Source organism: Arvicola amphibius, chromosome 8 (assembly GCF_903992535.2).
Source record: "Arvicola amphibius chromosome 8, mArvAmp1.2, whole genome shotgun sequence".
In the NCBI taxonomy this organism is placed as follows: Eukaryota; Metazoa; Chordata; class Mammalia; order Rodentia; family Cricetidae; genus Arvicola; species Arvicola amphibius.
The window spans coordinates 36,628,402-36,772,580 of record NC_052054.1 but is presented as its reverse complement, the minus strand read 5'-3'; the positions used below and the strand labels follow the sequence as shown (position 1 = coordinate 36,772,580).

The window sequence follows — 144,179 nt, the reverse complement described above, 5'->3', positions numbered from 1 at the left end:
AAATTTTAATATACAACATTTTTCTCTTTTTGCATCTGTGAGAACTGAAGCAAGGAGATAGAAGGGTTATCCAGGGCACTTATGCCTTATCTGCCAGATTGATTCAAGAACACCTGAGAGCTTCAGTTCTAGGCAAGAATACTTGGCACAAGGACATCGCCATGACTTTTCTTGGCTCTACCATTTAAGAGTCACAAGAGCTCTTAGCACATGGTCTAATTTGAAGGTTTTCATAGGTAGCCTATTAGTTTTAGCTGAAAATTCACTAGGGAACCTGGGTCATTAGAGTTCCTCTCTCTTATATTTAGATAAAAATAAGATTTGGGGGGTGCTGAAAGAACTACCAGTTCTCCCGTTAACCAAGATAAGATAGATTTTCTAAGCCAGGGATTTCACTTAGTCTGAAACCTGGTTAAGTGTGAGCCATGGACATCCATACAGAACAAAGCCAGGCAATTTCTAGGTGTATAATTTAGGGTCATAAATAAAGAATAGAAACCCAGAGAGAGGGGACTGTAGCAAGCCCAAAGATAGGTAGTCGTGAACTGTACACAAGACTACTGCATGAAAGGAGATAGTTCTGTGGGGATATGATGGCCAGTTTCACCTTCTTCCTTTTTACATTTTAAAATAATATTTATTTCATAGGGTGAGGAACTATGTGTGTGCATGGGCTTGTGTGAAGTCAGGAATCAGTTTTTTCCTTCTGTCACAGGGACCTCAGGATTTAAACTTAGGAGGCCAGGCATGGTGGCAAGACACTTTATCTACTAAGTCATCTCCTCATTTCCAAACAGGCCTTTTCTTTATTTTTCAGAATTCTCACCACATGCATTTCTTCTTGTCTTCCTGGATTCAATTTTCTTTCATCTTTCCATTCCCCGAGGATTTCCTCTACTTCTTGAAATCCTTCCAAGCATTAAGTGCTCATGAAGAAAACTCAACAAACAACTCAGTTTTCTTCAGCACCTTAAGGGTCTGCCTGATTCTTTTAATCATAAATGATCCAGCGAGTTTTTCTGAAGGGGAACTTGAGGTGGGTTAAGAAACAGGTCTTCTTGATAAAATCTCTGTAACAACGGAGACAAGGTATCTTTCCTCTTGAGTTCATCACTGAACTACACTTGGATCTGACATCCAGCAATGAGGTTCTGCTGTTACTTGCCTTAATCCTAGCTTCTGATGTAAGACCCTCAAGCCACACAAGTGTCCCGGGCCCCTCCCTTGAGGACCTCCAACTGCCAGATTCCACCCATAGAACTCTCTAACTGCCTTAAAGTTTGGACTGTGTCCCACCCTACAATGTAAAACCATCTTTGAAACTCCACCAGTCTCTACCTTGGAAAACTTCACTCTGATAAGTTCCTACCCCTGACCTCCCCCCAAAATTCTACATAAGCCCTGTATCCTGCTCAGTTCTCTGATGTTTCTCACCAAAACAGAGGGAACCACTGTCCTGATTTTTTTCTCTCCCAATAAATCACTTATGTGAGGTTTGTTGTGCAGTGTAACTTTGTGGTCTTCCTTGACTTCTGACTACCAGGATACATTTCCATTTGAACTATATGCTTACAACTGGTCCCTGGATTGCTTTCACATGCCTGAGTAGGGAGATTGGGATTCAGGTGTTGTAGGTGGAACATTCATTGTATATCCATTTGCCAGACACTCCTGGCTTCCATTTTTGGTGTACTTTCAGGTGGCATTTTGATGGAGGAGTGTCTATGTGTTACTTTCATTATTAATAAAGATACTGCCTTGGCCCTTTAAGAGACAGAAAATTAGGTAGGCGGAGTAGACAGAACAGAATTGTGGGAACAAGGAAGCAGAGTTGGGGAGACGATTCAGGCAGTCTCCATAGTGAGTCCCCATGATTCTCCTCTCCGAGATGGACGCAGGTTAAGATCTCTCTTGGTAAGTCACACCTCGTGGTGCTACACAGATTACTAAATATGGGTTAAAGGAAGATGTGAGAATTAGCCAATAAGAGGCTGAAACTATGGGCCAGGCAGTGTTTTAAAAGAATACAGTTTCCGTGTAATTATTTTGGGTAAAGCTAGCCGGGTGGCGGGACACAGCCCGCCGTTCCTTCTACAGATTGGTGCCCAATGTGGTGACTAAATCCACTTAAAAACCTGAGAGGGCTTTAAATAAAGGAGAGAGAGAGTTTAACACAGCTTTTTGCTGTTTGCCTGGACATGCTGTAGAGAGATTTCCTGTTTCGGCAAAAGCGGCAGAGAAAAAGCTGAGTCATTTTAAAATGCGGCTTCCTGGTGCTGTGCTGCCAGTGCAAACTCTGGCTTTAAAGCATTTCAATGGCTTTTATGTGACTGGATATTTGTGTTCCCTCTTGGGATCGGAAGGAGAGTGTGCTGAGACCATGCCAATGGCTCCCTGCTCCTTGCCTGCACCTGGGCAGATGGCGGAATCAGGCTTAGGCGAGCGGGAGAGCTTGGCGGATTTCTGCCGATGTTTTCAGACTGCGCGGTACTCTGAGTGTCAGATTTGGCTGTAACTTGGATGAAAAGAGTTTCTGTGCCGCACGCTCAGTCTCAGAATTAAAGTGCTGAGTGTGGCTCCTACCTGGAGGCCCCAGAGCTAGTAGAAAATGGTACATCCTCCATTTTGAAATTGGAGAGAGGTGGAGCCAACATCCAGAACAGCCCAGCGGCTCTGCAGCTCAGAGGTGCAACCGATTCAGAGTCACAAGAGGCTCCACCATGTTGGACTGGGCAGGGCAAGCCCACAGTACCTGTTTTTGACCTAGGAATGTCACAGCTTAGAGTCTTAAGTGCTTAGCGATGTAAAGGCGCAAATCAAACATGTTTCTCGACAGTAGAAAAATTACAGATTCACAATAGGACAGATTCAGACATAAAAGACTTTTAAATGAGTCACAATGTTGGATTAATGTATATAGGCTTGAGAGAGAAGAAGAAAATATAAAAAATAAAGTTAATGCCTAAAAAAAGGGTAAAGTCTTTAAAGAGACAGAATAAAGTAAAGTGATAGAGTAAAAATAAGCCACGCAAAAATGGAAAATTCACAGAGAGTCTGGATTATGTATTTTATTGTGTTTTCTTTGAAATTTTTGACTGTAAAGGAGCTAAATACAGAGAGACATTTCATTATATGGGCTGCCAGGCTAGACCAGAATGGACATCTTAACGGTATGACTTCAGAATTTGGATCTAAAAACATGATGCTTTGGAAAAGAGGATCTTCTTTTGTTTTCACAGAGGATGACACCCTGTGGATTGCTTCTATCCCAATATGGTATGATAGACCACGCCCTCCTGAAAGGTTGCTGTGAACACCCTCAAAAAATTACTTCGCTCAACTGCCGACTGAGATGAACCTAGCAGACAGGTTATACCATAAAAGATCTGATTAACAGCGCCCCCATTCAGCAGGAAGCAGTTTGGAGAGAAATAACTGCGCCCACATTCCCAAATATTGTTTATAAATGTTCTTTTACATTTAAAGGGGGATATGATATAGATATGAATAATTTGCAATGGTATGGATTTTAAGGTCAATTTGTTATATGTATATGTATTTCTGATCTTGATTAAGCTATTGTGATTGTGTAGTTCATTTTAAAATGTAATGTATAATTAGGAAATATAGGTTGTTAATGGATAATCATTGATAATAGTTAAGCTTGTAGTCATGTTATTAGATTTTCTAGATATGTAGAGATATATTTCAGTTAGATAGACATTCTTCATATCTTTCAAAGACTGCAGAATATGGCATTTAATGTTTTAATAACTTAGGGTTTTTCATGACAATGAGACACGTCTGCTCCTGGCAGCACCAATCTACTTCGAGAGGAAGATGGGCATCAAAGAGGCTACTTATGGAGTTTGTTAGCCATTTGGGCAAGAAACTGCTCTTGCCTGGACTGTTGCATAAACTGGACACAAGGAACCCACAGAAAGAGGACTGCTAAACTTGCCTAAAGGTGAGATGGTCTTTCAGGGTTCCTGATTTATAAAAGAGTCTGCGAGACGTTCTGCAGGACACAGCAGAAAGTGACTGAACTGTCTTTGGAATTTCCTGCTTCATGGGAATGTCTGCTGGACACTATGGGCCTGAAGGCCAAAGATGGATGCCCCAACGGTACAGAGGAACTTTGGGTGACTGTCCAGGCAGCGAATTGTCTCTGTCATTTCTAGAGGTTGACAGCTGCATATTTCTTGTTTACTTAGGTAGTATTATATCCTTCTGGAGTCTTTGATGGAATTGAAGAATGGATAGATAGTTATAGTTTTCTTTAGTTATGATAAAAGATAAAATAGATCTAAATATTATAACTGTAATACTTGCTTGATAACTGTCTTGTTACATGTAATTTTACTATGTTAAAGCCTTTCTTTTTTGTTTAAACAGAAAAAGGGGAAATGATGGAGGAGTGTCTATGTGTTACTTTCATTATTAATAAAGATACTGCCTTGGCCCTTTAAGAGACAGAAAATTAGGTAGGCGGAGTAGACAGAACAGAATTGTGGGAACAAGGAAGTAGAGTTGGGGAGATGATTCAGGCAGTCTCCATAGTGAGTCTCCATGATTCTCCTCTCCGAGATGGACGCAGGTTAAGATCTCTCTTGGTAAGTCACACCTCGTGGTGCTACACAGATTACTAAATATGGGTTAAAGGAAGATGTGAGAATTAGCCAATAAGAGGCTGAATCTAATGGGCCAGGCAGTGTTTTAAAAGAATACAGTTTCCGTGTAATTATTTTGGGTAAAGGTAGCCGGGTGGCGGGACACAGCCCGCCGCTCCTTCTACAGCATTTGACCTTACATCAATCCTGGAAGCATTTTCTATACTCAGGGCATGAATTGGCCTATAACATAAATGAGTTCATCAGTGACTGCTCAGTCCAGGAGCATCATCATAAGTCTTGCCACAGACTGTAAGAGAAAGACCTCTCTCCATAGTGCTGGGGCTTGTAGCCCAAGATTTTATTGCTAGTATTTTGCTGGGCCCTTAGAGAAAACTGGTGATTAAAGAGGTAGATGTTCTTTTTTTAACATTTGTCACGGGTTAGGGAAAAATAGAGCTATCCATCTTTGAATATCCCCCATGTGAGTAAGCAAAAGAGGCCTTCTCTTCAACATCACTCTCCCCATCTTCCAGGTTTGGGCTAGGTTCTTGAGGTTTATTCTTCTTGCTTGTTGTTGTCTTAGTGGAATAAAGAACTGATCACCTCTGTCTTTTTCCTTTTTGCATGATGTTCTCATCCACAAATGTCAGGTTATTGAAAGTTCTAACAGCACATTCTGGTAAAGGGCCTTCTGTGTGGCAGTCAGACATTCCCATTCTTCCTGGGTGAAATACAAGCCATATCCTCATAAGTGACTGGTATCTGGAATGGCTTGACAGACTGCCTCTTAGATCCCATTGTTTGATAATGTCAGGCTGGAGTTAAGTGTTTGACTTCTATTCCATTCTGTATCTAGCCACTATTTGTTTGAAACAACTTTTTAGGAATCTTTGATTATACTTTCCTGGTCTAGGAGCCTTGACTTGTACTGTCTTTGCTTCTGCTCCACTCTGATCTGATACAAGTCTTTCTCTGTTCTGCCACCCAGCTCCCAAATAATGACATGAGGATCCATTTCTATTAATAAATGCTCTGTCACATACCACCCATCCTGCTTCTTCTGTGTCTCCTGGCATCTTTTTTGTGGACCTACTACCTTTTATCTTCCTGGAAGTTCTATCTATACCTCCCACAGAGCTATTGACTGTTCAGCTCTTTATTAAACCAATTCTAGAAATATAACTCTATACAATGTATAGATATCTTACAACATTCCCCCTTTTATCTAAATAAAGAGAAAAGGTTTTAACTCTAACATAGTAAAACTATATACAATAAGAACAATTATAAGATCAGAATTGCATTTATAATGTCCAGTCTATCTGTATTTGGAAAATTCGGAGAAAATATTTCATTACCTATCCTATTTTGGTGACTCAAAAGTTTTATACCTAAACCATTTTCTATCATAATGTGTATTATCATCCTAAAAATATTTTAGACCCCAAAACAACTTCAGTTAACAAGCTTTTATGTTTTTCAATCTTATAAAATTTAAATTTCTTATGTAAGTTATTTTTCTGAATTTGTTAGCAAGGAAATCTATCTAGTCTTCAATTCCCATCAGAGACTCAAGAAGGATATAAAATTATCTGAGTAAAAAGGAAGTTCAGGGTAAACAAATTTAAAAAAACTATAAAAATTATAGAGACACCTGTTGCCTGAACAGTCACCGAGTTTCCTTTGTAATATTGGGGCATCTGTTTTCGGCTTACAGACTTTTCTGTGAAGCAAGATTTTTGAAGGACTATTCTACCTTGTCTTGGCAAAGTTTGGCAATCACTAATTGTGTGTGTGTGTGTTCTCCTTGTCCAATATTGTCAGCATACTGTCAACAGTAGAGGCAATTGCAGTTTTTGCCCACTAACTTTGCCTCAATAAATGCAAACTCTACATGGAGGTTCTTTGCTGCCCATCATTTTTTGAAGTAGATTGGTGTTTCCAGAAGCAGACATGTCTCACTGTCATGAAAAACCTTATGTTACTAAAACTTCTTAAAAGTCATATTCTGTATGTCACTGAAGTGTTTAAAAACCTTATATCCATCTAAAATGTGTCTTTGTATGACCTTAAAAACATACCTAACATAACTAAAAATTTGTTATAGAGACTTACTTACTGTTACTCCACATTTCGTAATTATCCTAAATTGTTTATAATAATAGCTTTCAAGGTCTAGAACTTTACATTACATTTTTAGATGAACTGTATAGGTACAATACCTTAAAATATCAAAACATATATACAGTTTAACAAAATTATCTGATCCTCAGAACAAACAGAATATTGCCACAAGAGAGGAAGTAGTAGGAGGAATCTAGGCAAGCAAGAGAGAAGCCAGGAGACACAGAAGAAGCAAGATGGGTGGTACACGACAGAATGTAGATTAATAGCAATAGGTTAATTTAAGTTAAAAGAGCTAGTTAAAAAATCCTAAAATAAGGCCAATCTTTTATAAACAATAATTACGTGTCATCATTTGGGAACTGGATGATGGGACAGAGAAGAACTCATTACATATGGCACCCAACATGGGGCTTGAATATCCACTTAGAGCTTTAGAAGCAGTCTTTTGGGTAAGTTCATTTTACAGAGGTCAAAATTCTCTCTTCCTTTCATGTGTCTCCAGGGGAAACCAAACATGTTCCCCTTCCTTCCCTAATTCCTTTGCCCTTGAGTTGGATAGTTGCTGAATTGCATGGGAGACTGGCCCACTGCCTCTAACCAGCTAAGCTGAACAGTAAAGCAGGGATCTCCAGAGAAGCACTTTTGTGAGTCATTGCTTTTGTGATACAGTTGCCTTTAACCCCTGCTGTGCTCCAGGACACAGCTTCTGTCCACACTCCAAGGCAGTATGTCCCCTGCAAAATCCATGAACCCCATATAAAGGCTATCCAGGAAAAATTACCAAGAAGAAACTCAGGACACAGAATTTAAAATTATAATCATAATCTTCATTAAAGAACTGGAGAAATGTAAAGATGATACAAAGAAACTTAAGCCCAATGAAATTGAAGGGAATAAATGCCTCAGTGATCAACAACAACAAAACAAATACAAAGTTGATAGAAATAACAAAGAAAATCCAGGACTTGAAAACAGAATTCAATAAAGAGATAGAAACCCTGAAGAGAATTCAGGCAGAAATGAAGATGGAATACAACTAAAAATCTCAAGTGAGAGCCTTACAAGTAAAATGAATCAAGCAGAAGATACAATATCAGGACTCAAAGATAAAAATAAAGGATCCAGACCAGATAAACAAGCAATGTGAAAAATTAACACACACACACACACACACACACACACACACACACACACACACACACTCACACACAGAGACCATACACATACGGGAGTGGGAAACATACAAGAAATGTGGGACACTATGAGAAGAACAAACCTTCAAATTATAGAAATAGATGAGTGTAAAGAATCTTAATTCAGTGGTCATTAACAAGCCAAGCCAGTCTTTAACAAGATCATAAAAGAAGACTTCACCAAACCATGCTGTGGTGACTTACAATGATAAAATCATTTTTTTGCTACTTCATAACTGTTATTTTGCTACTGTTATAAATTATAATGTAAATATCAGTGTTTCCTTTTTAATTTATTTTTTAACACAATCTTTTCTCATTTTACATGCTAATCCCAGTTCTATCTCCCATCCCTCCTCCCCTCTCTTGGGAGATCACTGACTCTGAACTGAAGCAGGGGAAACTTTATAGTCTCAAACTAGGCCCTCTGAATGTAGGTGACAGCTGTGTGTGTTGGGGGGCAATGACAGTGGAACCAGAGTGTTTTCTGATGGTTTTAGGAGACCCTGGTAGAAGAACCATTTGACCCCAAAAGGGTCACAATGTACAACTTGAGAACCACTGGCCAAGAGCAACACATTTCTTTTCCTTTATTCTTTTATAACTAAATCTTTTTTAAAATTTAAAATAAATTCATCTCTTATCCATTATATCCAGATCACAGTTGTCCCTCCTTCCATTCCTCCTTGCTTCCCCTTTATCAGTTTCCCAGACCATAGTACAACTGACTCCATGATGGAAGTATCACTCAGGCAGTAAAATTCAGCATCACCTACCAAAACTTAAAATAAATAAATAAATAAAAGACCCAACCCATTAAAGTCTGTATAGTTCTGGGAATGTCTCAAAATGTAACTTTGTTTTATATTTTCTGTATTTATACTCTGACTAACTGTTCTTGTTAAAGTATGTCAACCCAGATCATGGTTTTTGTGCTTACAAGATCACTCTAAGAAAGGCTCAGGCCTACACCAGGGTCCTGAACAACCAGTATAGTCACTGGGCAGCTAATAAAGACTTTCTATTGGTCTAAACCTATGTACAAACAGTCTTCTCTGGTGAATACCTCATGACACCCCACCCCACCCACCTCTTCTTTCCTTCAGATCCACTCCCCCCCACTGCCCTACCTCTGTTTTCTCTTCAGAAAAGAGCAGACCTCCAAAAGGCAACAGCCAGATGAAACCAAACAGGATAAAATGAGGCAAGGCAAAAGCCCTCATATAAAGGCAGGGCAGGGCAACCCAACAGGAGGGAAAGAGTTCCACTGGCAGGCAAAAGAGTCAGCGATAGGTGTGCTTACAGAGTTTTTGAGCTCCCACAAAAACACGAAGCTAACAGCCTTCAGTTTTTGTGAGTCCGTGTGAACCCTGCTTGGTTGATTCAGAGAAACATGTTCTCTTGAAGTCCTCTATCCCCTCTGACTCCTGCAATCTTTCCTCCCCATGTTCTTCAGGGTCGCTGATAGATACCTCCAGTTGAGACTCTCTCCTCTGCATAATGTCTGGTAGTGGGTATTTGCACTTGCTCTCATCTATTGCCAAAAGAATCCTTTCTGATGATGACTAGAAAATGTGCTGATACATCACAGACTCATGATGGTTTCATGATTGCCACTTCAATCTCTGTGAGCCCCTGTGAGCTCTGCTGAAATGTTTTTGTAGGGCTGTGTTCTGGTTTTCTCAACCCCTCTGGTTCTACAGTTCCTCCCCCGCAACCGCTTCTGAAAGGTTTCTCAAGTCTTATAGTGCAGGACTCAATTGATATCTCCTATTTGGGATCTCCGCCCTCCTAATGTTTGCCTTGAAGGTCTCTCCATCTGCTCCCCTCAGCTGCTGAAAGAAGTCTATCTGATGACAACTGGGCTAGAACCAATCCAAGATTATAGCAGAATATCAGTAGCAATCATTTTATTGTTTTGTTTTTGTGGTGGTTTGAAAGAATATGCCCCCCAAAAGGCTTTATTGGAGGAAGTGTGCCATTGTTGGGGGTAGGCTTTGAGGTCTTCTATGCTCAAGATACAGCTCAGTGCCATAGCCCATTTCCTGTTGCCTGTGAGATGCAGGGCACTCAGCTACTTCTGCAGCACACATGTCTGCCTGCATACTGTCATAACCCAGCATGTTGATAATGGATTGAACCTCTGAAATAGGAAGTGAGCCACCCCAATTAAATGTTTGTCTTTATAAGTGTTGCTGTGATCATGTGTCTCTTTACAGAAATAGAAAAACCCCAAGACAGTTTTGTTTCTAACCTAGGTCTTTACACTATCCAGCCTCCAGTTCCTGCTCATCCAAGCAGTGTCAGGCATGGGCTCTCTCTTGTAGCATGTGCCTCTAATTGGACAAGTTATTGGTTGGCCATTCCCTCAAGTTCTGCACCTCAGCTCGTCTTGAAGGCAGGATAGATTGTAGGTCTAAGGTTTTGGGACTGGGTTGGTCTTTCAGTTTCACCCCTGGAAGTTGCCTGGTTACATAAAATGTCTGGTTTGTGCTCCATAGTCCCCAGGACAAGGAGCCCTCACTAGGGTCACTCTTACATGCTCCTGAGAGTTTCTACTGCAAGGTTTCCACATTGCCCTCTCGCAAGCCCTCCAATTCCAATTGTCTCTCCCAGTAGTCTTTCCCTCCATCCCTATCCCTCTTTTTCCCCTCCCCATCCCCTCCTGCTATTCCTATACAATCTATTCTATTTCCCCTTCCCAGGGATATCTATTTCCTCCATGGGCACCCCTTAGAGCCCTCTTTGTTACTTGTCCATCTTTGTTCTGTGGGTTATACAATGACTGTCATTTACTTAATAGCTAATATTCACTTATAAATGAGTGCATACCATGTTTGCCTTTCTGGGTCTGGAGTACCTTAAGATGATTTTTTTCTAGTTAAACCCATTTGCTTGCAAATTTCATGATCTCATTAACAGTTGTAAAAGTAGCACATTTTCTTTATCCATTCTTCAGTTGAGGGACATCTAGTTTGTTTCCATTACTGGCTATTATGAATAAATCAGCTGAGCAACATAGCTGAGCAAGTTTCTTTTTTGTAAGATGGAGTGGTGTATCTGGATCTTGAAGTAAATCAATTCTGAGTTTTCTGAAGAACCACTATACCAATTTCCAAAGTTGTACAAGTTTGCTCTCCCAACAGCAATAGAAGAGTGCTCTTCTTCCTCTATATCCTCACCAGCAGGAGCTGTCACTTGTGATATTGATCTTAGCCATTCTGACAGATATAAGGTGGAATCTTAAAATAGTTTCAAATTGAATTTCCCTGATGGTTAAGGGTGTTAAACATTTCTTTAAGTTTTTCTCAGACACTTGACTACTTTCCTCTATTACGAATTTCCTGTTTATATCTGTAGCCATTTTAAAATTGGATTATTTGGTTTGTTGATATCTTGTTTCTTGAGTTCTCTATATATTTTAGATATTAGCCCTATGTCAGATGTGGAGTTAGAGGAACTCTTGTCCCACTCTATAGGCTGGCATTTTGGCCTATTGGTGGTATCCTTTAACGCATAGAAGGTTTTTCATTTTCATGGGGTTCTATTTATTGATTATTGATCTTAGTGTCCCTGCTATCAGTGTTCTGTTCAGGTAGTTGTGTCTGGGGCCATTGCAGTAAAGACTACTCTTTTGTCTCTTAGGTTTAGTGTATCTGCTTTTATGTTGAGGTCTGATCCACTTGGACTTGAGCTTTTTGCAGGTTGATAGATTTGGATCTATATTTACTCTTCTACACACAGACATTCAATGAGAATAATCATCATTTGTCAAAGACACTTTCTTTTTTCCATGGTGTATTTCTGACTTCTTTATAAAAAAACCAGGTGTCTATAGGTGGATTTATATATGGGTCTTGAATTTGATTCCATTAATCAAAAAGTCTGTTTTTATGCCAATTCCATGCAGTTTTTATTACTGCAGCTCTGAAGTACAGCTTGAAACCAGAGATGGTGATATCTCTATGAAGAAAGTTCTTTTAGTGTTCAGAATTCTTTTAGCTATCTTGAGTTTTTGTTTTTCTGCATGAAATTAAGTGTTGTCTGTAAAGAATTTTGTTGGAATTTTGATGGAGATTACATTGAATCTGTAGATTTTATTGGGTGGGGGGAGGATGGCCATTTTTTACTGTGTTGCTTCTATTGATCCATGAGCTTGGAATATTTTTCCATCTTCTGATATCTTCTCTAATTTCTTTCTTCAAATCCATGAAATTTTTGTAATACAGGTATTTCTCTTGTTTGGCTAGAGTTACAGCAAGGTAGTTCCAACTTAGACTAATGTACCCAGCAAGACTATGTGCCATATTTGAAGGAGAAATAAAAACTTTCCATGATACAAAAAATCTAAAACATTATATGCAGCAGGCAAAACCTAAAGAAATTACAGGAAGCAATATTTCAGACTGAAAAAAGGAATAAATGTAGCCAAGTGACTAGAAAAAGAACAAAAAAGAAGCTATAATTATTAAAACACAAAGTACAACTGAAAACACAAGTGAAACCATCAACAATAAACAGCACAAAGACTGAAATCAGCACAAAACTTTCAATAATAACATTAATTATTAATAACATCAATTCTCTAATCAAAAGGCAGATTGGATAATAGAGCAAGAACCAAAGTCCAATCTATGTGTTATCTACAAGAAATATATGGTAAAAATAAAGAAAACAGTCAGGCAGTGGTGGCACATGTCTTTAATCCCAGCACTCGGGAGGCAGAGGCAGGAAGATCTTTGTGAATTAGAGGCCAGCTTGGTCTACAAGAGCTAGTGCCAGCACAGGTTCCAAAGCTGCAGAGAAACCCTGTCTCAAAAAACTAAAAAAAAAAAATAAAATAAATAAATAAAGAAAGAAAGAAAGAAAGGAAGAAAGAAAGAAAGAAGCCACTTTAAAGTGAAAGAATGGACAAAAGTATTTCAATCAAATGAGACCAGTAAGCAAGCAAGCATTGCATGCATTCCTAGTATCTAAGAGAATAGACCCAAAACTAAAACTAATTGGAAGAGATAAAGGAGGAAATTTCATTCTAATCAAGAGAATGATTAACCAATAAGATACTACTGTTCTAAACATAAATGCACCAAACTCTGGTGCAAAATTAGTTTGCTTCTAATCTCATAAAAAGTGTACTACTGGAATTAAAGTTAAACCATTAAGAGTAGGTGATATAAATGCCCCATTTTCTCCAATAGGAAGGGCCTCTATACAAAACATAAACAGAGAAACATCAGAATTAAGACATCATGACTCAAATGTACTTAACAGATATCTACAGAATATTCCACCCAAACACCAAAGAATATATATTCTACTCAGCAGCCCATGGAAGCATCTCTAAAATAGACCTCATCATGGGATATAAAATAAAATTAACAAATTCAGGAAGATTGAAGTAATTCTATATGTCCTAACAATAATACAAAGTCAAACAAATTTCTTACACAAACTTATGGAGATTAAACATCTTATCAATGAGTGATAATGAGTCAAAGAAGAAATCAAGGTAGAAACAAGAATTTTACTGGGGTTATATTTAGAAAGTGGTCTCCTGTGCCAATGCATTCAAGTGTACTTCCCACTATCTCTTCTATGATGTTTAATGTGATTGGTTTTATGTTGAGGTCATTAATCCATTTGAACTTGAGTTTTATACATGGTAATAGATATGGATCTATTTGCATTCTTCTACATGTTGATATCCAGTTATGCCAGCACCATTTTTTGAATTTTTTTCCCATTTTATGTTTTTAGCTTCTTTATAAAAAAAAAATCAGGTGCTCACAGGTGTGTAGATTGATATCCGTGTCTTTGATTCGATCCTATTTGTCCTCCTGTCTGTTTTTATGCCAATACCAGGCTGTTTTCATTACTTTAGCTCTATAGTAGAGTTTGAAGACAGGGATGGTGATGCCTCCCGAAGTTCCTTTATTGTACAGGATTGCTTTGACTATCCTGGGTTTTTTGTTTTTCCATATGAAGTTGAATATTGTTCTTTCGATATCTGTGAAGAATTTTCCTCAGATTTTGATGGGAATTGTACTGAATCTATAGATTTCTTTTGTTAAGATTGCCATTTTTACTATGTTTATTCTACCTACGCAAGAGCATGGGAGATCTTTCCATTTTCTAAATGGGACCTTCTGAAACTGAGAAGCTCCTATAAAGCAAAGAACATGGTCAACAAGACAAAACGGCAGTCTACAGAATGGGAAAAGATCTTCATCAACTCCACATCAGACAGATGACTGAACTCCAGAAAAAAAAAATTGAACTCATGAAAATTGGCATCAAAAGAACAAATAATCCAATAAAAGACACCCAAAGAAATGTTCAACATGTGGTGTAATTGGAACACTCTTCCACTGCTGGTGCGAGTGCAAACTTGTACAGCCACTTTGGAAATCAGTATGGTTATTTCTCAGAAAATTAGGAAGCAATTTACTCTAAGACCCAGTAATACCACTTTTGATTATATATCCAAAGGGAGCTCAATCATACCACAAGGACTTGTGCTCAACTATGTTCATAACAGCATTAATTATAATATCCAAAACCTGGAAATAACCTAGATACCCCTCAAATGAAGAATAAAGAAAATGTGGTATGTTTACACAATGGAGTACTATTCAGAGGTTAAAAAAAATGACATCTTGAAATTTGCAGGCAAATAGATGGATCTAGAAGAAACTGCCAGGAGCAAAGACCTGTATTTTGGTTATAGCCATCTTAGTCAAAAGTTAAGTAAGCTATTCAGAAGCCTCTATAGGGCAAGTTCTGGGCCTAGGAAAATAAACTAGTGTCTTATCTCCCTGTGTGACCTCGAGGCCCCAGGCTTCAGAAGTAATTAACATTCCCTTTGTTAGTTAACAGTTACAGACCCTCAATATCTCCTTAATCTCTTTCTATCAGCTAGAGGTGTCTCCAGACCTGACATTCCAGCATCCTACCCTCCCCCTTGCCTATTTGCTATATAATGCTCCTGAGAAAAAATAAAGTTGGCAACTTGATCAGAATACAGACTTGCTCTCCATTTCTTGTGTCTCTTGTCCCTTTCATTCCTCTTCCCTCCAGGATTCAAGATTTTCGTTCCTGTCCAGCTGGTCAGGGAAAGAACCCATACTGAGTGAGGTAATCCAGACCCATAAAGACAAATAAAACATGTGCTCATTAATGAGTGGCTTTTAGACATAAAGCAAAATAAAGCCTAAAATCTACAACCTCAGCGAACCTAGACAACAAAGAGGACCCTAAGAGAGACATAAATGAGTCTGAATAGGAAAGAGAAAAAGACAAGATCTCCTGAGTAAATTTGGAGTGTGGGGATCACAGGAGAAGCAAGAAGGCAAGAGGGAGCTGCTTGGCCTGCAAGGGGACCTCACAGTCTGCAGAAGGATCCATCATTCTCTGGGGTGAGTGAGGAGTGAGTGCCCGAACCGCGGCAGCTGCCCGGAGAGGGACCACCGACTCTCCACAACTCCCCCTGCCACCAGCACACTTCCTGCTCTTCCTGCAGGGGTTATTCTCCCCGGATACTGCCTCTCTCTTCCTGTCCCTTCCCAGCTTGCACCCAGAATCCTCCCCCCCTCCCCCTGCCTCATCCTCCCGTCTTTGGGGCCACAAAATCCCACAGCTCAGCCTGTTTGGGCTCTGGGGACCTGGAATTGAGTGCACCCAGGCCGGTGGGAGGTCCCCTCCTTCATTTGACTGCCCGGAGCAAGGTAGGCCTTTGTCTGAGAGCTGCTTGGCCTGCAAGGGGACCTGAAAGTCTGCAGGAGGATCCATCGTTCTTTGGGGTGAGTGAGGAGTGAGTGCCCGAACCGCGGCAGCTGCCTGGAGAGGGACCACCGACTCTCCACAACTCCCCCTGCCACCAGCACACTTCCTGCTCTTCCTGCAGGGGTTATTCTCCCTGGATACCGCCTCTCTCTCCCTGTCCCTTCCCAGCTTGCACCCAGAATCCTCCCCCCCTCCCCCTTCCTCATCCTCCCGTCTTTGGGGCCACAAAATCCCACAGCTCAGCCTGTTTGGGCTCTGGGGACCTGGAATTGAGTGCACCCAGGCCGGTGGGAGATCCCCTCCTTCATTTGACTGCCCGGAGCAAGGTAGGCCTTTGTCTGAGAGCTGCTTGGCCTGCAAGAGGACCTCACAGTCTGCAGAAGGATCCATCATTCTTTGGGGTGAGTGAGGAGTGAGTGCCCGAACCGCGGCAGCTGCCCGGAGAGGGACCACCGACTCTCCACAACTCCCCCTGCCACCAGCACACTTCCTGCTCTTCCTGCAGGGGTTATTCTCCCCGGATACTGCCTCTCTCTTCCTGTCCCTTCCCAGCTTGCACCCAGAATCCTCCCCCCCTCCCCCTTCCTCATCCTCCCGTCTTTGGGGCCACAAAATCCCACAGCTCAGCCTGTTTGGGCTCTGGGGACCTGGAATTGAGTGCACCCAGGCCGGTGGGAGGTCCCCTCCTTCATTTGACTGCCCGGAGCAAGGAAGGCCTTTGTCTGAGAGCTGCTTGGCCTGCAAGGGGACCTCACAGTCTGCAGAAGGATCCATCATTCTTTGGGGTGAGTGAGGAGTGAGTGCCCGAACCGCGGCAGCTGCCCGGTGAGGGACCACCGACTCTCCACAACTCCCCCTGCCACCAGCACACTTCCTGCTCTTCCTGCAGGGGTTATTCTCCCTGGATACCGCCTCTCTCTCCCTGTCCCTTCCCAGCTTGCACCCAGAATCCTCCCCCCCTCCCCCTTCCTCATCCTCCCGTCTTTGGGGCCACAAAATCCCACAGCTCAGCCTGTTTGGGCTCTGGGGACCTGGAATTGAGTGCACCCAGGCCGGTGGGAGGTCCCCTCCTTCATTTGACTGCCCGGAGCAAGGTAGGCCTTTGTCTGAGAGCTGCTTGGCCTGCAAGGGGACCTCACAGTCTGCAGAAGGATCCATCATTCTTTGGGGAAGAGGTGGGCAGGCGCCAATGCAGGAGCTCCTCCAACAACATGAAAGGCAACATGACATCACCACAAGCCAGACATCCCGAAACAACAAGAATTGAACACCCTACCCCAGAAGATATAGAAGAAACCGACATTAAACAGTACTTTATAAAAATAATAGAGGACCTTAAACAGGAGGTAAAAAACTGCCATAAAGAAATGGAGATGACAAACAAAAAGGTAGACGAAATAAATAAATCTCTCAAAGATACCCAAGAAAAACAAGAAAAACAAGAAAAAGCAATCAAACAGGTAAGGGAAACAGTACAAGACCTGATAAATGAAATGGAGGTATTGAAGAAAACACAATCTGAGGGACGACTGGAAATGGAAACCCTGAGTAAACGAACAGAAACTTCAGAGACAAGTATTTCCAACCGAATACAAGAGATGGAAGAAAGAATCTCGGACTCTGAAGATACTATAGAAGAAATAAACTCACAGATTAAAGAACTAAACAAATCTAACAAATTCTTAACACAAAACATTCAGGAAATCTGGGACACCATGAAAAGACCAAACCTAAGAATAATTGGGGTAGAAGAAGGAGAAGAATTACAACTCAAAGGCCCAGAAAACATATTCAACAAAATTATAGAAGAAAACTTCCCCAACCTAAGAAGGATGTTCCTATGAAGGTACAAGAAGCCTACAGAACACCAAATAGACTGGATCAAAAGAAAGCATCCCCACGCCATATAATAATCAAAACACAAAACATACAGAATAAAGAACAGATATTAAGAGCTGCAAAGGAAAAAGGTCAAGTAACATATAAAGGGAAACCTATCAGAATTACACCTGATTTCTCAATGGAAACCATGAAAGCCAGAAGAGCTTGGATAGATGTGCTACAGACACTTAGGGAACATGGATGCAAGCCTAGACTATTATACCCAGCAAAGCTTGCATTCACCATTGATGGAGAAAACAAGATATTCCAGGACAAAAACAGATTTAAACAATACGCAGCCACAAATCCAGCCTTGCAGAAAGTAATAGAAGGAAACTCACAAACCAAGGAGTCCAACAACGCCGACAATAACTCAGGCATCTAGCGACCCTTCACCAGCACAACTAGAAGAAGGGAAACACACAAACTCTACTACTAAAAATGACTGAAGATAACAACCACTGGTCATTAATATCACTTAATATCAATGGACTCAATTCACCTATAAAAAGGCACAGGCTAAGAGACTGGATACGAAAACAGAATCCAACATTTTGCTGTTTACAAGAAACACACCTCAACCACAAAGACAGGCACCTACTCAGAGTAAAGGGTTGGGAAAAGGTTTATCAAGCAAATGGCCCTAAGAAACAAGCGGGTGTGGCCATACTAATTTCCAACAAAGTTGACTTCAAACTAAAATCAATCAGAAGAGATGGAAAGGGACACTTTATACTCATAACAGGAAAAATCCTTCAGAATGATGTCTCAATCCTGAATATCTATGCCCCTAATATAAAAGCTCCCACTTATGTAAAAGAAACACTTCTAGAACTCAAGGCAGCCATCAAACCACACACACTAATAGTTGGAGACTTCAACACTCCTCTCTCACCAATGGACAGGTCAATCAGACAGAAACCTAACAGAGAATTGAAAGACTTAATGGAGGTAATGAACCAAATGGACTTAACAGACATCTATAGAACATTCCACCCAAATAGGAAAGAATATACCTTCTTCTCTGCGGCTCATGGAACCTTTTCGAAAATTGACCATATACTTGGTAACAAAGCAAACCTCCACAGTTACAAAAAAATATTAGTAACCACCTGTGTCTTATCGGATCACCATGGATTAAAATTAGAATTCAACAACAATGCTACCCCCAGAAGGCCCACAAACTCATGGAAACTGAACAGTCAACTACTGACCCACACCTGGGTCAAGGAAGAAATAAAGAAAGAAATTAAAGTCTTTCTTGAATTTAATGAAAACAAAGACACAACATACTCAAACCTATGGGACACAATGAAAGCAGTGCTAAGAGGAAAGTTCATAGCACTAAGTGCCCACTTAAAGAAAACGGAGAAAGCACTCATTGGTGACTTAACAGCACACCTGAAAGCTCTGGAAAAAAAAGAAGCAGACTCACCTAGGAGAAGTAGAAGACTGGAAATAATCAAACTGAGGGCAGAAATCAACAAAATAGAAACACAGAAAACAATCCAAAGAATCAATGAAACAAGAAGCTGGTTCTTGGAGAAAATCAACAAGATTGACAAACCCTTAGCCAAACTAATCAAATGGCAGAGGGAGAACACGCAAATTAACATGATCAGAAATGAAAAGGGGGACATAACCACAGACACAGAGGAAATTCAGAAAATCATTAGATCTTACTACAAAAGCCTGTATGCCACAAAATTGGAAAATGTAAAAGAAATGGACAGTTTTTTAGATAAATACCATATACCAAAGTTAAACCAGGACCAGGTAAATGCTCTAAATCGTCCTGTTAGTCGCGAAGAATTAGAAACTGTTATCAGAAACCTCCCTACCAAAAAGAGCCCAGGACCAGATGGTTTCAATGCGGAATTCTACCAGAACTTCCAAGAAGACCTAATACCTATACTCCTTAAGGTATTTCATAATATAGAAACACAAGAGTCACTGCCAAATTCCTTCTATGAAGCGACAGTTACCCTGATACCTAAACCACACAAAGACTCAACCAAGAAAGAGAATTACAGGCCAATCTCACTCATGAACATGGACGCAAAAATTCTCAATAAAATACTGGCAAACCGAATCCAAGAACACATTAGAAAAATTATCCATTACGATCAAGTAGGCTTCATCCCAGAGATGCAGGGCTGGTTCAACATACGAAAATCTATTAATGTAATCCATCATATAAACAAACTGAAGGAAAAAAACCATATGGTCATCTCATTAGATGCTGAAAAAGCATTTGACAAAATTCAGCACCCTTTTATGATAAAGGTCTTGGAGAGATTAGGGATACAAGGGTCATTCCTAAATATAATAAAAGCTATTTACAGCAAGCCGACAGCTAACATCAAATTAAACGGAGAGAAACTCAAGGCTATCCCACTAAATTCAGGAACACGACAAGGCTGTCCACTCTCTCCTTATCTCTTCAATATAGTGCTTGAAGTTCTAGCAATAGCAATAAGACAACATAAGGGAATCAAGGGGATTCAATTTGGAAAGGAAGAAGTTAAACTTTCATTATTTGCAGATGATATGATAGTATACATAAGCGACCCCAAAAACTCCACCAAAGAACTCCTACAGCTGATAAACTCCTTCAGTAACGTGGCAGGATACAAGATCAACTCCAAAAAATCAGTCGCCCTCCTATACACAAAGGATAAGGAAGCAGAGAGGGAAATCAGAGAAGTATCACCTTTCACAATAGCCACAAATAGCATAAGATATCTGGGAGTATCGCTAACCAAGGAAGTGAAGGATTTATTTGACAAGAACTTTAAGTCTTTGAAGAAAGAAATTGAAGAGGATACCAGAAAATGGAAGGATCTCCCCTGCTCGTGGATTGGGAGGATCAACATAGTAAAAATGGCAATTCTACCAAAAGCAATCTATAGATTCAATGCAATCCCAATCAAGGTCCCATTAAAATTCTTCACAGAGATTGAGAAGACAATAATCAACTTTATATGGAAAAACAAGAAACCCAGGATAGCCAAAAAAATCTTATACAATAAAGGTACTTCTGGAGGCATTACCATCCCTGACTTCAAACTCTATTACAGAGCTACAGTATTGAAAACGGCTTGGTATTGGCATAAGAACAGAGAAGTTGACCAATGGAATCGTATAGAAGACCCGGATCTTAAACCACAAACCTATGAACACCTGATTTTTGATAAAGGAGCCAAAAGTACACAATGGAAAAAAGAGGGCATCTTCAACAAATGGTGCTGGCATAACTGGATGTCAACCTGTAGAAGAGTGAAAGTAGATCCATATCTATCACCATGCACAAAACTCAAGTCCAAATGGATTAAAGACCTCAATATTAATCTGAACACACTGAGCTTGATAGAGGAGAAAGTGGGAAGTACTCTACAACAAATGGGCACAGGGAACCGTTTCCTATGCATAACCCCAGCTGCACAGACTTTAAGGGCAACATTGAATAAATGGGACCTCCTGAAGTTGAGCAGCTTCTGTAAAGCAAAGGACATTGTCACTAAGACACAAAGGCAGCCTACTGACTGGGAAAAGATCTTCACCAACCCTGCAACTGACAAAGGTCTGATCTCTAAAATATATAAGGAACTCAAGAGACTAGACGGTAAAATGCCAATTAACCCAATTAAAAAATGGGGCGATGAACTGAACAGAGAATTCTCAACAGAAGAAGTTCGAATGGCCAAAAGACACTTAAGGTCATGCTCAACCTCCCTAGCTATCAGGGAAATGCAAATCAAAACAACTTTGAGATATCATCTCACACCTGTCAGATTGGCTAAAATCCAAAACACCAATAATAACCTTTGCTGGAGAGGTTGTGGGGTAAGGGGCACACTCATCCATTGCTGGTGGGAATGCAAACTTGTGCAACCACTTTGGAAAGCAGTGTGGCGGTTTCTCAGGAAATTCGGGATCAACCTACCCCAGGACCCAGCAATTCCACTATTGGGAATCTACCCAAGAGATGCCCAATCATACAACAAAAGCATATGCTCATCTATGTTCATAGCAGCATTATTTGTAATAGCCAGATCCTGGAGACAGCCTAGATGCCCTTCAGTGGAAGAATGGATGAAGAAACTGTGGAATATATACATGCTAGAATACTACTCAGCGGTAAAAAACAATGACATCTTGAATTTTGCAGGCAAATGGATGGAAATAGAAAACACTATTCTGAGTGAGGTAACCCAGACCCATAAAGATGAACATGGGATGTACTCACTCATATTCGGTTTCTAGCCATGATTATAGGACATCGAGCGTATAAGTTTGGGATCCTTGAGAAGATAATAAGAAGGTGAACTCCCAAAAAAGATATAGTAATCCTCCTGGATATTGGAAGTAGACACGATCGCCAGGCAAAATTGGGAACTTGAGGGTTGGGCAAGACTGGGCCAAGGGAAGATGGGGAGAGAAAAGTGTGAAGGGGAGAGCGGGGGGAGCTCGGAAGAATGGGGTGCTTGGGATATAGGAAGGGTGGATATGAGAGCAGGGAAGCATATATCTGAATTTAAGGAGCTACCTGAGGGTTGTCAAGAGACTTGACCCTAGAGGGGTTCCCAGGTTTCCAGGGAGACGCCCCCAGTTAGTTCCTTGGGCAGCTGAGGAGAGGGAGCCTGAAAAGGCCAGTTCCTATAGCCATACTGATGAATTTCTTGCATATCACCATAGAACCTCCACCTGACGATAGATGAAGAAAATGACAGAGCCCCACCTTGGAGCACCGGACTGAGCTCCCAAGGTCCTGATGAGGAGCAGAAGGAGAGAGAACATGAGAAAGAAAGTCAGGACCGTGAGGGAACCTCCAGCTGGCGACAGATGGGGAAGGTGACTGAGCCCCACATTGGAGCACTGGACTGAGCTCCCAAGGTCCCGATGAGGAGCAGAAGGAGCGAGAACATGAGGGAGAAAGTCAGGAACGAGAGGGGTGCGTTCACTCATGGAGACGGTGGGGACAGAACTAATGGGAGATCACCAACTCCAGTTGGAATGGGACTGATGGATCATGCGACCAAACCCGTCTCTCTGAGTGTGGCCAACAGCGGGGGCTGACTGAGAAGCAAAGGACAATGGCTCTGGGCTCTGATTGTTCTTCATGGACGGGCTCTGTGGGAGCCTTCTCAGCTTGGTCGATCACCTTCCTGGACCTGGGGGGAGTTGGGAGGACCTTGGTCTTAGCATAGAGTGGGGAACCCTGATGGCTCCTTGGCCTTGAGAGGGAGGGAGGGGAGGTATGGGTGGAGGGGAGGGGAGGGAAGGGGGAGAAGGAGGGGAGAGAAAGGGGAGAAGGAGGGGAGGGAGGGGGGAGGAGGAGGGAAGGAGATGGAAATTTTTAAATATAACAAAAAATAAACCATGAGAAAAAAAAAAACAAAAAACAAACTAAAAAAAAAAAAAAAGAAGGCAAGAGGGAAGGAAAGGACGGGAGCGGAGAAAAAATGTATAGCGCAATAAAAACAATAAAAAGGAATTTCCTGTACTAACTGAAAATGAAAACAAAACAGAACAAAGCCACTTTACACAGTGAAATCAGTCTCATCAGCAATTCCACAGCTCTGTCTGCATTTAAAAAAACCAGAAAGAGCACAAATACATGACTCAATGGTAGAAGTAAAAGTTTCAGAAAAAATAAGAGCAGATCAAATTCAGTTGCCTGCAAGAAATAATAAAAACAGAGAAGAAATTAACAAAATAGAAATAAAAAAAATTACTAAGAAGCAATTAATCTAATATTGATGTTTGAGGAAATAAAATCAACAGACTCTTGGTTCAACTAGCCAAAAGATAAAGAGAACCAAGTTAACTAAATAAGAAATTAACAGAGAATGTATACAACAGACATCAAATAGATTTGGGATGTTATAGGGGAATATGTTTGTTTGTTAATTTATTTGAGACACAATCTCACTGTGTAACCCAGACTGACCTGACACTCACTGTTTATTAGGCTAGCCTCAAACACAGAGATCTGCCTGCCTTTGCCTCCCCAGTGCTAAGATTAAATATGCTACCATATTCAGCTATAAGTGGATACTTTAAAAAACCTGTATCCCTTTAAGTTTGTAAACCTAAACTAAATGAATTAATTTCCAGATTAACATAAACCACTAAAATTAAATCAAGAAGGGATAAACAACCTAAACAAACCAATAACAAACCAGGACATTGAAACCATACAAAAAGCCTTCCAGCTTTAAAAAACAAATTACAGTACTTCATGGACTCACAGAAAAATTATACCAGACTTTCAAAGACCTACTGTCAATTATTTATAAAATATTAAAACAAACAACAAGAAACCCAAACCGAGAAACAGAATGAGCACGTCTAGACTCTTTCTGTGAAACCAGTATCATCCTAATACCCAAAAGGTAAACACACAACAACAGAAAAACTACTGACCAATGTTCTTCATTAGCATACATTCCAAAATGCCCAATAAAATGCTTGCAAAGTGCATACAGATATACATCATAAAGATTATTGACCATGACTAACTTTGCTTTATCTCTGAATTACAGAAATGTTTCAAATTACAGAGGTCAATAAATGTAATAAACCACAAAATGGACTTATTCACAAAAAGCACAGATCTTAAATGCAGAAAAAACCTTTGAGGAAAGCTATTGTGTCTTGAAAATAAAGCCCTAGAGAGACTAGGATGGGAGGGGACATGCCTCAGTGCTTGAAAAGCTTGAGATGAGAAACCTATAGCTAATGTAATTATAAATAGAGAAAAACTTGAAACAATCCTGCTGAAATCAGGAAAGAGAAAGGGCTGTCCAGTGTTCCTGCTCCTGTTCAACATTACCTTCAAAATACTAACTGGAGCAATAAATGCAAGCAAAGGAAATTAAAGAGATGCAAATAGGTAAAGAAGAAGCTACACTGTCCCTATTTGTAGAAGAAATCATATCATACGTAAGAAATTCCAAAAAAGCTATACCAGAAATATTCTAGAAATTTCAGCAACATGGTCGACACAAAAATCTACTTGTAAAAATCAATCGCTTTTCCTCTGACAATGTGAATACAGAGAAAGAGATCATGGACATACACTCCACTTCACCACTGACTAGGAGAAAATATCTAGAAATAAACTAACCAAAGAGATGAAAGACCTCTACAAAGGAACCTTTAACTTTGTTAAGAAAGAGATTAAAGGCAGTATAAAATGTAAAGCTATCCCATGCTCATGGATTTTTAGAATTATTATTGTGAAAATTATCATCCTAGGAAAAACATTTAAGATCAAATGCAGTTCCAGTTAAAATCCCTCTCTCATCCTCTGCAGAAATAGAAAACAAACAGACAAACACAAACTCCCAAACAAAAAACAATTAAAATAAATCTGGAACCACAAACATCTAGGATAGCCAAGCAATTCAGAACAAATAGAGCAATATCGAAGTATTTACAATTATAGACCTGAAGGTACATTGCAGGACCATTGTAATAAAAAGCAATATGTTAGTTGTTAAGCTGGGAGTGTAACCCAACCCCCTGGCATCTATCCCAGATCCCTGGCCTGGAAGCTGCATTGGTCTGGACTCCAAATCCCAGCATGCCAGGTCCCACAGGGCATTTAAGTGGGCTCCTAGAGGGGGAACCCATGGTTCTGAGTTTGCATGTGCTTTGCTGTCATCCCTGCCATGCTCTCTGCCACCAGAGGGCGCTGTGCTTAATAAAACATGGGAATTTTATTTGGTTTAATCTGTTTTAATCGGATTTCTTTGTGCCGGTGTAGCGGCTCATGTTAGAAAATATTCCTAACATCTGGCGATCTGCTCTTCCTGCCAAGACAGGTAGACTAAACCTACCCCCTCACAGGAAAAATCATTAGGTCTTTCGCACTCAACAGCTAATGGCAAATATTGCTTCTAAGACTGATATTCTCCAAGGACAAGGAGAGAACTTGGAGTTACCCGCTAGCCAAAAGCTGTCTTGTTTTTTGCTCATTTATTCCTCCAGATCTGTCTTAAAGCATTTGACAATTTATAGTACTGTTCTCTAACAGGCTTTATAGTCCAGGATTAACAGGTTTCCTTCTAACCTAAAGCAATAGCCTGTTGCTATGATACCAAGATATAAAATATGTTTCAATTCCCTAAGCATATTTTGCAGGTTACTCCTGCTGCCTAAGTCAAGAGCAACCTACAAAGCACTCCCAGGACAACACCAAAAGCACCCGTACCAGTTCCTGGGACTTCACCATTAGTACCGGCTACATACTTCTTCTCTTCCTCCTTCTCTTCTTCCTCCTCCTCCTCCTCTTCTTTCTTTTTCATTGTCCTTTCTCTGCTAATTTCTGGGACTTTCTGCTCCAGCTTCTGTTAACTCGTTTTGTTCTCAGCTAGCTATAAAGATCTATACAATCTTGCAGACAGAGAATAACTAGGAAATCTATGTAAACAGACAAGAGAAGTTTATGGCCCTTGATCCATTAGCACATTTTTCCAAATGAGGCAAGATCTGAGGACTTATTTGATTGGAAGTTTACACCTATTGCTCTAAGCAGTTGAAACAATGAGAGATTTGCCTTTTGCAGGGGCGTGGGTAGGTGGTAAATTAGTTTTCCTCTTAGCAAAACCCAAGCTGTAAAGCTCCTGAACTGAAATCATCAGTAAATGAGGTGAAGGTGAGCATGAAGATTAGGAATTTTCTAATTCATGGTTAGTTTTAGGTCATTGCTTTCCTTATCTTTAAGTGAGGTAAAATCAGGGCATGCTTATCTTTTTTCCAGCTATGAATCAACAGCTTTGGACATGTTGTAATTCTATTCTGAGATATCTTGGAATGCCTAAAATGGAGTACTTTTTCTGGGACCCTAAACACTTACCGAATGCCTGTCAATAAAGTTAATTGCAGGAAGCCTATCTCCATGCTTATATTGAAGAAAAGAACAGAGACATGGGAGTGGAAAGCAGGATTCTTGACTGCGTGACTGCTTTCACACATAGCTAGGTCATGTAATGAATAAACAACAAAAAATACATAGGGAAAATTGTGCTGAGATCAAATAGTGCTGAACTGTAGGAGATAATTCCAAATTTGTAACAGGTGGGGATAAACTTACAGAGAACTCTGAAGCAAGGAACAGTCACTTTCTTTATTCACAAGGCAATAATTCCAACGTGCCTTGCACCCTGGCCTAATCCTCTAAACAAAGGCCTTGGCTCTGATGGGTTGACCTTGGGAAATGAGGTTGATTAATTACTGAATGATCCTATGATTCACAGCAGTAAGACTGGGTACAAACCCTCATATCCAGGCTCAACAAGACAACCAAGTAAGAGGAAAAGGGTCCCAAAAGCAGTAAAAAAAGAATTAGAGACAACCCACAAACCCAAAACTAAACCACCAAGCATGGACGCAGAGGCCTATTACAAACCCACATAGTCTCCATGATTGCTGCTTCAATCTCTGTGAGCCCCTATGAGCCCTGCTTAGTTCATTCTGTGGGACATTTTCTCCTGGTGTCCTGAACCCCCTGGCTCCTACAATCTTTCCTCTCCCTATTCTGCGTGGTTCCCCAAGCTCTGTTTAATGTTTGGTTGTGGATCTCTGTCTTGAGATTCACAGGTTACAAAGTAGAACAACAGACATGTGAAAGGCCAGTCCATCAGAGATTTACACATCTGACGGAGGTTAAATGCACGTAGGTACAGTCTGTGAAAAGTACTGCCTTTTGAATAGCGGCATGTCTCTAACTGCAAACTCTCGTGTGTGATAACATGCTCCTTTTCCAGCTCAGCTTTGGGACTCTTACGCAGTGTATTTAGTTTAGGGACAATTTTCCTTTGTTCTGTTAGCAGGATGAATTTTCCCCCAAACTGTGTAATTCTTCAAATAAATAAGACAGTCAAACCTTTTGTCCCACACTGCAATATAACAAACAAAAACTTAGAAGACTATTTTCTATAGTTAACTCCCTGACAGTATGATTTGGCCAGACAGAAGTCCTCGTGGAGTGATCACAGAAGGAACTTTCACAGATTGGAATTGCAGGTGTCTGGTTATCTAAATCCTTCAAAGATATACGACAAATTAGGGTGGTATTAGAGGTGTCTGACCTTGTTATATCATAGTATTTCAGGAGATCAATAGTACGTATATCTCCCTGAGCTTCCTTTATTGGCACCTCCCTGTTCTGATTCAAAATAGCAATTAACACTTTGTACCAGCTTTTGATGCAGTAGATTAACTGTTTTTGTTTAGGTCCTGAGATTCAGATAATAATAAGGAGGCTGTTTATTGACTAATCATGTCCAGATATTATTAATCACACTTAAGAAATGTAAAATAAGGCACATATTCTTTGCCCTGTCCTTGGATCTCTCACAGGTTTAGTTTTCTTCCTTTGTAACCTGTAGCGGCCCCTTTAAGAGATGGCTGGAGCCTCCCCGCAGCTACAATTGCGGTTAGGTTAGGTATAAACTAGCTGATAAGTTTTGCTGAGCATCTTCAAATAATGCCTCTGTCCTTGAGATTTGCCACATAGTTTTATTTTTATTACTAAGAAGTTGTTAATGAGTGGATTTATATATGCTTGGGAATTTGTAATGGCAGAAGAAAAAAGAGCATGACTCAAACAATCCTTGGGTTGCTGGGGACTGCGGATGCCAGGCCCTGAATTTCCTGTGACCCCCCTGCCTGCTGGAGTAAACAACTTGTTTTCCTATGCTTGCAGCTGCTCTGAGCAAAAACCTTGTTTTGCAGCTGCTCTGAGAACGAGACCCTCAGGAGTTCCTGATGTCCGAGGAGTGGTTTCTGGTGGGTTTGCAGCTGAGACTTAGGGTGTGGCCATTAGTCAAGGAGACCCTATATGAGCTGCCTTAGAACACAGTAAAGGGGGCATTCTTATTTCAAGGATTACCTGTGTCTGTGTGTTTCTGTGTGTTTCAATCTCAAGCTGCTTTCCCGACTTGTGAACCATACTGCAGCAGGTAGAGCAGGCGTTGTGTTACAGTGTGTGATATCATTCTGTTATCTCTTAGACTAGAAATTTTCAAAGTCTCTTTTGCTACTCTGAGGCAACTGATCTGAACTTTGACAGGAAGTCAGGAGAGCTGGACTCTGCTGGCTCCCAAAATCTCTGCATGTGCTCATATGGGTTTCTGGAGGAAGACTCTAATGAGGACTAACTAGGCAGTGATTTATGAATATTGCAGAATATAATTAGGAATCATTATTTATGGAGAGGTCAGTTAACATTTGTTTCTATCATAGGTCTCTGAGCGATCCATTCAAGCAGTATTGGGAATGGACTTCCTTTCGTGGCTGGGGTCTGAAGTTAGGCCATTCTCTGGTTGGTCACTCACCAAGTTCTGAACCTCCGATTGCTCTTGTACATTTGCAGACGAGACAGGTTGGGGGTTGAAGGTTTTATGGCTAAGTTTGTGTCTTAGTTATGGTTTTCTAATGCTGTGAAGAGACAGCATGACCACCGCAGTTCTTATAAATGAAATGTTTAGTTGAGAGGGCTTGCTTACAGCTTCAGAGCTTCAGTTCATTATCAGCATGGTGGGGAAGACGAAGACATGTAGGCAAATGTGGTGCTTTAGGAATAGCTGAGAGTGCTACATCCTGCAGACAACAGGAAGTTGACTGACAGTCACACTGAGGGAAGCTTGAGCAAAAGAGACATTGAAGTCAGCCCCCATAGTGACACACTACCTCCACCAGGGCCGTGCCTCCTAATAGTGCTACTCCATTTGGGACCCATATTCCTTCAAACCACCACAGTTTGTGTCCCAATCCCATAACTGGGAGTCTTGCGTGATTACAGAAGGGAGATGGTTCAGGGTGCATATCCTTCATTACCAGGATATATATATATATATATATATATATATATATATATATATATATGTATTTCTTTTTAGTCTCTTTTTTTACTAGCATGTAAGAATCAAAGGAAGGGGTTTTGTCTCTTTGGCTCACAGCTGAATCTACCAAGACCCAAGACAGTGTCCAACATATGAAATTGCTCAACAACTAAAATGTCCTGCGAAGATGGGGAGAGAGCACGAGACACAAACCCACATGTATAAGTTTATTAAGAAGATCTGTGCAGCCGAGCTTAAGGGAAAATGGTGAACAGAAGAGGTGGAAGAGGCCGTGGGAATGGCGCCTTTAGCTTTTAAAGGTTTCCCAGCACATGCACATGAGGGGAAAGACTCTACATCAGACGCTGATGACGGGTGGTGCTACGCCCTGCGCCTGTGCATGGGTGGGGGCTTCTACTGGTGATGCAGATGGCGGGCGACTCACGCATGAAGACGTGCCCACATCAGACGCTGATGACGGGTGACACTACACCCTGTGCCTGCATATGGGAGCCTCTACATCAGACGCTGGTGATGCAGATGGCAGGCAATTTATGCATGTGCACCTGGGATACATGGGCTGGCCTCAGAATCTGGAAGTGCAGCCTTCCGGGTGGCTAAGAAATTACAACAACTACTTGCTGAATTAAAATAAGTGAATTTTGGAATTTTCCAATAATTGAATGCAATACTTCATTGTATATTTTGTTTTGTTAGGAAAAAAATATCTACTGATTTCAACCATTTCTAGGAGAAACTGCTTCATGCCAATTTTCTGATATTCTGGTTCTTAGAATTTCTGCCCTGTCTTCAAGATCAGAACAATAGCAATATCAATGAGCACAATAACATGGATGGGGGAAATATCCTACTGTTCCACTCTTATATAAAAAAAATTACATCTACAAGAGCTAGTTCCAGGACAGGCTCCAAAGCCACAGAGAAACCCTGTCTCAAAAAAAAAAAAAAAAAAAAAAACCAAAAAAAAAAAAATTACAGGAAACTTAATTGCTAGAAGATGGAGAAATAATCTCTTCCAAGGTTGAACCCCTTATTGTTATCTAAGGCAGAGTGGTCAGTCTTGAAACCATATACACATAAACCAAAAAAAATGGGCTCAACAGGTTCTATTTGTATATGTTTGTGCACATATATGCATATAGGTATATCACAGGATAATCAAAGAAACAGGCTGTCAACTTGAAGGGACATGAGAGGACCGCAAATGGGGAGTACCAGGAAGGAGCTAAAGGGAAGAAAGGGAGTGGGAAAGTGATATAATTCTATTTCAATTAAAAATATTTTAAGAATTAATGATTTCAATGACTTCAGAGGACACTTTTCATTCTTCTCAGTATTTCTAGATTATTCCATGTTTGACATCATATTCATTGATCAGTCATATGTGAACATGGTGCCTAGTTCACTTTATTGTTGCTGTCAATTTTGAGGAACAATCTTTTGAAACAGAATTATCCTGACTAAGAGGAGTTATTTTTCTATAAAGTAAGAAAGGGGAATGGCAATGAAATGGCTCAATGTATAAAAGTGCTGTCAAAACTACTGAGCTGAATTTGATGTGTAGGATTCAAATGGTGGAAGAAGAGAACTGAGTCCTGTGGTTTGTCTTCTCCTGTGTGATGTGGTACATCTATGTGCACACACACTAAATAAATAAAGTAATTTTAAAGGCAAACAATATACATTACTTCTTTTTATCTTTCTCCTAGACTGCCAATGCTGAACTGCACCAAATGGACAACACATTAGATTATGGCTCGACTTTCTAGTTGCAATGTGACTTCAGCTCAATCTGCTTACTGGGTGCTTGGTATATATTATAACAGTGATTTTAACTGGAACTTGCTAACATATCCAAAAGTAGAGTATGGAAAGAAATAAGACACTTAGCTTTAGAGGCCAGCTTTTCATAGGTTGCTCCCTGGACTCTTTTGGGGACTTGAGTGTAGTGAGGAGCTGAGGGCCCCTTCCCGCCGCCCGGCTCTCGGCAGCCTGGCTAGCTTAGCCCCAGAAATAACAACACACAAACTATATTCATTTAAACACTGCCTAGCCCATTAGTTTCAGCCTCTTACTCACATCTTGATTAACCCATATCTAATAATCTGTGTAGCACCACGAAGTGGTGCCTTACCGGGAAGATTCTAGCATACGCCCATTTTGGGCCGGAGCTTCATCACATCTGTCTCCCTGAGGAGAGGCACGGCAGTCTGACCTGGTGGCTGGCTTCATGGACTGGCTCAGAGAGGAGAGGCATGGCAATCTTACTGAGCCATCTACCTCATTTCCTTCTTCCTGTTCTGTCTACTCCGCCCTGCAGGGAGCCGATTTGCTGGCCACCATCACAAGATGGCGCTGAGCCCCTGCAGCACCGAGTAAACAACTCCATATTAGGCAAGGCTCTAGACAGAACCTCCCACAGGCACGACCCATGTCCATTCCCCCATATAAGCAGCTGCCGCTTCGTCCACGGGGCCCCTCGCTTCCTGCTCTCCCTTCAACCAAGAGGCTCCAATAAAGCGTGATTTGAGAAGAATCCTCGACTCAGTGGTCATTCTTCCCTGCTGGTCAGGGGGGTTCGCCGCACTGCCCACCTAAGAGTGGGCCTATTAAATGGGCCAAGGCAGTTTCTTTATTAACGAATGAAATCAACACAAACAGAAGACTCTCCCACATCACTTGAGGCAGGAGTCTGCTTGGGTACTTTAGTAGGAATCCAGGGGAAAATGTCAGTCTGAAACTAAACAAGGAAAGCATATAAGATAAGAAGCTAGACTGTTTCCCAAGCCATTCTCTTATTCACATGTGACTGAGCAATCTATTTTTTTTATAAGCAGGAAATTTTCATAGGTAAACATTAAGGCATCCAAAAGCAATTAGGGCAGCTTGACCTTCACCATTTACCCTGGCTCTGATAGTTGGTAACTTCTGAATAGTTACTAGACATGGCTGTTTGTGTTCCCAAAGGGAAGAGAGGAATGTGCTGTAGAAAGGGGAAAAACTGTGCAGTCATTCTTCTTTACATTTTTGACTGTTTTAGAGTATGTCATTGAAATAAGAGGAAAATTTGTAGAGCTTTAAAAATCATAGAAAGAGTACAAGTGTCAGGTAGCTAGTCAGATATATTAACACACTTGAAGGTAACTGAAAATAGATCCCTACCTCATAACCAGCAGTTTTATACAAGAATGTATAAAAACCAGTAACCAATACTGCAGGACAGAGAGAGAGAGAGAGAGAGAGAGAGAGAGAGAGAGAGAGAGAGAGAGAGAGACACATACACACAAACACACACACACAGAGACAGAGACAGACAGAGAGACAGAGAGAGATCTCTCAGTTATATATCTTGTCCTAATAGAAACATGGAGATTTTCTATAAATGCCGTTCTCTTTTCACACAAAAAATAATCTAAATGGGTGCATCAGTCACTTGGACAGGTCCATGTGAAAGTATTTAGAGCTCTGGGGAGAGCTGGCTCTTCTACATTCTTTAAGAGATAATGCATAGCCTAAGCATGCTGGTTGACACAATGGTCTCTGTCATTGTCCACTCTTGTTTCACAAGAACGTTTTCCTCCACTGTGACTCCTTTGGCTACTGGCCACTTTGACCTTCGAGAGGACCTCAAGTTGTTCTCTAATTATCCCTGCCTGTCTTATGAGCTACATCTATACCTCTTCCAGATTAATTTGATAGTGGTCATAAGGACCTGGAGCTAAAGGGAGGCCAGAGCAGGATTCTGACATCACAATTGCCTAGCAAACATGGAGATTTACAAAAGTAAGGCATAGTAATTCATGATATCTAGTAAAAGCTTTAAATTGCTAATTTTTAGTTTGTTCAGAATTCCTGTCCTGGTGATGTCTCATAAGTAAAAATAAATAAATAAATAAAAATAGGAAAGAAACCGGTTATTAGGATATGTAGAGTAGGAAATGAGACATAACGTTTCAATTAAAACTCTATCGTTATATAGCATGTTTATAACATGGGTTAACAAAAGCCAGATATATTTGGAATATACTGTAAAAGCTAAAAACAAAACAAATGAAATGTCGTATATAAAGAAATAAAGCAAAAATGTAAATAGGACACCGAGAAAAGGCAGTAGCAAGCCCTCTAACATTTCTGTAGATTTTGTAAGACAAATAAAATAAAACAAAGGCTTAATTATTCCTGTTTAAATTAAGGGAAAAGCTCTCCATTCTTCTTATCAGAACAGTTGCTTTAGAAGGCTTATAATTGTAAGTATTTTCCCTTGTCTTTATAGATTCATATAAATCTTCTGAAAAGTAAACAGGTCTTTCAGCCATGGAGAGTTCCTTCCAGATCCTTGGAACCATCTCTTTAAAACACAAACATGAGACTGGTTGGTAGCCACCCCACCCCCAGCTCCTGTGGGAGGACAAGCGTCTATCCTCAGGGTTTATGTGTCTCTAAGCTGCAAAACTGCCTGCTATTCTAAAAACATAAAATTTCCTCCTCCCCAAATGAGGTCATTTGGTAGAAGGAATGTCTGTCAATTACCAGATAGAGCTAAGATGAACTGTGTGTGACAAACAGTGCTATCATGTTCTTTTTCCTGAGTAATAGTTCATTTGAAATATTTGCATTGGCTTGTTTTTGTATGATAATTATGAAGTGTGAGAACCCTTTCTATTTTTGGGATTGGTCAGTGGATTATCTAATATTACATTCTAGTTCAATGATAATTAAAAATCAGTACTTCCTCTCTATTACCTTTTTGCAGAGGATTTCTGAGTTGAGAGGAGATTTTGACTTTAATTATAATTATCAAACAATACCTTCAAAATTACACAATAAGCTTAATTATGTAGTGGAAAATCTGTATAATGACTATCAATTTTTCTATACAGTTACAATTTCTGAGTTTTTGTTTGTTTGTTTGTTTTTTGAGACAGGGTTTCTCTTTGTGGCTTTGGCTGTCCTGGAACTTACTCTGTAAACCAGAATGGGCTTGAACACAAAAATTCATCTTCTATCCCCCATGTCCTGGGATTAAAGGCGCATGCCACCACTGCCTGGCTTAAAATTTCTTTATGCTGAAATCGTTTTGTAGCAATTTTATTATTCACTAATTTATTTATTCATCAATTGTTGAAACAACCACCTCCTCCCTTATTGCCCTAAAGTCTTTAGATATGTGTGTTGTTTCATTTTTTCTTAGGTGCAGGTGATAGGATCTTAGACCTGAGAAACATGCCACTTTCGCATGTGACTTCAGGGAGAGTTGCTAGACTCCTATCAACTGTCAATAAAACTTCCATCAGTATTCTTGACTACAATTTCCTTTGGTTTCTGTGTTTTGGTTTTAAAATACTTCTTTTTCTTTCTCTGATGAACAAAGAGTCCTCTGGGAGTGTAGGATGCTTATAGAAGTGGCATATACTTTATCGTTCAAACCAAATACTTTGAGAGTGAGAAGCAAAATTAATAATTACTAAGAAGTCATTCTCCAATCAAAATTCTTCTAGATAAAACTGGATATATGTAGTTTCCAGGGGGAAAAAAAGAAAAAAAATCTACCAAAGTTATTGGCCACCTAGGTATGTAATCTCACTTGCTCAGTTTCCCTGTATTCTGGAAAAAATACATGTATAGTATGGTGAACCACATAGATTGTGTGATGTTAAAAAAGTGTAACTCCTTATCCCCATCCCATACACAAATGTCTTTTCCCTGTGGTCATAATTTATAAAAAACTAGAACCTATGAAAAAAGGCTAGAACCTATGTTAATTTAGCTCTAAGACAGGCTAACCCAATATAATGGTCTGAATGAGGATGGCCTCTGTCTTAGTTTTGAGTTACTTTTGCTATGTTAAAATACCATGACCCAAAAAAAACTCGGGGAGAAAAGTATTATTTCAGTTAACACTTCTAAAGCACTGTTGAAGTCGGGACAGGAATTGAAATAGGGCAGGAACCTGGAGGCAGGAGCTGTTGCAGAGGCCATGGAGATGTGATGCTTACTGGTTTGTTCACCATGACTTGCTCATTCTGCTTTCTTATAGAACCCCAGGACTTCTAGCCCAGTGAGAGCATCATCTATGATGGGCTGTGCCTCTACCCCATCAATCACTAATTAAGAAAATGCCCTATAAGCTTGCCACAGCCCAATCTCATGGGGACATGTTTTTAATTGAGGCTTCTTCCTTTCAAATGACTAGTTTGTATCAAGTTGTCATAAAAATTATGTGGTATAACCTCCATAGTTTCATATATTTTAATACTTGGCTTCCACTTGGTGGAACTATTTGAGAAGGATTAGGATACACGGCCTTGTTGAAGGGGTGTCACTGGGTGTGGACTTTCAGGTTTCAAAATTTCATGCCATTCCCAGTGTTTTTTCTTTTTACAACACATTCTTGGGGATCAGATGCAAGCACTCAGCTATTACTACAACACCCTATCTGTTTGTTTGCTCCCATGTTCCCTGCCAAATAAGTGAATGTCAAAATGTAGAAGAATGTAAATAGAGAGATCCATGCCTTTCCCCATGCTTCCCCATGCACAAAACTCTGAACTGCATAGAAGAGAAAATGGGAAGTAGCCTTGAACACATGGACACAGTAAACTACTTCTTAAATATAACATTGACAACACAGACACTGAGAGCAACAATTAATAAATGGGACCTGCTGAAACTGAGAAGCTTCTGTAAGGCAAAGGACACAGCCAAGAAGACAAAACGGCAGCCTATAGAATGGGAAAAGATCATCACCAACTCCATATTGCACAGAGGACTGATCTCCATATGCCAAGACGTACCACACACACACACACACACACACACACACACACACACACACACACACACACTGTCCACATAACCAAAAGCAGAATACATCTTTTTAAAACATGAGGATTACTTTTACCATTCCTATTTAGTTTTGTACTCTATGCTCTTGCCAGGCCACGTAACTCAGGAAAAGGCCATATACCAAGGGATAAAGCTAGCTTCAACAGTTTTAAAGTAGTCGAAATCATATTGAATGAATGCACTCTCTGGCCATATTGAACTCAAGTTAGAAATCAGTAAGATAACAGTAAGTCTATAAAATATTTAGAGTTCAGGTGATGGTCTTCTATGTAAGCCATCGGTTAAGGAGAAGGTTTTAGACAGAGAAACCAAGCTGGAACTGAGCCAGAAGCTTTGTACCTGTCATATAGGTATATGTTGGATTATATTACTAATAATAATGGTATGTGTCATATAAGTATATGTTCATAACACTGGGAAGTACTATGTAACTTCTATAGGACAAAGGTCATCAGGGTTTTTCCCAGTTGTGAACTATGAATCCTATAATACTTACTTATCATGTAATATATACTGACCAGCGCAAAGTGGTTTGGATGTCCTAGAGAAAACCTACAGTGTTTTAATTGGAATTGAGTCGTATTCCACGAGAGAAAATACATGCTTGATATTATACCCTTGATTAAAAAAAATACTATGGTTGGGATGCCACAGGTCCTAGAGGGAATATAGTACCGGTGTATTATTAAATAAACAGGTATTTAAACTGCCTTCTATATATTTATGTTTCTATTCTAGATTAGTGCTCCTCTCAGTGTTGAAGAGAACCTCTTTTTGTAGTGACAGTTGAAACAGTGATTCCTAACTGGTCCAATACAGAGAATTGAGTAACTGTTGAGTACTCAGCCCTAAATGGGATATTAGCGTCACTCATTCCACGGCCTAGGGAGCATTGTGGAAGAGGGAGTAGAAACTTAGAAAAAGTAGGGTACTTACAGAAATGCTATCATCTGTATCTGTCATGGTCATTTCAGTCACAGTCACAAGGCAGCTGTGACTACTTGCATGGACACATGAAAAGGAAAACATCAGGGGGCAGTAAGATAAATTAGCAGGGATGGGGAAACTATCCACAATGCATTGTATACATGCATGCTTAAAATGGTAAAAAAAATTAATTTAATTAAAAAGCCTGATTCAGTCAATCTAGCAAAAAAGAGGAAGTCTTAGGGAGAATATTTTTCAAAAGTAGAACTGAACTACATGAAAAACAATGAATGGAAATTTGTGCAAGGCTCTAAAAGCAGCACTAGCAGGTACATTTAAAACTTTAAATGCTTTCAATAGAAAAGGACAGAATTATCAAATTAGTTATCTGAGTTTCCTAGCTTTTCCTAGTTATCAAAATAACTAGGAAAAATCACAAAAAAGACACAAAACAAACACAAGAGAATAGGGAAGGTCAGAGCAAGTATAAATGAAAATGACAGGAACAAAATAAAGGCAAAAGAGTTATTATCTAGAAAGACAAGTGAAATTGATCAACTTGTAATAAAAATGACAAATTTAGATGAGAAAGAAAGGTCAGGGATACAATTCAGTGGTAAAACATTTGTCTAGCATGTGGGCAGTTGTAATACAATCTCCAGCCTGCAAAAAGAGAACAGAGCATGAGAGAGGGAAATGGGGAACCAATCAGTAATAAAATAACGGGCAAATTTCTATAGATTCTTCAATCATTTTAATAATCACATGAAAGGAACATTGCATAAAAGAATTAGATGTAATGGATTGAATCTTTTCAAAACCACATGTGAACTGAATGGCTTGATTTAGCTGATAAATCTAAGAGAAAGTGAATCCATAGTTTAAAGTCTTGAAAAAAATTCCTCAGCCTCAGGTTGATTTTACTGGAAATTCTCCCAAATAATTATTGTTAAACTCTATATAATAATCTCTTAGAGAAAATAGAAAAGGAGAAAAAAATATCAAAGCCTGAGTCCAGTAAGATCTTACTGCTAAAAATGCAAAGACAGTTTAAAAAGAGAAAAGATTGATCAGTGTCTCTCATAAATTTACATATTGTTGGGGCAGCTGGCCCAATCCCTGCGTTCAGGGGCGTGGCTGCCCCAGGGGAGAAGGGTACCTTTAAAAAGAACCGGGTGGCAGACGCCCTGTTTTTTTTAAAGGTACCCTTCTCCCCTGGGGCAGCCACGCCCCTGAACGCAGGGATTGGGCCAGCTGCCCCAACAACATATCAATGTTCAGAGTAAAACACTAGCAAACCGAATTTACACTCACACATACACACAGATACACACACACACACACACACACACACACACACACACCATGAAGAAATGACATGTATTTTCCGGAAGTGTAAGGCTGGATCTTGAGAGATCTTTTTTAATGGTAAGATAAACAAAAGCAGATTCCTAAAATGCATCTGAGCAACTGTATAATGATCAAAAACAGGAAAAAGGAGAAAATAGGAATAAAAATGTTCAGTAGTAATAGGTCTTGGGAGTAAGAGCTTGGCCTTGCTTCCAGCCAGGGCTTCTGTTTCCAGGTTCTCTGCCATATAAGGAGCCTGCACTGCACATTGCTGCCACCGTGGATCCTGGCATGGCTTTTCTGTCATGATGGACTGAAATTAGAACTGTGAGCCTTCTCTCTTAAATTGCTTTTTTCCTCGGTTCTATCTCTGCAGTGAGAACAGTAACTAACTCCACATCATACAAATAGAAGATGCACAGAAGTTGATGAGCCACGCTTCTTTGTTTTGTTGCTGTTGTTTTATTTTTGTTTATTTGTTTTGTTTTTGTTTTTTGTTTTTTTCAATATGGAAATTGTCCAAGCTTCTGTAAGCCTATTATCAATTCATGCTGACATTCTTTCAAGATGTGTTGGTATGTGCCAACTTAATGAACATTTAAAACGTTTTTGATTATTTTTTTTTGTTGTTGACACATATTTTTGTTTCTTTCATTCAACCGCAAAACATACAATATTTTTATGTATAGTTGCTGATAAAACTATACTTTTGGGCTTGATGAATAAAGTGATATTATTTCAGGGACAACATGTTTGTTCTGGGCACGATACTAGGACATCTCAGTTGCTTTTTCTGCTGGCATGATAAAACCCCAGAAAAGATGCATACATAAGGCAGGAGCAGTTTATTGCAGCTCAGTTTGAACTTGCAGTTTACCATAACAGAAAAGTCACAGCAAAGAAAGGCTAAAGCAGCTGGTCACATTGTATCCTCATTCAAGAAGGGTTTAGATTTCCTGGTGCTTCAATGATAGATGGTTGAAAGTTGCTTGAGGTGAGTACTGGAAACTAAACTCAGGTCTTCCAGCAGAGTCATAAACACTCTTGACCAAAGGCTATTGGCTGAAGGAGCTGAAGGAGCTCCCACAGCACCTCCCCTTTTGTTTAAATAAGAGAGTTCTAAACCCAATATTAAAACTATATACCCTTGGAACAGAGATCAAGTATAAAATTAGAATTACAACCAGCATAAACGATATTAAGCAAGAAACATATCCTAATGTTTTAACAAACATTCTATCTTAAGGAGTCTAAGCCTTGTATTGGAAATGGCTTGGTGAGATCATAAAAGGATAGCAACTAGTATTGTAGGACTGTCTATCTTCAACCCCGTTGAAGGCCTGAGAAGAGACATAATATTACTTGAGTAGGCAGGAAGTGCAATCAAGCAGCTTTCAAAATGTACAGTAGATGACAGAGGCAACTGCCTGCCTGAGCAATCACCCAAAGTCTCAATTGCAATGTTGGAACAACCAAATTTAGCTAAGGCCTAGAGTAACAGACCGTTTTCAGAGGCAGGAACATTTTCAGAACCCAACAGCCAGTCATAGACTGGAAATATCTCCTAAGCATCTTTGAAAGTCATTTAATAATCCAGAATAAATCTCTACTAATTTATACCTTGTGTGTTCTAATTTCCTGTAAACCTATTTTGTAATCTAGGTAATTGACAAAATCTCCTCTTTGTATTTTTTAAGGGGTAATTTGTAATCCCCATTTAGGCAAAACTTTTTTTACTTCTTCAAACATTCTTTCTAAACTATCTGTATTCGAGTCAGATCACAAAATGCTGTCCATGTAATGGTAAATTGTAGACTTAGGAAACTGCTTGCATGTTATTCCAATGGATGATTTCAAAAGTATTGGTACAGGGTAGGATTTTTGAACATTCCCTATGGGAGGGCAGTCCATTGGTATCTCTCAGTAGACTGAGATTTATTATAAGTAGGCACTGTAAAGGTAAATTTTTCTCTACCCTTTTCTTGTAAAGGTTTAAAGAAAACAATCCTTTAAGTCAATAACTATAAGAAGCCATCTTTTGGCAATAGAGAAGGCAGAAGGTAATAAAGAATTCCAGACTGTAGAAGGCCCATAGGCCAATGAATAACATTGTTGACAGTCCTTAGATCTGTCACCGTTTTCCATTTACCAGATTTCTTTTTAACAACAAATGATTGATTCTTCAATATGGTGAGCATCTAGTTGCTCCTGTACCAGTTGTTCTAAAGCCTGCAGTTTGTCTTTTGTTAAAGACCATTGTTTAAACCATATGGGTTTCTCAGTTAACCATTTTAAAGGCAAGGCCATTAGTACCTCTGAAGACTTGCTAGTTGCTTTGAGTTCTAGTACAGTCTGAATAGCTGGTGACATTTGTTTATAATATCTTATAATATTCTTCCCAGAAAGATGAGTTTTCATGACTGCAGGAATTTTAACCTGGGTATTCCATTGCTGTAATAGGTTATGGCCCCATAAATTCACTGCAATATTGGCTAAATATGGCCTCATCCTTCCTTTCTGTCCTTCTGTCCCGATGCATTCAACCCACCCCATGTTTTGTTTCACTTGAGATAGTGTTCCAATTCCTAGGAATTTAATATCTGCCCCTTAAAGAGGTCAATCTGTATGCCAAGATTCTGGAGTAATAATAGTCACATCCGCACCTGTGTCTAATAATCCCTCAATTACTAAATCATTTATACATACTCTTAGTTTTGGTCTTTGATCATTTATAGAAGTCTGCCAAAATATGTTTCCTATTTCCTATGGAGTTTTAAATTCATCTTCCATGTCTATTCCATCATCCAAAACAGTATGGTTTTTTTACAGCAGGCACTAGATGGTTTAATTTTCCTGGTGAGACATGTTCTGCACAGTGACTGGGAATGACTGGACCTTGTTTGACATCAGGGCCTGTGAGAGACCCCCGAAGGAGTTTCCTGGTGTTATCAGGTTGCTTTGTCTCTTTCTTGTCAATCTACATTCATTAGTCTGATGTTGACCTTTGCCACACCTCCTACATATGCAAAAATGCTGAGTCCTCTTATTCTTGTCATTCCTAGAGGAGACATTATGTCTAGGAATTTCTTGTCTACAGTCCCTTCTTAGATGTCCTATTCTTCCACAATTAAAACATTTGGCATTTTGGTGTCTTCTCATACTGTTGGAAATCACTTCTCCTACCCAAGCTTTAGTACTATAGTCAAATGTTTCAATATTCATTGTATGAAAGATCCATTTATGTATGGGTGCTGATATGACCTTTAAAGGCCCAAGGATCTTCTTACATTCTAAGTTGGCATTTTCAAAAGCCAAAGATTCAATTAGTACACATCTAGCTTCAAGGTCTGTCACTACTAATTGTACAGCCTTAGTCTTTGTAAGAAATCAGTAAAGTGTTCTCTGTGGCCCTGCTTAACCCTAATATATGACTCAGTTCTCTTTTCTAGTTCCTGAATCCTGTCCCAAGCATTTAAAGCTGCTGTGCTACATAGGCACAAGGTGTGTTTGTTGTAGCAAACCTGTTTCTGAAGATCAGAATAATGACCCTTGCCAAGAATTTGATCTTGGAAAGTCTTGAATCCTTTTCCATTCCTCTATTGCTCTAAAATTTTGCCTCTTCTCTCCAATAACACTTCCAAAGCAGCTGAGGTCCATTTTCTAGGACTGCTGAGATTAATGGAAGCCCATCGAGTAGGTAGCCTTAGTGTTTGAAGCCCATTTCACCATTTCCCTGATAAATGCTGAATGTTGCTCATAATTAACTATTGCTTGTTTTATTTTAGATTGCTCATATGTATTGGTTCTCATGCATAATCTTTGATTACCTAGCATACTTTGTGCCAAATGGTCTTTCCTAGGAAATTACTAGATATGTGTTTGAAACTGTTTAAGTTATCCCATGATCTGGCATGTACAGATGAGGCCAAATCCTATCCTTGTACCTTCTGTCCATGCTCATCAATTTCAATAAATTCCTTAATCTTTTCATGTCTTTTTACTACTGCCTTTTGTAAAGTCTGAATATCCTGTTCAGTGTTCTACTCTAATGCCCTCATTGAGGATTCCAAGATATGACAGTTGTTCAATAAAGATAATGTCTCATCCTTGGAAATAATTTTGACTGTGTGCATATTAACTTCCTGAAGAGATGTCTTATCCATTAATCTATCATAGCTTTTCAATAGATTCCAATATTTAAACTCAACAACACAAATTCTTTCAGATAATTTTGTCAAATTGATGCTATCCCATTCTGTAGTATTGAACTATTTTTAAATGAGATAATATTGAAAACCAAACTAATTCCTAGAATCAAATAAAGGGATGTAGAAGCAAAGTCATGTAAGCCTTGCAGAATACCTTCCATAGTATAAACGAAATAATGATTGAACTCCTGGATGTTATCATTTTTTTTGTAGTTTTTCAGATCTTACCTGTCATAAGGCAATTACAATGAATTGGAGTAGGTGTACTAATCATCATCGGCCAGCAGGTGTTGCAGTTGCAGCCATGTGGCTGAGAGATGTTAGCAGCAGTGAACAGTACGTGTTGCTTAATTTGATACTGAAAAAATGCCTTGTTTAACAAATTAAGAGCAGTTATTAAGGTGATCAAATGATTCTGAGAGTTGGAGCCCAGAATAAAGAGAAAACCTAAAGTTTTCTCTCAGTTTGAGTTGCGGACTGCGTGCACCGTGGGGATTGCAGGCAGCAGCATGTGGCTTGCATGCAAAGCACAGAGAGGCAGCTTGTGGGTCCTGAGCCGGGGAGCGCTCAGCAGCAGCCTACTACATCTGAGGGCTTGCTAAAGCCCTGGGGAGGACTGTCAGTGCCCAATGTGCCACATGGCTGGTGGACTGATCACAACCAATGAGCCATCTCGTCAATCCCTAACTCTCCCCATTTTATATAATCCTGGAGTACAAACCTAGAGAATGGTGCTATTCATAGTGTGGAGCATGACAAAAAGAGTCTGAGGAATTCTGGATGAACTTGGAATAAGTAACTTGGACCTGTGTGGCATCCAGTGGTTCTTGTGACCCAGATCTGCCTCAGGAAGCTTCCTGGTTCTGCATGGATTAACTGTATAGCTAGAAAGTTTCTGTTCCCTGTCCCTTGTCCTTTCCCCTGGACAAAAGTGGATCAAAACAGAACATTCTTGCACTTGACATCACTTTGTGTAGTTTCCTGCAATCTCAGTTCCCTTCTACTCAGATAAGGATCAGAATGATTGATGTTTCACCTTCTCCACATACCACATTACATTTGTTATTGAGATTGAAGTCTGTTCTTACTAAAGCTATCTGTTTATGTATATTACATATAAACTTGTAGTCTCTGGGTTATATAATTTTCTTTTGTCTGTTATATGAAGATATGAGTGGACTACTTCATAGCACTCCCAGGAAACTTTATGTTCCAGGGAGCACATCCAAAGAACATAACAGCAGAGGAGAGAGAAAAAGGGCTGTAGCATCTCATTCCCTTTGTGTCCTTCCTGGTTCTTCCCATTGATGTTCTCAAACTTCTAATGCTGCCTGTATTAGTCCAAGGTGTACTGACTCACCATTTGCTTCAGCACTGTGTGTTTATTGTTCTAGAGGCCTACAAATGAGGCTTCACTTCCTACTTCTGGTTTCTAGGTCTGGGCTTCTTGGTTACAGATTGGCTCTACTTGGGCTCTAGACAAACAAGGATCCAGAATTTTGAAGAAATTAGAATGGTGATCACTTGTCAAATCTTTGAGCACAGTAGCTCTGGGTTCTCATATGTACTTCTGTCCTCAAGTCCAGATTGAAAAATAGGCTTCAAAAATAAACAGCCTTCAGAGAACAAATTTATGTGATCTTGAAATCTAAAGTAACTATTTGATTGCTATGCTCTGAATACACCCTTCCAAAATTCACATTGAAATTTAATCTCATAGCAATACTGCTAAGAGATGTGATCTTTCCAGTTATAGCATCACAAGGCCCTCTCATAAATGGACACATCTGTAGCCTTGTTAAAGAAATGTTAGCTTTATCTACCATCGGAAGCTTTTTGTATTCTACTCTGGAAGGACACCACTCACATGCTAAGTAAAGCCAAGCAAGCAGATCCCACCTAAGATGGAAGGACCATTCTCACCACCCATCTAGTTGGCTAGCAACAGCTGCCAGAATTATAGAAACTACATTTCTGCTCCTCAGAAATTACCTGCTTATGCGGATTTTGTTACGATAGGGCAGATGTGCTAAGACAGTGCTCCAGGGAAAGTGTCATCATTTATTCTGGGGTATGTTTAGCGGGAAACTTTCAGTTAGTACTGTACCCATTGGCTGCGTACTTTACTTTCTCATACTCTCCATCCAAACTCCGTAGAAGACCAGAGTAAGCATTAAAGTAGGAGTTCTCTAAAGTGAGTGTTGGTTACAACATCTTGAAGCTGTAAACACATACAAACCAGGAGCACCACAGTCCGGTCACTGAAAGGCTCAATCAAACTCCCAATGAGAACACTGTTCACTCTCTTCTTTCCTCTTCTCTCCCCCCCCCCTGTTATTTTTACAAGAAGATAGGATTTGAGGAGGCTTATTCAGGAGCTGTTCCCATTTCCAACCACCATCTTGAGAAATATTTATTCCATGTATTATTCTACCAGATTTCCTTCTGTGATTAGAATTTGCAAAAAGTCCATCCTGAAATTCGCTATGAGCTATAGACTGTCTATGAGTTTATAGACCAAACATTTGTAAGTCACACAGGCAACAATTTATACAGAAATCAGATGGTGGGTTGTCAGGGTGAGGCTTGGCTTCTATTCCTGGGACGTGCGTAGCTATCAGAGGTTTCGCAGATCTGAAAAGTTGTCAGGAATCGTGATGATCTTGGCTGTCAACACAATAAGATCTGGATTCAACAAAGCAACATGGCACTGGGAAGGTCTGTGTAGGTATTTCCTGGAGGGGGAAACTTCCTAATCTTTGGAAGGGAAAGGCACTTCTTCAAAGTAAACAGCACCTTCCAATGGTACCCCACATATATAGAAGTTCAAGGAAAAGGCTATTGCTTCATGCTTGCACACCTTACTCCCTTGCTTGTGAGTGCACTGTCTCTTGCTGCTTCTCCCACTATCCCCTTTCTGATATCAGCACTCAGTTACCTCAGCCTTCCAATGAGAACTGAAAACCAGGGACTTGTAAGAATCCTCCAGGCCTTCTATACCAGGTCTCTATGCTGAGGGTACAGCCTTACGGATGAGTAGTGGCCAGACTCTCAGCCTCTCCAGCATGCGGCCAGCCATGGTAAGACTACCCAGAGTGCATCATGCCAGACAATCTACAAATCTTTTCTTAGTATATATTCATCTTGTGTGCTCTCTTTTTTTTCTAAGTTGCTTCCAAGTCTGGATTTTTTTTCCTAATTTATCAGGCTTCTCCAGTCTAATGGATTCATAAGTTCACCAAAATGGAATCCATAAATGTGATTTATTTTACTAATATTACTTATCAAGAGAAGAGACTCGGGAGCATTCATCTCTGAAGTTTGTCCAAGGATGACTTTCCTTATTTATTTTTTTACCTTATTATGTTAATTTTTTTAAAAATAAGTGCATTTTCTCACTTATAAATTCTACTTAAGAAAAACATTAACATTTGAATTAATAGAACAATACACTAGAAATTTGGCTACCTAAAAGAATTTAATCTTTTCACATAAATGCAAATCTCAGAGCTAGAAGCGCTCTTCAAAGAAAACTTTCTTCAAACAATACCATTTAGATAGGAACAGTGTTTGCAATGAGCTTGCATGTAGCTATCAACAGGATTGTCTTCAACTCTGTGGTTATTTGTAGGGAAGCTGCATTAAACAATGTACGCATCTGAGTTTGAACTCAAAGCTCCACTGGAGTTCAGTATTGAAAGGAAGAAAATAAAGACATTCTTGTGCTTAAATCAGTAGGTGTTTCCAAACTTATTTTATTTAATAGCTTCCAATGGCTGAAGATTTCCTTATCAAATAATTTTTTATCAGAAAATGTACCTAAAATAAATTTAAAGATGTTTTTAGGAAACTTAATACTCTTTATGGGACCAGATGTTTTGGATATTTTGTTTTTGGGACTTTGTGGTACCTGGTTAAATCATTTATGTAGCAGTAAATCACGCTTTGGGGAAATGTTAGCAAAATAAAACATAGTCTTCATTTCTTATATGGACAAATGAAAGCTCTTGGTCATGTTTGAAGTGATAAATAAGACAAATTATCACTTATATTTTTATATTTGGTTTGGGGATATAAGGCAATATTAAAAATGTACATGAAAGTGCAAACACACACACACATACAGAGAGAGAGAGAGAGAGAGAGAGAGAGAGAGAGAGAGAGAGAGAGAGAGAGAGAGAGAGAGAGGGGACCTCAATTATTCTGCTAGAAGACCAGTTAGAAGTTTCAATAATCCTTTGTAAAAAAGGAACAAATAAGGCGTTTTTTTCCCCCATTTTTTTCAAAAGCTACTAGGGCAAACATTTCTAAGTAGATATTCCTGTAAATGGTTACACATATCCTTAAACCTAGGGATGATGGCATAATGAAAGATTATGTTTAGGGAAGAAAATGTCTACCCAGAATAGAAAAAGGACCAGTTACAAATCACAAGAATTCAAAAGAAAAAATTTTCAATAATAATAATTTCCATTTATCTTTTTTTCATAAAATTTATAAATAGCTTTAAAAGAGAATATAGACTAATCAATTTGTTTTAGTTTCTTCAGTTTTCTAATCAAGAAGTTGGATTAAATGCTAATTTTTCAGTTGTAGTATTCTATGATTCAAGCTAATATAAGATATTAAAATGGTCCCATTGGTTTATTCAAATGATATAGAAAAGGCTGGCTTAAACTTACAAAGCCTGGCAATGTAATTATTTTTGTTTTTTTGATAACAAAGAAAAGTATTAAGTGATGAAAGGTATCCAAAGTTTGAACCCTCTCAGTTTCTAGTCAGTACCCCTGTTTCCAATTCAGCCTGGCCATCAAATATATTACATTGTTTTGTTTTATTAAAGATTCCAGGAATCCCAGGTCCCCACTGCTAGAAATCTATTTTTATTATTTTTAGGCCTTCCCATTTTTAAAGGAGAGCTCAGCATTCTGGCTTGAGCACAGAGACGGGGGGCTACCGATCAATCCCAGACTGCCTGGGATACAGGGGCGCTGCCTGAGACACTGGGATGCTTCCTGGAACACAGGGGTGCAGGGAAACAGACATGAACACAGCAGAGACGGGGGGCTACCCATCAATCCCAGACTGCCTGGGAACAGAGGTGCTGCCTGGGACACTGGGGTGCTGCCTGGGACATAAGGGTGCTGCCTGGGACACTGGGGTGTTTCCTGGGACACTGGGGTGCTGCCTTGGATACAGGGGTGCTGCCTGGGACATAAGGGTGCTGCCTGGGACACTGGGGTGTTTCCTGGGACACTGGGGTGCTGCCTGGGATACAGGGGGTGCTGCCTGGGACACAGGGGTGCTGCTTGGGATACAGAGGTGTTGCCTGGGATACAGGGGTGCTGCCTGGGACACAGGGGTGCTGCCTGGGACACAAGGGTGCTGCCTGGGACACAGGGGTGCAGGGAAACAGACATGAACACAGCAATTGCTTTAGCCTATCATTTCAACCCAAGGAACCACTTTTCCAGGGTTTTCTCTCCTCTAGGGGAAAAGTATAGAGCAATTAACACCCAGTTTCTTGGCTGCTCTCCTGTGGTAGGAAAAAGTCCTTTAAGAGTGAGAGAGTGGATCTATAACCTTCACTATCTGTGCCAAACTCCCACTTCTAGACACTTAATTCCACTTAAGCCCTCGAAATCTTCTTACTGTAAACCACGAATCTAGCCATCACCATGCTACAGTCTCAAGCCTTTTAAGGCAATCTGTGATTTACAAATTACTTATTTTACTTCAGGGAATGGAATAATAAGGTGGATTCCTCTTAGTGGCTACAGTATCATAAGGAGAAAGACCACTGAATTTGCTAGGCATGAGAATTTCTTTTTGGGTGAAGTAGATTAATACTAACCATGTAACACAATTGCTCTTAAATGAGAACAATTTATAACAAAGTTGCTTTTAAGATCGGCCATGTAGGATTCTGAGGATCTCAACTCTCCTACTTCTCCTATGCCACTTTTCAGTATAGATTTCATGCATCTGGTGTGAGAAAATTGTAGCCGTGATATATATTGACCACCAATGCCCAAATTTAGTTTAAGGCCTTTTTACACAAGATAAGAAATGCAATATAGTTTAGCTATCAATGAAATGTTGTTCCTGATCATCCTCCTTATAAAAAATGGGAATTAGTCTTTTATCTACTAATTATTGGGAAACACTCAGAAAAAGGAAAAATCAAAACAAGTGACTTACCTCCACAGAGAAAGAGCTCCAAATAAAGTAGCTAAACTAAAAACTTACCACAATTTTAACAAAAAGTAAAATTCAGCACAATTTAATTCCTTTTCTGCATCTCATTTAAGGAATGTTTGCTACTGAAATCAACAAAAGAAATTCATTACTTTGTCCTGTTATTATTAAGGTAGTCTTACGATACTGGCTCCAAGAAGCAAGTATACAGTTAAAGCCAAGTGAGACTACCAGATGATATACAAAAGCACGGATGAGAATCTTATACTTGTTTTAGAAGACATATGTTATACTTGTGATGTTTGCATTTAAACAAAAAATCAATAGTATCAGTTACCTCCATATGGGTTAAAATGCTATTTAAGATTGATTTCTGGAAAACTTCTAATGTTTGGTTTATGTATAATTCTCATTTCTTCAATGTAGTTAGTGGCCAAGGAAGTGTTTAAATAATATACGAATGTCAAATGCCTTAGGTATATACCTATTAAAAGGTATGCAAAATATAAATAGGATTGTATATTTTCAAAACTTTAAAATAAACACAAAGAATATATAGGTCTACATGTTATAATTTAAGGTCAACACTAGCACATAATTTTTTACCTAAATACATTCCTATGACAATACATGCACCTACAAACACATGGCCATGCACAGAATCTTGTTTTCTGCATTTGCAAGAAAGTTAGACTATACAATATTGTACATTGTTTCAACTTAAATCATTTTGGAAAGTCAATGAGGATGGCAATAAAAAAAATCTCATCTAAGAAATTAAAGTAAAAGGAGATAATTATCCCACAGATTAAAAACACTGAAGACTGATGCAAGGTTAGGGTTAGATTGCTTGTCCCAGTGATCTTGAAAGTTGCAGAAGAGAACAGGATTGTTTGTAAACACTCTGAATATTCAGTTTGGCAAAAGGGATGAGAACTTGTATAATCCGGCAATCCAGGCTACATCTAGACCATCTGGGCTTCAGACTGCAGAGAGCCTTTATAGCTGTAGACAGTCCTCCGTAAGGCTGGGGGTGCCGATGGCGATCTGGATGCCCATCTGGATGGGAGTCGGCGATTAGCTGGTCTGGCAGGTCGGGAGAATCCCTTTCCATTCGAGGCTTTCACTGCTATGGATTCCTACAACACAAATAAAGGCCACAATCTCCTGACACAAGCCACCTTTATCCACAAAAAACACCAAAATGATCACCACCACCACCACCACAATAATAATAAAAATGTTCATAAGATTTTGTGCTCATGGTTCCAACTGTCCTTTAATTTTTCTATATTTATTTTAATTTATAGGTGTTTTGCCTTGTAGGTGTACCTGGTGCCCATAAAGGTCAGAAGTGGTCATCAGATTCCCTGAAACCAAAATTATAGGTGGTTACCAGGTCCTCTAGAAGAGCAGCAAGTGCTCTTAACTGTTGAGACATCTCTCCAGCTCCCACAACCCTCTAATAATAAAGCTGATATTTTTGTATAAGAGACAGGTAGTGAGGATAGACACAGGTGTTAGTATTTTCCTTCATAGCCAAGCAATAGCCTCATTTTAAAAATTGTCCCTTTGGATATGTAAATTTAATTCAAGTTTTCTTTTCTTTCTTTTTTTTTTTTTTTTTAAAATGAAGCAAAGCAATACAATATGTTCCTAAGGATCTACAGTAGAATGAAACTGAATGAATGAAACTTGTGCCCTGGCAATGCTGAAGCATGCATGGGCAGCATGTATATGGTGGTTCTGTTGAACTTGTGCATATAGGATTTTATGGTCTAAGTTGATGAGAACAACTGACCAGGCCTCTTCCTCAAGAGGGCACCAGATCTCATTACAGATGGTTGTAAGTCATCATGTGGTTGCTGGGAATTGAACTCCAGAACTTTCAAAGAGCAGGCAGTGCTCTTAATAGGCAGAGCAATTTGATCAATGAAAAAGAGGAAACATTCGGCATCTATTCTTAGTTAATGAGAAATTTGTTAATGTACATGTTTGTGTGTCTCTGGTCATAGGACCTACAGAGTTATGGTTTCAACTAAAATGAAGGGAAGTACAACAACCAAGGGATTATTTGAAATGCTGCCTAATGACAATAAGTCATCTTATTTAAACTGCATATATAAAAGGGCATTTTGTATAAGTCTTCATAGTAAATACCAATTTTCTTGACCTCTCCCTTTACAATTAATGAAGACTGTACTCTTTTAAATGGACAAAAGAAAAAAGAGAGGAAAAGTTTATTTAAATACCCATTCTTTTTGTTAATTTTCATGTGAAAAGTATCTATGACTAGCTATATTTTGTAGTCCATCTTTTAGTGGCAAAAACAAAAAATCTGTTTCTGTTTGTTTTAAAATTTTAAGCATTTAAAACGAGACATTGTTTTGAATGATTGCTTTGCCTTCACACACATTCATGTTGCAAACCCTATGAGGACACAGGTCATGAAATGGGAAGGTCTGAATCAATCATAATCAAGAAAGTGGAAGCTATTAAAAATTAATTTACTGAAACAATAAACCTTTAGAGTAAAACTGTAAGTTAACAGATATGTATTATGATTTTTTTTAAAGAAAGGAAACAAACAACTTTCCCTAGGTCCTCGAAAGCATCTTTTATCAATTTTATTTATTTACTTACTTATTTTTGAGGTAGAATCTCACTACTTAGTCCCAGGAGGCATGTAGCTCACTTTGAAAAATCACTCCAGTCTCAAACTCATAGAGATCTACCTGTTTCTTCCTCCTAAGTGTTGAAATTAAAGGCACAACACCACTCGTGTCCTTAATATTACTTATTTATAAGTAATGTACTAGTTGAAGTTTTTAAAACTATACCCTTAGCTCATATTAAGATATTGCCTCATAGAGGGCCAAGACATTAAGAAGATCCCAACATAGGTTTATATCGTACTTATATGATCTAGAAACTGACTTCAGAGCTATTGCTCAAGACAGATGTAGTCCCTGATTTCTCAACTGTGTTATCTTAGCTGAATCTAGTCCTTGCTCCACTTGCTGAATCCCACACTAAACCAAGTGTTCCATTTTACACAATTCTAAACATTGACTCTACATGATACCACCACTTACATCAGAACCACATTTGGTCCTGTTATCTCTGAAACATCTTGAATTTTGCTGTGCAGACCTTGTCTCTGTCTCATAGGTTTTCAGCAGCTTTTCCACAACACCATAATTTGATCTGGGATCAGCTGACCTTGGCCGGCTAGAAAAATTGCTTGGTCTCCAATCATGCTCGTGGAACATGAGCTGATAGCTACTGGGACTTGTACATGCCTGTATTTGTTTGACCAGGCCTGTTGCAGAGACTTTTGTGGAATTACCGAACACATTTTCTATGGGTCCAGGTGTGTGGTCACTAACTTTCAAACCACTAGGCCCACTGTCGTGTTCTGGCATGTCACCTCTATGAGCAAGAGAGATATCAAGAAGGTTGAGATCATCAGGTGATTTTGAATCCTTTTGACTCTGCTGTATTGCTTGACAGTTTCTGTCTGTTCTAAAGACAGTTCTGTTAAATTCATCAATCTTTGCTGCCAGCTTTTCATTCCTTGGAGTCTGTTCATAACTGCAGCTGTAACTTCTAAGTGGATCTCTCTGTGTCACTGAAGGAAGAAAGTCATTTTTCACATGAAGATCAAGCTGAGATTTATTAGGATCATCTGTAATCACCTTTTCAAATTTTGTTTTATTGGGTGTAAAACCAGTTTTTTGGGACTGCACAGAAGGGCTCTCCTTTGTACCTAATACAGAGTCACATAACCACATATTAAGTCCAATCTCTTCATTACCTGAATAGAGGCTTGCCATCTATTTTGACTTCTGGTGTCCAAGAGGAAACCATGGTACTTTCTTTCAAATTTCTCTCTTCTTGTGGAAACAGTGGAGACTGCCTCAGAAGGAGATGAGGATTGCAATTAGTTTTGTCTTGACTCTCATGGGCCACCCACCTGTGATATAAACTTTCCTTCAGTCTTTCTTGGGCTTGTTCAGAATATAAACTGGGGAAATTTCGAGAGGTACTTCTTGGAGGAGGAACTGGAGGAGTTTCACTTCTTTGTAAATCAATTAAACCAATTCCACAGTTTTTCATAGAATTGTTTTGGAGTTCATTGGCACAGCTCAGATTCTTGTTCTGTTTTTCTTTCTCCCTATTGGTTGGAAGAATGCCCTGGCCATTACTGATCAAGTGGTTCCCATGAGGTACACTGATTTCACTTGGCATTTCCTGGAGAACAGAATCAGACTTCATCCTATACAATTATAAATCAAGGTATATTAATGACATTTTTTTTCAAAATGAGCTTTTAAAAGAAGCCATAGTTTAAAAATGTATTTATGCTATTAAAAAGTTACAATTTGCTAAAATATTATGTGTATAGTTATATATATGTGTGCATATGTACGTGTACATATATATAATGTGATTATATACATAATGTGATATATATGTGTATATATGTATGTATCCTAAATTCATTTATTATAAGACCTATTTATTGCTTTATTGTAGGGTAAAGTCTTCAGTGTTATATTCATGGTTCTAACCCAAATTTTAGTAAGTGTTATCCCTTATTTTTCCTAACATGAAACCTTATGCTAGATTCAAACTATGCAATGTAGTCTCTTGAGTTTCTGCTCTTGATGTTCCCATTTCTACAGTATTTTTCTTATTATATCCTTTCCCTCATTTTTTTTATGCAAGTTCTATTTTCTACTAAATAATTCCTTTTCAGCTTTCACTTTTCTCCTTGGATTTTAAATAACACTGGGAATAGTGTCAGTCTGAGTGGAGTATCATGAACACTAGGTAATTCCAAATGGAAGGTGTCATTTGAACTTGAAAGGAAGGTAAGATTATATTTTATGAATCAAAGAAAGGTAATAAAAAGAAATAAACTCTAGCAAAGTGTGCCCATTGAGAGAATGAAGAGCATCCTGCATAGACTTAAAGCAGAGCGAGATATAATGAAAGACACAGAGATACTAGGTTATGCCAAATCTTAGAACAATGTGAGCCCACATGATGAGGCTTTAAAGTGCTTTCTCAAGGTCATGGAATGACCATGGAAGCTTCACTTTTCAATGGTTTTTGGTTTTTTTGGAGAATTTCATAAATATATTTGATCATATTTTTCATCTGTCTTTAACTCCTCCCAGATCCTCTCTACCTACCTACTCACTCAACTTCATGTTCTTTTTCACCATGACAGCTTTAGATTCTATATAATTTGTAAATGGAGACTGACAAGTCTTTGTATAAGACATGCATAGAGTAACAATGTGGATTAACAAACATCAAAATCACATAATAAAATAGATTATACATATTCAACTTATAAAAAGCTCCTACAACAATGTAAAATGAAGTATAGGAAACACCCATTAATAGAGGACAGAATGGAGGAAGCTCAATGGGCAAATGGAGTGCAGTGCACATTGACAAACTCTGTTGCAAGTCATCACAAAACTTCTCAGGTTCTTCACAGCTAAATAATAATAAGGAATCTCATTGTTGTAGCATTCTAAGAGAAGCTCTGGTCCCTCAATGAGCTAAATATTGATACAAAATAATCTGTACTTAGCCATGCACAGAACTCCAAATTATTTTTTTAAACTTAGTTAAAGCTTAGTCTTAAAATTATTGTGATTCTGACCTAAAACAAGAGTTGGTGCCATATAGATATATAATGTGTTACTTTGAAGTACATATTCCTTTATTATATACCTAACTGTTGAGAAATAAATGGTCCAGTATTAAAATATTTAAACAGAACTTCTTATACTGTTCAAACACCACATTGTTAACTTTGTCATATTTAATAACCGATTTACTGGATCTGCCCATTTGCATATTTTTCCTCCTGCTGACACGCAATGAGAAAGAACTACAGTAGAGGATACATAATCATTTATTACAGTCTATCTTAACTAAACACCAAAAGGAATATCATATTCCTAATATTTAAGTAATGAAATGGACTGGAAGGTTACTTTTAAGAATTCATGAAATAAGGTATACATTAAGAGGCAGTTTAGATTCACTGACTATAAACAGAATTCATTTTTGGTTTCCCGGATTACAATGATCACATGTGTGCCAGCCTACCTTCTGTGGTTAGAACGCTTTCGGATTTCCTCTTGAAAGGTACATAGTTCTTCACTAACTTTTGCAAGTTCGTCAAGAGCCTTCACACACATAACACATAAAAGAGAACCTTTGTTAGCACTCAGAAGTGTTCACTCTTCTTTAGAAACAGTTTATGGCTGGTTCTATCTTACTTACTGTGTTAAGGGCAACAGAACAGTTTGTACTCTCCTCCTCAGAAGGCCTCATGTCAGCCCACACATCACACGCCTTCTCTTTTGTGGCCATCAGATCCAGAAGCCCTATTTTGCTTTCTGGGGGTACGTTTTGTTTTCTGTACACTTGATTTCCTTTCCTGAGGAAGTCTCTTTCTACTTTGTTTTCCTTTACCAGACCATCTTGGTGATTTGTCACTCTGAATTCACATTGTCTTGAATTGGGGGGATTTGGAGGGAATTCCATTTTATCTCGAACATGATCAAGATTAATAACCTTAGAATGTTCATTCATGTTCATCTTCCTCCTCAGCTTTACTTCCTGGCAAAGCTGTAAGAAATAAAAATTAAAAATTTACTTTTCCTAGTTTATTTGATCAATATATTCCTTCTTTTTTTTCTTTTTGATCAATATATATATATATATATATATATATATTTAAAAGTAGAATCTCACTACATAGTATTGAATTGAACCTTATTCTAAAGATCAGAATGACTTCAAACTCCCAAATATCTACCTGCTTCTGCCTCTGAGCAGTGGAAAAAAAGGTGTGTGCTGGTGTGCCTTGCTTTGATCCATATTCTTGATACTGAGCAAATTATTTTGAGTTCTCTTTGCAATGTTACTATATACTACCATGGTATTAATGCTTGTGCATATAGAGAATGCCTATAAAACAAGGATGAGCTAGAAAAGTTGTGGTGAACCATGAAGACTAGTTTCTAGTAGGGCAAAGTAGGGATTCTATTTTTCTGATAAGAAATAAGCTCATTAAAAATTAAAAAATAGGTTACAGATATAACAGAATTCTCAAAGAATCTCAAATGGCTGAAAAACATTTAAGGAATTGCTCAACAACTTTAGCCATCAGGAAAATGTGAATCAAAATGAATTTAAGATGACCATTCAGAATGGCTAAGATCAAAAATGCTGATGATAATATATGCTAGGTAGGATGCAGAGTAAGGGGCACATTCCTTCATTGGTGGTGGGAGTACAAACTTGTACAGCAACTTTGGAAATCAGTATGGTGGTTTCTCAGAAAACTTGGAATCAATCTACCTCAAAATTCAGCTACACTACTCTTGGGCATGTGCCCAATGGATGTGCAATCATACCACAAGGACACTTGTTCTACTATGTTCATAGTAGTATTATTGATAACAGCCAGAACCTGGAAACAACCTAGATGCCCCTCAACCAAAGTGTGGATAAAAAAAGTGTGGTACATTTAGACAATGGAGTATTACTCTGATGTGGGATTTCCCTCTGTATGCTGTGAATACGACTGGTTAATTAATAAAGAAAACTGCCTTAGCCTTTTGATAGGGCAGAACTTAGATAAACAGGGAAAACTAAACTGAATGCTATGAGAAAGAAGAAAGTCAGAGAGAAACCACGTAGCCCAACTGGAGAAAGACACTGGAACTTTTGCCGGTAGGCCATGACCTCCTGGTGATGCACAGATTAATGGAGATGGGTTAAATGAAGATGTAAGAGCTAGCCAATAAGAAGCTAGAGCTATTGGGCCAAGCAGTGTTTTAATTGATACAGTTTCTGTGTGATGATTTTGGGGCTGAGCAGCTGGGAACCAACAATCAGCCTCCTTTCAACATTACTCAGCGGTAAAAAACAATCACATCATGAAATTTGCAGGCAAATGGATGGAACTAGACAAAATAATCTCAAGAGAGGTAACCAGACCTAGAAAGACAAACACAGTATACACTCACTCATAAGTGGATATTAAATGTAAAGCAAATGATAACCAGACTACAACACACATCCTAGAGAAGCTAGGTAACAAGGAGGACCCTAAGAGGGACACATATGGATCACCCTAGGAAGCAAAAATAGAAATCTTCTGGGTAAACTAGGGTTGGGGGGAACAAGAGGAGGGGAAGTGGGATAAGAGCATGAGGGAACAGAATGGTTGAGTTGTGGCAGGGAAAGAGAGGGAGAGCATGGCAAATTCCCAGGAACCCACGAGCATGACCCCAGCTAAGACTCTTAGTAATAGTGGAGAGGGTGCCTGAGCGGGCCTTCTCCTCTAATCAGAATGGTGACTACCCTAATTGTCATCATAGAACCTTCATACAGTAACTGATGGAAGTAGATGCAGAGATACAGAGCCAAGCACTGGGCTGAGCTCCTAGGGTTCAGTGGAAGAGAAGGAGGTGGTGTTATATGAGCAAGGGGTGCAGTGGTTCAAGATCACGATGGAGAAAATCAAAGAGATAACTAAGACATGCTAGTGGGAGCTCATGAACTCTGTCTGATAGCTGGGGAGCTTGTATGGGTTCAAATTAGACTCTCTGAGTGACAGTTGTGTGGCTTGCCCTTTTTGTGGGGCCCCTGGTAGTGGGACCAGGATTTATCCCTGTTGCATGAACTGGCTTTCTGGAGCCCATTCCCTATTTTGGGATACCATGCTCAGTCTTGATACAGGGGGAAAGGGCTTGGTCCTGGCTCAACTTGATACACCAACCTTTGTTGACTCCCCATAGGAGACCTTACTTTCTCTAAGGAGTGGATGGGAGGTGGGGTAGAAGAATAAGGAGGGAAGGGAGGGGAAACTGTGGTTGCTATGTAAATGAATAAAAATAAAATAAATAAAATACACATATAAAAAAGTAAAAGAAATCTGGATCTATACAAAATACAGAAGCACAATCACAAAATTACACTGACCTGAATCAATTACTGGCTCTTCTCCCTACCCACTTTCTCATATAATAAGAGTTTAACATTAATAAATTAAAATATTTTAAACATATGATCTCATATAGCAACATTAACTATCCAAATGGCTGACAACATCATATAGTAAATCGACATATTCTTCCCTCTAAGTAAGCCCTTATTAATCATCCCCTTTAGCTTGTCAACTGCATTATTGAGGGGTAGATATTATAGTGATATTTTTAATGACACAGTGATACACATTCTTTAAGAATGCTGTTTGTTTTTGTGCAGATTAAAATGAGTATATCAGTGTTCTACATGATAAAACAGACCTTGAAAGCTTCGGCCATCTATTGCCTCTGTTAAAGACAATCCTAAATTATTTCTTAAGGAGGCTGTCTCAGTGAGATCAGCAGATACTCTGTCAGCTAACCCCTAAAGTGAAGAAAGAAGTGGCATTCTCCTGAGACTGGTGTCTTGCAAAAGCATATCATTTTTCAAAACAGACCACCAAATAACTTTAAAGTGAATACATTTATATTTCACAAATGCAAGAAATGTCTTTAATAATAACATACTTACTTGATAATTAACCATAACTTCATTTGAAAGAATGTACATAGCTAATATATTAAGAATACATGGTGCTTTTAGTTCCCTGATATTGATTAAAGTTTTAGTCACTCACCTCATTGTAGCAAGGTTGTCACCAAACTATAGCAATAAGCGGATTGTTTTGATGCTTACAAAGTTATCTGTATTGAACTGCTGTTCAACATATGTGCTTGAAGGAACAACTCTCAAAAGTACCATGTTAAATTTGAAGATGTTATTGGTAGTGTTGTCCCCATTTAAGAATTCCTGAATAGGCTTGGTGTGGTGGTACTCTCCTTTAAACCCAACACTTGGGAGGGAGAGGCAGGAGGATCTCTATGAGTTTGAAGCCAGTCTGGTCTATAAAGCAAGTTACACAACATCTGGGGTTGTTAACAACAACAACAAAAAACCCTCCCTCTTAAAACAAAACAAAACAAAAAATTCCAGAGTAAAAGGACAATTGCTGTATTTTCAATCCCAAGGGAAATATATTGGGTTTTAGAAAGTCCCATTCTTGTGTATTATATCCAATTCCTTCTGTATTCATCTCATCCTTCAAATTTGCCTTTGTATACTTTAACTTATGTGTAATTCTATACCATTATAACTTCCCATAACTTCTCAACTTAATTGACAAGTTAAAAGAACAACTACAACCCCCCCAAACTAGTATACTGTAATGAATGGAGAACATTTTGTTTGGTATAGGGAATCTGTCCTATCTGATACTCAACCCTCATTCTTTTTTTTTTTTTTTTTTTTTTTTTTTTTTTGGTTTTTCGAGACAGGGTTTCTCTGCAGCTTTAGAGCCTGTCCTGGAGCTAGCTCTTATAGACCAGGCTGGTCTCGAACTCACAGAGATCCGCCTGCCTCTGCCTCCCGAGTGCTGGGATTAAAGGCGTGTGCCACCACCATGCGGTATAGCCCTCATTCTTTCAAAGGACACAAACAGAAAAGATTGCAAAGCAAACAAAAAGATTTCAAGATTTCTATCAACTCAGTGTAGCCATAATCATAGTTGATATGTGGATTGTGTTCAAATGGTCTGAGTGCATATAGCTTGACTGTTCAATAGCAATTGCAATGAATGTGGACAGGAGTTCAGCAGAAATGTACAAGTGTCTTCATGCCGGGTGCTGGATGCCAGATACCAGATGCTGGATGCCGAATGCTTTCACTGGGTGATATTATTATTTAACATCACTGATGTTAGAGATGTACACTCAGGAGTCTTCACTTTTCTAGTACACAGCTCAATAACCTGAAATTTTAATACTATATCCAAATAACTTTAAACAAATGTCCTGTTATTTTTGAGCAATATATTTGTTAAACAAAAACCTTTGTTATATTTACATAATCATAATATTTCCAAATACTGGATTTTTTTTTACTTTTTAAAACAAGGGTTGATTCTCTATAGCCTGAGAAAATATTTCCTTGTGTTTGTCTCAACCTTTTTATGCACACACATACAGTTAGCATATATATATAGTTAGCATATATATATGATATTTACATTATAATTCATAAAAGAAGAAAATTACAGTTATAAAGTAGCAACAAAATAATTTTTTGGTGGGGGGGCTCACCACAACATGAGGAGCTGTATTAAAAAGTTGACAGCATAAACAAAGTTGAAAACGACTTCTAAATTTTCATTTTAACATAAGGGTACAAAATAAAAGCAGTCTCAGAGACACCACTAGGTGAGTTTGTACTGACTTTGATCTAATGTATGTGTTGAGATATTTATTTCTTTGGAGGAAGAAGAGAAATTAAAGTAGTTCTCAATATAAAATGAACATCAGTGGATTTTTTTTTTAGATTGGAGTTTACAGTATGTTTAAATGAAATCAAGCCATACCTCTTCGATCTTCTTCTGCATGACCTTCCACTGACTTTCCCATTCTTTTCTTTCATTATCAAACTGGTCCAGTAACTCCATCTTTTCCTTATGCCAGTTGGTCTCTGTGTTCTCCCACTGCTTTTGCAGGTCCATGGCAACTGTGTGAGTGTCAGCCAAAGGGTTTCTGCTCATCTCTGCCTTCTCTTAACTGCTTCTTGGAAGTGTGGAAGTGTTTGAATTGAAGTGGTCTCACTTGCCTTTATAAAGTAAAGATACAAGAAGATAGAGTCTCAAATTCTGGAAATATCATTTTGCCAAGCGTCAAATATAATAATTAAACTACAGAAAACTAAACACAAAAGAAGCAAGATCTCCCCCATGTCAAGTGGGAAGGCTGTACCAAGACCCTAAGCCAGGTAGTCACTGTGGGAGTCTCATGTCTTAGTAAGAAACCATACCAATCTTAAAAATGAAAAAGGTCATTATTTTACTTCTTCAAGTAAGATCTCAAGTATCATTACTATTCTGTGAGACACATTTTAAAACCTACTCTTTTCTTTCATTGGGACTATATATGTCTATATGTCTAGAATTATAACTATAAAAAACTGAAGAAAAACTTTCTTATGTTACACTAAGTAGTGACCAAAATGACATGATTTCTAACATTCAGGAAATGGACATTTAGGGTTCGATGAGACATTTTAAAATACCAGAAATAGGGACTAGAAAGCTAGCTCAGAGCTTTAGATTGCATATTGCCCTTACAGAGAACCCATGTTTGGTTCTCAGCCCCCTTATTGGACGACTTATAATCCTCTGTAATTCCAGCTTCAGGGAATCCAACACCTTTTTCTGAGTCCGTGGACACTTACATTGATACATACACATCCTCCATCCCCACTATACACATAGTTAAAAATTAACCTTAAAATACCATATATATAATTCTATTATAAAAGTTGATTATTTATATTAAAGTGAGGCTATTCATAGCATTATTATGAACTTTAGATAGTATTATACATGTACAGCAATTTGAGAAATTAAAAAAAAACTTTGGACTTTAAAATTCTTATTTTATCTGAAGAACATTCTTATTAATAAAAATAAAGTATGAATGTTTGTAGTGAAGAAAAAAGCTTATTAATAATAAACGATTTTATTTAAAATAATTATGCCAGTAAGGACCATAGAGTTATGTGTTGTAGTGAAGCCACTTGTTCGTTTCCTGGCTGCCCAAACTCCTGAAATAACCACACAGAAACTGAATTAATTAAATTACTGCTTGGCCAATTACTTAAGCATATTGCTAGCTAGCTCGTACATCTAGAATTAACCCATATCCACTATTTTATATTTTACCATGAAGATTGTAGCCTATCAGCAAGGTTTCAACATGTCTGTCTCCAGCAGTAGCTCCATGGCTTCTCTCTGACTCTACCTCCTTTCTCCCAGCATTTTTTCCCACCTACCTCTATTCTGCTCTGCACAGGCCCAAGACAGTTTCTTTATTAAACAATGGTATTTAGAGCATACAGAGGGGAATCCCACATCAGTTATGTGTAACTCAGCAGGCTCACATGTTTAGCTTGTCAAGGTCCTGAGCTGATCTCCAGAACATACATGTATACAAGTACGTGTGCATGCACACACACACACACACACACACACACACACACACACACATCAAAAAGAGAAAACGAAAACCAAACAAAAACCAAAACCATGATTTACCAGCTTACTAACTCGTGGCCATATTGTTTTAACCTTTCTGTTACTCATGCACCAATCTACCAATAGTCAATGTTGTGGTGTTTCTGACAGAATAAAGTCTGTATGATTATGTAGAAAAAACAATTTTGCATTCACCAAAGAGAACTGCATATTTCACACCCCGAATATTAGATGACCATGAAAGATAACTTTTTTTTTTCTCGGGCCTATCCAGTCAAGATAGGAATAAATTGTAATAGACTTGAATTGAAAGCATAACTTTTGTGCAGGCTCTGCTTCTTAAAAAAAAGCAAAAAAACCCAACAAAAACAAAACAAAACATAACAAAAAACAAAAAGCCCTACTGATGTTGAGATCTATATTTTCTCAAAAAGCATTTACGAATGACACTTGGATAGTTTTTGCATGTTTTCTTGGCACTCACTGTATCATTATCAAGTCAGTCAAGAGAAGTGAACAGTTCCCAGTTTAGTTACAAACATGCTGTCATGAACCCTGTATTAGTCACTCTGTTTCTAACCTCATTTTCTTCCCCAATATTACTGGTTTTGCTTTTGATACTCTCCGCACCTATAAGCCATGAAGATCTATCGAAACAAAGATAGTAAAGAATTTGCAGAATTTGGACTTTTGTTTCTACTGATACAACTAAAACCCATTCCCATCTAAAACCCATTCCCAGGAAACAAGACCAGGCTTGTTTTAAGAATGAGAGACAGCTTCAAAGCTATCTGTAACAAACTGTGACCTGAAAGTATCTCAGTGGCTATAAAGAATTGCCCCTGGGACATCTTAGGAAAATTAGGGAGGTCTGAGACATCAAGAGGAAACTATAAATTTAACTAAAGACATTATGCATAGGGGGTGGGATAATGGCAAGATAGAAAAAAAGGTTTTATGATATCCCATGGTTTGTCCCAACTGTGTTTAAAAATTGCAAATACTCCGAAATTGTTCTCACAAAGATTTACTACAGCCATGTACCAATGGGTGCAACTTTTCTTTCATTTTAATTCCTCTGAACCATGGGCACCTCAGAGTTTAAAGCCCTTCTATTTTTATCTACAAGAAGATCATCCAGAAATACTCTATGTCAGTTTTGTCCCTAATAATAGGAGTATGTCAGCCCAGAAGACAGTTGTGAAGGCCTGGATTTTGAGCTTCCCTGCATAGCATCAAACTGAGCTAGTGTTTCAGGGCTGATCTATCTACACAGCCTCCCCTTTCCAGAGCCAAAGGAAAACCTAGTTCGTGAAAGGTGATGGCTACTGTTGGAAACGAATGGTTTCATATCAAAAAGGCTTGACCAAAAGGTCTATTTACAGCAATGTTTGCCAATTTTTTTTTGTACAGGGATTTCCTTAGCTTTGCTAGCATCTCAGTTTTGTATTCATATACATATAAATATCTACTGTAACACAGAAAGAGATATTGCATTGTTCTCTAAAAACAAACTATTGGAGGGTAGGCATAGAGACTTTCTGACAAGCAAGTGACCAAGTGAGAGAATGTGTAGTAAGAATCTAAACACTACTGCTATCATAATGAATTCTTGAGAAGTGATTATTTCTTCCCTCTTGTGTTTCATTCCCTCTTTCCCTTCATCCTTTCCTTCGCCCATTTCCATGTAACCCCCTTCCTAAAGTAAAGCTGATTATTTTGAATTCTACTTCCTTGGAAGCAAGTCTAACTGTGGAAACTTTTCTATTCCCTTTGACTGTGTCTTGCCTCAGTATTTTTCAACTTTCTTAAGGTTGTTTGCCAAGCCAAGTATGTAGTGCAAAACCATTCGTTGCTAGCAAAATGCTGAATAAATATATAAAACTCTTTTTTTTCTATCATTCTCAATTAAGTTTTTAAGATGCCAAGCTAAAGGGTCCATTTTGTAGGGACAGCATGTTCTGTGATGAGAAGTTTCAGGGTCAAGTGGATCAGCACATTCAAAAGCTCAGATGTAGTTCTCTCCACTGAAGCAAATATAAAAGTTCTCTTTGTTCTTAGCTGTCACTCTTTCCCTCCCTCGGATTCTGGCATCTATGGGGGAGAGAAGAAAGAATGTTTTGCGTTCTGCATCCTCTTTCTCATATTTCCTTGCTCTCTGTTTTATTTCAGCTTTCCCCAAGTTCATTCAGAATAGAAGTTTACGGAGGAAATGTGGAAGGACAGAGGTAGCTGCATTTGTTAGTCACACATGAGTCCCTCCCCCAGCAGCACCAAACTGGCATTGTGTAATCCCTTTTAACCCTACTTCTCCAGAAGCCAAGGTTGTGAACGACTGAGAGTGGTTGCGCAAGTGTGCTGATGGGAAGCAAAATGGTTCAGCTGATGGTTCAGCCCTGTTAGGGAGCAAAATTTAAGAGTCGCCAAAGTGTCTCACAGGGGATAAATGATAAAATACAAACTCTGACTAAAAACAACTTTTGGCTTGGAGAAGCAAAGACATCAAAAGTAACAGCCTTGAGCAGAAGATGTATTGCTGCCATTTCACCCACTCCCCCAGATCTGCCTCAGTTTGGTGATGGCCACACTTCTTTACCTGAGGCATGCTCCGTTCTTTCTGTGTCCCGATTATGACCCTTTCAAACTCCATCTTGTCCACTGAAAGCTGGATTTTAGCCAAGTAAACTCTACGTGGAGAGGTTACTCTACCGCTACTTCTGTCTGCTCTGAATATTTGTTCTGTGACCTTTTACTTCCTTTTCTAAGTAGATTGCTTTTCATAGGATTCAAGTACTTCGCACACACAGGAGGATGCATACTCCAGAAAGGAAGGGCAGAGACAGCATATTCTGCCAACTTCACAATTCCTAGAAGAAATCATTTGGCCTGACAGTGCTTTGACTCTGATGAATTTGGAAGGACTAGAAAACACCATGCCTGGACCTCAAAGTACAGCACCACTTGTCCCCCAAAACTCTGCATCTCATTTCCCAGGTTCTTATCAACCACTGGTAGATACCATTTCAGACAATTAAGGAATCCCATTTCTCTTGAGCTGTTCATCAGAAAGTGCACCTATCCAGAGACCTCCCAACTTGACTTTCTAAGAAGATAAAATGAAAAAGAAATTCACTGCTGTTCATTGCCACTTCTGCCTGCTCCTCGTTTTCTAGCAAGGCCAAAGAGATACAGCCTTTATCAATACCAAATAAATCAGTTTTGTTTTCTCATTTGATTATCATCATTTATTCTTGGCTTTCCGATTTTTTATTCATACTTTCAATCAAAGCTATAGGCACATCAAGTTTAGTTTCCTTACTGGCAAAATACAAGCCTTGATTAAAAACAGCAACCTTTGTCTTGGGGAAGCAAAGATCTAAGAGTAATAACCTTGAGCAGAGGGTATGCTGTTGTCATTTCTTAAAGACTCCAGTGTCTCCGAGCTCACTATGCATAAACATTTACTCAGAAGTGTAATAGTCATCTTAGATTAAACTATTTTTTTAATTGCAAAATTCAAATAACAGCAAACTCAGGGGCTGTGAATTTTATTTTGTACATAACAAAATTAATTTCATCCTGCCACAAATTGCATTCTAATAAATGAGCTGAGCCAAGTTTTTGTGAACCTCTGAGGATTAGTGAGAAACACGGTCTCAGGGTGAGGATGGTATTGTCAGTCCAGGCTTGCAAAATCCACCCTCAGCAGCAGAACAACTTTTTCCTCAGTCAGTGGAGTCCGTTATGCACCCTGCCCACTGTCCTAAATTCCATACACAGACATCCATCAGCACGGGAAGATGCTGACATCCCGCGATACTTAAACCTCATCCATAGTCTAAAAGGCACCAACTGCAGCCCCTCTGTATCCTGCCATGATCAGTGTCTAGCTTTCAAATTCGCTAGAAAAAAAAAAAAAACATACCTTCTTTTACTTGGGGGGCAATCCTGCGGCGGGTCAGTCTCTGTGTGATCAGTCTAGCAACGGAGGAAGCGGGACCAAGAGCTAGTTGTCTCAATGACTCCTTTTCAAAACGGAGTCCGTGCATTCCCACAGCGGTTCTGACAAGCCCCTTCGCAAACTGCACCATCAAAGGGCCACTCTGCTCAGTGTCACAATAGCAGCTGGGGCTACTGTGACGTCAGGGACTTAGAGGCGGCCTTCAGGTTCCCGCTTCCAACCAGAGCTCTGTAACTTTAGAGCAGTGTTCGCACTCTGGGTAAACAACTCCAGGCCCAAGACATTTTTAACTTTTATAATGGAGCCCAGAATTTTCAAACGTGCCAAGAGAGAGCTGCTTGTTAATGGCACATGATGATAATGGACATATTTAGATTTCTTTTATTTGGAAAGTAAACTCATTTCTTAGGCGCAAGAACTATCCTCTTCCTCTAGCTTCTCTCTCCCCTTAGCTAGTAACAGGAAGTAATCCTCAGTAACTTTGTAAGTCTGGCCTGGCATGAAGTGGAAAAATATATCAAATGAAGTGAGAAAAAGAATCTGAAACACACACATACACACACAAACATGAGTCAAAAATTATGTGAAAATATACTGAATGTCTGATTTATATGCCTTGCATCTCTGTGGTTCTACAAAAGCATTATGCCTGCATCTGTAGTATAGTGATGTTTTTAAACAGAGAGAATAGAACCCATGGGAAAAGGTGATACTTCTTATTAGGGGAGGGCAAGGGAAATATCAGCAGTGAGATGACCATAAACTTGGCCCCAGCTGAAGCATGCTGCCACCCAAATAGGGAGAAACCATAAGAGTAGGCTGAGAGTAAGCTTTGTAAACCAGATCAAACAGGCCTGTCTTGTAGATGTAAGACAACTTTGTCTCCTCACGGCTATCTCTGCTGTTTGGTTGGTTGGTTGGCTTTGGTGTGTGTGTGTCTCAGAGTGTGTACATGTATATTTGGCCATATATGTACATATATATATATGTATACACACACATATATAGTTTAATTTAGACAGTGTCTCTAGGATAATTTTGAAGCAAATTCAACAAATAATCTACACTAAATTTCAAGTAACAAGATTGTACCTTCATGTTGAACTTTCCATTTGTATACCACACTATCTGAAGTTTTATATAATTTTGTATTTTTTATTGGACTATTTCCAGGTACCATCTCGTAGGTAGCTAAACCATTTAAGAATGCTAATCTGCTCATAGCATAAATAAACTTATTTAATTTTATCACTAATTTATTTATACAAATTAAGTTTTATTTTTGTAGCACAGGGTAGCCTGAAACTCATTATCATAGCCCTGATTGGTCTCAACTTAGTATAGTACCCCTGCCATAGCCGTTCAAGTCTCAGAATTATGGTCAAAAGTCACCATGGTCAGCTCATACTTAGACTTCTTTTCTCCATAGTAGGACTTTAATGCATGCAGAATAACTGAAGGAAATGCTTGCCCGTGGTTAGAGAGTCAGGCTTCATAATTCTAACAGCAACAACAATCATACTAGTTACAATAGGAACAGCAGTTTTTCATTGTGAGCAGCTTTCTGCAAGGCTCTGTGCTAAGGACTCCAAGGGGATCTTTGTGTTAGTTTACTTCCCTTAGCAACTGTCTCTACAGTTATTATTAACCTGATCTTACTTATGTCTGTGGCTTAGCGAGCTAAAGCATCTTGACAAAGCTCAAGAAACGCCTTTGAGGGGGAGTAAGACTTGGAACTACTTTCCCTATTTGGGGAGCCTGGAATTTTGCCACAAGGATCTAGGTTTCAGTTCTTCTGTCATCGTTTAACTGTGTGAGTCTACAGCTTCTGTCTCTGCCTTAAACAAACAAGCAAACATACACACACACACACAAACATACACACACATATGTACACTTCAGAAGGTTATAAGGCAAGAGGATACATGGAGGGACAGACAGTTGCTCCCATTTGCCTTGGTGCTAAGGCAAATAGGAGGATGAAGGAGGGACTTTGCTCAGAACCATCACCTGGAACTATCAAATATTGCTTCTGGGGACTCTCATTTCAAAGCACTCAGTTTCTGTGCCTTCTTTGTAGATCAGTTTAAGACTTTACATCTGGGCAGGTAAGCATAAGCCAGGAGTCCCAGAATTTCAGAGATGAAGGCAGGAACATCACGAGTTCAAGGCCAATCTCAGAGAATGAGGACATTCAGGCCAGCCTCGGCTCCAAGTAACCCTGTTCTCCAAACAAACAACAAACAAACATAAACCCACAAACAAAAACAAAATAAAAGAAAGAAAAAGGACTCTTCCCAAATCTCTATCAGATAGCATCTGGCTGGCTTACAGAAGTTATGCTGTGCTTTGGATTTCAGTCTCTCCCAGTGCTATTTTTAGTGCCCCGCTTTCTGTGCTAATAAAAGGGACTACAGGTAGTAGTTTTTTTTTTTTTTTTTTTTTTTTTTTTTTAACAGGTAAAGGGACTTGTAGTACTTTTTATTAGCTTTTTGTCAGGTAATTGTATTGTATGTAGACTTTGAGCAAGCATTCACTTCAAGCGGAACAACCATGTGACTAGTAGCCTTCTGTTGAATAATTTTGTGTATATATATATATATATATATATATATGTGCGTGTGTGTGTGATCTGTGTGTGATCTGTGTGTGTGTGTGTGTGTCTTTGCCTCTCTTTTTCTCTGTCATGGTATGGAAATTAACTCATAGGATAGAAAGGCAACAACTGTTCCAAACAACTTTCAGGAGTTTCCAAACAGTTCCATTTTGAGATGAATAGGTATTGTTCTGTACACAAAATCCATGAATTTAAAAGATTAATGATGGTGTCCTCAGTTCCACAGTAATGGTGATACTTTTATTTATTAAGCCGGGTGACATTTTTAAGTAGGTGTTAGAATAATGAGATATTTTTATGGAAAACATGAGATCTATTGCGTAGTTCAGATGATTGATTTGTAAGCCATTTGAGTGCTTGATTTCATCTTAAAATAAGAAACACACCCAAGTTATTGCCCTCATTTTAGAAATAATTATACACTCACAATTGCTAATCCAATTTCTAAGTATAACAAAATATACACAAATATTGTAATAAAAGCAAATGGAGAAACACCAACTTCTATTAAGAAAGAACAGCAAATTATAAAAAGGATTTAAAAGCATTTGTACATTATCCACAAACTAGAACATTTTGGAAAAGTTTAAGGGAGATACTGAACACATAAATGGCACCAACAGGTGCTTCCAGAGTTACAGAATTTAGAGCCAAAATGATCCTCTGAAGTCATCTAGTTAACCTTCTCATTTTACAGTGAAGGAAGAGGCTCTCATGTGAAGTCATCTGCTCAAGGTCACAACACTAATGAAGCCAGGAATAGAATCCGGGATCTCTCATTCCCAATGCATTGCCTTGAAATGTAAAATTCTAACCCATTCAAGAGACAAGAACCAAGATCAGGGACAAGGCCATTGGTTGTGACTGGAGAAACAAACGTTGGTTTCTGGCTTTGTCAAATTCTGTTTTCTTCTATGTTGAATCAAGGGAGGTAATAGCCTTTCAATCGAGTATAACATGAAAGTCATATAGCTAAATGTTTATTTTGGTAATCAAGGCTTGGAGCCTAGGGAGATGGCTACATGGGTAAAAGTGTTAGCCATGTAAGCCTAGCAGGCCTAGTTAAATCTCTGAAATCAATGTAAAAACCTGGATGAGTTGGTATGAATCTGTAACCCTAGCACTCCCATGGAGAGATGGGAGGCAGAGTTAGAAGAATTGTCCTGAAGCTATAATACACAGCATAGCAGCCAAAATTAGATAACCCATGCCAACAAGGTGGAGTGTGAGAACGGACTTCTCAGTGTTGTACTCTGACCTCTACTCATATGCTGTAGCATACATGTGCCCTCATGAGCAAGCACACACACACATGCATGCACGCACACATGCACACACATACACACGAGGGGGCACATGAAATGAGTAGTAAATAAAATGTTAAAGAGGCTTGGGTCCTCAGTTACTAAAAAAAAATTCTGTACCAAAATTCAAAGACATAAGAATTCTAGCACTGTATCTTAAAAAATCTGGGCATAGACACAACAGTATGGCTTTAAACATGACATGAAGCAACCTATAGTTTTTCTGCCTGCTGGATGTCCTTTACGCTTCCCAAAATAATTATTTATTTACTCTCCTTGACTCAGGACAATTCTGGCTGTTATAGGACTGGGGAGTGACTGAGTTTATGGTTGTATAGCCTTTTTTCCTTCCTTCTATCATTCAGTCATATTTAATAGTAAAGGCACTGTGTTTCTGTTTTTTTTTTTTTTTTGAAATAACTTGAAAATGCCTGGAGCACAGAACGGCTTTGGAAGAAAGAATGAGACCATTCCTTTCATGCTAACATTAGAAGCCACAATATAAGTAATGTGCGTTAGTAGTTATTCCTTTCAAAAGAATGTCTGCCTTGTACAATTTCTTAAGGTACATGACCTCAGTTGTTCAGCAGAGCTCTTCAGTCTTAAATTATATTTCTAGTTTGTAAGGAAGAGAGAAATGGTATATATTTAAGTTAAAATTTCACTTAAAAAAAACCCAGGATGTCCCAGCTCAGACTGTGGGGACTTGAAGAACAAGACAAGTCCATGCACTTCAGAAACTGTCACCTGGAGAAGGGTTCCAGAAATGGGGTCTGCAGCTTGACTCTTCACATCTGGGAAATGAACAAGCAGACAGATGTGGGAGCCTTCTCTCCCACGTAGTTAAGGACAGTGTTCCACCCAGGGGTTCAGTTCAGTGTCACAGCCAGCCAGAGCTCACGCTGCTCAGAAATTTATAATGAACTTCACATGAAAGCTGGAACACTCCCCTATTTTGATTTTTTTCAATCTGATCATAAAGAGTGGATGCCCAGGCTTTTGCTCCCCCCCCCCAAGTCAAGTGTAGTCTTAAGTTCTCTGAATCACAGGACAGAGTTTTAAGTGTGTGTTAACAAAATAAAATGACCCTGATGCATATGGGGCTCTGATTCTGAGTAAAAGCCAGAACAGCTACATCAAGGCTAGTTTTCCCTTCAAAGTTACACACTTAGAATATTACATTTCATCAAGTGCACTGTTTTTTCAGTGTTAGGTGTTTTCCCTTAGAGTCATGGGATGCTGGCTGTTCCCTCTATTCTTACTTCTTGTGACATGTCAATAGATATTTTAGCCAAGCAGATCTGCCACGGAGCTTCTATATAGGCACTTCCAGATATAAGAAATAGTTCAAAGAAACACCTTTAACTATCAGATTTTAAGTGTTGGTCTGAATTCTGAGTAAAAAAACAAGCAACATTTGAGAAATATGTGCTACTCAAAATTAGAAAAAGGCCTTCCTTTAAGTTTCAATTTTGTTTTTAGCATCTCCATCATATTATTTATAGATTTGTGACTTATTGTGATTGTAGAAACAAAATAATGGACTCTGCTAAAGTTATCTGTTCAGTATTCACCACAAGAGGGCTACCCTGAGTCACTTCTCTTTGCTAGAAAGTTTGGAGGACATGCCTGGTTCAGACAGGTCATTCAAGGAATGACCTTAGTAAACTTAGTAAACCTGCCAAAGACTCCGTGTCTGATCCTTATAGTATACTGTTCTTCATGCCTTTGAAATAATTTGCACAAACATATTCCAATAGCTTTGCCTTTTCCAATGCAGTTATTTGAAACCCACTGTAATATTTTGAATCGACTTGATTCCTAAAAACTCAGTCATTTCAAACAAGGTGCAATTCTGTAATCAATTTCATTCTTTCTAAAGTCAAAAGTGTGATTAGAGGCACAACTTTATCTCTTATAGTGTCTTCTCACAGCAAAACTCTGATGTCCCAGATTGGGGAGATGCTCGCTTCTCTCCAACTCTCTCCTTTGCCTGCTCACTGTAGCTTTTCTTCAAGAAGAAATCCAAGCAACTGAGAACAATGGGAAGGGCCTCTGTGCAGTAGCCCTGACCCCAGTAGAAGATATACCTCCAAATGAAAGTGCTGAGATTCTGAGGGGTCAACCGAAGTCCGGAATAAATTAGTTTTGGTATTATGCCATATAAAAACTCTACTTTGGAAATTCGAAATAACTGATATATTTTAAAAGTGTGGCATTTTTCTGTTCAGGAGTTAATACTAGACGAAATGGCAGAAGATGTTTTAGAAAATAACAGCAAAAGCTATAGATAGTCATGAAAAAGAATGACAAACTATACATGGAACTCAGTTTTTGGATTAATATACAAAAGACCTTATATGTACATATATATCTGTATCTCTCTATCTATGCATATTTATGTGTGTGTGTGTGTGTGTGTGGATAGATAAATAGATGTGGATGGATAGAAAGGTAGACAGACAGACAGACAGACAGACATAAACTTTCAAGCAGAGAAGGCATGGAAGGAATGTATAGGAACATAGCAAGAATCATCTGAGTCTATGACTCTATAACCTTTCAGAATGGCCATCATGAAAAGGAGCCACCATTACCTCCCACCTCCTAACTAGTGACACAAAAGCACTATTTAAAAGCATGTAGGAAGCTACTGCATTTGTCGCAGGGCATACGGAACGTGACTTGTTCTTCTGTTGTTTCTCTCTGAGGTCTTACAAGTGTCATGAGAATATTGGGACACACTGAGAAGGCATTAGTTCCACCAACATATGTAAGGAACCATCTCACCTGCTCCAAAGCAGATGGCAAACAGATACAGAACGGCTTATCTCATTCTCCCTTCTGACTTGTCATGAGGGCTCTAGGAGACATCTTTGTGGATACTGTTTTTTAATTGTACCAAAATTCACTATTTTAACCAACAGTCAACTTTTCTCACATTTCAATTTAACCCTTCGCCTTTTTCTATTCACTCCCTACAATCAATTAGGGCACCGGATTCCACCAGGTGAGACTGGGCTGTAGTGCTATGAGAATTTAGCTAAAACACTGCATAGATTTTGGGGGTTAAGGCTAAGCTGCCAGGCTGACATTCCAAACTTAAGTGGCAGATAATTAAATAGCCACATCCCCAGCCCATCCACATAAACTGCACATTCCTGGATCGGCACCAAAATTTTCATTATTTAATGAGTTTCAATCATTTTTATTTAAAAATAACCGAGCAGATTTCTGTTTTTCTCAAACCTAGGCTAAATTAACAAAGACTCTTGTTCCTGGGCCCAGGAATATGCCATAGAAGGGAATCTTTTCAATAAATTTTGCTTTACAAAATGATTTCCAGCATTACATTTAAATAGCCCAGCTTTGAACATGAGACTAGAATATTCTTTGTCTCAACATCTGTGAGATGTTGCAATGTTGATCATTTAAAATTAGCAAAAATAAAATAATTGTTCGCTGAACAAAGCAACGAAAATAGTGCAGCAATGAGGTCAAAGGCATGAGTGAGGAAGAGTTTGTGGTAGTGAAGGGAGATGCCGAGGAGAAGGGGGAACTAGGGACTCCTCACAGGTCTGGGGCACCATCTTTCTCATTCTCTTCCTAATGCTAGGTACTAGGTTCACACAGGAGAGCCTCAACTTATAAGAAGATCAGAGAAAGGCCGCTTCATTGGTAGTTTTCTGAGGCCACCCTTCTCTCTCCAGCTCACCAGCATGATGCTCACTCTTGGACACAGGGAATTCTGACTCTGCTGCACTCTGTACACATCAGCTTGACTGTGTGCGCGTGTGGGTGATCTGTGTGTGCACACATGTGCATGAGTGTGTATGTGTGCGTGTGATGATGTGTGATGTGTGTGCATATTTCTAAAGCACAAGTAGAAAACTGGCTGGACAGTCGATAGGCCGGAGTTAGAAGTAACTTTCTTAAAACTCACTGGTACAGTAAATCTGCATCCTCAAGTCTAGAGACGCTGTCAGAAGGAATGCAGAGCCCCCAGAATATGCAGAATATGAATACCTGTCCTGCTTCAGTCTGCGGTCCCCTCCCAGCCTGTCACGAGAGTTCTATCTATGGAAGGTGTGACTGGGAAGTAATGATTACATAAAATTCTTGTATAAAAATCGGCCCAAGAGGGGACAGAGAGATGGCTCTGAGGAAAAGAGCACTGACTGCTCCTCCAGAGGCTCCGAGTTCAATTCCCAGCAACCACATGGTGGCTCACAACCATCTATAATGAGATCTGGTGCCCTCTTCTGGCCTTCAAGGTTACATGCAGGCAGAACACTGAATATCTAATAAATAAAATCTTTTTAAAAAAATATCAGTGTAAGGCATTCATATCAATGCTGCTGTGACCAGGATAAGCATGACTGCAAAAAAAGATATCTAGAGACAATGCTATTTGGCTATGTCAGATAGCACAAGTCATTGCTGAAGAACTTTCACTACCACCACAGATATCTCCAGTAACTTTAAGAAAAGCTTACAGATTTTTTTGTTACAGCATGTTGAATCATATTGTGAGGGTTTGTTTTACTGTACACATCTAGTTATCTGTGAGTGTTCCTGACTATGTATTCACATTCTGTTCTTCTTGGTTCTCCTTTCCATTACATTAGTATTGTTTATGTCTTCTTTGATTTTGTTAGTTTTGAGAAATTGCATTAGTGAGTACAGTTTTTCTTTCTGAAAATTGATATTTTATGTGTATGATTGTTTGCCTTCATTACCTATATACGCACCACATGCTTGTGGCGCTGGGAGAGGCCAGAATGGGGCATTGGGGTCCCTGGAGCTGCAGAAAGACAGTTGTGAGATGCCATTTGGGGGATGGGAACAGAGCCTAGGTTCTCTGCAAGAGCACTGAGTGCTTTAACCCCTTTCTCCAGTTTTAGTCTCATCTTTTTTTTTCCTGAGACAAGGCTTCACTATGTAGCTCTGGCTGTCCTGGAACTCACTTTGCAGACCAGCTGGCCTCGTACTCACAGAGATCCACCTGCCTCTGCCTCCCAAGAGCTGGGGTTAAAGGCATACCCCACCTCTAGCTCCATCCCCATCTTTTAAAAGTGGTACCAGCACTGTAGAGAACTCCCCAGTCATTGGGACATCTTGAAGCACTCTCGTTCATTTCCAGAGGCTCCACAATTAGCTAAGAACCCCTGCTTGGCTATGAGGTCTCACGCTGCAGGTGCCATAGACATTTCAGGCAAATTTCAACACTTAAACATTTTTGTTCACTTCCATTGAGGTTGAGGCTCAGAAAATTATCAAAAATCCAGCAGGGAGATTTGGGTTTTTGAGGTGTGTGTTGACATACATTTTGAGTCAGACACTCAAAGCGTAAACCAAGCTGACTTCAAATTTGCCATTGTGTGTGCCTCTATCTCCCCATTTCTATGACTGTAGGCTTCTGCCACCAATTTAACCAAGCATAGAATTTTTCTCCTTTCTTTATTCTTTCTCATGAGAGCCTACCCAAAACTTAGACTTTTGAATTTCAAGATTAAAAGCCAGATGTGGCTGGGCATATATTTTATGGTACAACATTTATCTGCCAGATAGAAGACTCTGGGTTCCACTACTAACACTGAAAAACCAAAGGGAAAACACCCAATCAAACAAAATCTGATTTCAACTGCTAGCAAGCCATTCATCAGACATGCTTTTTCCCCTTCATCAGAGACAATTATAACCAACAAAGTACAAAAAAAAAGAATCCCAAGCAGAGACAAAGATAATAGATATTAATAGCAGTTAAGTGGAACTTTTCGACTACTGTAAATTTTTCTAAATTTAAGTGTGTGTAGTGTGTTGGGGGTGTAGTGTGTATCTGTGGTGCATGTGCAGGTACTGTTGCATGAGAGTGCGCATGTACTTGTACTTATGGACTTCAGAAGGGAATGTTGTGTATATGTATGTGTAGTGTGTGCGTGTGTGTGTGTGTGAGTGTGTGTGTGGTACATGGTGTGGTGATAGTGGTGTGTGTAGGTACTGTATGCATGAGGGTGTGCATGTACTTGTACTGATGGAGTTCAGAGGGGAATGTTGTGTATATGTATGTGTAGTGTGTGTGCGTGTGTGTATGTGCGTGCATGTGTGTGTGGTAGTAGTGGCGTGTGTAGGTACTGTATGCATGTGAGTATGCACACATGGAGGCCAGAGGAAGATGGTGAATGTGCTTCTCTAATACTTCCCTCCTTATTGCCCCATCTTCACTTCCTGTGTGCAATACTTCATGTGGGCTCTGGGGAATTGAACTGACGTTCTCATATTTTTGTAGCAAATTTTCTTACCAACCGAACCCTAGCAAAAAAAAAATTCCCCAAAGCTAATATCTACAGAGAGATGGAGCTGTAGGGGGGTGAGGGAAAACACTCTTCTGCAGATGAAGTCCTTGGAATGCCATATCTTTAACTGGAACGTACATATCTTTAACTGGAAAACTTTCCCCTTGTATCTTTTTCTTGTGGTCAAGATACTTCACCTGTATCACAGATTTTCACATCCACTGACCAATATGTGAACTGAGGAGAAAATATGATTTTTCTTATTCTTTTTTCTTGAGGTTTGGCTAGATAGCACAGGCTGACCTTGAACTCAGAATGCATTTGTCTTAGCTTCCGCAGTATTGATGTCACAAGAATGTACCACTGTGCTGGAATTTCTAGGTATTCCAGGATTCCAGTGGGTAAACTACCAACAAGATGGGCAGTGTAGAATCTTTGATATACAGAGTCCATCCAGGTGACCTTAGTATGTATAGACAGCAAGACAGGAATGCTGGGGTTCACTGCAGTATACTTTACAGGAAAGTTTATAGAGTAGCTCCACTGGAACTATGCCTCTGGGTTAAGATTGTAACTCAAGAAAATTCTAGACACTGTATTTATTTTCCCTCTTAAGCTGCCCCTCATGCCATGTTGCTAGCATATTTTCTGCTGTGGAGACAGTTTGTCATAGAAGAAAGGACTCCCAGCACCAAGGTCAGTGGTATCTTCATGGAGAGAGAGCTAATTTAAAGGAAAGTAGGATAAATTGAATGGTGTGTGTGTGTGTGTGTGTGTGTGTGTGTGACGATTAAGTTACTTATTAAACTAAAAGATCAGTTTGACTCATGCTTCCAAACACATCTCTGAAGACAGAACGTGACAGTTTCAAAACATATTATTTACTTTCCAAGAGAGCTACAGTTCACCATTTACTATATTATTTTTACAGATATTTATTGGACAAGGACATTTTCTTCCTTGTCTAACACAAATAACATTGCACTCATAAATCTATATAATCTGTATCAGCTAACTTAGAAAACACCTACATTTACTTATGCTTAATCACTCCATGATTTTTGAAAATGTGACCAACTTAAACATTTAATAAATAGGTTTGAATTAATACTCAGTTCCTAGGAATTAATTATAGACAGCCCATTTTTTTTAAGAGTTAGCCTGTCAATTATGAATTAAAAGAACAAAATGAATATATAAAAGAAAGAGAAAATGATTTACACAGCAACCTGCAACACTTTCCTTACCTGAAATCTCTTGGTCGCTGGGGTGTTCTATTGAATTTGACAGTGTAAGGTGAGTTGTGGCTTTTTACAGAGATATGCAGTCTTCAGTGTTTTTACAGCATCGGTTACTACAGAAATGATACTTCTTGTGTGTCTTGTCTTGAGGAGTGGACAAAATAAAACAACTGAAAACACTACAATGAATGATAAATGGGGAAAGATTTACAGTACAAAAAACAGTGTAAAAAGGAAGACAAGTTTAAATATTGTTGTGTAAGAAAGTGATGAAAATAATACAAGGATGAGAATAAGCAAAATGATGGGCTGGAACATCTGGGAAGGCAAACGTGGAGACAAGGAGAAGAGCTAATTAATAATCGCTTTAAACCTTATCTTCATATCAACTTATCAAAGCACTGACTCGACCTAAAAATAAAGACACTCCCCCATTAGGCCTATATCTGCAAGTTCTTAAAATACCTTATTATAAACAGCACTTTCTCTCCTTCTGATATATATTTCTATATCCTCCCTCCCCACACAGTGTAGCTGACAACACCACATGCTAGGTATTCAAAAACCTGCCAAATGAAAACCAAAGCTATAACAAAACATACTAAATAGAAAGAGAGTGTAACATTTAACATTCTGAAAGCCAATAGATTCCATTATAATCCCCCCCCCCGCCCCCACCCTCCACCCCCACCCCCGCAGCAAAGCATAGCAACATGCAAAGTAAGCAAGTGGGCTGCAAGTTCTCTAGCTGTGGTCAGCAGGCAAGTAATCTACTAACATGCTGCTGCGCAGAAACTGGGTTTTAAATATCAGTGTCTCCAGTGTGTTCAAAGCCATGCATGCTGTTGTACTTCGGTGGGTTCTCCAATGGATATAGGACATCAGGCTGCTGCGAGGGACGGTACTGCCTGCTTGGCTCCATAGACATCTTTTATGTGGTTAACGTGAACAAAATGCATTGATCTTTCAGTGGCCACCATACCTGGCCAAAGCTGCTGGGTCCCATTCATCCGGTAAGCCTCTACAAGCCAGGAGGGAAATGCTGCTTTCCCCTGTGCTGGAATACTTATTATTATTTCTTTGAATTAGTATGGCCTTAAAGCTATGCTGCAAACTTCTCGCTGTGGGATCTCCACTATTGAACGGATGATATTCAACTAGAAATAAGCACGGTGTTACTTCAACTTAGGTTAGGGGATAACTTATACGTGTCTCATCCATAGAGCTCTGGGCACAAACAAGACCGTGTCTCCTTACTACCAATTTGTACATTTATCAGGGGTATCGATTAGTTTTGTTTAATCAGAAAGAAAAATTTTAGACAGGGTCTCACTATCAGCCCTGTGGGCTGAGAATCACAGAGATCCACCAGCTCCTACTTCACTCAAGTCCTGAGATTTAAGGTGTTCAACACTTCCGCCGGTTTATTTAGCTATTTTTTTTTTTTTAAAATAATCTTAAACTCAATTTGGACCTTGCTCACAATCTTCAAATATTGAGGACCTTTATGTTAGGGATATCATGAAAAATTTTGACCTTTTAAACTGATAATATGCATTAAAAATCTGTCAGTCATCACACAAAACCTGATTGTGTCAGTGTTGAATATCCCCTTCAAATAGAACAGGAATAAATAATTGTTAATGATCTACTGGGTTTGGGGACCCTCTGCCTGGTGGAATACAGTGTGAAAATAGAGGTGCCTTTCCGGGTTTCAAAGCCCAGCAAGGCTACGAGATGGAACTTCCCTATGGTGAGATGTCGAAGTCGGGGTTGGAGATGCCCCACCAGGGACTGCAGCTCCACAGGCCAGCCTCGCCATCGCCATGGCTCGCAAAAGGCAGAACTGTACCTGACTCACGGATATGGGCTCCTCGGCGCCGCGGTCATCCGCAGACTTGGGCACCTCCAGGCGGTCGATGAAGGTCTGCAGCTCCTTGCGGAAAGCTTTCATCTGCGCGTTGATGCGGTAGAGCAGCTCGTGCTCCCGGATGCGGCTGCCGTCGTCCTCCTCGTCCATCAGTCCGAATAGGTCCCCGTTGGCCACGTAGATGCGCGCCTCAGTGATGATGGTGCTCGTGTCGGCGATGAGCCGATCTATGGTCTTTCCCAGGCGCTCGGCCTCGGAGCGGATGTCCTTCATCTGCTGTCGATCCGAGAAGCTCTTGGGCCAGGGACCCGGTGCAGGGTAGAAGGAGCGGGTGGGCGTGAGCGAGCGGATGTTCCGCACTTCCTCGGAGTCGCTCTCGCCACCAATAGGCCCTTCTCGCTTGCGATGGGGAGGTCGGGAGTCATCGTCGCTCTCCTTCTTGCCCGCGTCGCTCTCTGCGTCACTGTCGCGGGGGCTTCCACGGATACCCAGGTGTGAGGCCAGGTCGTAGCGCTGCATGTTGGACATGAGCACGCGGTTCTCGTACTGCAGCTGCATGACCTTGCCGCTCAGCTCGTTGATCTGCAGGCGCGCTGCCTTCAGCTCCTCCTGCAGGGCCTCGGTCTTGGCGCTGTCGTGGTGCCTCGAGCTGTCATGGCCGCTGGACTTGTACTTGTACTTGTTGAGCTCCGCAGTGATGCGTTTGTTCTGCTCCTCCAGGTCGGCCACGTTCCTCCGCAGCAACTCTGTCTCGTCTTCCACCAGCTGCAGATGCTGTCGCAGCTCTGACAAGGACTCGCTCTGCTCCCTCATGAGGGGGTTAGCCGAGCCATTGAAGTCGTCGCCCCGCAGGTCGTCCAGTTCCGCCTTCAGGCCACGGTTCTCCACCTCGAGTTCCACTATTTTCCTGCCCAAGATGTTAGCCTCTTCCTCCACCAGCCGCAGCCGCAGCTTGAGCTCCGCCTCCCTCGTGCTTGGAGGTCCCCCAGCTTCTCCTTTGGGTAGAGGGCTGTCCAGGTCCCCATAGAAAGATCTGTACTTTTGGAGTTCGTGCTCAAATCGGTCCTTTTCTTTATCAATCTTGGCCATTTTCTTTCTCATCAGGGCAGCTTCTTCCTTAACGAACTGCAACTGGCACTTCAGATCCTCATTGTCCTCCTCATGAGGGGAAAAGTGGGAAAAGGACAGGAGGTCATTTCTATGCAAATAGAAAAAACAACCAGGAGAAGACATCTGCAAAAATAATTTCTTTTCCTTGTAATTACCACCTAATGTCACAAAGAGAGACGTGTCTTTTCTCCACATCACTTACATTCTTTGCCCAATTAAAAATTAAGGTAGCGTGTTTTGGAAACCGAAAGAAAAGAGGCTAACAAAAGTGGGGAAATTTGATCACCACTGTTCATGAATGATAATATGTGCTAACTGTTACCAACCATTTCATGGTCCTCTCAACAATGTTCTTTTTATTTTGCGCTACCCCCCCCCCCCCAAAAGCCATGAGTATAAAACCCATTTGCCCTAAGAAATATTTAGCTACTTTGCACTCACTCAGTGCCATTTCCTAAGCATGAGTATGAACCAGCTGCTCTTCGGCTCTTTACAAACACATAAAAAATGAAGAAGAAGAAAATGGTATATGACTTCACTTCTCGCTGGAGCTATGGCTCCCGAACATTGTCAGGAAACAAATTTCCATCCACCATTATTTGAAGGAAAATTGTTTTGAAGTCCATTATGAAGGGAACGTCTCATGCTAGAACGAGCTATGCAAAGTGAAACTGGCAAGCTGTCTATTTGCACGGATTTTTGTAATAAGCTGTACTGCCATCTGCTAAAACGGGTAGAACTGATTCTGTCTGTGGGGTAGTAGATCTGGTGACCACTCTCTCACACGTTCTTACGCCTCAGAAGCCTAATCATCAACTAAACTAGAGTACTAGGAAAGAAATAGAAATCTCTTTTAAGAACTTTTATAAAAGTTATTATGTCTGTAGTGATTTGAAAAATGGGCCCATAGGCTCACAAGTCTGAACACTTCATCAACAGGGGTAGAACTATTTGGGAAGGACTAAGGGGTGGAGCCTTGTTAGAAGAGCAGTGTCACTAAGATCTAGCTTTGGGGTTTCAAAAGTCTTAGGACACTACCAGTGTACTTTCACTGCCTTCTGTTTGTAGATCAAGATGTGAGATCACAGTTGTTCCTGATGTCATGCCTTTGCCCTGCTATCATGAACTCTAATCTTCTAAAACTAAAAACTCAGTTAAAGTCCTTCCTGTACAAGGTGACTTGGTCATGGTATTTTATCACAGCAATAGAAAAGTAACCAATACAATGTTCAAGAACATTTCTTCCAAAGATCATTTCTCACAATTCACTTTGGTTTTTTTATTTAGATGAACAGATAGATTAGTAGATAGGCAGATAGCAGAAAGATAGACAGACAGACAGACAGACAGACAGACAGACAGACAGACAGACAGATAGATGTTTTGCCTATCATGGGTGGATCCCAGGGCCCGGCAATGCTATGCAAGCATTCTGCCAACAAACAGCATCCTTAATCCTTCTTTTAAAGGTTGACATAAACACCCCTTCTTTATTTAGACTTCTGAGAATTGATGTCTGAGAGATAGCCTGATAAAGAGCTAGGGAGGATGGACTTCTGATAGAGAAGTTCCAGAAGCAATGGTGAAAGGGTACAGATCTTTACCCTCCTAACAACTGACAAGAGGAGGAAGGGTTGGAGGTAGTGGTATAGATATTGAAGACTGCTTTCCTTCTGCCTACTCGGTCTCACTCCAGCCATCAAAACAGCGGAAACTTTCACCTCTTCACAGATGAGAAGTCTTATCATGGCAGAGCACAGGTTAGAAAGGGGCAGAGCAGAATCTATATTCAGGCTGATTGTAAAAGTGATATTATTTGACCTGTTTCTAAAACAGAAGTGCAAATAAGGAAAGTAGGGCAGTAGGGTAAAGTTGAAGAACTAGGATGTGCTGCCCTCTATTTTCCTTAAGAAACCGTGTATGAGCACAGACAGCTGAGGGGGAGCAGCTCTCAGTAATGCACAGAGTGGATGCTAAAAAGATACATCACAGAAAGCTTCCATGGGGGAAATCCATTCCACAAGAGGAGGGAGAAGCAGCTTTGCAGGAGGCTATTGAGATCAATGACACATTGCAGCATTTAAGATCACAGCAGCTGAAGATAAAAAAGAACCCTGAAGTTCTGAACTTTAGGGTCTTGGTAGATTCTACTAATGATTTCAGGGACAGAAAGAAAAAAGAGGAACAAATTTTGGGTGATGATTGTGGATTTAGGTATTTGTAATGCCGTCTTTGTAGGACAGCATTGAATGGAGGAATGTGGAATCTACGGGCTGAGATCATGAATATTGTACTGGAAGACATAGAGAAATCTTATATTTGATCAAAGGATGTAAGAATAAGATGACTGATGTGATGACTGAAACTATTGCAACAGTTATGGATGCAACCAAACAAGAGAAGAAAAGAAAGACACAAGGATAAGAAATGTTCAAAGGTTTGGCAAATCATGTAGTATTGTGGGATATTTGTACACTGTGGAAAGATATGTTGCTGTGATTGGTCTAATAAAGAACTGTATGGCCAGTGGCTAGGAAGAAGGCATGGGCAGGAGTTTATGGAACATAGAGGACTCTGAGAAGAATTAAGGTGGAGATTCCAGGAAACGCAAAACAAGCAGGATGTACAGGAAGAGAGGTAACAGACATGAGACACATGGCAAAATCTAGGTTAGTGTAAATGGGTTAATTTTAGTTATAAGAGATAATTAGGAAGAAGCCTAAGCAATAAGCTATAGGCCAAGCTTCCATGATTAATAAGAACTCTCCGTATCATTATTTGGAGCTGGCAGAACAGAGAAAGTTTTGTTAAATATGGCCTCCAAAATAGGGCTATGTATTTCTACACAGGACCTGAGAAAGCATTAAAAAAGTTTGAAACACACAAGCATAGAGTCAGATGTGGCTTCCTAGTCCTACAGTCTGTCAGGTGGGTCTCATTGCACAGAGACACAACTCCCTGCTGCTGCTTGCAAGCTTGAGCCAGCCAGCACCATGTGCATAGCCTTGCAGCAGGTTTAAAGCTTGACTCATCTGGTCAAAAAACACTACAAGTGTTTAATAAGTCCAGGTCCATGCTGAAAAGTCCTCTGAACAGGTTACAGTATGCTTAAAAAGGTGATTAGGTGCTAAAGAAAAGAAATTGTGTATAGACAGTCATAGAAAAAAGTTTCAAATAATAATGTTTTTAAGGAAAGAGTAAAGCAATATTAAAAATTAGCCATATAAGGATGAGAAATATATAACACAAAGTATAACACAAAGAGTTTGGACCTTATACAGTGCTTCACTAATGACAGTTGCTGAGAGAACTAGATCACCTGGTCTACTTATTTTCATTGGTATCTTGTCCTTTATTTTCTGAAAGATGCAAAATTTTAAAGGTAACATACATATCTGTATTAACACAAATATGGAAGGTGAAGTATGAATGTAGTGATGAGCTGCAGGCAGTGTTCCTGGAATGGCAGAAAGCTAAGGAATGGGCCGCTCAGCTAGCTCAGTCGGTAGAGCATGGGACTCTTAATCCCAGGGGCATGGGTTCGAGCCCCACATTGGGTGCCATTCTGTAGTGATGAGTTGTGGACAGTATTCCTGCCACCCAGCTCCTGGCTAGACTTCAGGTAAGGACTGTATTTTCCCCTTACACAAACAGGACAACAAATGTTACAGCTAGTTTTCCTAGGACTAGACCATTATCACAATTTTCTCAGAGTCCCCTAAAGATGCCATTGAGCCCAAACAGCAGGAACTACTTTTAAGAACATGACACCAACATTCCCAACAGGTGGGGTGGGTGGGTTTTTGGTCATTTGGTGGATGTTTGTCATCATTTAAGGGGGTTGATTACAAGTTGTTATTGGTCATGTCAAGGGAGGAACCTAAACAAAGGAGATTAGATTCTAGGATCTTATTCTAAAAGGAAAAAGGGGGAATATAAGAATGGTAGAAAAAAAGGTAGATTATTGAATCTATTTTTAAATTAAAATACAACTATTAATCTTAAATATTTTACATTTGTATGTATTTCTTTATAAATGATAAAAATTTAAGGTTATTTTTGTTATACAATATATGTTTATACTCTTGCTTAAGATATTGTACTTATACAGCTCATTTTAAACTGTTCTGTATAATTAAGAAATGCAGATTAGCAGTTAGTCATCTATAACAATCAAAGTTGTAGTCATGTTATATATACTTTCAAGGTTAAACAGAGATATAGCTTAGGTAAATAGGTGGTTTTCAAACACTTTAGAGACCTTCATAATATGGCATTTAAGATATTTTAACAATATAAGGCCTTTCATAACAGTGAGACATGCCTACTCCTGGAAGCATAAATTTACTTCAAAAAATATGAAGGGCATTGAAGAACCTCCATATGGAGTTTGCTTTCACTGTGGCAAAGCTAGCCATCTGGGCAAAAACCTGCCTTTGCCTTGACTGTTGACAGTAAGCTCTCCAAATCGAATAAGCAGGACACAAAAGAAAGTGATGGCCAAACTTTGCTAAGACAAGGTAAGATTGTCCTAAGTTCTTGCTTTACAAAAAAGTCTATCAGATATTCTAGGCCTGTAGGCAAGCAATGGATGCTCCAATGTTCCAGAGGAAACTTGAGTAACTGTCTAGAGAGCCAACTGTTTCTATAGTTCTGGAAGTTGCTTGCTCTGCACTTCCTGTTTACTCAGATAATATTATGTCTTCTCATACCTCTGATGAAGTTAAAGATGAGGAAAATTATTATAGTTTTTCTTGTTACTAAATTAAAAAGAAACTCACAAAAGATCTATAAAGTGTATAAGGATAGGAGATATAATAGCTTAAGTTGTTTATCTACAAAAATGTTTTTGAGGTCTAAAAAGATAGTTTTGGGTTGGCAATACAATTTAGGGTAGAAAACAAGTTAGGTATATAACTCTGGACTCACCAAGATAGGATAGATAATGGAGATTTTTTTTCTGAATTTGCCAAATTCAAATAGACTGGACACTGTAAATTTAATTCTTAGTTGTTAATTGTTCTTATTGTATATATATTTTTACTATGTTAGTATTAAAATCTTTACTTTTTATTTAGACAAAAAGGGGAAATGTTGTGGGCTATTTGTACAGAATGTGAAGATGTATTGCTGTGGTTGGTGTAATTAAGAGCTGAATGGCCAATAGTTAGGCATGAGGTGTAGGCAGAACTTCCAGGAACAGAGAGGAATCTGGGAAGAAGAGTGGCAGAGACACCAGAAGACAAAGCAAACAAGATGTAAAAGAAAAAAGGGAAACAGCCATGAACCACATGATAGAACATAGATTAATATAAATGGATTAATTTTAGTTATAAGAGATAGTTAGAAACAAACATAAGCAATAGGCAGAATTTTTGTAATTAGGAAGAAGTCTCCATGTCATTATTTGGGAGCTGGTAGGACAGAGAAAACCTTAGTACATAGTAGTCCAATGATCAGAGAGGGTATCTGACTAGTCAATAACAAATGTGCTTTCATATAGACTAGTTTTACTGAAAAGTGTACTTAGGTGAGACTCAGTAGCAGGGTACTGCTACCTCTATGGTAGAAAACTTTATTTTCTTTCACAGAAAAGCCTTTCTTCTGTTGACATATGGCATTGTTTTAATTTAATTAGTACAACAGTGGGTGTGATACAAACCACAGAGTGGAGCAGAACAATTCTGCACTGTGTTGTGTCAAGCAAACCAAAGATAGAAGCATGTCTGATTTGTATGCACATTTGCTCTCCCATCCAAAGGAATAAAACATATTTAAGACTTGGAAATATCCTCCATGTGACTAAGTCATGTTAAAGGAGATGTAGTAAGAGGAGGAAGGCACAAAAATTCATTTGCTTATTAGAAGCTAAGTCTTTTCAAGATGCAAAGGGTACTAACTTATGCAACTCTGAGAGTTTAGGAACTCTGAGTGCCAATTTGCTTTCTGTCTCTTATCTTATAACCTACTTATGGACTGCATTTAAAACTGGGCATAATGCTTCCCTCTCTAGTGTTCCTAGTGAAACAGAAGAAATGTAGAGACCAGAGCCTTGGACCTGACTCCACCAGGAGAGGTGAGTTTCTGGGTTCCCAGCTGGAGGCCTGCTCTCTAGGCCTTAGGCCCCCCTCCTGTGCCCTACCCCAACCCACCAAAGCCCCAGAGACCTGGGAATAGCCTTTTCACTCCTCCAAACTATCCTTCACTGTGTCTGTGACCACCAGAGCCTTGGCCCTGCCTATACCTGCAGAACCAACCACCAGCCTTGGACCTACCTGCACCTAGAGGAGCCCCAGAGTGACATCAGACACCACCAGAGGCATAGCCTTGTCTTCACTTGGAGGAAGAGCGACCACCTAACCCACAGGCCTCACCTGTATCAATTGGAGGAAGAGGGATCCCCTGAATCACAGACCCCACTTGCACCCATTGGGGGAAGAGATGGGTAGACAACCTTGTAAGAATACATTTAACAGCTGGGCAGTGGTGGCACATGCCTTTAATTCCAGCACTTGGAAGGTAAAGTTAGGTGAATCTCTGTGAGTTCGAGACCAGCCTGGTTTACAAGAGCTAGTTCTAAGACAGCTAGTGTTATTATACAGAGAAACCCTGTCTCAAAGAAAGAAAGAAAGAAAGAAAGAAAGAAAGAAAGAAAGAAAGAAAGAAAGAAAGAAAGAAAACAATTAACAACATAAAGAGTAATACAGTGCCACCAGAAACTAATGTGATTCTACACTAGCAAGGCCTGAATATCCCAATGCAGATGAAGAAAATGACCTTAAAAATGACTTAATGAAGATGATAGAGGCCCTTAAAGAGGAAATGAAAAATTCCTTTTAAGTGGAGGAAAAGAAAACAAAAAATTGGAAGAAATTAATAAAAATTAATAAATCCCTTAAAGAAAGTCAAGAAAAACAGTCATACAGGTAAAGGGATGGTTCAAGACTTGAAAACTGAAATAGAGGCAATAAAGAAAACACAAACTATACATAATTAAGCACTGGGCCAACTTCCTGGAGTCCCGTCATAGAGAGGGAAAAGCAACTGTATGATTAAAAAGTTCAAGACCATGATGGGGATACCCACAGAAACAGATGACCTGAGCTAGTAGGAGCTCACTGACCCTGGAATGACAGCAGGGGAACTTGTATAGGATCAAACTAGGTCCTCTGAATGTGGGTGACAGTGTGTCAAAGGGGCAATCTCTGGGGGGTCACTGGCAGTGTGACCAGAACTTATCTCTTGTGTTTGAACTGGATTTTTGAAGCCCATTCTCTTTGGAGGAATACTTTGCTCAGTCTAAATATAGAGAGGAGGGTCTTGGTCCTGTCTCAAAGTGATATGCCAGACTTTGCTAACTCCCCATGGCAAGGCTTTCCCTCTCTCAGGAGTAGATTAGGTAGGAGGAATGTGGGGATGGTAAAAGCAGGGGAGGGAATGGGAACTGGGATTGGTATGTAAAATGAGAAAAGATTATTTTAAAATTTTATTTTTTAATAAAATGCAAATACAGAAGATGCTATGGTAGACATATATAGGAAAGACTTAGTTTTCATTCAGGTTAAAACTTGAGTTTTAAAATTATACAACATAGTTAAAATTATGTACCATGACAGCCTTCATTTATTATGCACAATAAACTATGGAATAGAAAGGAAGGAAGGAAGGAAGGAAGGAAGGAAGGAAGGAAGGGAGGGAGAAAGGAAGGAAGGAAGGAAGGAAGAAAGAAAAAGAAAGAAAAACAGACAGACAGAAAGGAAGGAAGAAAGAAAGAAAGAAAGAAAGAAAGAAAGAAAGAAAGAAAGAAAGAAAGAAAGGAAAACAAAACACAAACCGAGGGAATTCTGGAAATGGAAAATCTGGGTAAATGATCAGGAACTACAGATGAAGCATAACCAACATAATACAAGAGTTGGAAGAAAGAATCTCAAGTGTTGAAGCTACGATGAAGGAAATAGATTTATACGTCAAAGAAAATGTAAAATCCAACAAATTCTTAACATAACATATTCAGAAAATCTGGGACACGATGAAAAGACCAAATCCAAGAATAATAAGGACAGAAAAGGAAAAGAAGTCCAGTACAAAAAAATATTTAACAAAATTGATGGAGGAGTGTCTATGTGTTAATTTCATTGGTTAATAAAGAAACTGCCTCGTCCCTTTTAATAGGACAGAAAATTAGGTAGGCGGAGTAAACAGAACAGAATGCTGGGTAGAATGCAGAGAGGCAGACACTTCAGGCAGTCGTCATAGGCAATCGCCATGCTTTTCCTCTCCAAGACAGACACAGGTTAAGATCTCTCCTGGTAAGCGACCACCTCGTGGTGCTATATAGATTACTAAATATGGGTTAAAGCAAGATGTGAAAATTTAGCCAATAAGAGGCTGAAACTAATGGACCAGGCAGTGTTTAAATGAATACAGTTTCTGTGTAATTATTTTGGGTGTAAAGCTAGCCGGGTGGCGGGACGCAGCCCCGCCGCTCCATCTACACAAAATCATTCAAGAAAACTTTCCAACCTAAAGAAGAATACTCCTATGAGTGTACAAGAAACTTCAGAACACTGAATAGACTGGATGAAGACAACGTCCCTTTGCCATATAATAATCAAGACAATAAACATACAGAATAAAGAAGGAATATTAAGGAAAAAGGCCAAGAAACATATAAAGGCTTCTCAATAAAAACTCTGGAAGCCAGAAGGTCCTGAGTAGACATTCTGCAGACATTAAGAGACCACAGATGCCAGACTATTTTATTATAATCTACAACAGACACTCCACATTAAGTGCCTGTCTGTTGTAGTTTATAATAAAATAGTCACACACTAGCTCAGAATGGAGAATAATAAAGGTTTCTTTATTTAGGGGTAGACACACAGTCCTCTGCATGAGCGAGGAACAAGAACCAAATCCAGCAGCCAAGAGGCCACGCATGCTTTTACATGTGAATATATAGTACATTTGACCATGCCCAAACTGGGCCAGTATCTTAAAGACTATTGGCTGAAGGAGTTCCCACAGCAGAAGGCCATACTAGTATACACAGCAAAGCTTTCAATTACCGTAGATGGAGAAAACAAGATATTCCTTGACAAAACAAGATTTAAACAATACCTATCCATAAACCCAGTCCTACAGAAAGTACTAGAAAGAAAACTCCAACTTAAAGAAGTTACCTACACCCACAAAAACACAGGCAATAGATAATCACATACAAACAAAAGCCAAAAAAGGGAAATACACAATAGCATCACCACCACCAAAACCAAAAATAACAGGAATTAATAATCACTGATCATTAATATCTCTTAATATCAATAGAATCAATTCACCTATAAAAAGATACATGCTAACAGAATGGGTATGAAAACAGGATCTATCCTTCTGTTATATACATGAAACATACCTCAACTTCAAAGACAGACATTACCTCAGAGTAGAGGGTTGGGAAAAGATTTTCTAATCAAATGGACCTAAGAAACAAGTAGGTGTAGCTATCTTAACAAATTAGACTTCAAAATAAAATTATTAAAAGAGATAAAGAAAGACATTTCATATTCATCACAGGAAAAATCCATCAGGATGAAGTTTCAATTCTGAACATCTATGACCCAAATTCAAGGACACCTACATTTCTAAAAGAAATGTTATTAAAGCTTAAATCACACATCAAATCCCACACACTAATAGTGGGAGACTATTACCTACTCTTACCACCTACTATTACCTACTCTTACACCCTACTCTTTTCACTGGACAGGACTACCAGACAGAAACTTAACAGAGAAATAAAGAAGCTAACAGATGTTATAACTCAGATGGGTTTAACAGACATCTATAGAACATTCCACCCAAACACAAAAGAATTAACCTTCTTCTCAGCATCTCACAGAACCTTCTCTAAAACCAACCCATACTTGGCACCAAAGCAAACCTCAACAGATACAAAAAAAATGGAATACCTCCCTGTATCTTATTAGATCACCATGGTTTAAAGTTAAAATTCAACAACACTAATTACAGAGAGCCTCAAAACTCATGGAAATTGAACAGTGCTCAAGTAAATCACCACTGGGTCAAGGAAGAAATAAAGAAAAAAATTAAAGACTTCCTAGAATTCAATAAAAATGAATGCACAACATACCCAAACTTATGGGACACTTTGAAAGCAGTGCTAAAAGGAAAGTTTATAGCACAATGTGCCTATATAAAGAACCTAGAGAAATCTCACACTAGTGACTAAACAGCACACCTAAAAGCTCTAAAACAAAGAGAAGCAAACTTGTCCAGGAGAAATAGATGCAAGGAAATAATCAAATTGAGTGCTGTAATCAATAAAATAGAAACAAAGAAAACAGTAAAAAGAATCAGTGAGACAGAGAGTTTGTTCTTCAAGAAAATCAAAAGGTAGACAAACTTTATCCAAATTAATCAAAGGACAGAGAGATAATATCCAAACTAACAAAATCAGAATGAAATGAGAGATATAACAACAGACTCTGAGGAAATCCAGAGAATGAAGTCATACTTCAAAAACCTATACTTCACAAAATGGAAAATTTAAAGGAAATGGACAGCAATATGGATAGGAACTACATACCAAAATTTAATAAAGACCAGATAAACAATTTAAATAGATCTATAACCCCTAAGGAAACAGAAGCAGTTATCAAAAGTCCCCCATTCAAAACAAGCCCAGGGACAGATGGTTTCAGCATAGAATTCTACCAGAATTTCAAGGAAGAACTAATACCAATACTCTTCAAATTGTTCCACACAATTGAAACAGAGAAGACATTGCCAAACTCTTTTTATGAGTCTACAGTTACTGATACCCAAACCATATAAAGACACAAACAGAAAAAAGAATTACAAACCAATCTCCTTCATGAACATTGATGCATAAATACTCCATAAAATACTGGCCAACTGAATCCAAGAACATATCAGAAAAATCAGCCACCATGATCAAGTAGGCTTCTTTCCAGAGATTCAGGGATAATTCAACATATAAAAATCTGTAAACATAATCCACAATATAAGCAAACTGGAAGAAAAAAAATCAAATGATTATTTCATTAGATGCTAAAGAAAGCCTTCAACAAAATCCAACACTTTGTTATCATAAAGGTCTTGGAGAGATCAGGCATATAAGGAACATACCTAAGGAAAATAAAAGTGATATACAGCTGTGGGGGTCAAGAAATACAGGTCTATTTTCCACATGTCTGGTGAAGTCATAGAATTTGAGAGACTAACAGGTACATTTTGCACCTTCCAACATAGGAGGTGGTCATCTGGTCTTTTTGAAGTAAACTCTGCACCATCCTGAGGTGATCAGGAAATGCTAATGTGATTCTGCTCCTTCCACTGTAACTATGAAATCATCTGGAGAGGAGGTATTTTTCTGCCTAAGTGATGAAGTGGATGTGAGTAAAATGTGACTTGAGTCATCTGGCTCCCTAGGCAACAGAGAATGACTGTATGAGTTCACCTCTGGTATAATGTTAATGAGGCCTTTTGTTACCCTCTCCCTCTGTTTACCTTTGGTATAAAAGCTGTTGGAAAAATAAATGCAGGGATTTGGGGATCTGAATAATCCCTGAAACTTCTTCCCAATACTGTCTCCTGGTCTGTGTCTTTTTTCCCATGACTCTACCCTGATGAGAAGTGTTTTATGATGAGGCTAGTCACCAACATACAGCAAGCCAGCAGCCAACATCAAACAAAATGGAGAGAAACTCAAAAGTGATTTCACTAAAATCAGGAACAAGACAAGATTGTCCACTCTCCCCATATCTATTCAATATAGTTCTTGAGGTTCTAGCTAGAGCAATAAGACAACCAAAGGATATAAAAGGGATACAAATTAAAAGGAAGAAATCAAACCTTCATTATTTGCAGATGATAAGATAGTATACATAAGTGACCCCAAAAATTCTACCTGGGAGCTCTTATAGCTGATAAACACCTTCAGGAATGTAGCAAGATACAATTATAACTCAAAATAATGTGTAGTCCTCATATATACATATGATAATATGGCTAAGAAAGAAATCACAGAAACATCACCCTTCAAAATAGCCACAAACATAAAATATCTTGGGTTAATTCTAACCAAATAAGTGAAATACCTGTATAACAAAAACTTTGTCTTTGAAGAAAGAAATTGAAGAAGATATCAAAAATGGAAAGATCTCTCATGCTCTTGAATGAATAGGACCAGCATAGTAAAAATAGCAATCTTACCAAAAGCAATCTACAGATTCAATGCATTCCCCCATCAAAATCTCAACACAATTTTTCACAGATTTTGAAAAAAAATACTCAACTTCATATGGAAAAACAAAACAAAACAAAACAAAACAGGATGAACAAAACAATCCTGTACAAGAAAGGAACTTCTGGGGGAATCACCATCCCTGACTTCAAGCTCTACTACAGAGTTACAGTAATGAAAACAACCTGGTATTGTTAGGTATATTTCTTAAGACGAGCCTCTCTGCTGATGCATATAATTCCAATCAGATCAAATTAGACCAAATAAAAGATGCTCACATTTAATGCAGCACTCCCAGGTGGTCCAGGAAAGCATGGCAAGAGGGAGACAGTGGGAGACCATGCAAAACCCGGAGACCACATGTTCCTCTTTTGGTCAGCAGCCTAAATAGCCTATGGGATTGGTCCACCCCTTGGTGCACTTTTTTGGCCCTCCCTGGGGAGGGCTCACTGCTTGGCGAGCTTTCCCGGAGGTGGAGTCCAGATTAAGGTGACTCCCAGGAGAGGGGGCTTCCAAAGATGGATGTCGGGGACTAGAATGAGACCCCTAACTTAATATTGCAAGTATTGGTATAGAAAGAGAGGTGGATCAATGGAATCAATGAAGACCCTGATATTAATTCACATACCTATGAAAACCTGATTTTTGACAAAGAAGCTAAAATTATACAAAGAGAAAAAGAAAGCATCTTCAGCAAATGGTGCTGGCATATTTGGATGTTGACATGTAGAAGAATGCAAATAGATATGCATCTATCATCATGTACAAACTCAAGTCCCAGAGGATCAAAAACCTTAACATAAATCCAACCACACTGAACCTCATAGAAGAGAAAGTGAGAAATAGTCTTGAAAACATTGACACAGGAGACCAATTACTGAGTATAGCACCAGTGCCACAAACCCTGAGATCAACAATACAGAAATACAAAGAACTCAAGAAACTAGACATTAAAAAAAATCAAATAATCCAATTTATAAATGGGGTACAGCTCTAAACAGAGAATTCTCAGCAGAGGACTTTTTTTTTTTTTTTTTTTTTTTTTTTTTTTTTTTTTTTTTTTTTTTTTGGTTTTTCGAGACAGGGTTTCTCTGTAGCTTTGGAGCCTGTCCTGGAACTAGCGAACTAGCTCTTGTAGACCAGGCTGGTCTCGAACTCACAGAGATCTGCCTGCCTCTGCCTCCCAGGTGATGGGATTAAAGACGTGCGCCACCACCTCCCGGCCAGCAGAGGACTTTCAAATGGCCAGACCACATGTAAGGAATTACTCAACATCCTTAGCCGTCAGGGAAATGCAAATTGAAACAACACCGAGATACCATGTTACACATGTCAGAATGACTAAGATCGAAACCGCTGATGACAGCTTATGTTGGAGAGGATGTGGAGTAAGGGGAAAACTCTCCCATTGCTGGTAGGACTGCAAACTTGTACAACAGTCTGGAAATCAGTATGACAGTTTCTCAGAAAAATGTGAATCAATCTACCTCAAGACTCAGCAATCTTGGGCATATACCCAAAAGATGCACACTCATGTCACAGAGCATTTGCTCAACTTATGGTCATAGCACCATATTCATAATAGCCAGAATCTGGAAACAACCTATATTCCCCTCAACTGAAAAATAAAGAAAATGTGGTACATTTACACAGTGGAGTTCTACTCAGTAGCAAAAGAAATGACATCTTGAAATTTGCAGGCAAATGGAACTAGAAAAAAAAATCCTGATTGAGGTATTCGAGAGTCAAAAAGGCAAACATGGTATGTACTCACTCATAAGTGGATATTAGTCATAAAGGAAAGGACTACCAGCTTATATTCCACATCCCCAGAGAAGCCAGGAAACAGGGAGGACCCTGTGTATATTTCTGGGAAGAGGAAATAGATAAGATCTTCTGAGTAGGAGCAAGAGGAGAGGGAGGGGAGAAAGAAAGGAAGGAGGAGAACATGAGGAATCGGGAAGGTCAAACTGGGGGAAAGTAAGAGAGTGAGAGCAACCAAAGTGATATCTTGATAGAGGGAGGCATTATGGGGTTAGCAAGAAACCTAGCTTGAGAGAATTTCTGAGGAATCTACAAAGATGACCCCAGCTAAGAATCTAAGCAATAGTATAGAGGGTGCCTTAACTACCCTTCCCCTGTAGTCAGAGTTATGACTACCTTAATTGTCATTATATAACTGATAAATGCAGATACAGTGATCCACAGCTAAGCACTGGCCAATGTCCTAGAGTCCAGTCATAGAGAGGGAGGAGCAATAATATGATCAAAGAGGTTAAAATCATGATGGGGAAACCCATAGAAACAGCTGACCTGAACTAGTGGGAGCTCACCTGACAGCTGGGGAACATGCATAGGACCAAACTAGACCCTCTAAATGTGGGGTGATAGTCATGTGACTTGGGCAGTTTATGGGAACACTGGCAGTGGAACTAGTATTTATCCCTAGTGCATGAACTGGCTTCTTAGAACCCATTCCCTATGACAGGATACCTTGTTCAATCTAGATATATGGCGGGTGAGGGCTTTGGTCCAGCCTCAAGTGATGTGGCTGACTTTTTAGACTCCCCATGAGAGGCCTCATGCTTTCTGAGGAGTCGATGGGGGCTGGAATGGGGGAAATGGGAGAAGAGGGAGGGAGAGGGAACTGTGATTGGTTTGTAAATTGTTTTAAGATGTTTTTTAGAAAATTGTTTTAAGAAAATAAAAAATAAAAAAGTAAAATAAACCTAGGCATAAAAGAATCACAGGCAATTATTGAAAAAAAAATAGTTCACAGAAATTCACTCTGTCCAAAATATAATTGAGTAGTAAAATATATACTTCACTTTTCTATATAAAAAGGAGGCAAGAAAACTCATAATTCTTTGAGGTGGGAAACAAGTTGGGATTTATGTCCATATCAAAATCTCACTCATAAGAAGATAAGGGCAATATGAGGAAGGAAACATGAAGAAAAGAAATGGCTAGCAAGATGCAAGTTGATCCTGGCTTTGATCTGAAAAGTTAATGATGGAAGCTAATTTGCATTTTAATTTACTTAAGTACTCAGTCATTCTCAACTAAGATCTGGCATATGTACACACACACACACACACACACACACACACACACACACACACAAAACAAGCAGAGCACCAGAAAGAATGAGTAGCTTTATCAAAGGTCATGTAAACAGCATGCAACAAAGGTTTCTATATAGATAATCTGACTTGAAAGTGACTGCTCTCAATTTCCCCTTAATATTATTTCTTAGTGAATAGAGCCAGTCTGCTGCTGGGGGAAGGTACAAGGAATACATCAAAAAACATAAAGTAGATTCACAAAATGACATACAAAGTTTATATAGATCATAGTCGTGAGGCCAGATGACATTGCCTTGACTGTAGACTGAAATAAAAGTATGCTGACAATTTCTCTTAATTTATAAAATAAAGTAACATTATTTGAAAATATGTGCTGAGCATGCCAAGTATTTCGCACTACAAATAGATGGTTCAAAGTGGAATAGGATGGAGCACGCTTACAAAAATGCCCCAACTAGGACAGATCAGCTCATAATAAGAATTATGGTATGGTACAAGAATGGGATGCTTACAGTAACATAAGTATGTGGATCAATAGTCTTTAACCTATCTGAAAAACCAAATCATCTTATAAGTTTATAAAGCTGGAATAATTTTTTTACTGGCAGTTTCCACCCAATCAGCTTCCTCAGATGGGTTTTAAAGACATAATACGTCATAGTCTGAGAATCAGTGTGTTAGGAATGAGGGCAGTGTCTGCAATATTGCAGCATTATACTTACATACTTCCCAAGAAATTAATATCCAGAAATCAGAAGGTTGTGGACTACGAGGCATCTTGACTTTTGGAAGGTACCAGGACACCCTGAGAAAGTGGTGGAAGCTATGATGTCTTTTGCAGGAAGATTCGTGCATGCTCCTGAAGGAGGAGCTCTATGCAACCAGGAACAATGGTGGGGATTCTTGAGAAAATGAATCCACTTTAACATAGTAAGTGTAATATTGAAAAGCAAGGTTTTAAAGATAAATTACAGGGTAAAGCTAACTAGTAATTTCAGGATGGGAAGTGCATGGCATCTTCTAATCACTGGGGACAGGAAAAAGAAGGGCTCCTGGCATCATGTGAAATGATCCACCACAGAACATTTGGAGTAAGGTGGCTAAAAATCAATCAGACAAAGCTTACAGACAGAGAAAAGGGTTTTACTATCTTAGAATGAGGCTCCAAGATCCTAGAAATGTTGTTCTGTAAGTAACAGGAAGAAAATTGACCAAGAACAGTGTGGAAAGGGAGAGCAAAAGAGAAAACATGTATATTTGAAATGCTTTAGTTAAAAGATTTAGAGAATGTATCAAATTTTGACTATAAAAGCATCATCACTTTGTCTAAAGCTACCTAGAGAGAAAGGTTTTAATAAAAATCATTAAAATGTATGCATCTGTACTCTACATTCCAACTTGCACATTTGAGGTTAGTATCTGGCTAAGTGTTTAGGGAACATCACAATGTCACTTCTGTCTCAAATATATATTTATTTTTCTATTTTAAAACCTAATGCACACATTAGTCCACACTGGATAAAAGCCAGGTTTTACTATAATGTATCTCTAATGTTTTTTTTAAAGTATTTTTTAGTTAGGGTACAAAATAATGGGTTTCATTATGACATTTTCTCATATATATATGTATATATATATATTATTGCAGGATTTTTTTGTTTTTTGTTTTTCTAGACAGGGTGTCTCTGTAGCTTTGGAGTCTGTCCTGGAACTAGCCCTTATAGACCAGGATGGCCTCGAACGCACAGAGATCCACCTGCCTCTGCCTCTGAGTGCTGGGATTAAAGGTGTGCGCTGCTACCATCCAGCTATATCATTGTTTTTTGATCATAGTTGACCCCATAATCCCCTGTCCTCTCCATTTCTCCTTCTCATTGGCTACCTTCCTCTCCAAATAGTTTGCGTTTTGCTTTCATGTCACAGATTTATGCAATTAAATTAAACCAGTCTTCCCCATATGAGAAACATTTTCTGATACTAATACACTAGGAGTTAGATGGACTCCCTCGCAGACATATTGGGGGCGCATGATATGAAATAAAGGTGGTGAAATTTTCACCATGGCTGGATTCTTCCTCACCCTCCTAATTGGAAACATAAGTCTTAATGCTTAAAACAAAGTCCTGTTGTTTTTTGCCTTCCAATGGACTGCCTCAAAAAGTTCATAGGCCAGATCAGGACACATTATGCAACAGTTGTGGGCTGATCAACACCCTAAAATCAGGAGAGAAAATTGCTTCAGAGACTTTAAAACTCCAGGCCCCAAGAAAAAAAATGGATCTTTTCAGTTTCTGTCTCTGCTTTGCAGAGGCTCTTTTTCTCTATGTGTCTGCTGCATGCATATGTTCTTCCAATCCTCCAGTAAATACCTTCCTTAAGCTGCTGGTGGTGTTTGAGACTTCACTACTGCCAAGATTTTTCTTGCTTTTTCATTGTTTAACGCGTAGAAAAATCGAATTTGATCTAGAGCTCTGGACTGCATTAACACTAGTTTACCTTTCATCCATTACTCGCTCGCTCCAGTGGTTTTTAGCCTGTTAACGTGTACATTGGAGGTACTCGATAGGCACTTTAAATTTTTATTTTGACATACCTCTGTGGGTGTCTGTGGAGCCTTTTTTTCAGATTTTGGCAAATCTTTACTTCCTCTTCTCTTTAAGGATAGCTGAAACAAAACAAGAACATGATTAGTTTGGTAAATGATAGCTTTTAACTCAATTGTTTTTAAGTGTCCTAGTTTCATATGATAAAACCAAGACAAATAAAAGGAGTTCCTAAGGAAGTAAGAAATCCCGAGACACACAGATTAAGATACAGTGTTCCTGGAACCAGAGATGTAAATCACAGTAGAATGCAGCTAGCAATTAACCATTTACTGTGAAATGCAGAAAAACAACTCAGACTCAACATGCTATAGAGCTTGCATGTAAGCAGTGTCTGTGAGCATTCTTTACCACTAAGAGAAAAAAGAAGATTAAGTTGTTGTTCCTTTGCTGATTTGGTTGCAACAAGCTCACCAAGACATTTTCAGTGGACTCATGCAGAATGTAGAGAACTTTCACCCTCTCACCCCACACCCTTCAAACCCCACTGTGACGCAATGGGAAGTGGGGAGTGAGTGGGGAGATGAGCAGGTGGCCCGGAAGCCTCAGGAATGTGGACTTTTCCCAGAAAGGCTTAGAGTCTAGATTATTATATAAACTCTTCTATATTTGGTGAACTGGTCAAAACTAAAATGAAACAAACACCAACTCACAGAATATTAACTTGTGTCCATGTCATGGGCCAGCACTCTATAATCACTGGCCCTCACTTCCAGTTCTCACTCTAATAATAAGAATGACCTGTGCAAATATTAAGTATAAATATTAAGTACCCATGAGTGGCCATCTATCATATGCCACTAGGTATTGAGCTACAGAATCAAAATTCAATTAGGTACCACACATTTTACCAGAGACTCAAATTGGATAAGGGAGAGAGGACGCCAATAATTATAGTGCATAGTGGGAAATGCAATGTCTTGGGCTGTAGGAAGCATGGATTATATTTTTCTTAGTGCAGCATCACCTCCATGACAAAAATGCTTGCCACTGGGCAGAGTGTGGAAAATATTTGCTGAGCAAATGAGTAAACATAAAATACAAAGTTCTTCAGCCTATGAGAAGAACAGGAGTAGAGAGGTACAGTAGAAACAGAAATAGCTTCTTGAAACAGGAAGCCTTGTATGAGGATAAAGAACTGAAAATTAAATCCTTCATATGTCAATTTCTCATTCACCAGCCAGTGGTAAAGGAAAGTAATCACACAGATGGGTGGGGGAATACATGGCTGCAACTGTTCTTATTCAGGATGAAATTCAAGCTACACAGGTCAATGGGTAGAGAATGGAATTGTTTCAAACAGTAGTTCTCAACTTTCCTAATGCTGTGACGATGTAATACAGTTTTCCATGCTGTGGTGACCTCCATCCACAAAATTATTTCACTACTGCTTCACAACTGCAAGTTTGCTAGTGTTACGAACTGCAATGTAAATATCTAATATATGGCCGTGTGAGGGTATGACCCACAAGTTGAGAACCAGTGTTCTAGCACCAATACACTAAGTTTTTTTTTATGTGATGATGGTTTCCTGCTAAAACTCTACCCCTCCCTGCTTCCTGTGCAGCTAGCTGAGGCAACTCCAGAAGGGGAGGGCTACAGGAGAAAACACACCATAGACCTTGCTGTCCCTTCAAAGGATTATAGCCATCTTTTATCCTCGGGTCTTCTCACCCATGCATGTGGGTGAAATTATGCTCCTTTGGCTTGTCTGCCAGTGAACACAGTCCTCCCTGTCTAAGGTCAGATGCCTCTCTTTTTCTGTCCTCCATCTCATTTAGACCACCTCCGAGATCTAACACATGGTGCCAAAACGCCCGATGGGAAACTGGAGGCCACCAGCTGCTCAAACCTCCCATGCACCAACCGCCTTTGCTCTCCTAGGCTCACCTGCCCCAGGCCTGGCAGAGCTGCCTCTTTCTCTCAGGTGACTGCTTCTTCTCACTCCGCCATCTCAGTGCTTTCTCCTCTCTCTTTCCTCTGCCTTCCCTTACACACTCTGACCTTCTGACTGGGATGCTAAGTGCCATTCAACAAGAACACATTTGCAACATACCACAAAATGCCAGAACAAAGTAATTCATAGAATTAGGTCAGGTCTTAAAGCTCATGGGACCTCCAACCCCCTCAGTCTAGACTTGAGATTTGCTCCGCCAAAGGCACTGGGGACTTTCCACTGGCTGTGAGAAAATTTGGCGGAGAATCTCAGAAATTTTCTATTAACCTGCCACTCGTCAGTGGAACACCCTGAAACCTTTCAGGGCTTTTAGTGCAGTTTGTTGACCCAGGAATCACAGGGTCTGGGGGTATACCTAACCTATTTTCCAGGCACATTTGCTCAATACAAAACTTGGGGGGCACTGAATAGCAGGATATTGATCTTTCTGTTTTTGCTTTGGTCCCATACCCATTGTAGGGTCAAAATTATCTGTTCCAAAAGACATTCCTAGCTTGTTTGCTGGCTTTAAGGAGCTGCAATTAGAAGAACTGAAACCAGAAAACTCTAATTTTTGTCTTTCTATGCAAATATGGCCTCAGTATATACAGGATAATGACAGTCATTGCCCAGAATTTGGAACTTTTAATCTTAATATGCAAACTGATCTAAGATAACTTCATAAAAGAGAACGGTGAGAGAGGTCTGAGGTCCCTCACCCATAAAACACCCAGTTCATTTTAATCGTTCTCATCTCTACCACTCAGCTCTGGTTTGCAACTCTGCCTGGACCAGAATGCATGCCCCTTCTGCCAGGGCGCTAAACTTGTATCTTTATAATCCCCGAGTGGGGATAGGATTCCTGCCTTTGGCCTGCCTTTGTTTATGTCCCTCCAAACCTGGATATGTCTTTTTAGTTCTCTCAATACTAGCCCCCCTTCTTGGTTTTGTTCACTAAAATGTTCAAGGTTATAGATATCTTTGAAGGTTTTGCTGAAATGAAACTTTTATTTATCTCAGAATCTATATTAGCATTGGGTGCATGATTTAAAAGTATGTAAAAATCCAGTAAGAATGGCCAGCTTAAAATCTACCACAAAAGGAATTAACAGTTAAAAGTCCATGGATAATTAATCTTAATTTCCTGTAGCATATCATACATGTAATTTGCTTAGGAAAATAGATATTTTGGAAGACAAAAAGGGGGTGTGCTTGAAGGGATTACCTTACCAGGGAGGTAGTAGGTTCACCTCTGAGTAAATTAAAACCTTGTGACTTGCTGCCATCTTGACAAATGACCTCAGCAGGATGGAAACAACCATATGGTTGGCCACCATTTTACCTGGTAACCTCACTGAAATGAAAGCAGTCACTTAAGAAGTGTTGGTTACAAAATTGTCATTGGTCACCGTCAATGTCTTTATAAAAGAAGAAAGAGGAATATGATATAAATATGATGGGGAAAGGGATAGATTATTAAATCTGCTTGAATCTAAAAAACAACTGTTAATCTCAAAACGTTTTATATTGGTGGGGATTTTAGTTTATTGATATAAATTTAAGAATAATGCTGTTATACCATATGTATATTTTTACTCTTGTTTAAAGGTATTGTGTTTACACAGCTCAACTAAAAATGTAATGTATAGTTAAGAAATACAGACTTACAAAAAATTCTATAATAGTCAAACTTATAGTTTTTTTAGGTTTTGTAGATATACAAAGATATATTTCAGATGGATAATCTTCAAACACTTCAAAGATCTAAATAATATGACATTTAAAATATTTTAATAAATTGCTTTTTATGATAGTAAGATATGTCTTTTACTGACAACATCATTCTACTTCAGAGAAGACAAAGGGCATCAAAAAGTTCCATACAGGGTTTATTTTCTTTATGGCAAAAGCTAGCTATGTGGGCAAAGAAACTGTCTTTGCCTGAATTGCTGAAAGCTACTGTATAAATTGAACCAATAAAACATAAGGAAGGTGATTATCAAGCTTTGCCAAAAGAAGGTAGAATAGTCCTACAAAATTCCCTGCTTCAAAAGAAAGTCTGTCAGATATTCAAGGCCTGTAGGAAAAAGATGAATGCCCCAATGTTACAGAGGAACTTTGGTTGCCTGTCTAGAAAGTCAGCTATTTCTGTCCTTTCTCACATTTTTTTGGAAGTTGCTCACCTGTACTTCCTGCTTACTCAGATAATATTATTTCCTTCTCAGATCTTTGATGGAATTAAAGACTAGATTATTATAGTTGTAATTTTTCTTAATTATGGTAAAAGATAAATTAGATATAAAACTTTAAGCTCACCAAGATAAGATAGATAAATATTTTCTCTAATTTTGTCAACTAAAAATAGATTAGATATTGTAACTATAATTATTACTTGATAACTGCTTCATTGTATGTAGTTTTACCATGTTAAAGCTAAAGCCTTCCTTTTTGATTAGGCAGAATGGGCGAAATGCTGTGGGATAATCCTTTTGTATGTTACAAATATGTTTTACTCTAAGGGTTTATAAAGAAGCTGCTTTAGCTTATAGAAAGACAGAATGAGTCCAAGCAGGAATACCAAACTGAAAACACAGAAAGGAAAAAGGGCAGAAACAGAGAAAGAAGAGATGCAAACAGCCATTGGGGAAGCAAGATGCTAGACAGGTAAAACTATGAGCCATGTGGCAAAATATAGATGAATAGAAATGGTTTAATTTAGTTGTAAGAGCTAGCTATCAATACACTCAAGCTATTGGCCAAACAGTATTGAAAATACTGGACAGCTGCAAATGAACAAGCATCCTCTGACAACATTCCTTGAATCAACTAACCTCTCAGTCCTATCAACCCTCAGAAAAAAAATCCTTAGAGAAATGTCAGATCGGCTTAATATCCATCAGGACCCACTGAATTCCTTGGTTGGTACTGTACTACATTAAAAGGGACTAGATCTGATTATCGCTAATGATGGGATTTGTACCCTCCTCCACAAATGATGCTTCTTCCACAGCAATGCATTCTATCTGGTTTGCGCTGGGGCACTAGATAGAGGTCACAGACAAAAAGTAAACAAACCACAGGCCTCCTAAGGATGGACTTTTGCTCCCTCCCACTCTGGCTTCTACCCTTGATCTTCTTCCTTATGTTTTTACCCTGTCTTTTAAAATGTTTTTGTTCCTGAACTTCACCCTATAACCAAGCAAAATGTTCCACATAAGCTACCTCAATGGCTCTCACCCTACAGTAGCTCCATTTGTTCTACTTGTTTCCTGACACATCTGACAAATACCCCTTTAGACACGGTGGAGAAATTCTGGCTGCAAGGGGCCTTCAGATTTCACCCCAGGCCATATACAATTCTTTACACTGGTCCTTTTTTTCTCCTGTTCCTTTCTTTTGGTACTCTGTAGGTCCTAGTTGCTTCTACTAGCACATTTTGATGCAGCACTACTGGCAGTGGGACTAGTCACTGTCACTATAAGTCAACTCTGAGCCCACTTCCTCTCACAGATCCTCTCCATCTCTCCCATCTCTTCTCCTCCCTCTCCCTCCACCTTCCTGGGAAAGCTCCATTTTATTCTGTAACTAAATATCTGCTTAATGATTATTTTTTCAGTAAATCTTTCCAGAAATACAGAAATAGAGAATGACATTTACATGACCCATCATAGACAATCAAGTTAAAACTTTCCTCAAGCTAAGTCACCAGAGGACCTCTCTCTTCAACAGAGCCAGAACTATATCCCTCCAACAATGACCCTCCACAGCAGGAAATGACTACGAAAGAATCTATGCCCCCATTTTTCTGTATCTCCATTTTTCTCTATCTCCTTGAAGTTTGAAATGATAGTTTCCTGCTAAAAGACTATACTTTCCAGCTTCCTTTTTGGCAAGGCAAAAAGAAAAGAGAACAGGGGAAGAAAACATGGTTCAGTCATTTCTGCCCTTCAAAAGAATTGTAGCCATATTTTTCCTCAGGTGTTCTCATTCACCTTTGTGGAATGAGACATTCTCAACCACCCAGGTAATGAAATTATGCCATTGTCTACCAATGAATGTGGTCCTGTCTGTCTAAGGGCAGAGGCTTTTCATCTCTTTAAAGCCACTACAGAAATTTTCTTAGAATTGGAAACTGTGTGTTCTGACTCAGCAATTGCCAAGAAATAGTCCTGAGAATACCAAGAATCGATGGGGTTGCGCTGGAAAATATGGAACATTTTATACAGAGGCTATTATCTAAAGAAAGACTTAAATTTGTTTTCCCTGAGTAACGACTGAATATATTTTATAAAGAATGCATTCTATTATTTTTTATGGCTCACTTCATACTGTGCCACAGTTGTAAAGAAACCAAATGCAATCATCATTATTTGAAGAGTTCCCAGTTTGCTTGACACAACCAGTTCACTGGACAATTCAATAATGCCACAAAAGCATTAATAATGTAAAATTATGATTAACTGGCCTTGATTGTGCACTAATTCATGTCAACACTCTATACCTACATCAACTAATCACTTTGAAGGTGCTGAACCAGGAAAGTAGCAAAATAGATAAACAAATGTTTTTCCCCCAACTGCAGTCACTAAAACAACACCCATGTCATTAGGAAGCTGTTAGAAAAGCAACTTCTTGAGACACATCCTAGATCCAGTGAACTGGAAACACTGGGACTTTTCTACAACTCAATAGAACCTGTAACTTTTTCTTCTCTTTTTCTTGAGACACAGTTTCAACTAGGTAGCCCAAGCTAGCTAGAACTAGCCATAACCCTGCTTCACCTCCCTGAGTGCCCAGATTACCAATGGCGTCAACTCACCTAGGCTCAGCCAGTGATTCTGCTGTTAAGTCTGCCTTGGTCTAAAGTCACTACTAGGATGCAAGTAAGATTGCTTAAGCCATGCATGCTGAGGTGGGTTCCCTTGACCCTCATGGTGGAAGAGAAGATCTGATTCCTGTACATTCTATATATAATCCCCTACATGCCTGCCTAGGCAGGCACAAGCCACAAATCATTCCCAATAAATAAACAAATAAATGTAGGGGGAGAAAAACCAAACAAGCTACAACTTGGTATGTAGTTGAATGATATTCCAGCCCAAGTCTGTGATCTTTTATTGTTATCAATTAGATAACAAAGGAGAAAGGATTAATCCAGTCTCTTGCTAGACAGGGTGGGGAAAGCTACATCTCATACTGAATCTTATGTATAAGCAGTCAGGTCATGGTAGAAAAAAATTTAAAAAAAATGAAGAGAGAAGGAATTGTAAAGCTTTTGTATTGAAATAAAATCTATTCCTGAGAAACAAAAATTTAGTATGGATGTGACAGGAAAGAAGTATGACATGAGATTCTTGGTGATCTAAGTCAGATGTGGAAAGAAATGGAAAAGTCTGGATTCTGTCTCATTTGTGGCGAATAATTGCTTTAATTAGAAGCAATGGTACAGTTTAGGAAAAAAAAAGTATCATTAGACCATCACAATTGAGAAGCACAAAGACACACAGATGGCAGTCCAAAGGGCACATGTGCAAGGGTGAGGCGGGAAGGCACATTCTCATTCTGAAAATACTGTTTGTCCTTTGTGTCCATCATTGCACATATACAATGTGATGCTAGTTTTAACTGTCAACTTGAAACAGTTTAGAATCTCCCGGGGAAGGGACTATTAAGATAGATTGTCAAATTAGTTTGGCATGTGGGTATTCGTGTGGCAGGAAGGTATCCTGATGGTGTTCATTGAGCCAGGAAAACCCGCCCAGCTTGTGTGGCATCATTCTCTAGGCAGGGAATCTTGAACTGCATGAGTGGAAGGAAGGGCACCAGCACAGGCCTGCATGCATTCACTCTCTTGTCTTTGGTCTCTTCGAGCTGCTTCAACTTTTTGTTGTCTTGACTTCCCCACAGACTCTAACTGGGAACAGGGAGCTAACCTAAACTTGCTCCCTTCAGTTGCCTTTGTTGGGTTATTTTATCACAGCAACAAGAAATGCTGTAAACAAAAGTTACTTTGGTAATTTGAATGCAATTGGCCCTCATAAGCTCATAGGGAGTGGCACTATTTAGAGGTGTGGCCTTGCTGAGGTTGGTATGGCCTTGTTGGAGGAAGTATATCATTGTGGGGTGAACTAGAGGTTTCCTATGCTCAGGATACCACCCAGTGTCTCAGTCCCCTTTCTTTTGCCTTCTGATTGAGATGTGCATAGCACCATATCAGCGCGCATCCTGCCATGCTCCCTGCCATGATGATAATGGACTGAACTTCTGAAACTGTAAGCTGCCACCTCAGTGAATGTTTTCCTTTATAAGACTTGCTGTGGGCATGGTGTCTCTTCACAACAATAGAAACCCTAAGCTACTAAAAATGTTTTTTTCCTCTAAAGTTGTTTGATTAAAAACAGAATGAAAATATTTAAAACAGGAAGCAGAGTCATCTAAAGGAAAAATATGAACAACATATGAAAGACTGAGCATAACAGAAGAAACTGATATTCCAGGATGGAAGAATTATAGAAAGTTATTGAGGATGCTTGACTTTCGAAGTATTTTAGCAAAATTAAACCACATAACCAGCAGGAAGAAAGAGATGAATGTATCCCTAGACTCATTAACCTCAGAGGAGAAATAGTGGCAGCAGGGACCCTGAAGAGACGGGATAGAGGGAAACACTGAGAAATGGATCTGTTTTCAGAGCTAAGCACTTTACATTTTGTCCTGTAGGAAACGTCAACGCGAGACCTATGAATTAGTCCCGGAGAAACGCTGAAACTAGGGCATGCTTTCCCAGGAGCGATGTTGTGTTTTACTCTCATTTAAATAGCATTTAAGTGGGGGTGTTAAAATCAAGTCCTGTGCCGAATCCTTCCCCTTGAAATAAAGGTCTATTTTAATAAGACTACAGGACTAGAATACATTTAAGGGTTGAATTTAGTTTTTCAATGGATATTTAGTCATCTATTCATATTTCAGTATGCTTTCATTAACTTTCTGACTTCTAATGAACAAAGATGAGGGTCTGAGAAAGGTAGAGGAAGTTAGAGCAGTGACCTCTCCCCACCACTTCTGTTAGCATTCTGCTCAACCTTCACTCACTCAACCTGCAAACCTCTATGTGTATGTGGTGGGTGGGGAGTTAGGAATCAATTTGGGAGGTGGTGATAGCATCTCATGTCTTCTCTGTTTGCAGCTCAGGCACTTGGCTCTCTAGAGATGTTCATGGGAAATATTTCTTATTCGGTTTCTTCTTTGTATTCCCATTTCCAACTTGTCCAAAAGAGGCTGTCATGCCTTCTCTCATATGAGGGCCAGGAAGTAGAGTGTTGCCAATAATTATGTGTGCACAGCAATTATACAAAATGATTTGTTTATGTTCCAAAAGTGTTAGTAGATTGTTTTTTGTAATTGAAATTGGGTCTACTTCAGCTTCTTTTGTTTTGCTGTTTTTGGTTATTTCTTTGTGTTTAATTTGCAACACATCTTTGTATCATTAAACAAATATTCCAAACAGCATAAACAAATTTAACAGATCTTAGTTTAATATTCCACAACAGTATATGGTATGTGAGTCAGAGAATGGACAGTGGTAGGCCATATATACTAAAGTTAGAACAGTATTTCATCCTCATCAAAGATAGCATGAAAATTCATGAAGCATTCATTCCATGTTTTTGGTTATTTTAACAGGGAGTCTTGCTATGAAGCCCTAACTGGCCTAGTACTCACTATGTTCCCCACCCTGGGGTTGACTAGCCCCAATCCTCCTGCACCAGCTCTTGAGTGCTGGGATTACATGTGGGCCCCAGATCAGACTTTGATCTTCTGTATTTGTAGCATCTGTATCTTTTCAATAGTTTAAGAACCGAGAAAAGTTTGCCCAAAATTCTATCAAAAGATCTCTTATGTATATCATAATATAAAATGAGATCTATTTGTATAGTGATTAAATCAATGAACTAACTATATTAATGCCTGTGATTTTTATAGAGCAATAAATGTGGCTACGTTCTTTTCTAAACACTGTGTATATCTCCTCTTTGAATCTGGCCACTGCTTTATGAGTTTGACATTATAGTATGATGTCATTGTACCTGGATAAACTTCCCAGCTCACAAATGTTTAACCAGCATTCACACTGGGCTGTTTCAGAGCTCTAGATCTGAATATCTACATTTTACTGTGACCCACAGAAGCAAAGGCACAGTCTAGCAACCAGCTTTATTATTTCTAAGCCTACCTACTCTTCTCTATGATTTCAGAGTATGGCAGCACAGGCATGGAAACCTCCTTTACAGATAGTACACATGTGTAATGTGTCTTTGCATATTATACAGAATTAAAGTGAAATATACACCAACCCTCATCATCTGAAGTACCTATCATGTCATGTCAACATTGGGGTATATCATGGGATATACCCCAAAACACTGGAGGAAAAGAAAAAGAAGCAGGAACCCTGTGTCAATTAAGTCTTGTAAACTGGGCCTAGGAGCACACACCTCTTCTCCTACTTGCTCCTTAAGGAAGCAATAGGATAAGCAATTCAACATCACCAACTTAACTAAACAGCAAATTTTAGACTAGCATAGGCCACATGCAACCATGTCCAAAACAAAACAAAACAAAAACCTAACAAGTAACCAGGCCTTAGAAGGGCACAAAAGGGCCTCTTGTCTCTAAACTCATCGTTTTCTTCACAGATATGAGAAAGCCTAGAAAGACCCAGACTCTTCTCAGAACACCGTGTCCATTCTCAGCCTAAGAGGGTTTCCAAGCTTTATACCAAGGCACGACCTTGTATCTAAAGAAGAATACGGGTAAGAGAGGCAAAGAAGCCAGTGTGGTTAGGCCAGTCCATTCTGCACCAAATCTCCAGTGGCTTTCCATCTTGCCTATTCTCAGGGGCATACTTTACCAACTCTTGATTCTATAATATGTTTATCCTAGGAATACTGCATAAGGTCTCACTCTGTGATCTATGAATAATGGTTTCAGATTCATGGTGATCCCTTTTCTCATCCTCCTGAGTGCTGGCATTATAGGCTTCAACCACCACACCTGGCTTTTAAAAACGTTCTTGAGAATGTACTTCTCTGGCACATTTGACAATATTTTGACTCCAGAAAAGATTTTTTAAAATGAAACTTGTTTTTAAATTATTTCAAAAGCTCACCTTTCAGCACTAAATTGCAAATATAGCTTTTTAATAAACATGTTTCAACTAGCACAGAGGTGTTATCTGAGTTAAGAGGGAATGAATTTATTCAGCAGTCACATATATTACTGGGCTTGGATAACATCACAAATGTTTCTTTTATTTAAACTTTGTTTCCATTCTTCATTTTCAGAAATAGGTTACATGCACATTTTATAGTGACTCCTGCCCAGATCTAAACTTCTAATTAATATCTGTCAACCCCTGAACAGGTTGTGGAGCGTAAGAGACTTCGGAGCACTCACTCTTAAATGGGAAATCTTTATCAAATCCCTCCTTTCAAGGTTCAATTATCTATGAGAAAAGAAGAAATATTTTCAGGGCCAGAGGTGATGGTTGACTCCAAAGAAACACTGTCTTCCAGATACAACAGTATTGCTGCACACATAAACTCACAGAGAATATTGCAAAATGCCCAAGACTTGCACAGGTTCAAGATAGATAAGGTTTCAGCACTGAGAGGGAGAAGTGGATAAAGCTTTCACCCCTAATCAAGAAGCTATCTGCAATTGATATTAGATGGCAAAGGGATGATTTTCACAAGACTCCCTATCTAATAAGTCAGAGTTGAAATATGAAGGCAAATGCAAAGAGAGCTTGCCCAAGAAACCCAAGGATTAGGCTTGACAACACTCCACCGAGAGTCAAGAAAGCCAAAAGTAAAAGACAAAGAGCATGGAGAAAGGAGCAAAAGAAAGGCACCACGAACTCTTCCCCATGAATCAGTCTTGGAAATTGACTGACACTTTAACTCTAGGATTTGTTCGCAGGACATAATGCTAAATAGAAACAATGTGGATCTTTATGTTTACTAAGGATGATAACTCCTTTCTTGGGATGCTCTATTTTGTTCTTAGGATTTATTTCAGTTACTCTGGGTAGTTGACCTCTCATCCTTTTGCTTTTGCTGTTTCTCCTCTGTATCCCTCGAAAAATTTCTCATAATCATTATATCAGCTTTTTCCATGTCAAATCTGTATTTTAAAGACATCATGGATATTTAACTCTTGTGCTGAATTTTAGTGTCTGAATTTTCTTATTCCCAGCAGTGACCTAGCCTTCCCTGTTCAGTCTCCTGCTCATTTGTCCATAGAGATCATCTGTGATGGTTAAATCTATATAATACAGTAAGGCTTTTTTTAGATGAGAAATGCTTTTTTGATTTAGAATTTACATAGTTTGGACATATTATAAGCAAAGATTATCACCTGGACATGGCTAGGCATTAATCCCTGAGTTGTTAGTCTCTTTGTAGCTACCAAGAGTCCTTTTTGCCCTTTCTCTGAATTTTTCTGTGCTACAGGAAGATAATCTAAATACTGTTTATTGGAGGAAAAAAAGGATTGGGGGGAGTTCACTGAGTACTTAGGCTCAGCCACTACTTGACTCCTACTTGTATTCGACCAATAAAAGACACAGGCAGGAATGCTGAAGTAAGAAGAAAGGAGTGATGTGGGTCAGGAGGGAGTGATGTAGGTCTCATATTTTTATTCTTTCAACACTACATTAAAATGTAGTAGCCAAGTCTCCTTCAGTCAGTCAACAGCTAAGAGACACCACCTGGTAAACATACTCCACAGCTCCACACTCAGCTGCCACTGAATCTGTAATGCTCTATGTCCATCCATCCATTCATCCATCCACCATCCATCTATCATCTATCTATCTATCTATCTATCTATCTATCTATCTATCTATCTATCATCTATCTATCTATCTATCTATCTATCTATCTATCTATCTATCTATCTATCTATCTATCATCTATCTATCTATCATCTATCTATCTATCTATCATCTATCTATCTATCTATCTATCTATCATCTATCTATCTATCTATCTATCTATCTATCTATCTATCTAACTATCTATCATCTCTCTCTCTATCTATCATCTATCTATCTATCTATCTATCTATCTATCTATCATCTATCTATCATCTATCTATCTATCTATCTATCTATCTATCTATCTATCTATCTATCTATCTATCTTTCATCTGTCTATCATCTATTCTATCATCTCTATTCTATCTATCCTACCCTATCTCTAAATTCTTGGAGTTTTCAACAGTAGAATTAGAAACAAGATAACTACCTTTAGAGTTCTTATAGAATACAGTTATTCTAACTTATACATAACCAGTCTTCCAAAGGAATCTAATAGCTATATGTATCTCTGGAAGAGAATACATTCCATGTGAGCTTTTCCTAAGTTTAATGGACAGAACATGATCTGATTTTTTTCTCCGATCCACAATAAGGTAGATGGTATACCTGCATAGTGCCACATTAACGGTCAATATTTAGCAACGCAATTGGACACTGAGCCATCTAATTATTTATGCTGCAATTTAAGGTTCTTGGCTAATAGGATGATAAGAACTTTTGTGAAGAAAAGAAAAGATAACAGAGCTAATTTTATGAAACATTTACCTCTATGATTAATTGACTGGACAGTTGGAAATAACTGAGCTAGGCAGCAGAGGAATGTGAATTACTTTAAGTTTTTTTTTTTTATTTTAAGTGCTTCTAAGTTGAACTGTGCTGAATATAGATGCCCCTATTAAGTGAAATATGTAAGTATAAAATGGAAAATGTCAGGAGGGAAGCTTAATGACATCTTCAAATGTCATCTTCAAATGCCATTTACCATCTGTATAAAGATCAGTTTAGATGACCATGGAATGTAAAAGTGGAATTATATTAAAAATCAAATAAATAATTGTATGTTTATTAAATACAGTAAAATCTTAAAAATCACCAAAACAACCAGATGTTTAATTCAGAAAACACTTCCCAATGTGCAATGATATTTTGTGGTATCTATTCCAAAGCAGTGTGAATGTTATTTCACAAAGGAACCTAGTAAATTCTGATCTAAACAGCTAACAGGATGCTCCTATGTCAGCAAACTCATTTTCTTGAAACCCTCCTCATCAGCTCCAGTTTTTACATGTGTGATATGTATGCACAAATTCAGTAGAAATACAGCTCTTAAATTGAGAAAGCAAGGATGTTAGCTGTGGCATCAATAAAGCTACAAATGAGCCTAACACATTTTGTACTCTAGCCCACTTGACAAATAAAGCATTTGTCTGTTCCTTAGCATGTCTAGAGCACTGAGGCAGGAGAGTGAAGTGGATGAGGCAGCATTTATCCACCTGCTCCCTCCTCATTGTGTTTATATTGTATTAACCACCACTGAAAAAGTTGTCTAGATTTGAGTTCTGCTTCTGGTGAGCTTTTGTTTTGTTTTTTTAATTCTCAGATAAAACATCTTTCTTATTTACAATTTTATAATTTTTGTCTTTCAGACTCTCTTATTGCTCATCAGCTTTGTGTCAGGTTGTCCTCTGGCTGCTGCGCAAATGATGAAGGTGGACTCAGTCAAGTCTGGGGAGATTTATAGCATAGCATGTGGAAGTCTGGGGGGAATTTATAGTATAGCATGTGGAAAGCATGTGTTCAAATTAAGTATAAGCAGGCTTGATAGTACATGTCTTAATTCTAGCACTTGAGAATTGAAGGCAGAAGGATCAGAAGTTCAAGGGCAAGCTCAGCTACATAGTAAGTTCAAAGGCAGCCTAGGCTATATGAAAATAAAAGAACCAAAACAAAAAAGAAATACTCATTATGAAATAGAAGTTACTATATTATCAATGTAGATGGTCAAATTGCTTCCTAACAACAAACTGGGTGTTGAGGAATCTACAGGGACGAAAGGAGATCTGAGCCAAAACCTTAGAGAACTCAGCCTGAATGTTTTTCTGAAAACCTTCTGAAATAATGGACATCAAATCATTAACTTGAGTGCACAGACTATCTCCATGATGACAATATCAAATAGACCTTACAGACATACACACACACACACACACACACACACACACACACACACACACACACACACTTAGTAGCAAATCATACATGCTAATTTAACATCAAAATTTTATGGGTTTTTAGCTACATGCCAAAGGATTAGAGCGATACAAGATGTTACATTCTGATAATTCTAGTAGTAGACAAAGGCACTTCTCTGGTGCCAAGACTGATTATCACAGAGGGAAGCAGTAGACAAGAATAGTGTCAATTATGACTGCAGGAGCAGGGGAAGCCACTTGTCCATTCCTGGCTGCTCAGCCCCAAAATAATCACATGGAAACTGTATTATTTAAATCACTACTTGGCCATTAGCTCTAGCTTTTTATTGGCTAACTCATATATTAATTTCTATTAATCTGTATATCATCATGTGGCTGCGGCTTTACCGGCAAGATTCCAACTAGCGTCTTTCTTTGGCGGCTCCATGACTTCTCCCTGACTTTGCCTTTCTTTCTTCCAGCATTCAGTTTAGTTTTCCCCTCCTACCTAAGTTCTGCCCTGCCATAGGTCCAAAGCAGTGTTTTTTTTCATTAATGGTAATCCAGCACACAGTGGGAAATCCCACAACATTTGACTGTTATTCACTTTTTCTGTTGTTCTGACAAAATGCCCAACTGAAACAGGCCAAGAGAGGACAGATTTGTTTGCAATTATGGGTTCAGAATGCTTGATTCATGGTTGCTTTGCCCAGGTGTTTGGGAAACATTATGGCAGTGAAAGTAGGTGACTTAGGAGGATGTTGATCTTATGTAGACAGAAAGTAGCATATGAGGAGGAGACTAGAAACCAAGCATCACCTTCAAAGATTCTGACCTAACTGACCTAATTCTTCCTGCTAAGCTTTACCTCCAAAACATCCAGAATCTCCTTTATAACACTGTCAGTTAAGGGTCAAGTATTCAGGCATGAGGCTGGGGACATTTATTTTCAAACCATAATATTGGCCCAAAGTCTGAAGGTACTACCTATAGTATGTATATCTCAGCTATATAGACTTGCAATTTTTAAAGACGAGAACAGGAGATTCTTACTAGGGGTTAATTTAAGAGGTTTATTATCTGTCACACATACAAATCTAAGTAAAATTAGAGAATTTTATTATGCCTTTGGTAACATACAGCCAACTTCCAAAACAGTCAGCGTTGTGGAGGATTAATCAATTAAATGTCAGTAATGAAGAATTACAAATGTTTGAATGTGTAACCCAGGACCAATGCTCATTAAGTCATGAACCATACCCTCATTACCGAGAAACTAGCAGTTAATAGGCAGTTAGCAAGGACGGATATCACCCTAGTGGTTTTAATTGCTAAAGAGCCCACCTCAGTTATGATACCATCATTTAATTTTCTGGTTTGTTTGTTGTAAAGACAGTGACGTTTTTGTTTACTGCATGGATTTTTGTGGCTTCCTAGAGCAGACGGCTAAGGCTACACAAGAAAGCTGCAGCTCAGAGTATGAAGAAGGCTCCACTTTGTCCTCAGTCATACATATAACAACTAGAGTTCTGGCTCCTACAGCATAAAACCAGACCCTGACCTACTGTTTAACAAGAAGTCCCCCCATATCTTCCCTCTTCTTTGCCTTATCTATATAATCCCACTACGGTAAAGAACATGAAAAAAGGAATCATAAAGACTAATTTATGGTGATTTTGATTGCTAATACTGATTGCTAATTAGACAGATTGCCCAAGTCTTGGGACACGCCTGTGAAGGATTATCTAGACCGGGTTGGGGTGAGAAGACCCACCTTAACTATGGTGCCTGGTGTCCTGGGATAAGCAAAAAGGAGAAACTGAGATGAGCACAAGCAACCATTACTATTTTCTCTCTGATTGTGGATGCATGGTGACCTGTCACTTTCAACTCTAGCCGCTATCACATACTGTATCTCCTTGAACTGTAAGCTAAAAATAAACCATTCTTCCTTAAATTGATTCTGTCGGGTGTTTTCTCACAGCAAGACAACTAACTCAGTAGATGATTATAGAACTTGGAGAATAACAATGGATAGCTGACAATATCAAAAATGCATGTTTTATAAGGATCTTTGAAAGTAATGTTTAACTTATGCCCTTATAAATAAGCTTAGCACTGAAAATTTTAGATGTTTGTCATAAGAAATGACAGGTGAGGCCTTATGTAATTTCCAGACTCCACAGCATAAGCACTTTCTAATAAACTGTACTCAAGTTCACGGGTCATAACAAAATTTCTAACTTTATTTTCTGAAAACTTTTACTTCCTAATCTGATAACTGAGCAGATAAGTAGCAAACGTTGCTTAGAAAGCTCATACATTCATGCTGGTTGTCATAGGGTCTGTTTGAAACAGTCAACACTTCTAAGAAACAGAGCATTGCCTCCATACCTGGGCATGATTGGGAAAAGAAGTCCTTTCAATATCTCCCCACCACTTTGATTTCTGCTAAACTCAAAACCATTCCACAGCAATGCACATCCTTTAGATTAAGCTCACTTTCATCTTCTCAGAACTTTTACTTGACTTAATTTTTAAACCTTTGCTTTAGCTGTTGACTAGTTTTAGTGTAAAGTTTCTAAGTCACTTTTTGAAACATGCTGGATACAGAAGTCAGAGAGGTAAGCTGCTTTCAATGACTATATTAGGTCTTGTAATGCAGAGTTTTCTATAGGTAAACTGCTGACTTGCCCTCTCAGCGGTGGGTCATTCAAAGCTCGGCTCAGAGCCCTTAGACTATATTAAACTGGACCAAAGCAGAGACCAGGGATGGAAACACAGCTCTCATGAATACATCTGATCAGCAAATTAAGCAGACCTTCAGACAACTACTGAATAGTGGTGCCCATTATGTTTTAAGCATTAAGGTCGATAGGGATGATAGATAGGAAGTAGAAAGATACGTACAGAGTGTGTTTAAACATATGTGATTATCCTCTCTTCCCGTCTTTTCCCTTCCAATCCCTTCCCTTTCCTGTGATGTTTGAATACAAAGTTAAAAATTACAACAAAGAAAGGAACTGGTATCTGATCAACTCTGTGTTTGTTTTCAGGAAGAGGGTGAGTACTGATCTGTCTTTTAATGCAAATAATCATAAATTTTATACGTATGTTCTGTAATCAGTATTCAGTATATTTTCACAAACAATATCAATTTCTTATCTAAGAGCTTTTTTTATTGATTTTTATTGAGCACTACATTTTTCTCTGCTCCCTCCCTGCTTCCCCACTCCCCTCAGGTCCCCATGCTCCCAATTTACTCAGAAGAGCAACTTTGCTTCAGGTTGACAATTGGGGAAAGAGCCACTGCTTAACATGGAATTTGGGAATTACTTCTGAGTATATGCCACTACATAGAAAATTTCCTTTAAAAGATCCAGTAAAATTTGCAAAAAAAAATATGTTCAAATAAATATTTTTGTTTGAAACAAACAATATTTCAAAATATTTTTGAAAACGTGTTTACTAGTGTGGGAAATTTCTTGGTAGCTAAATGCACCTGCTGTCAAGTTCAATTCCTGGGACCCACAAGGTAGAACGAGAAAATCAACTCCCATTGACCCCATCCCTCTGACCTCGATATGGATGCTGTGACTTATGTGCATGAACACACACAAGAAGACAAAATAAATAAATAAAAGTGCAGCAAAAATGTGTTGACCACAAACTGCAACTTTGGGAAGACAAGCTTCGTAATGCTTATGTGACAGCCGTCTTTAATCTACTACTCCTTTCTATGTTATTTGGCAAACCATTGGCTATGACTAGAAAAATAATTCTTACATGTTCAATAATACTGGTCATCTAAACAGCACTGAGTATTAAGAGCATTTATTTTTAGGTGTACATGCATGTGCATGTGAGTAAGTGTATGTCTGTGCACCATGCGCAGGAGGCCGAGGATGTCAGTAGAGGACACAGAACCCTTCTAACTGGAATTATAGGTGGTTGTGGGATCCCATGTGGGTACTGGGAATGAGCTCAGGTGCTCTGTAAAAGAAGCAAGTGCTCTTAACCAATGAGCCATTTCTGAAGTCCCCATTTTCCACATTTTAATGAACTATGAGAAGCAGGATAAAATACTTACATGTTGAAGAATTCCCCATTAAAGCTGCATTGTGGGCTCTGCTGTCACTGATATATCACTCGGAATTGCTTTTTTGCACCTTATTACTTACATAAACATGACCTACCCAAACCAAGTACAGTGAGTAACAGTACATAATTTTACAAAAGAAAATACATGCAAAATTGTGAACATAAAGTACATAGATTTATCTACTAAAATTCCCTATGTGTCAAAGTCTCCAGATGTATGGATATGATCACAATGCAATAAAAGAACAGTGGTACTGCTGTGGAAATCTAGAGTACTAATTATTTCTCTGTTCTAGAATGAAAGCTCAGTATAATAGATGAGACATAGAAGCCAAATACACACAGAAAATAAAAGTCCCAAGGCAGATGATGCTATTGCAGCTGGACAGTTAAGAGTCCTCTAGAGCCAAGTCTGGAAAACTTTAAGAAAATTATTTTCTCTAAGCTTATATGTAAGGCAGAGAGAAGAAACAGCAAAGATAATAGAGATGCTGAAAGAGGTCCCCTGAATAATTCCTATCATTAGATCATTCTCTTTGGTCTTCTTTTAATAATTTTTGTTCAATTATCTATCATGAACTGTTTTTCAAACAGTAGGCATTAAATGACTTATGAAGATTCCCTCCCCAGGATAAGCATAAGAAACTTTGAAGCATTCAAAAACAATGCTTCCTCTTATTAGAGCAGAAGTCTATGAACAGCAGTGACCAATTACAGGGGCAAAACCTCACTCAACCCAGAGCCTCCCACAAAACCCTAACTTTATCTGATTGATGCATAAACCTATCCTGACATCCAAAGAGCTCCTTGTTTGGGTACAGTAACTTTCACAGAACTCTCTATTGCCCTGATCCATTATGATGCCCAACGCCAGACGGCCACTTTCTCTGAGTTATAGAAAGGTAAAAGCATTTCTCTCCAGGAAGAAGAAATAGTGCTAGTAGCAAATCAATGTTTCATAATGGGGATGAAAATGCTATTAAGATTCGAAGGCAGCGATTTAAGAGGTCCCTCTTGTTTGCAGTTGGCAGCACATCAGCTCTTCCAATATAAGGAACAAATTGCAAAAGCCTAAACTAATTACCCCATCCTGCTTCTACTCAGTTCTTCCTCCCAAGTGCCTACTCCATCCTCCCAGAGGAAGACAATAAGCAGATGGATGTGTGCAGGTGCACAGGACTCAGTGCAGTCACCAGCTCTGAGAGCAATTGGTCAATACCCTTGAAGCTAGTTAAAGTGTTAGTAAATGGTTCCAAACTCTAGCAGATGTTCTATTGGTCTCAAGGGCACTCTTCAACATCTATATGGATCCATATATGCAGCTGAAATCTTAAGATTAGCAGACTGCTTTTATTTAATATTTCATGATTTTATAACTAGTGTCTATTTTTCTTCAGAATTTGACATGGTTCTATTTTACTCCATGAACAAGGAGAAAACATCTGCACTTTACAAATGAGAATGCCAGTGGTTAAGAACCCCCGCCTATCAAGTAGCCTAACTACTATGGCAGCTCGTCTTATTTTCATTATTGTTTTATATCTATCTATCTATCTATCTATCTATCTATCTATCTATCTATCTATCCATGTATATTGATTTATTTGAGGGATACCATAGCCCACATATGGAACTCAGAGGTCAATTTTAAGGACCTGGTCCTCTCCTTTCAAGATATGGGTTTTGGGAGTTGAACTCAGATTGTGTCACACTTGGAGATAAGTGCCTTGACCTCCCAAGACACCCCAGCAGCCTGAGCTCAGTTTTAGCATCATTCTCTTAGAACCCATGATACCTTATTTCATTGGGATACTTCTGATTTGTAGACTGTTTCCTACAGGTTATTTTCTGACCCTATGGAGTCAGTCTTGGGCAGATGGTTCTACCTGTCAGATTGGTTTACAGTTTTCTTCATCACATTTAGTTATTTGTACATGTCCACATGTCAGACTTCTCAAATTTTTACTTTTCTTTTCTCCTCCCATCACACATTTCCTAATTTTATTTTTCGTAGTAAAAAGTTACTTTTTAAATGCTAGTGTCCTGGGGGTGGGGACATTGTTCAGTGAGGAAAGTTCCTGCTGAATAAGCACAAGATCTTGTGTTCAAATCTCCCACAATGACATAGAAGTCCAGCAAGGCAGGATGTAATTGCAATCTCAGCACCTGTGGGAGGAATAGCAGCGGCATGAAGCCCTCCCGCCCCTGACAATCTGGCCAAAATAGTGAACTCCATCCAGATTCTGTGAGAGACACTATTCCAAACAAATTAGGGTAGAGATAAATAAGGGCAAATACCTGATGTTGACCTCTGACCTCCATGCATGTGCAAATGCAGGTGAGTGCACCTGCATATGCATAAACATAAATACATGGAGCCCATACATAGTAAACACAGAAAGCTGATGTCTTGCATAAATGTTGCTAAATTTCCCTGGACTTCCATGGCTGTCTTATTTAGTCAGAATTTGAGTTAAGGGTTTGATTACACCTTAGTGAACATGAATTATCTTTATGTTCCCACTTATTAGTGTGGTACCCACGTTTTCCTAATTGAGAGCCAGAGTCCTTAAGAAAGAAAGCATCCCAGGAAAGTGATTTTTATTTTACGATGGAGGAAAGCCCATTTATATAGCTAGTGGATGGGTCTATGAGCATTTTCCTCTTTTCAGGACACAGGATTCTTTCCTTGCAGGTATGTGTTTGTGTATAAACACGTAGAGATTAGAAGTTAGTGTTAGGGTTCTTTTTCTACACTTTCCTCCTGTGGAGGGAGAGCACGGCCTTTTACTGAATCTGGATTTCACCATATCAACTAGACTTTCTGGACAGAGAGCTCGTAGAATCTGCCAGTCTTTGTCCCCTCATCTCCCCAGGACCGGGGTTACAGATGCACAATGCATTTCATGGCCTACTTGGCTTTACAAGAGTGTCAGGAATCTAAACTCGTACCCTCGTGCTTGCTTGGTGACTATTTCATGCATGGAGCTCTCTCTCAATTCCTCAGCTTTAGCCATTCTTAAACACAAGTTTCTGCGTATTCACTTGAGAAATATTCACATGATGCCAAATTACAAGGTAGTTCTCTTTTTATCTCTGGCAACCAATAAGGTATATTGTTTCTTGAATGTTTTTTAATGGCATAAACAAAGGCCAAGACCAAAATAAAATCACACATGAACAGGGGAGAAGCCTCATGAAAACAGTGGAATTTCTCATTTCCGCAAACTAAGTCGTTGAGTGATCTTCCTTTACCCCTTTCCTCAAATTCCTGTTGAAATCCTAATCCCCACATAGGATATGATACCCAGGTAGGAGAACCTTATTTGAAAATAATTTCTTTTCAAAGATAATCAATTGAAAGTAAAACCACTGGGGAAGATCCTTGTCTAATATGACTTGTGTGCTTTATAAACAGGAATTGTTTGGTGTTGGAGAAATATGCAATACAATAAGGTGCTTACCTTGTAAGCTCACGAACCTGAGTTGAATTCTTAGTTAGCATCACATAAAAAGACTGAGTGTTGGCCAGGTGATGGTGGTACATGCATTTAATTACAGCACTCGGGAGAAAGAGGCAGGCAGATCTCTGTGAGTTTGAGGCTATCCTGGTCTAGAAAGCGAGTTCCAGAACAGGCTTCAAAGCTACACAAAGAAACCCTGTCTTGAAGAAGAAGAAGAAAAAAAGAAGAAGTCTGGGCATGGTGGTGTATGCTTTTAAGCTTTCACTGAAGAAATAAGAGAAGATGGATCCCCTGGGCTTTGTGGCCAGCCAATCTAGCCTAATCCTTGAGGCACAGATGCTGGTGAGAAACCCTATCTCAACAAACAAGGTGGACAGTTCCCAAGAAACACCACCTGAGGCTGTCCTCTGCCCTCCACAAACATCCACACAGTGTGCACACACACACACACACACACACACACACACACACACACACGCACGCACAGGATGGGGGGCAACTCAGAGGTTTCTAAGCAGGTAGCTACAGGGAGCCTGTCTTAGAAACATGAAGGTGACCAGCAACAAGTTGAGAAGGAAGGTCTGGGGCAGACCCTTCTCTCAAAGCCCTCTGAAGGGACCAACTCTGTTGAAACTTTACTCTTGGGCCTCTGGCCTCTAAGATTGTGAGACAGTAAACTATCTAGTACTTGGTGATAGCAATCCTTGCAAACTAGCCAGCTACCTTTTTCATTCCCTCCCCCACCAGAAACACAAAATTTGAAACGCTTCAACTGTACACTAACTGTTCTGACGATCATATGTATACAATAATATTATATTTAATTTCATAACTTTAGGGAAAAATATGATTTGTTTTCTAGATGGCAATGTCCTGACCTGCAAGATAAACTATGTCATAGGAGAAGACACTGAAAATCCTTTGAAACAACCTTTACAGTTTAGAATAAATAGAGAAAAGTAGAAGTTACAGGCTTTTCAAGGTTTCTCCATTAGCTCTGGGTAAAGGTGTAATATGTGATTCTCAATCTTTGTATGTTCCGACAGTAACACAGAGACACTCTGAACTCGTGACCAAGAAACATATTTCAATTATGGTGTTTTTCTTATTTTGTCATGTTGAAAGATGCTTAGGTAAAATATGAGTGTCACACATTTGCAATTGCAGACCTTGGGAGGCAGAGACAGAGGGACACCTCAAGCCGTAGGCCATCCTAGACTATATAGCAAATTCCTGACTTACACAGAGAGATCCTATCTCAAAAATTAATTAGTTAATATATGAAATATTAAAAAATAAAATGAAAAGGTGTTTAAAGTTAGGATAATATGAGAATACCTGGGGACAAAGATCACAAAAAATAGTCTACTCCACCAAAGAGCATATCAAAGTCCTTACATTTACAAATTCTTAATTGCACTGCTGATATTTTCACTGTTAACAGCAGACACAAGTGGCTCAATACTCAGTCCTTGCAAAGATTAATGGTTCCTTTTAATTCTATGTATCCAAGCAGAGAAAATTGTTCAGGAGTCCATTTCTACTGTTGCCTATTTTTCGCTCATAGTTTTCATACATTACACTGACAATAATTCAAAGTAGCTTAAAAATATTTTAGACCAGTGAAAATGTTTATCATAACTCTAGTTAATTATTGATAGACTTTTTTGTTTTCTTCTCTGATTATTTTCTGTGATCATTATTCTTTTGGAAGATTGGATGTTCACAGAATGGACATGGGAAAGAGAACGTTGAATCTTCTACCCTAAAAGACAAAACTAAGGTGGATTATTTTGAGGTACAATTGGGTAGATACCAACTGGAAACAAAACCTTTCATCAGAGCTCTGATGGGATTGAGTTGGCTGCAGTGAAAGGTATTTGGGATTATATTCTGAACATTAAACAATTTGGGAAACATTGTTATAGAGAAAACTCAAATAATGGTTGGACTGGAATGAATGGGATTTATGACTGCCCATTATAGAAGCTTATTGTTCTATGAACACAGCAACAATCTTATAAATCTGTTTGCCTCAACTAGCACATAAGTCACTTTATCCCTTCTTATCTTGATATTATGCGTGTGTGGTTTGCTGGTAAATGTATTGAATTCACATACATTCCAACAACAGAAACATAAACATCAGTTTGTAGCTCATAACAAGTTAAACTAGAAGTTCAGGCTAGAGTATTTTCCTTGCTATTCCACTCAAGGCAACTTTCAGTTCTTACTATATTGAGTAGACTGGAAAGTTGTAATCAGGAAAGATATTAGGCTAAAGAAACATACCCAGTCAATCATGACGTCAGATACTAACCTCCTTCATTTTCTCCAGTTCATTTTGTAAGGCTTGCTTTGCAATTTCAACTTCTATAAGTTGCTGCCGCAGCTTCTCATTTTCATCTTCTGTCGTTGTTCTCTTTTCTTCCACATTTTCCAATTCATGGTGAAGTCTCACAGATACATCCTTTGCAACCTACAATGATGTATTTGTAGCAATGAATTATAATTTGACTCATATTGAAGGCATTACAAGCCAATATTTCCATAGCACTTACTATGTGGCAGTGTTTCCAATACCTCATCTATGTGCCATTCATATATCAATCACATAATCCTCACCAAAATCCCATAGGATAGACACTATGATTGTATCTGCTTTATTGAGGGGGGGATATTACATAAGATGTGCATGGCTGCACAACTAACAGGTAGCCAGATGGCTGGCTCAACTTTGTTCCTTTAACCTCACTACATCAGAGCAATATGATAGATTTAACTTGTCTGCTTTAATTTTACAGTAAAACCATGAGCTACATGATTCCACTCTTGCCCCCACTGAGAAATGGAGGGAAAGATATTTTTAACGACTGGGTATTGGGATTTGCTTTTTTCCCCCTTATAACTCCAACTAGTTTCAAGTACTCAGGATTAGCAAGCATTCTACTATTTGAACTTCTTTTCTGTTTTAATACTAGTATATATTTTTACCCCAGCTTTTGAGATTATCTTGAAGATTCTAGAGCTTTGAAGGGATACTTAACATTTAGTGTAGAGTCTCAGGACACAGCCAGTCCTGGTTTAGACTGAATAAAGGGAGTTTGGCTACCGTCAAGCTTGTTATAAGGTCCAGGTACACTGCACGCATAGAACTTATGAGAAAAGTGCTTTTGGTTAAGAGCACTGGATGCTTGTCTAGAGTAGTCTGTATTCAGTTCCCAGATGCTATGCCCTCTTCTGGCATCTAAGGGCACCAGACATGAATCTGGGGCACAAACATACATGCAGGCAAGACACAATGTGTGTGTGTGTGTGTGTGTGTGTGTGTGTGTGTGTGTTAAAATGCCAATGGTGCCTCTCCAAAGCGGTTCCATTAATAAACTCTAATTCACAGATTTTTCTTCAAAATCAATCAATAATATACATAATAATGTTACAGCTCCCTATGAGTCGCTTTGTGTCCCAAAGGAAACAAAATGAATGAAGTAAGGACTTACTCAGAGCTTCCTTAAAACACCTCTAGGTTAATTAACTTCACTTTCATATTGACAAAGTTAACATAGATAAAAGTATATTTGGTTGTCGGTAGTGATGAGTTTAACATCCAGTTTGCCTTGAAAATAAATCTGGCTCTTGTCAAACTAAACTGAAGAGAGAACACCCGAAGAAAACGTGTACTGCAAGCTTTGAGCTGTCTCAGAGCCTGTCTTCTGGGGTACATTCTAGATGGGCAACGTCATTACAAACTGAGATGTTTTCTTTTGCTTCATTCTCCTTCTTCAAATGGGTTGCTGTTTAGCGTATAAGGGGAGACCTTAACTATTCTGGATGTCAGTGCTCACAGAAACCCACAGTGCTACTCTTGATTGAATGAGTCCATGTGGCCTTCGGTGGGAATACATCATTAGAAGCCAAATCACTGGAGGACAGGCTATGTAGAGTCTCTCTGCTTAATCATAACCATGTTTCAGCCCAGGAGGGAAGAACCCTCTTCCCATTACTTCTGAAAGAGTTACTCCCAGGAAACGGCCCCTTCACACACACACACACACACACACACACACACACACACACACACACACACACACACATTAAACTGAACATTTCCTTCCGCTTCCGGGATGCTGACATTTTGTGGTGAACGCTAGCAACCTAATGCCCCTTGCCAGTCATCAATGAAGGCCATTTCAAAGCAAAGAACTCACACCAAAGTCTCCACCCGCTGACCCCGGGCGCGCCCTTTTTCCCCCTCCCCCACAGCTGCAGACCTTGAGGTCTTGCTCCAGGCTGCGCAACAGCTCGCCATCAATTTCTCCGGTCTGCGCGTAGCGGAGCCTTTTGCGCTCGGCTTTGCGGAGGCGGTACTGCAGGATCCGGCAGTTTTTGTTGGCTCTCTCCAACTCATGGCGCATCTCCTGCAGCTGACAGGCGTCTTCCTCGAAGAAAGTATCCCTCATCTCATCCATCTCGGTCCTCAGCTCGTCGATCTCGTTCTGAGACAGTGACACATCATGGGTCACAATCAGTCTTCCTTGGAGTCCCTCAGATGCGCACCGCATACATCCCATGGTTACTCCCAATACCCAGGTTTACTGCCTCCTCCTCCGGGAGACAGGAGTGAAAGGATGTTAAAAGCAGAACTAGAAAACCAGGCCCAGTTTAGGCCTTCTTCTTTCTTTCTGTTACTCTAGCACTCTCTGCCGGTGAGAAACTGGGGCAAATCATGATAATTGGATAAATGAAGGCCTGGTTTTGGTTTCAAATGAAACGCAACGGCATTAATATTAGGTTCCATTTCAAATTGGGAGTAGGCCATGGACCTCCCCACCTTCCCAGTTTCCCTCCCTCCCTGCGGCCCTAACAGGTTAGCAACCTTCTAACCCTACCGGGACACGCCCTAATCCTCGGAGGCCCCACGCTTCCCCTCCCCCATTCAGTCCCCACCCCCTATCCTCCTCACCTTGAGAGTTTCGTTCTCTTCCCGCAGCTTCTCCATCTCCTCCTGCATATCTTCCTGCTGCTGGAGCTGCTGCGGGTGTGACTGCGACGAAGGGGGAGCCGCCGCCTGCATGGCCCCGCCGTTGCCGCTGCTCTCTGCGCTCTGCTGGGGGCCTTCGGCGGCGGCCGCCATTGGGGAGGAGGAGGGGACCACAAGGGGCTCACAGATGGCAGGGGCGCCGGCGACCGGGGAGCTGCGGCTGCCACCGCCACCGTTTTTAGTGTGCATCTGAGCCGCGGCCGCCGCCGCTGCCGCCCGCTCCTTCTTGAGATGGAACTGGATGAGCTCAGACTGCAGACATCCCTCCTTCCAGTAGCTCCCTCCACCTCCGCTGCCGCCCCCTGCGACGCCGCTTCCAGAGTTTCTGCTGCCCGGGCCGGGGGCTCTGCTTGCAGCAGCGGTGGGTGGCGAAGGGGAGACCCCCTCCCCGCCGCTACTACCCCTCTGAGATGCGCGGACGCCTTTCCCTCGCCAAACCCTGGGCGGCGGCGGCTGCGGAGCGCCCCCCTCCCGGTCCCCCGGGCCGCCGCCGGCTCCTCCTCCTTCCCCGCCCCCTCCTCCTCCCCCGAGCAGAGGGGGTTCCCCGACTTTCGAGGGCACTGATTCTATCTCCCGGGATGGCTCCTCTGGCGGCCCAGGCCTCCTGGAACTCACAGAGGCCAGGATCGCCGCGGGGGGCCCTTCAGCACCAGGCGCGGGCTGGACAGCTCCTGGAGCAGGCCCTTTGGGTACCACGGGCGTTGTCTTCTCCGCCCCGCCTCCGCATCCTCTGGAGCCGGCCCCAGAGGCGCCACGACCGGTTATCTTGTTACCCTGCTGCTGCTGTTGCTGCTGCAGCTGCTGCTGCCGAACGGAATTGAGTTTAGTGCCGACGCCAAGAGGGGACCGCGTGGCCGCGGCAGTCTGTCGGAAAGAATTGTCCCTAGGTCTAGCAGGTGATTGAGCTCGCTGCTGCTTTCTGCTACTGCCCTCCGGGTGCAGGCGAGCCTCCGTGGCTGCGGCGGCGGCAGAAGCTGAAGTTGCAACTGGGGCAGCGCCCCCGGACGGTGGCTGACTCATGGCAGTCTAGGGAGAACCTACCGGATGTGACTTGGAACCGTCCATCTCTACGCCATCCTCTTCTCTTTTTTTGCCACCAACCTTCCTTTCTAAGCTGGGACGGAAATAAAAGAAGAGAAAAATACAGTATGTTTACATCGTTGCAGAATCAAAGGTGAATTTGCTGGACAGAGAAAAAAAAAGGAGATTTGGAAATCCAGCGTTTAATGAAACCCTTGATTAAGAAAAGGGTACAAGGCTGTTACTTCTCACTTTGCCCAACGTGGCGCTGTTTCCATATTACTCCATCTCAGCCAAAGGCAGATGAAGCTTGCGTTTCTTAGGTAGCAGGTTTTGGAAAGGGTTAGACACGGGTTCAGAAAGAAATGAATGGGAAAGAAAATGGTGGAGGGGGCGGAGGAATAAGGTCCTGAAGAGACTTCGGAAGGCAAAGGAGATGTTTACACATTATAGTTGTCAAACGGCTTTCTTCAACTTCAAATCTGTATTTAAAACACAGTTTAGTGGGAAAAATTTGTATTTAATTAGTATCCCCAGGTGTCAATTAAAGAAACAGTGTTATGATGTAAGATCTTAGAGAATATCTATTGTAGATAAATGACATTTTTCTGACTCCGCTCTGGCCCCTAATGTTGTCTTTAGATAATTACAGCCAACTTTCCTTAGAACAGAACACAGAAGAAAATGCAAAGAGTGACTATAAATAAACCCCAGTCTCAAGATTAAAAAAAGTGGTAGCATCAGAAATAAGATTCAGTCATTGGAAACCCCGAAGAGATTATTTTTATAGATCAAAAATACTTTTTGGAAAATCTGATAAGCAGGCTGTGAAGTTTTCAGTGATGAATTTGTCCACACTCATTTGTTCTGTGCTTATGAAGCGATGAGTTGTAAGCACAATGTAGAAAGAGTTTCAGTTTTGACCATCCCCCTAGATGGTATATAATAAACTAAGCTGAAGCTTTAAAATGCCCACTCATGTGCCTGGAGAAATGGCTCAGCAGTTAATAGCAATGAGTGCTATTCCAGAGGACCCACGTTCTATTCCCAACACCCACATGGAAGCTCACAACTGTCTGAAACTCCAGTTCCATGGGATCTGGCCTCCCTGGGCATCAGGTCCATAGATGGTACACAGATATACATGCAGACAAAATAACCATACACATAAAATTTAATTTAAATTTTAAAAAATGTTAGAATGTTCACTCAGTCCTATGGAACCAAATTTTGAAACAGAAGACTCTATACCCAGAAAGCTATTCATCTTCCTCTATGGTGTAAGATGTGTGGTGTTATCTTCCCAAAATAAACAGACTACTTTAAACTGGAAAAACAACAAGCTTCTGTCCTGTGTTTCTGTCTGGTGACCCAGTCAACCAGTTCATTTGGCCCACTTTTCAGGAGAACATAATTCATCTATAAAACACAGAAAGGCCACAACTACACACAACCTTCTCTTACACACACACATCTTTTAGGAGAGATGTTTTCCCAGGAACTTTCTTACATTATTACTGCTATTATCTGTTGTATCTTGAGAATATCATCATTTATAGCAACCAAATACCCCACCTCCTTTTCTGCCTCTGCAATCTCTTTTCAGCTCACTTTGTAATACAAAGATTAAGCAAAGACTACTTCAGAGGAGAAAACAAAGTTAGCCACAGCTAGAATGTCTGGCCTACTTTACCGTGGGTCAGAATAATGTGGGCCATCCAACTTAATTAAACTGGCAATACAAAGTTATATTTAACTAAGCAAAACCACACAGAAGCTGAGAAGTCATGAACTGAAGCCTGACCCCAGACAACTTTAACCTCAGAGAAAACTTGGGTTTCATTAACTAACTAAGACAATCTAAGGCACCAGGCCGCTGTCACTAGCCATAATAAGAAGGCACTGCATCCCAAGGCTTTCTACAGTAGAAATCATCATCCAAGGAATTTAAGCAAGGACTAAATCGACCGTTTCCATCTCAAATCCTATCTATCCCAGGACCCACCCCGTTTCTCATCCTCATCTCGTTAAAAATCCAGAAGTTCTCACTTCTCTGCAGGGGCGTCGCTTCCAGGAAGTTGATGCAAATCAACACCGCTTTCTTCCTGATATTTCGGAGTCCTCGAGGTTATTTTTCTATCTTTCAGAGAGTGTTCAACTTCATAGTGTTCTAGAAGACTTTCTTGCTGATCAGGCTTGCTTGCATGGGATCCACACCCACTCGGGTTCTCCAAACAAAGGCGGTAACTACAAAGACGCGGAACTCTGGGAGCGGGTTCCTAGCCGGCGAGTGCTTAGCTGGGCTGGAATTGCAACTGCAGCAGGCCAATGCTCCGGGTACCAAGCTGTGCCAGACGCTCCCCAGGAAGTACAGCAGTATTCATGAGCTGACCTCACCGGACTGGGCTGGAAAGAGGGCGGGAATTGGAGGGAGGGCAGGAGAGAAGTAACGGGAGTGGTTGCTTAAAGGGGAAAGAGTAGGTGAGGATGGGGAACAGGGGTAGCTGATGGGAGGCAAGTAGACAAAAAGGCCAGAGCCACGCCCGAGATGGAGAATTATCAGCCTGGCTCATCAGAATCCTTGCCCTACTCCCATTTCCTGTATTTGGCAGAAGACTCCAAAACCGCTTAAAATCGGATGTATTGGTTTCCAGCAAAGCTTTGTCTCGGGTCCGATCAATCTCCATCAATTATTTACTTGAGCTTTTTTTCCTTGGGAGGGCAGTTGGAGCAGCCTGCACCCTCGGCCTGACCCTCTGGAGTCTCCTGATGCAGCTGAGAGGCACTGGCTGCCGGCTGCCGGGAGTTCTCTTTGTTCGCTCAGTTTAATTCTCAGTCGATCTCTCCACGCACGGCTTCTTCCCCACCCCCAGCTCGGGCGGAGTCCTGGGATGGCATTTCCGCGAATAGACAATGGTTGTCCCACAAACAAAGGGTTCTTGAAAAGATACGAAGAAACGACTAATTTAGAGCAAACCAAATACTTACAAGCTTCCGGGACGGTTGCTGATGATGGTGAAGTAGCACTGGACACTTTTCCCCTTCACCTCACCAAAGACCAGTTACTTCAAGTGAAAACAAGGTGTTAGTTTCTGAGATTCACATTTTTTTTTTTTTTTACTGTTTTGCACGTGAGTAATAAGAGTCAGGAAGAATGTATAAAGTATTAGCTGAAAAGGGGGTTAAGAAAAATGTGTTTCCAATTTATATTTATCCATATTGTTCCACAGTAATAATATTCATAAAATATGAGGGAATTTCCTCCTTTTCCTTTTAATTTTATTTTAGAGAAGGCTCAAGAACCTCCTTTCTACCCACAAAACATCCCCTTTGTAAGCAGGCAGGTGAGAATATATTAACCTTGTATTAAAAGGGCAGTTTTAGACGTTAAACCTCTGTTACATTGTTGTGGTGGTTTTGTGCGGGCTAAAACTTAGATATTTTGCAACAACATGTCTGTTAATTTAGCAGGAGACTTTATTTAATAAGTATACATCCTGTCTTAAGAGGGAAATGACAATGATCTGGGAGTCATTTACACAGAAGCAGTTTGTTACAATGAAATGAATGCACGTGATTTATATCTAAGTAATTTATATCTCCAGTGACATCAAATATGGTATCACAAGGAAACCATTTCGGGCTGTAAAACAGATGCTATGACCTGGTTTGTGGCCAGTACTGTCCAAGGTGCTGGCGATACAAAGAAAGTCAAGAAATCGTCTCTGTGCCAAGAAGGCCCAAATACATTGGCGAAAGTTGAGATAACTGAGATGGTGTTCTTATTCTTGAACATGGGGGAGCTGAAAAAGAGAATCCTGTGATATCTATGAAGAGATGTTCAATCGTTGATTTGCATACCAAAATAGAGCCACAAGTTATTTTTGAATTTGTGTTAAGCACTTCCTCATCATGTACCCCAATAGAAATTGCAATGTTTTTATTGTGTGTCTTTCTTTGTTTTTGAGTCAGGTTTCAGTACGTAGTCCTGGATGGCCTGGGGCTCATTATGTACACCAGGCTGGCCTCAAACGTATCTGCCTCCTGAGTGCTGCAGGGATTTTGGTTGTGGAGCACCATGCCCAGCCCTCTAAATTGCAACATTCATAAGAAGCAGCAAGCTCCACATTTTCCACTTAATGAAAACTAGAATAATGGATAAAAATAAAAATCTTAGATCAATCTTTATAAAAAAAAACATTGATATAAAATAATCTAGGAGCTTGCCTGAGAGCTAGTGACCTGCTTAGACGTCTCCATTTCAGTGTTTGTTCCCATGCAGTAAGTTTTATTCCATGAAAATCTAATAAAGTCAACAATACTTGCATCAGAATCCATGTACCCAGAAAGTTTGTTTTGTACTTTAGGAGTGTGCAGTCTCCTAAAACCATCACCATATCAGATACCTAGAAACAATATTGATATATCTTTACAAATAAAGGTTTTTTAAAAATAGAATTGTATTTTGGGTATCCCCTTATTTTCTTGTGAAATAAAGTTACACTTTGGCATCAGGCTGCAGAGATGACCGAGTTGCTGACATCACTTGTTCTCATAGAGGACTGATATTTAGTTCCTGGCGCTCACATGACAACTCAGAACTGTCTGTAAGTACAGTCGCAGAGGATCCAAGGGTTTCTTCTGATGACACTGCACATGAACGGCACTCATACATATATGTTGGCAATACATAAAATGAAATAATACACATAATATAAAAATAAACATATTTTAAAAATTAAAGTTCTTCAATAAGCAAACATCAAAGTTAATTATGCAGATTTCATCAGTGTTCAGACAGCTTGGGCATTATTTTTGCTGTTTCAGAAGTAGGCTTACCGACTAACCTTTTATTGTTTCCTTGTAATAATGAGTCATCTTTTCTATAGCACAGCAAGATAATCCATCTTCAGTCCAGGGAAAAAATCTAAACTTCCAACTCTGAAACCCTTATATACAGAGTTAAATATGGGAATCTTCAATTTTGTGACTTAAATGAGGCTCAAATATTTTAGTACTGACTATCTTTATCTTTTACCCTTAATTGTTCAGACATTTTTACTTTTTAAAATCTACCCCTCACTATTTTTTTCTTCAAGTATAACACAGTCATATACCTGTAGTCCAGAGAAATTAAATGACATTCTCAACTTCATAAATGGAACTCAAAGTTCCATCTTTCACTGCCAAACATGCTTCTTATTTGCTCAAATACCCTTCTTGAAATTATCACAACTTAAAAATCTATACATCTAAGGTTAATTTACCCCCATATCTCAGCTATGCATAAAGTGTGTTTGTTGTTAAAAGTATTAATTTACATTCTATGTGAAAATTTTTCTATCCTACTTTTTGTCTAAAATAAATTCTAGATTCTTTATTCACATTAATCTTAGTAAAGGTGAAACTTTATATATTTTCTCAGTGAATATTGATTTTTTATTGCTATGTCATATTCCTTTGTTTCAATATTCACTTGTCTTCAAAATACTTATATTGGTGTGTGCAGTTCTGGGGATCAATACTGGGGCCTTGTCCATGCTAGTCCTTAATTCTACCTCTGCGCTGAATCTGCAGTTATTCTTTTTTTGCAGTTATTCTTGTAAAAGCTTAGTACTTACCCTTTATTCTTTCTTTTACAATCACCATCAAAGTCCAGACATTCACAATTTTGTTTAGACTGTTGCAAAGACATCTTATAGGTGCTTAAGTGGAGTATGGTAGTTCACACCTGTAATTCCAGCTGAAGAAAAAAGATTGGCATAATTTCAATGCCATCCTGGGCTCTATAGTGATTTCTAGTCAATCATGAGAGGTGGTGTGAGACCTTACCTTTAAAGACACATTTGATACACACACACACACACACACACACACACCAAAACACAATAGAATGATATGACCAATACTTCTAGTTCATGCTTTTATTAAATATGCTCTTTATATCACCACAGATATTTAAACTCTGATTTTCAAGGACGTACATCAACCTTATCTGTAGCAAAAATGCTTCCTAATCAGCTACAGTGGTGCTCCTGTCCTACTAAGATTTAGTCTCTTCCTTTAATGATACAGAGTTGAAGTTTATTAAAAACTGTTTTAATATTTTATGAGTATGGAAAGAAAAGGAAGGGGAAAGAGAGACAGAAGAGAGCAGTGAGAGCTGTGTACATGCAAGGATTGAGTGGGATTTTCAAGAGAGGCAAGAGACATCTATTAAGAAGCATTTTGTTGGCTTTTGACTAAGTAGAAACTATTATTGTATATGTATCTTTATTTGAAGTATCTGCTTTAGTAAGTGAGAATATAAATGTCTTATTTATTTTTCCTTTTGTCAGTGTCTTACACTATACTCCTGGCTATAATAGAACTCATTGTATAGTGCAGGCTGGCCTTCAACTTACAGAAATCCTCCTGCCTCACTATCTACAGTTCGATATGTGTATCGAACTGTAGTACATTGTTTAAGTGTACAGGCTGAGAAGGTAAAACAGTTTTAGAGGATCAAAGGAACTCTTATTATTTATAGACCAGAAGGTGTTCAGGTTACCTGTTCTGAGTGCAAACATAACTCATAATACAGTTTGCAGGATTTTTCTCAAAAACTCACAAATTTACAGATAAGTAAAAATAGATGGGTAAATGCAAAGATAATGTGTGTCTTAGTCATTGGCAAAATTCGTTTTAGCGTAGTTCATTAATTGTTTTAATACCACCTTTGAAATGTCTTTTTTATAAGGAGGGGTACAGAATATTGTTTCCTCGCAGTCAATATGTACAGTTTTGTTTTTGTTATTTTAGTTGTTAGATGTCTCAAAATTCTTGATGCTCAGATTATGGGACACAAGTGAGAGGGTTTCCTTTCCATCTGCAGGTTCCATTGATCTTCTTGGTCTTTCAGTCCTGCCAGTTTCTATTTCTGAGACTTTGGTGCATGATTTTAAGGATTGGTGATGTTGGCAAATAGTCCAACATCTGAGGCTTAATCCTTAATAAACAGAATGTTATGTCTTATCTGTCCAGATATGGGGCCTTGGCCAGTCCTATCTAGGGGAAATGATGTGGGATTCCCCTCTGTATGCTGTGAATACCATTGGTTAAAAAGAAAGTTGTGGCCTGTGGTTGAGTAGAACGGAGCTAGGTAGAGAAAACTAAATTGAATGCTGGGAGAAAGAAGGCAAGGTCAGTGAGAAGACATGTAGCCCCACCCAAGATAGACGCCAGAACTTCATCCAGGTAAGCCACAGCCTTGTGGTGATATACAGATTAATGGACATGGGTTAATTTAAGATATGAGGTAGCCAATAAGAAGCTAGAGCTAATGGGCCAAGCAGTGATTTAATTAATACAGTTTCAGAGTGGTTATTTCAGGAGTCTTGATAGCTGGGAACACACAAGCACCCTCTTTACTACAGGGAAACATGAGAAGGTTTTAGTTTCAAGACTGGGGGATGTTACATGATGGCAATCTCAAAGAAAATATGGCCCGACTTTAGACATCAAACTGCATAACTAGGACACAGTAGGTTTGGTCTGCCTAACCCTAAAGTTGGCACCAAGGAAATTTTTCCACCACTCGGTGCTGCAAACCATCAAGTCAATTACTTTTGATGTAGGCTCTGACACAGATGTAATTTGGTTTTACAAACTTGGAAGAATGAAGAATACTTTGGCCACTTGTCAGGGATATGTACAAAACATTCCACTTTAATAATGGCAAATGTTTCCTTTTATTCTTCTATCAAAAATATCAAGAAATGTCTTTGTAGTATAGCTCTGCTCATCATATTACCCATTGAGATCAACAGTGAGGTCCTTTGGGTAGTGTTGATTCAGAGAATTCAAGACAGGATTCCTATAAAGAATGCTAATAGGAAAATTGAGTACAGTTCAACATGGCCCGTTGTATAGATTCAACATCAGAGATCTTTCCAGAGACATCTACTCCAGTAAAGCTGAGGTCTTAATGTATTGTATAGAAAGAAATTTCATAGCAAAGTTGGAAGCCATTCAGGAAAAATATTTTAATATAAATTTAAACATGGGAGTGGGAGGCAGAGGAGAGGAGACTATCAGGAGAATGAACTACTATTTCTTTTGACATAAGCACTCAAACCCTTTCTGCTTTTGGACTCTCTTTGTCATCCCCCCACAGTCATCAATTACCTCATTTTTGTCCCAATTTTGCTCATGTTTTATAGTTCAAATTTAAGTTCTTCACAATATGTACTTAGTCTATCATGATGGTCAGTCTTGGGTGTCACCTGGACTGGATCTGAGGTCAACTAACAGATGAGCCATGGGGCACAGCTCTGAGGAATTTTCTTAGTCAGGTTATTTGAAGTAGGATCACCCACACTGAATGTGGGCAGCACCCTCTGGTAGAAGCACAGACAAAAAGAGGTCTGAAAGGAAAGCTTCATACTTTTTCCCTCCATGCCTTCAATCTCAGCTTTCAGTTCTTCTACTCTATTGTTGCCACTCATACAACTGCCTCTACCACAGGTATCCATACTGGTGCTGTGCTGTTAACATCCCACTGTAGGGATTGGAACCTAGTTTCTTTGGGCATCCAAAGCAACCCATAGATTAAAGGCCCATGCATCTCTAAGAATGTCCCAGGCTTTTCATGCTAGCTTGAGACGGCTGCTGCATTCAGCCTTGTGGAATGAACCACTGCCAGGGTCTCAGCCTTTCTGATGTAAAGTCATCCATTGTTGGCCTTTCTAGATCAGACTGTAAGCCAATTGAATATATCCCCCTTTAAAATAGAGTCATTCTATATGTTCTGTTCCTCTAGAGAACCCTGACTAATAAAGCTGTTTAATAATTTTCTGAGCTTCGAAGGATTTTTATAAATGCATTTTTATTTATATATTGATATATACTACATATATTGCTATACTTGGTGTGTCGTGTGAGTGTGTGTGTGTGTGTGTGTGTGTGTGTGTGTGTGTGTGTGTGCTTGTGTGTATTTGGGTAAGGTTGATGTTAGATAAATTAGTGTTTTGAAAGAGGTCTCTTCTAAACCTGGAGAACATGGACATAGCATGGCTAGATGGCCCAGATAGCCCACTTCTACTTCCCTAACACTTTTTATGTGGATTCTGCTGGTTGAATCCAGGTTCTCATATTTGCATGGCAAGCATGTTTCTTGCTGCAGTTTTCTAGAATGATTCAGGAAGTTCTTATCACAGGGCATTGAACACGGTCATTATAACTATTGATAATTGGTGACTATGGTGTGTACAGCACTGTAAACTGCCAAGAGATATTAGCAGTCATTTTTACTTTTAGTACACCTATGTTTCTTTAGACAAGTTTTCCTTTCCTAAATTTCTATAGAATTAATACTATGGAGATAAAGCACACACTACACAGAAAACATTGTACAGTGTTTTATGATTGTCCATCTAGATGGTAAATATCTAAAGGTAAAATTTTCTTCAAGAAAGAGTGGGATACCTGGAAGCTGATAGATATATGTAAATAACTTAGAAGGGTTATACCAGAAAAAGGCTGCTATGCTGGAATTTGGTCTCTTTCTTTCAAGAGTACTTTATCTGGGAAATGTGTCATTCTCCTGACTGGCATGTGTATGAGGTCACGCACCAAATTTGTTCCCTGGACTGTACTGTAGATAATAATGAATCACAGTGTCCTTGGGCTATAGACACCATGACTTATTTTTCTACTTCTAAGTTGGCTAGTCAAATCATGCTATACATGGAATTCAGCATGATTCTGGACATCTCAATAAAGGTTCTGCTACCATCTCTCTGATTAAATGTACAACTTGTTCTTGTTTCTTTCTTTTTGAGATAGGGTCTCATGTAGCTCATACTGGCTTTCACTGTCAAGAATGGCTTTAAAGTCCTCATTGTCCTGCCTCCATCTCCCAAGTGCTAGGATTATAGACTGAGGCAGCACACTTAGATAAATATCTCATTTTGTTGTTAGTTATTTATAGTCAAGAATGACTTTGAACTCCTGATCCTCCTGCCTCCATCTCCCAAGTGCTAGGATTATAGACTGTGCCACTACACTTGGATAACTGTTGATATTTTGTTGTTAATTATTTGTTTTATTGTATATTTATTTGTTAAGAAGAAGCTCACCATGTAGTTCAGATTAGACTTAGATACCTAGCTCACTGCCTCAGTATTCCATATTCTGAATGACAGGCATGAAGCACCATGTTGAGTTTATGTGTGATGCAACTTAGCATTGTGACTTAATCTTTTAGTTTACTGTGTATATTGAATTAAGACAAAAAACTGTGACATTATCATGAACTTTTTAATTACTCATGCTTTTGCTCTAGCCTGTGCTTGCAGTTGTGTCTTACATAACCAAATACTGCTTTATTTCAAAAATGTTTATAAACATTAATTTTGGTAGTTCAGAACCATTCATTCATTGTAGACAAAATATGGATGAATTACTGGTTTTGACTCAGCCTCATTTTCCACCCGAACGTCATCTTACTTGAAGATGTCAATAATTCCAGAATTTACTTTATAAATACTATATATATTTATGACCACCATTAACTTTTCCTCTGCTGTTAGTAGATTATTAATTCAAAACCAACAGATTTACTGCGCAAGTATTTTAATGACCCTGTCTCACCTTCTCTGCATTCTCTTGTAGCTTTTGGCATTCATGAAAAACTTGTGCTTTTTTTTTAAAAAAAGAGCACAACAGACTAAGAAGAGTAACACCATGAATTACTTCATATTTCACTGGGAAATTTTGGTACATGATTTACATTTATTGCTGTCATCTTTTGAAAATAAAATGACATAACTTTCCTTTCTGAGACACAAACTAGCTAAGATCTTACTGAAACTCAATATGTCAAATGTATATATGTAAGTATATATACATATACTTTCTTTTTATATATGCTCAGTATTAAATGTTGTAAAAAATGGTGCTAAAGTCAATGGACAAATTTATGAAAATGAGAGAAATTATTCATGGTATAACATCATAAGCTGGGTGGTGATGCACATTTATAATCTCAACACTTAGAAGTTTGGGGCATGAGTTCAAGATGAGCCTGGACTTTATTGGGAAAAGAGGTCACCCTAGACTACAGAGTTGAACCCTGTCTTAAAACAACTCCAAAAAATGTCCTAAAATTTACTTGGCACAAGGTTATGGCTTCATGTGGAAAGTAAAACTTTAAAAGTGGAAAAGGATTAGGAGACTGCATTTTCCCATCACCTCTACTGTGCATTAAAAATGATTGAAAAAGTATGATCAAACTTAATGTTGACATGAAAATGGAACAATAAGAAGTCTTATATAACTGGCAGAATTTTAAATTAATGCAATCACTTTGGTAAACTCTATAGTTTTATGCAGATATATTGAAAGCACCAGTTTCTATATCCGGTACTCTCTATAATCATGAGGATAGAATTTCTTTTATATTTATCCAGATATATGCTTGTAATATGAAAATCCTCAAAGTTAAATAAACAATAAAATTTAAAATATTCACCCAATATAATACTATAAAACAGTGGAAATAAATGAATATCTATAAACAATGTGATTATAGTGCTAGGAAAAATGAACAAATCACAAAGCAAATGTCTAAAGAATTTAAAAATGTAAGAATTTCCACATGGAAAACTAAGTAGTATATTACTAAGGATATATACAGAGAAATTAAATCAGAGAAAGTAAGGAAATTATAACAGTATTTTGACTGGTGTTTAATGAACCAATGAGCTATTTCAGAATTAGAGCTAATTTTAGGTGCATGTGGTTTGGCTGAATTTCATTCCTTAACTATATCCTTATTTGTTAGGAAATGTTGTTTTCAGGTGTGTAATTTTGTTTACACTGCATTCATTTAATGAAGCTGTGTTATTGTACCTGTCTTGTAGACAAAATTTCTTTCCTGCCTGATCCTGTAGTCATTCAGTTCCAGAGAAACACATAGAGGCTTTTATTAATTATAAAGAGGTTGACCTATTAGCTCAGGCTTATTATTAACTAGCTATCAAAATGTAAATTAAGCAATAATTCATGTCTATGTTTAGCCACATGGCTTGGTACCGTTTCTCAGTGCAGTATTTTCATTTTGTTTTCTCTACATCTGGGTGGCGACCTCAGACTGAGCCTTTCTGCTTTCCAGAATTCTCCTAGTCTGGTTGCCCTGCCTATACTTTCTACTTGGCTACTGACCAATCAGTATTTTATTAGACCAATACGAATGACAAATCTTTACAGGGTACAAGAGCATTATCTCACAGCACTGTCTAAAACACCTGATGGTCCTAATAAAGAGATGAATGGCTAATAGCAAGGCAAGATCAAGGATAGGCGGGGCTAGCAGGCAGAGGAGAACTGAGAAAACAAGGAGATCATGGGGGACATCAGAGGCCAGCCACCCAGCCACCAAGCAAGCCACAGAGAAAAAAGTAAAGAAAAGTATACAAGTAGAAAAAATAAAAGCTCAGAGGTAAAAGGTAGTTGGGTTAATATAAATTTTAAAAGCTGGTAAGAAACAAGCCAAGATAAGTCCAGGCATTTATAATTAAGAAAATCCTGGCCGGGCGGTGGTGGCACACGCCTTTAATCCCAGCACTCGGGAGGCAGAGGCAGGTGGATCTCTGTGAGTTCGAGGCCAGCCTGGTCTACAAGAGCTAGTTCCAGGACAGGCTCTAAAAAAGCTGCAGAGAAACCCTGTCTCGAAAAACCAAAAAAAAAAAAAAAAAAAAAAAAAAAAATCCTCTGTGTAAGATTTATTTGGGAGCTGGGTGGTGGGCCCCAAAAGAACATAAGAGTAAAATATCCCACAACTCCTATTTATTTTTTTGCTCCAAAATATATTTTCATTTGCGTTGGCTTCTAACTCAGGAAGTTTTATGATTTTAATGAAACTAGTTGTGTGAGCAGAGTTAGTCAATCTTGGAGAATAAGGTATTCAATTTCTTAGTACCACCTACAAAGTTCCAGGCACTACTCACATTGCTCAGCACTAAGTTACATGTCTATCCTTGCACAGATTATGCATCTGCAGAGGTACCACTCCTACCTACATCTGTGACATGGCTTAGCTCAAGCTCATTAGTAAGAAAAATCTCACTAGCCAATACAAATCAGGTGGATACTTGATGGCCTTCCAAAGAAAGTTAAGTCTGAAACCAAAGCAAAGGGAAAGCAATGCTGAGATGCTCAAACAATCAACAGGTATTTCCGTCTCATGGTGAAAAAAAGAGAAAAAGTAGCTTCTTTCTTCTTTTTTCTTGTTTCTCAAGAAAAGACCAACAAGCCTTAAGCAGTGGTGAATAATATGAACGCCTCTACAATGCATAGTTAACAACTCCTCAGATAGTACCGCGTGGAAGAAAAGACAACTGTGTAGAGCATGCTGCCGTGTTACTCTGTACCAGGCAGGAAGTAGAGGTGGAGTGATGAGAAAAGAAAAATTCTGGAATGAAGAAAGCTCATTCTACAGTTGTGACCCAGCCTCAGAGAAAGCAAGATGTGACTGTCCTGCCAAAAAAGGTACCAAGCCATGTGGCAAACTCAGACAAAAATTATGGGCTAATGTAAGTTCTAAAAATTAGTTAATAAGAAGCCTGAGCTAATGGGCCAATCAGTTTATAACTAATGTAGACCTCTGTGTTATTGCTTTGGAGCTAAACAGCTGTGGGAACAAAACACCTCAGTCAACACTGTATTTTTAATAGAATCTAACGTTGTAGTTAAGGATGACCTTGTTCATGCAGTCCTACGTGTTAGCATTACCAGCCTGCACCACCAGGCCTAAATAACCCTTAACTTTTGATAGCAGCCAGCAGCAGTGGCAAGCAGCTCTTAGCAGCATCAATTGGCACTTCTATTCCAGATCTCCTGCAAGTCTCGGGTTTTGGGAACAGTTTGCTCTACAGTCACAGAGACAGCACAAGAAGCACACGTCCACAAAGTGAGCTCAACTGCCTTCTTATACAGTCAGTAAAAGGCCGTTTGTATTAGAGCAGATCTTCATAAAAATGAGGGATTGTATTCATGTCAATACGGTATTGTCCATCTTGCACTTCTGGGCCCTCTTCTCTTCTGGGTAGAAATGATAGCAAAGCTGTGGTGCTTTGAATGAGAAGGTCTCCAATAGCCTCCTCTGTGTGATAAGGATATGTGGTCTTATTGGAAGGGCTGTGCCACTGGAGGGTGGGTGGCTTTAAGTTTTCAAAACACTTGCATCATTTCCAGTCTTTCTCTGCCTCCTACTTGTGGATCCAGATGTGAGCTCACAACTGTTCCTGCAGCAATGCCTTTGCTCCATTGTCATGGGCTCTATCTAAACTTCTGAAACCATCAGACCCAACTTAAGTGCTTTCTTATATAAGTTGTATTGGTCATCGTATTTTGTCATTGCAAAAGAAAAGTAATTAAAACAAGGGTCATCTAAATTTCACCAAGACTTGTGAAGAAAAAATTCAGTTCTAGTTGTTTATAGTAAATGGGGCCACACTTTCCAGAGCTGTAACTGCTTTAACAGCAAGCAGTTGCTCTCATGTGCCTTCCTTAAGGCTTTCTTGGACTGTTCAAAATATCAGGTAATGTCACAAGGGTTGTCTGTTGACTGACTGCTCAAAGCAATGAGGGCACCAGAGTAGAAACTCTCAGATGTCCACCCTATCTCCCAACATCCTTGCATATTTATAAGAAAACAAACATTTGAAGGAGTGCTTACAAGAATGAAGTATTATTAATATCCATGGTAATTTAAACAGTATTTTAATAATGCTTAATGCCCACCCTTCGTAATCTGGAGAAGTAGAGCCTCCAATCTGTCTCAGAAGGTTTGCTGTTCTGGTCAAAGTCATCACATCCTGAGATATCAAAGACCAAATGGGAAAAAAAGGTGGATTGAAGATTTTTGTTATTGTTGGTTGGTTGGTTGGTTGGTTGGTGACATTTATTTGTGTGTGTGTGTGAAAGAGAGAGACAGAGAGAGAGAGGCAGAGAGAGACAGAGAGACAGAAAGAAATGTATGTGTAAGTCATAGGACAACTTGCAAGAACAGATTCTGTTTTTCTTCTCAGGAGGTCAAGCTTGGTAGCAAGCACCTTTAATCACTGAATCATCTTAACAGCTCTAATGCAAAGTTCTTAAATGTAGATTAATCTGTTATAAAGTCTTTATCTTATTGGTACCAAGATTATTTCTGAATGGGTATGAAGCATCTTTTAGTCATAAAATCCCTTTAAGAAAGGGATTATGCTACATATCATAATCACATTTCTATGCCTTGAATTTGAAACAAAATGGGGTCAATTTAAGCACTGTGGATAAAGGAGAACTTGAGTACCTTTTCGGAGGGAAATGTTTGGAGACATTAATGAGGTACAAGTAATACCTATATGTGTGAGTAATGAACTGTTTTAAAATGCAAAAACATTTATACCAAAGTTTTTAAATTGATCTTTAGACTTCTCTTTGCTTCATTTTATAACACAAAAGTGGATCATTTCTGAGTTTAGAATCTGTATTTTCTCATAAATTTGTACTACAAATATGTGTTATTCAAAATAACATGTCATTATGCCCTATGTTTAATGCCGATTCATGCTTTATTCAAGTTACACTTAGATGGGTATCTTTTCCTGAGTCACATCGCTTTGCTTTATGCTTTAACTGTGGTTTGATAGGCCATACCAGGAATTTACTATATCATTGTATAGACCACACTGTTGTATTTACTACATTTATAGTTTATAACCTTTTGTTGTAATTCATAAGGTCAAATTTGGTGCATACATTGTTTATCATATAATATTGGAAGTCCTTGTGTCTCTGTGTTAATTTAATGGTTAATGAATAAAAAAACTGCTTTTGACCAAAGGCTTTAAAGAATTAGCCAGGCTGGAAGAGATAGAGAGAGTAGGCAGAGTCAAGCAAAAGCCAAGTAGCCTCACTGTTGCCAGATACCAGATGCCAGATAGAAATTTACCTGGTAAACTACAGCCACATGGCAATACACAGATTAATAAAGATGGGTTAACCAAAGATATAAGAGCTAGCAAGCAATACACCTAAGTGATTGGTCAAGTAGCAATTTAAATAATACAGTTTTGTGTGATTATTTTGAGTCTAGGCAGCTGGGAACAAACAAGCAGTATCCAACAAAAGATTGACACCCAATGTGGGGCCTGAACGCACAATCCTGAGATTAAGAGTCTGATGCTCTACCGAAAGAGCTAGTCATATTCCCAAATATTGTTTTTAAATGTTTGTTTACATTAAAAGGGGTATATGCTATAGAGATTTGCATTGGTATAGATCTTGGTTTATTGGTGCAAATTTAAGGTCAATTTTGTTATTTGTATATTTCTGCTCTTGATTAAAGTATTATGTTTGTGCAGCTCATTTTAAAATGTAATGTATAATTTAAAATTATAGTTTAAAAGAAAATTATCTATAATAGTCAAACTTCTAGTCATGTTAGTTAGGTTTCCTATATATATATATATATATATATATATATATATATATATATATATATATATATATAAAGATATGTTTCAGTTAGATAGGTATTCTTCAAATCTTTCAGAGACCTTCAAAATATAGCATTTAAAATGTTTTAATAACTTAGTCTTAATAACTTAGGGCTTTTCATGACAGTGAGACACATCTGTTCCTGGAAGCACCAATCTACTTCAAGAGGATGATGGGGATCAAATAGGCTCCTCATGAAGTTTGTTAGGCATTTGGGAAAAAAACTGCTCTTGCCTGAACTGCTTGATGTGATGCTGTATAAGCTGGACATGCGGGACCCATAAAAAATGACTACTACAGTTGCCTAAAGAAGGTGAGACAGTCCTTTGGGGTTCCTGTTTCATAAAATATTCTGCCAGACATTCTGTAGGACACATAAAAAGTGACTGACAAACTGCCAATATAGGCAAAACTGTCTTTAAAGGTTCCTGCCTCATAAAAAAGTCTGCTAAATATTATGGGCCTGTAGGCTAAACATGGGTATCCATAACATTACAGAA

General features: G+C 39.2%; 2 protein-coding genes across 2 annotated transcripts; both read right to left on the bottom strand.

Annotated features, from left to right (window-relative positions):
- Nucleotides 1-49,538: 49,538 nt before the first annotated feature.
- On the bottom strand, nt 49,539-77,693 carry Kiaa0408 (KIAA0408 ortholog). Its single transcript, XM_038339685.1, is given in 7 exon segments — nt 49,539-50,140; nt 52,097-52,825; nt 52,827-53,280; nt 55,137-55,216; nt 55,314-55,661; nt 60,484-60,722; nt 77,568-77,693. Coding segments are annotated over 6 exon segments (1,959 nt in total). The 5' UTR covers nt 60,658-60,722; nt 77,568-77,693; the 3' UTR covers nt 49,539-49,966.
- A 42-nt stretch (nt 77,694-77,735) lies between these two features.
- On the bottom strand, nt 77,736-127,152 carry Soga3 (SOGA family member 3). The gene is made up of 6 exons (XM_038339684.1): nt 126,055-127,152; nt 125,363-125,587; nt 123,412-123,570; nt 98,507-98,578; nt 79,414-80,589; nt 77,736-77,879 (listed from the first exon to the last, which is right to left on the bottom strand). Exons 1-6 carry the CDS (start codon nt 127,150-127,152, stop codon nt 77,769-77,771), a joined length of 2,841 nt encoding a protein of 946 aa, XP_038195612.1. The 3' UTR covers nt 77,736-77,768.
- Nucleotides 127,153-144,179: the final 17,027 nt, after the last annotated feature.

Bases quoted from the DNA above. Each gene is read 5' to 3' on its own strand.
- Soga3 (XM_038339684.1), bottom strand. From the start codon at position 127,152: ATGAGTCAGCCACCGTCCGGGGGCGCTGCCCCAGTTGCAACTTCAGCT. The intron at 125,588-126,054 runs GTGAGGAGGATA...TCACTGTCTCAG, and splicing joins AAGAGAACGAAACTCTCAAG to AACGAGATCGACGAGCTGAG. The intron at 123,571-125,362 runs GTCTGCAGCTGT...ACATCATTGTAG, and splicing joins GCCTGGAGCAAGACCTCAAG to GTTGCAAAGGATGTATCTGT.